Source organism: Nycticebus coucang, chromosome 20 (genome assembly GCF_027406575.1).
Source record: "Nycticebus coucang isolate mNycCou1 chromosome 20, mNycCou1.pri, whole genome shotgun sequence".
Taxonomy (NCBI): domain Eukaryota; kingdom Metazoa; phylum Chordata; class Mammalia; order Primates; family Lorisidae; genus Nycticebus; species Nycticebus coucang.
This window is the reverse complement of record NC_069799.1, coordinates 16754496-16898674: the sequence shown is the minus strand read 5'-3', so window position 1 is coordinate 16898674 and position 144179 is coordinate 16754496. Positions and strand designations below refer to the sequence as shown.

The 144179-nt window shown below is 38.5% G+C and overlaps 1 non-coding gene and 1 pseudogene across 1 annotated transcript; one reads left to right on the top strand and one right to left on the bottom strand.

Annotated features, from left to right (window-relative positions):
- Nucleotides 1-65389: 65389 nt before the first annotated feature.
- Nucleotides 65390-133669, top strand: LOC128572476 (putative zinc finger protein 66; annotated as a pseudogene).
- Nucleotides 70747-70818, bottom strand: LOC128573212 (small nucleolar RNA SNORD113/SNORD114 family). Its single transcript, XR_008376370.1, has one exon. It is a non-coding gene; the product is annotated as a small nucleolar RNA SNORD113/SNORD114 family (small nucleolar RNA).
- Nucleotides 133670-144179: the final 10510 nt, after the last annotated feature.

The window sequence follows — 144179 nt, the reverse complement described above, 5'->3', positions numbered from 1 at the left end:
TGGAAGGTGACGTGCTTCCAAGTATTGGTCAATTTCCTTCAGATTTTCATATTTCTGAGAATAAAGTTTCTTGTAATATTCATTAAGGATTTTTTGGATTTCTGAGGAGTCTGTTGTTATTTTGTCTTTGTCATTTCTGATTGGTTATATTAGAGATTTTACTCTTTTTTTTCTGATTAGATTGGCCAAACGTTTATGTATTTTATTGACCTTTTCAAAAAGCCAGCTGTTTGATTTATTGGTCTGTTGTATTATTCTTTTGTTTTCAATTTCATTTAATTCTGCTCTAATTTTGGTTATTTCTATTCTTGTACTGGGTTTAGGGTTGGAATGTTGTTCCTTTTCCAGTTGCTTGAGATGTCCCATTAAGTCATTAGCTTCCTCTCCTTCCGTTCTCTTGAGGAAGGTTTGCAGTGCTAGAAATTTCCATCTTAGAACTGCCTTTGTGATGTCCCAGAGGTTCTGATAATTCATGTATTCTTTGTCATTTTGTTCCAAAGAATTGGCAATTTCGTTTTTAATCTCATCTCTGACCTGGCTATCATTCAGCATATGGTTATTTAACTTCCATGTTTTTGTAAGAGTATGCAGATTCCTGTTGTTACTCAGCTCAAGTTTTATTCCATGGTGGTCCGAGAAGATGCAAGGAGTAATTTCTATTCCTTTAAATTTACTGAGGTTAGACTTGTGACCTAAGATGTGATCAATTTTGGAGTATGTTCCTTGGGCTGATGAGAAGTATGTGTATTCAGTTTTGTTAGGATGAAATGTTCTGTAGATATCTGCTAAATCCAGATATTGGATGGTTAGATTTCAATCTAAAATTTCTTTGCTCAGCTCCTTATTGGAGGATCGATACAACACTGCCAAAGGAGTGTTGAAATCTCTGACTATTATGTAGCTGGAGGAAATCATGATGCTCATGTCAGTTAGAGTTTCTCTTATAAATTGAGGTGCATTCTGGTTGGGTGCATAGATATTAATAATTGAAATCTCATCATATTGAATATTACCCTTAACAAATATGAAGTGACCATTCTTGTCCTTCCTTACTTTTGTTGGTTTAAAGCCTATTGTATCTGCAAATAAAATTGCAGCACCTGCTTTTTTCTGATTACCGTTTGCCTGAAATATGGATGAGCATCCTTTCACCCTGAGTCTGTATTTGTCTTTTAAGTTAAGATGTGACTCTTGTATGCAACAAATATCTGGTCTGAGTTTTTGTATCCAGTCAGCCAACCTGTGCCTCTTTAGAGGACAGTTTAGGCCTTTCACATTGATGGAGAATATTGATAAGCCTGGTGAAATTTTGTATATAGTGTTTTTCAAGTTCCTGTGGACATTTTTAATTATTTTGCCAGTGTGGAAGTTGGAGTTTGATCCGAAGTTTTTGAGTGAGTTTACTTTTGTGGTATAGGATTGGGTAAGTCATTATGGTGGATAGGTCTGAGAATATCCTGAAGAGCTGGTTTGGTTATGGCAAATTTCTTCAACATATTAATTTCATTAAAGTATTTAATTTCTCCATCATAAATGAAAGTCAGTTTAGCTGGATACAAGATCCGGGGTTGAAAGTTATTTTGCTTTAGGAGATTAAAAGTTGATGACCACCCTCTTCTAGCTTGAAAAGTTTCAGCAGAGAGATCTGCAGTCATTCTAATATTCTTCCCTTTGAAGGTAATGGTGTTCTTTCTCCCGGAAGGTTTGAGCATTTTCTCCTTCATATTAACTTTAGTGAAGTTAATTATGATATGTCTGGGGGATGTCTTATTGGGGTTGAATCGTGCTGGGGTTCTGAAGCTGTCTTCTATCTGAATTTCAGAATCTCTAGGCATGTCTGGAAAATTCTCTTTCATAATTTCATGCAGAAGGGCCCCTGTGCCCATCGAGGTCACTTTATAGGTTTCAGGAGTTCCAATTATTTGTATATTGCCCTTCTTCAAATTATCCCAGAGCTCTCTGAGAGAATGGTCCATTTTTGTTCTCCATTTCTCTTCCTCTTTGAGAGTTTGGGAGCGTTCAAAGGCTTTATCTTCAGTGTCAGAATTCCTTTCTTCTGCTTGCTCCATTCTGTTGCTGAGGGATTCTACTGTACTTTTCATGTCTTTGAGGGCTGTAAATTCTTGCTTCAGTGTGTCTAAGTCTTTAGTGGTTTTGTCTTTAAATTTGTTAAATTCTTGAGACTACTTTTGAATTTCTCCTCAAATTCCTAATTTCACTTTATTAATCTTTTCTGCAATCCAAATTCTGAATTCAATTTCTTTTTTTTTTTTTTTTTTTGTAGAGACAAAGTCTCACTTTATGGCCCTCGGTAGAGTGCCGTGGCCTCACACAGCTCACAGCAACCTCCAACTCCTGGACTTAAGTGATTCTCCTGCCTCAGCCTCCCGAGTAGCTGGGACTACAGGCGCCCGCCACAACGCCCGGCTATTTTTTGGTTGCAGTTTAGCCGGGGCCGGGTTTGAACCTGCCACCCTCGGTATATGGGGCCGGCACCTTACCGACTGAGCCACAGGCGCCGCCCTGAATTCAATTTCTGACATCTCAGCCAGTTGTTTATGAATGGGATCTTCAATTGCATCTGCCATATCTTTCCTTGGGGGGTGTTGATCTATTCTGGTTATTCATGTTACCATAGTTTTTCCATGAATTCTGCCCCATGGTTGTTTTACTGACCATGGTTTTTTCCCTGGAGCTTTGTCGAGGGCCTGTACGGTGTTGTTGCCTGAGACACTGGGCCCTGTCTGGTGTGGTGGGGCTAAGTGGTTCTGTCTTGTTTTCAGCTGGTTTCTGTTCAACCATAGTGAAACATTTACTCTGGGTTGAAGTCTCAGCTGTGGATAAAAACCAGCAATTAAGTCACTTTGCCCACCTCTGGCACCAATAGGAACAAGAAAATCAAACCTTCCTACAACCACACACCCAGGGCACCACCTGAAAAATCCTCAGTCTATTGGTTTGGTTCAAAAGGTCCAAATCAATTGTCTCAGTTGGCACTTGTCCCTGGTGGGAGAGTTCAAGAGGTCTCTGGGAGCTGGGTCACAAGGGTCTCGTGACTACTCTGATATGGCTTACTCCAGTGCTGCGTGGAGTCAGGAGGAGCCACCTAGCAAATAGATCAGCCTGGGAAGGTTGATGCCTCCTTCCCCACCTTGCCCCTTTGTCAGACCCAGTCCCTGATATCACTGCAGTTGGCTGACCCAGTTGCCTGTATGGAGCAGATACTCCAGTGGTTTGCACCTGCCTGAATAGCAAGGAAATCTGCCAGGCCCCTGCAGTCTGCCGCTACCTAGCAGGAGGAGGTGAGGCCTGATATCCTCAGGCACTTGATGAAGGTCAGGAGGCATTCACTCAGGCTCAGCCCCACCCCTGATTGATGTTACTGACACAACAGAACAGAACAGAGCAGAACAGAAGAACTTTGCGGATTCTGTCTCTGTTCCTGCTAAAATCACCTGCAGAAGAGAAGCTATTCTGAGTTCCAACGTCCTGTCTTTGCTGCTGGAGGGTTGTATTCAGTTACCTCTCTGAGTTGGCTCCATCCTGGAAGCTTCGCGGGTTTGTGAGTAGCCTCAGGCAAATCCTTTTCTCACGGGTGACCTCCTCTGGTTGCCCATGGAGACCGGGGGTGTGGCTTCAGAATATCCAGGAGTGCGATGTTTTGCTGCTAAAAAAGAACGGCTGTTGATCCACCTCCGGGAATAGCAGCTCTGGTGTGGCTCGCACCTAGCCAACCCTTCTTTCCTCAGTCCTGCGCCCCAGAGTCAGCACTGACCAGCCACAGTTTATGCTCTGTCCACGCCCCTCGAGAGACCCAAAAATCCGGACTCCTGAGGGACAGGCCTCCAGATCTCAGAGTGAGGGCGAAGGAGAGTGCTGGGAGCCCAGAGCTACAGGTAGCGAGCACACACAGTTCCACACAGCTTTATGCCTGGCCGCACCACTGCCAGAAGACAGCTGCTGCTCTGCATCCCAGGGAACCACCGGTCTGGAGCCATTCCCTTCCAGCCTACCATCCTCTCCTCACTCCTGCACCCCAGAGTCAGCACAGCTCAGGCACTGTCCACACCCCATGAGAAATCACCCAAGAATCCAGACTCCTGGGGGACAGGCCCCCAGACCCCAGAGAGAGAGTGGAGGTGAGTGCTGGGAGCTCAGCATTGCAAGTGGGGAAGTTACACAATTTCACCCAGTTTTATGCCTGGCCATATTGCTGCCCATGGAGGGCTGCTGCAACATGCCTCAGGGAAGTGCCACCCTGGCATGGCTACCCCTCAGCCAGCTGCCCTCTCCTCATTCCCGTGCCTCAGGGTCAGCACTGACCAGCCGAAGCTCAGGCACTGTCCACACCCCTCAAGAAATCACCCAAGAATCTGAACTCCTGGGGGACAGGCCTTCAGACCTCAGTGTGAGTGGACGGGGGTGCTGGGAGTTCAGGGTTGCAGGTAAAAGATATTTACAGTTTTATACAGTTTTATGCCTGGCAGGAGGACGCCATGGCACCCTAGTAGGGGAGGTAGGTCCAGTTTTTAGAAGGTATCTCCCGTGGAATGTAGTGGGAGGGCCTTTGATTTCTGCCCATTTGTTTGTTTGTGGGGCTCTTGAGCCAGTCTCATGGGGGAGGGGAGGACTCCCTTCTGCTTGGCGATGGATTTTGTACCTTTTGTTTGCATCCTTGTGCTTGCAGCTCACTTCAGCGGGGTTGATGTGTGTTCTTCAACCTTCTCTCTTGGTGCAGCTCAAATCCACCAGGTTACTTGCTAAATTTTCATCCCTTAATTCTCCTTGTGGATGGGAGCCTCTTTGGAAAGCTGGCTTCAGTCCGCCATCTTGTCTTCCTCCCCTAGAGTTCTTATCTTTGTTTAAGTAAAGTAGTTTAAAGCATAGTTGCAATTAAAAGCCAAAATGGTAACATTGAAATGAGGTAGTAGAATGTATATCAGTTAAGTGGTAGACTGTTAGGTGCTGGGCACAGCTGGGCCTGGTCATGAGACCCATGTTGAGAAATGTTATCAGTTATTGATTAATGATGCGTACATGCAGTAATAGGTATATAAGTTGGTGGAAAATAAAGAAAGGTTGCCACTTGCCATGAGAGCATTGTAGTCCCCTTTATTATTCAAACAATTTCAAATGTGGGACTTATCCTCTGCATCCCTGCCCACCTGAGACACCTTCATGCAACAAGCTGTTAGTTGACCACATATTGTTCTTTGCACCACAAATTTCAGGGACATGAAGATGATGTGTGAGACAGCTAGTGTGGTCAAAAATATCTTTAAACAATTGTTCCCAAGAATAGGTTAGGGTTTGTAACTGAAGTCTCATACTCATGTCTCCCCAGGCCTCACAAATTGTGCATAGATCATAGAGCTCAGACTGCTCTTTCTTTTCTTAGGAATTGAGGTTTATTTTGATTATGGGACCAGATGGGGGTATTAGAAATATCCCTGATTCTGGTCCTGACTGAGTAGAGGGTCTTTGGAATAAATAAAGTTTGTAAGAGATTGTACATGAAAGCCAGACAGAATCACAGTCTGGATGGTAACAAGGACCTCTATTTTGCATTCACCCAACCTCATGGGAGATTACACAGTCTAGTTGGTGATGGGAATATACTCAGCATCTGATTTTGTGTATAACTGCTGAGAAAAAGAGCTGAGAGTAGATGGCACAGTCAATTGTACCCTCTTCCTAACCAAATAGGATCGGTGTCCTTGTGAAGTCCCATCTGAGCTGGCTCCCAGGATATGTAGAGTGGGCAGAGAAGAACATTCAAGACAAGAAGAAACTCCCAGAGGCCTTGGACAGATAGATTCAGGGCTGTGGCATAATTGGTGTCTGCACAGAACACTCTTGACATAAGTAACTCCATCTTAGAAAATGACTTCATCTTACAAGAGATCATACCAACAGGGAACAGAGATTCATCCAATCCACAGAGACTTCAAGAAACCATACAAGAATATATCTCTTTACTATCAGAGACTTTAAAAAGAGCATAATTCCCTCAGTTGACATGGCCATCTCAATAGACACAGTATTACTATTTATTTATTTTTTATCTTTAGTATTGCTATTTCTTATAATTATTATTTGCTATCTTGTCCAAATCAAAGACTGCTTTTCAAGGTCATAACCATCTGGATCAGCCCAAGGCAATTATCTTGTCCATGTCACTCTTCTTGGATTGCTTCATAAACCCTATCTCCTACCTCTGCTTTTTTTTTATGTTCAATGTTACCTTGATGTAGAAATTTTAATCAATTACATTTACATATCAATCAAGTGTACCATTACGTGTGGTTTGCAGGAGTGGAGTCGCTTTAAGGTGTGTGTCTACAGTTCTGATTACAGAGTGACCTGACAGCACTCATTAGGATTTCCCCCTTGTGAACTCCATGTAGCTCATGGATTTTCTAATTGCATATACATCAATAAAATATGACCATGCAGAAGGACACAAACGTGTGGACTTGATGATATCTGATGTTGCACAACACATGACTGTACCCTTTTTATACTTTTTTTTTTTGTAGAGACAGAGTCTCACTGTACCGCCCTCGGGTAGAGTGCCGTGGTGTCACACGGCTCACAGCAACCTCTAACTCTTGGGCTTACACAATTCTCTTGCCTCAGCCTCCCGAGCAGATGGGACTACAGGCGCCCGCCACAACGCCCGGCTATTGACTGTACCCTTTTTGCTAAGAAAAGAAATTTCTAGACATGCTGAGCACCTGGATTCAGTTCTGGGACATAGTGTCTATAAGTGACTTATGTTCTGCCATTTTTGCAGACTTAGTGCTGCTTCCTGTTGTAGGGGTGGCTGGCAGGCCCATGAGGCCCACATCAGTGAGGCCCTGGAACAACTGAGGAAGCAAAGCCACCAAAGAACTGAAGTTTACCCTGGAATGACCAAAGCTTTTCTGAAAAATATAAAATCTATGTGGGCTAATCAGAACAAAAAAGCCAAAGAGGATGGCCTGTAATACATACTTAAGGTCACCAGAAGCTTATTTAGGAGTTCCTGAGTGTGCTTACCAAGCTGAAAGGTAAATTTCTGCCTCTGACTTAGGAGAATGTTGTAGTGCTTGGCAGCTCTACTGTTAGCCCAGACAGAAGCTTTCAGGGAGAAATTTTAAAAGTTTATAGAGAAAGAGGTCTTGGTAATGTATTTAAAGGCTAAGAAAGTGTATACTTTTGATAGATTCAAGCATACATGCTCTTGGTTGAAAAATCAACAAATAAGACCATGTAGAAAATTCCTATTCATTTCTACCAATTTATTTTTATAGATGTTGATATATGTGTGTATATAAAAAGTGAGAGTGATGTATGCACATACATAATGTGTTTTATATAAAAGTTTGCTTATAGTATGCAAATTATTTTTATTTTTATTTTATTTTAATAAATTTAAATTTGCAAAGAATCATGTAAATTCATTAATGTAGATATGTTATAATAATTTGAACATTTTCTATACATTAGTCTTTCTCAATTATTTCAATTTCTCAATATTGTAAACAGTTCTCTGTAAACTTCCTTATATCTTTATGCCTTTGTACAACTAATTAACAATTCACTGAAATGAAATTTCACTCCCAATTGACTATAATGGTTAGATTCAGAAGTATAACTTTGTACAAGTGAGTAACCTCTGAGCCTTGATCTCTTTACCGGAGAAATAATTAAAAGTCTGAACCTCAGGGCATTTGAGAGTTTGATAAAGTAATGTAGATAAATTCCAATGCAGGGCAGAAATATGATAAATAGGAAAAGCAAGCTCATATCGCAACAAGGTGAAAACTCTCTTAAGTGGATTTTTTTTCTTTCAAATGTTCTACAAGGAGCATGTATTCCTTGTCTGACTAGAGGAAATAGCAAGAAAAACAATGGATGTTGCTATAAAATGAACATCTACCCACCATCTCCACGAACAGCTAATAGTTAGATTCCACCCAATCCATGAAATCAGGGACACAACTCTAGATAGAAATATTCTACCATCAGGTGACACCCCCTTAGACAGTGATTACACAAATACCACCTATATGAGAATACAGGATAGCCATGAAGTTCATGTACTATTTAAAATAGTTGTCTATTTATGGCCACCATGTATTTCCACATTCCCCTTACAATTAAGTAACAGCATACCCACCAATCATACTGAAGAAATGCTACTCCTACAGCTCACCTTCAGCCAACACTCTTTCATTCCAAAAATTTTTGAACATGGCCCATTGCTGGAATCCTAGACAGGCAATGGACCCTCGAGCTCCCACCTTTAATTCTACTCTATGTCTCTTGTCTTTCTTTACCATTGCTTCTAACTCTATATTTCTTTAGTCAATCACCACCAGTTTCCACAGGTCTCAGCGGATGCTGCTCTTGCCATGGGACCCCAACATGCTTTTCCTGATTACAAATATTCTCTCAAATCCCCCAACCCTTTGAGACTGAAGCACCCTTCCCCCAGCTACTGAGACTATTGGCTGCTGTTTGCTGAGTTCTTCTGTGGAAATTGCCCCTGGCTAAAGAGAGTCATCTCATTCAAGGTTCATGTTTGTGGGGCAGCAGATACCCAAAGACTGGCCATTGCCTCAATTCAGACATCTTTTAGGAGCTTTACCAACTTCACAGGTTCTTCCAGGGATCAACTGAGATATTTGTCGGGACTTCGATAGAGTTCAACTTCTTGCTCTGTCTATCCTACTTCATTTTTTCACTCTCACTGGTCCTCATCTAGCACTGCACAATAAATATACTTCCTGCTCGTATATTTCTATCACACAGTCTGCTTCCCAGGAAACCTACAATGCATTGTTACCACTGTACGTTATTTAATGTATGTAATCTTTTGCATGAAAAATATATTTCATTATCCTTGTGCTTGTAATATAATCTGTCATTTGTTTCAATAAAAAAAAAATTAAAGGAGGAGGCGGAGCAAGATGGCAGCCGAGTAACAGCTTCCTTGCATCTGGGCACCGTGAGTCTGGGGAGATAGGACTCCAGGCATCTCTGGCTGGTGGGAACTGCCTATCATCACTCCTATGAAGATACAGGGAGTCAGCGAGAGACTTCTGGACCCCAAGAGGAGGACTAAAACAGTGGAAAACCGGCAAGAGGTCGCATGTGTTCAATCCGTCTAAACCCGCCCACGACTGTAAGTTCAGTAGCAGCCAGACTGCAAACCAGAAAGGCCTTACCTGTGAACTGTTTTGATGTCCTTGGACTTGGCACTGAGTTCAACTGCCTTGGGGAAGGCCTGAGAGGGAGTGCGGAGAACTTTGGCCATTGTCTAGGGCCCCAGTCTGAGCCGCTGAGCCAGACGGAGCTAATAGTGTTTGGCGGTGGGTCACACGGATCCATTGTCAGTGATCTGCCCCGGCAAGCTCCGCCCTCAGGGTGGCAGAGCTAGAAACGGGTGGGAGCTGGTAACCCAGCAACCAAGTAGCCTAAGGGTGGGGTCTGAGCCACCTTGCAGCCCTAACCCTCGGGGGCAGAGTGAGACAGGTTTTGGCACACTGAGTAAGTGGATAGCCACTTCAGCAGCGATTCCAGCGAGAACGCTGGGAAAGCTTCTGCTCAGCAAGTTTACAAGTTCAAAGTGCCTTTTAAGTAGGCTGAAGAGAGATTTAGGGTGTCTACCTGCTGGGGTTTGAGAAATCAGCAACCTCCAGTTGCATCAGAACTGTGACTAACATCTCATACCCCAGAAGACCACGTGTTGCCCAGACAATATTCAATAACATATACAAACTGCTTTGTTTTTGGTTGTGCATTTTTTTCTACTTTTTTTTTTTGGTTTGGTTGTTTTTTTTTGTTTGTTTATTTTGACGTTGCTGATGTTCTTTTGTTTTTTTTAATTTCAATCTTTTCCACACAGATCCCTTTTTCTTTCTCAATTTTCCTCGTTTAATTATAATTTCCCATTGCTGCCTTTTATAATAACTTCAGCTTCATTTTGCTAGTGTTTCTACCGATATAATTTGGTTTTTCATCCAATTTTATCCCCGTAAAGTTTTCTGTTTGCTTCTTTTGGTTTGATTTATAGCATTTTTGTCTTTCCTCTCTACTTGGTGGAGGTGGGGTACTGTGTCTGATCAGGTTAGCAAAGAGCTGCTGACCTCAAGGGAACCACGCAACTGGGCACCCCCAGAAGGTGGGGGTTTTTTAAGGTTGTGTCAAAGTACTCTACTGTACACCTATATTGCCCTGTCTCCCTCTTTCTGTGCCTCTCTTCTTTTTGTCAATATTCCTTATACCCACCCCCTCTCCTTTCTCTATCTTTCTTTTTTTCTTATCACTCGGTCCTTCTTTCTTTCATCCCCTTTTTTTGCTCTTCAACCTTCTCACCCTTCTGGTCCTGTAACCCTTAGTCCACAGGCACAAGAACTTAAAGAGCAAGAGGAAGTGAAAGGAAAATTAGGGCAAGGAAACAGATAAAAGAAATCACTCATGAGGAAGAATCAGCAGAAAACTCCAGGCAACATGAAGAACCAGTCTAGAACAACCCCACCAAGGGACCAGGAGGTAGCTACTGCAGATGATTCCACCAGTACAGAAATGTTAGGAATGACAGAAAGGGAATTTAGAATACACATGTTGAAAACATTGAAAGAAATGATGGAAACAATGAAGGAAATTGCTAATAAAGTGGAAAATAACCAAAACGAAATCCAAAAACAGAATCAAATAAGAGATGAACGATATGAAGAATATAAAAAGGATATAGCAGACCTGAAGGAACTGAAACAGTCAATTAGGGAACTTAAAGATACAATGGAAAGTATCAGCAACAGGTTAGACCATGCAGAAGAAAGAATTTCAGAGGTAGAAGACAAAGTTCTTGAGATAACTCAGACAGTAAAAGAGGCAGAAAAGAAGAGAGAGAAAGCAGAACGTTCACTGTCAGAAATATGGGACTTTATGAAGCGTTCCAACATATGAGTTATAAGAATTCCAGAAGGGGAAGAAGAATGCCCCAGAGGAATGGAAGCCATACTAGAGAATATTATAAAAGAAAATTTCCCAAACATCACCAAAGAGTCTGACACACTGCTTTCACAGGGATATCGGACCACAGGTCGCCTCAACTCTAACCGAGCTTCTCCAAGACACATTGTGATGAACCTGTCCAAAGTCAAGACAAAAGAAAAGATTCTGCAAGCTGCCAGGAGTAAGCGCCAGTTGACCTACAGGGGCAAATCCATCAGAGTGACCGCAGACTTCTCTAATGAAACTTTCCAAGCAAGAAGACAATGGTCATCTACCTTTAACCTACTTAAACAGAACAATTTTCAGCCCAGAATTCTGTACCCTGCTAAGCTAAGCTTCAGAATTGACGGAGAAATCAAATCATTTACGGATATACAATCATTGAGGAAATTCGCCACAACAAGACCAGCTCTACAGGAAATACTTCAACCTGTTCTGCACACTGACCACCACAATGGATCAGCAGCAAAGTAAGAACTCAGAAATCAAAGGACAGAACCTAACCTCCACACTGATGCAAAAGATAAAACTAAGCAATGGACTCTCACCAAATAAGACGAATAGAATACTGCCACACTTATCAATTATCTCCATAAATGTTAATGGCTTGAATTCCCCACTGAAGAGACATAGACTGGCTGACTGGATTAAAAAACACAAGCCATACATTTGCTGTCTGCAAGAAACACACCTGGCCTCAAAAGACAAATTAAAGCTCCGAGTCAAGGGTTGGAAGACAATTTTTCAGGCAAACGGAATTCAGAAGAAAAGAGGAGTTGCAATCTTATTTTCAGATACATGTGGATTTAAAGCAACTAAAGTCAAAAAAGACAAAGATGGTCACTTTATATTGGTCAAGGGAAAACTACAACAAGAAGACATTTCCATTCTAAATATTTATGCACCCAATTTAAATGCTCCCAGATTCTTGAAGCAAACCTTACTCAGTCTGAGCAATATGATATCTGATAATACCATCATAACAGGGGACTTTAACACACCTCTTACAGAGCTGGACAGATCCTCTAAACAGAAATTAAACAAAGATGTAAGAGATTTAAATGAGACCCTAGAACAACTATGCTTGATAGATGCATATAGAACACTCCACACCAAAGATAAAGAATATACATTCTTCTCATCACCCCATGGAACATTCTCCAAAATTGATCATATCCTGGGACACAAAACAAATATCAACAGAATCAAAAGAATTGACATTTTACCTTGTATCTTTTCAGACCATAAGGCACTAAAGGTGGAACTCAACTCTAACAAAAATGCTCAAGCCCACCCAAAGGCATGGAAATTAAACAATCTTCTGTTGAATAACAGATGGGTGAAGGAAGAAATAAAGCAGGAAATCATTAACTTCCTTGAGCATAACAACAATGAAGACACAAGCTACCAAAACCTGTGGGATACTGCAAAAGCAGTTTTGAGAGGAAAATTCATCGCTTTAGATGCCTACATTCGAAAAACAGAAAGATAGCACATCAACAATCTCACAAGAGATCTTATGGAATTGGAAAAAGAAGAACAATCTAAGCCTAAACTCAGTAGAAGAAAAGAAATATCCAAAATCAAATTAGAGATCAATGAAATTGAAAACAAAAGAATCATTCAGAAAATTAATGAAACAAGGAGTTGGTTTTTTGAAAAAATAAATAAAATAGATAAACCATTGGCCAGACTAACTAGAAATAGAAAAGTAAAATCTCTAATAACCTCAATCAGAAACGATAAAGGGGAAATAACAACTGATCCCACAGAGATACAAGAGATCATCTCTGAATACTACCAGAAACTCTATGCCCAGAAATTTGACAATGTGAAGGAAATGGATCAATATTTGGAATCACACCCTCTCCCTAGACTTAGCCAGGAAGAAATAGACCTCCTGAACAGACCAATTTCAAGCACTGAGATCAAAGAAACAATAAAAAAGCTTCCAACTAAAAAATGCCCTGGTCCAGATGGCTTCACTCCAGAATTCTATCAAACCTTCAAGGAAGAGCTTATTCCTGTACCGCAGAAATTATTTCAAAAAACTGAGGAAGAAGGAATCTTCCCCAACTCATTCTATGAAGCAAACATCACCCTGATACCAAAACCAGGAAAAGACCCAAACAAAAAGGAGAATTTCAGACCAATCTCACTCATGAACATAGACGCAAAAATTCTCAACAAAATCCTAGCCAATAGATTACAGCTTATCATCAAAAAAGTCATTCATCATGATCAATAGGCTTCATTCCAGGGATGCAAGGCTGGTTTAACATACGCAAGTCTATAAACGTTATCCACCATATTAACAGAGGCAAAAATAAAGATCACATGATCCTCTCAATAGATGCAGAAAAAGCATTTGATAAAATCCAGCATCCTTTTCTAATTAGAACTCTGAAGAGTATAGGCATAGGTGGCACATTTCTAAAACTGATTGAAGTTATCTATGACAAACCCACAGCCAATATTTTACTGAATGGAGTAAAACTGAAAGCTTTTCCTCTTAGAACTGGAACCAGACAAGGTTGTCCTCTGTCACCTTTACTATTCAACGTAGTGCTGGAAGTTCTAGCCAATACAATTAGGCAAGGCAAGGAAATAAAGGGAATCCAAATGGGAGCAGAGGAGGTCAAACTCTCCCTCTTTGCTGATGACATGATCGTATACTTAGAGAACCCCAAAGACTCAACCACAAGACTCCTAGAAGTCATCAAAAAATACAGTAATGTTTCAGGATATAAAATCAATGTCCACAAGTCAGTAGCCTTTGTATACACCAATAACAGTCAAGATGAGAAGCTAATTAAGGACAGAACTCCCTTCACCATAGTTTCAAAGAAAATGAAATATCTAGGAATATACCTAACCAAGGAGGTGAAGGACCTCTATAAAGAAAACTATGAAATCCTCAGAAAGGAAATAGCAGAGGATATTAACAAATGGAAGAACATACCATGCTCATGGATGGGAAGAATCAACATTGTTAAAATGTCTATACTTCCCAAAGCTATCTACCTATTCAATGCCATTCCTATCAAAGTACCTACATCATACTTTCAAGATTTGGAAAAAATGATTCTGCGTTGTGTATGGAACCGGAAAAAACCCCGTATAGCTAAGGCAGTTCTTAGTAACAAAAATAAAGCTGGGGGCGTCAGCATACCAGATTTTAGTCTGTACTACACAGCCATAGTGGTCAAGACAGCATGGTACTGGCACAAAAACAGAGACATAGACACTTGGAATCGAATTGAACACCAAGAAATGAAACTAACATCTTACAACCACCTAATCTTTGATAAACCAAACAAGAACATACCTTGGGGGAAAGACTCCCTATTCAATAAATGGTGTTGGGAGAACTGGATGTCTACATGTAAAAGACTGAAACTGGACCCACACCTTTCCCCACTCACAAAAATTGATTCAAGATGGATAAAGGACTTAAATTTAAGGCATGAAACAAAAAAATCCTCAAAGAAAGCATAGGAAAAACACTGGAAGATATTGGCCTGGGGAAAGACTTCATGAAGAAGACTGCCATGGCAATTGCAACAACATCAAAAATAAACAAATGGGACTTCATTAAACTGAAAAGCTTCTGTACAGCTAAGGACACAATAACCAAAGCAAAGAGACAACCTACACAATGGGAAAGGATATTTGCATATTTTCAATCAGACAAAAGCTTGATAACCAGGATCTATAGAGAACTCAAATTAATCCACATGAAAAAAGCCAACAATCCCTTATATCAATGGGCAAGAGACATGAATAGAACTTTCTCTAAAGATGACAGACGAATGGCTAACAAACATATGAAAAAATGTTGATCATCTCTATATATTAGAGAAATGCAAATCAAAACAACCCTGAGATATCATCTAACCCCAGTGAGAATGGCCCACATCACAAAATCTCAAAACTGCAGATGCTGGCGTGGATGTGGAGAGAAGGGAACACTTTTACACTGCTGGTGGGACTGCAAACTAGTACAACCTTTCTGGAAGGAAGTATGGAGAAACCTCAAAGCATTCAACCTAGACCTCCCATTCGATCCTGCAATCCCATTACTGGGCATCTACCCAGAAGGAAAAAAATCCTTTTATCATAAGGACACTTGTACTAGACTGTTTATGGCAGCTCAATTTACCATTGCCAAAATGTGGAAACAGCCTAAATGCCCACCAACCCAGGAATGGATTAACAAGCTGTGGTTTATGTATACCATGGAATACTATTCAGCCATTAAAAAAAATGGAGACTTTACATCCTTCGTATTAACCTGGATGGAAGTGGAAGACATTATTCTTAGTGAAGCATCACAAAAATGGAGAAGCATGAATCCTATGTACTCAATCTTGATATGAGGACAATTAATGACAATTAAGTTTATGGGGGGGGAAGCAGAAAGAGGGATGGAGTGAGGAGGGTGGGGCCTTAGTGTGTTTCACACTTTATGGGGGCAAGACATGATTGCAAGAGGGACTTTGCCTAAGAATTGCAATCAGTGTAACTGGCTTATTGTACCCTCAATGAATCCCCAACAATAAAAAAAAAATAATAATAATTAAAGAGCAAATACCTGATTTAAAACAAAGGGAAAAAAAAACTCTTTTGAACACTGTCCTTTAAGAACGATGATGATGGGGAAGTTTATTTCATAATCAAAATTCCATATTTTCATCTCAGCAAAAAAAAAATTTTTTGAACATATATGGAAATAAATTGATGTGGCTTAGGATAGCATTTCTGTTGCCCTCCCAACAGAACAAGGTCAGATGTAGAAAAACTGAACACCTAGAAATCATCAGATTAGTCCACATCTCATATTTTGATATGGGCAGTGCCCAGTGACAGGGAATGGTAGGTTTTGAACTGTTTTTCTTGGTCCTCAGCATCATTTCTGATCTTCCAGTCTCCCCATTCTTCACAAGAAAATGTTTCTTGTCTTAAACATTCTTCTACCTGATATAGGTGGTTGACTGTCTTCTCTATAACCTATAGAACAAAGTAAAGGGACATCTACAGACTGGAAAATACAGAGGTGGAGGTACAGAAATGAAGGTTCTAGGGAAGTCACAAGAAGAAAAGGACAAAAATTGTGCTTCCTGCAGGAAGTCACAGAAGAAAAGGATAAAAGGGGTGGTTCCTGTTCCACCATTAAAGATATTTTGTGGCCAAGGGTCAATGTTCTGAAGGTTGAGGCGATCTCCTAAGAAGTGTGGTAAGAGCTTCAGGCTCATAACCGCGTGGGAATTGAATACTACCAATGTAATCATGCTCTGATTGGTGGCACATGAATTGGGAAGATGGGACTGGGTCTCTTAAGCAACTACAATGTAGCCTTCAGTTTCCATCTTATACAATAGAATCAATGTGCTTGTTTTGTTTCTTAACCCTGACGTCCAGACAAAATATTGCATGATATACCTTTTCTTTTTCCTCTTTTTTTCTATCTTTCTGAACCACCAATTAGTGTCCAGGCAATATTTTGCTATATATATATATGTATGTGTGTGTATACAAAATATATAATTCTATATTGTATATATTTATAAATGTTTTGATATTTTTCTTTAGTTTTTTTGTTGTTTTTGTTTTGTTTTGTAGTATTTTTATTTTTTTCAATTTTGCTTTCTTCAATATCAAAGGATCCATATTTGTTATGTTTTTTTAGCCCCTCCCCTTTTTTCTTGGTTTTCTATTTCTCTCCTTTGCTTTTCTTTTTTGTGGAGATTTTTGTATTCTCCATTTTTCTTTATTTTTGCAGATTTTTCTACTTTCCTCATTTTTTCTTTATAAATTTCTCAAACAACTAATATATCCCCTTTTTCATCTAATTTAATTTTTAATTTTATTTTTCTACTTTTATTATTTTTTTCTTTTTTCTGATCTTTTTAATTTTCTTGTATTATGTATTCTATTTATGAAATGGATCTTCATTATGAGGCCTGGAGTGGGTGCCATGGCATTGATATGGCTCAAGGAGTTTTGAGCCCTTGGTCTAGGTGTTCTTCTAGCTTTGGCCTTTAAAAGGATGGTATTGGTAGGTTCCCACTACAACATACTGCTAATTATCTTCTGTATTTGTTGAAAATGGGGTCTTGCTTTAGCTCAGGCTGTTAAGGAGCTCCTTAACTGGAAGGACCTACCTAGCTTAGTCCTACATAGTACAGGAATTAAAGGTGAGGGTCAAAGTACCCTGCTGAACATCACTCTTATCCTTATCTCTCCCTTTCTATCCATCTCCTCTCCCATTTATCAATTGTTTTTTTCTTTAACATCCCTTTTCTTACTCTCTTTTGCTTTCTTTTATTCCCTTCTAACTCTTTTCTTCTATTTGGCTCTATACCAAATGGCCTCTTCAACATTTAAGCATGGAGACAAGGAAATTTGTAGAGAAGGAGTAAGTGAGAGAAGAAATTAGGTAATGGAAATGAACAAGAAGAAAACACACATGCAGGTAGCAACAGAAAATAATGGCAATATAAGAAATTGAACAGATTACCCCCTACAACAGATCATGAGGTAGTTACTACAGAGGATCTCAACTACAAAAAAATTATGGAAATTATAGAAAGAAATTTTGAAGTATGGACAGAAAAAACGATTAAGGGAATTGAAGGGAATGTGGAAAATTACCAAAGAGAATCCCCAAACAGACCTAAATAATGAATTAAAGACAGGACAAAATTAGAAGGCTATACCAGAGTTGAAGGAACTGAAAGAGTCAGTCAATGAACTTAAAGATGCAGTAGAAAGTATAAATACCAGATTAGACCATGGGGAAGAGTGACTCTCAGAGACAGAGGACAGGCTCTTGAGCTAAACCAGGCATTTAATGAGGGAGGAAAGAAAAGAGAAGAAGCAGAGTGATTGCTTAGAGAATTGTGGAACTTCATGAAGTGCTCAAACATATGAATTGCTGTATCCCTGAAGGGGAAGATGTACAACCCAATGGAGTGAAAGCCCTACTGGAGGATATCATAAATGAAAAATTTCCAATCATCACCAAAGATTTCAACACACTCCTTTCATAGGAATATCAAATTCTGGGTCATCTCAACACAAAGAGAGCATCTCCAAGGCACACTCTAATGAACATGTCCAAGGTCGAAACAAAAGAGAAAATAATGCAAGCATCCAGCAGGAAGCACCAAAACACCTATCAGGGCAGATTCATTAGGTTGGCAGTGGACTTTTCAGATAAAACTTTTCAAGCTAGAAGAGAGTAGTTACCGATCTTTAATCTTCTGAAACAAACAATTTTAAGCCCAGGATTCTGTATCCCACTGTACCAAGCTTCAAAATCAATGGAGAAATCAAACCTTTTATGAACATGCAAACATTGAGGAAATTCTCCACAATGAGACAAGCTCTACAAAAATACTTGGACTTATTCTTCACACCAATCATCAGAATGATACTCAGAAACTAAAGGAAAAAACTTAGTTTCAACAGTGGTGAAAGGATAAAACTAAGCAATGGACATTCACAAAATAAGATGAAGAGAAGTCCACCACATGTGAAATAAAGTAAATGGCTTGAACTCTCCACTGAAAAGACACAGGCAGGCTGATTGGATATAAAAGCAAAAGCCATTTATATGTTGTTGCCTCCAAGAAACACACCTAACCTTGAAGGACAAAGTAAGACTTATGGTGAAGGGTTGGAAACAATATTTCAGGCAAATGAAAATCAGAAGAAAGGAGGGACAACATCTTAACAACATCTTATTTTCAGACTCAAGTGGATTTAAAGCAATGAAAGTTAAGAAGGACAAAGATGGTCACCTTATACTGGTCAGGGAAAGAATACAACAAGAGGACATTTCAATTTTAAGTATTTATGCACCCAATTTAAATACTCCTAGATTTATAAAACAGACCTTAATAGGTATGAACAATATAATATTCTATAGCACCATAATGGCTGGGGACTTTAAATAGCCTCTGACAAAATGAGACAGATTCTCTAAACATAAACAAAAAATAATGGATTTGCACATGAATCTAGAACAACTGTACTTTAATAGACATATACAGAAAGTACTCTCCCAAAACTCATGAATATATGTTCTTCTCATTAGCCCATTGTTCATATTCCAAAATTGATCACATTCTAAGATACACATCAAACCTCAACAAAATTAAAATAATTGCAATTATGCTTTGGGTCTTTTTAGACCATAAGGCAATAAAAGTGGAACTCAACCCCAGAAAAACATTTTAATCTTCAAACAACAGCATGGAAACTAAACAACCTTATGCTGAATGAAAATTGTATCAAGCAGGAGATAAAGAAGAAAATTATTAAATTCTTCAAATATAAAAACAATGAAGCCACAATCTACCAAAATCTATGGGATACTGCAAAAGCAGTCTAAGAGAAAAATGTATCACCTTACTTCCAGAAAACAGACCGAGAACACATCAACAACCTAATGAATCATGTCAAACAAATAGAAAAGGAAGAACAATCTAATCCCAATCCTAGCAGAAGAAAAAAAAAATAACCCAAGTTGAAGCAGAAATAAATAAAATTAAATTACTGAAGCAAAATTTGGTTCTTCAAAATCACAAAGAAAATTGATAAACGTTTGACCAGATTAACTAAAAATAGAAAAGCAAGATTTCTCATAACCTCAATCAGAAACAAAAAGGGAGAAATAACAACAAATGACATAGAAATACAAAAGGTCCTCAATGATTACTGCATCCTGCAAAAAACTGTAGATTGAGATATTTGAAAGGGAAGTGGACTGATACCTGGAATCATGTCACATTCCTAACCTCAACCAGAAATAATTAGAAATTTTGAATAGACCTATATAAAGCATTGAAATTGCATCAATAACACAAAATCTCCCCTGACAGAAATGTCCTGGACCAGATGGTTTCACACCAGAGTTCTGATTATCAAACCTTCAAAGAAGAACTAGTACCTATATTGCATAATACATTCCAAAATATAAAGGAAAAAATCCTTTTCAACACATTCTATGAAGCAAATATCACCCTGATTCCCAAACTAGGAAAGATCCCCAAAGAAGAAGTGAAAGTTATAAGACAATATCATTAATGATTATTAATGCAAAAATATTCAGTAAGATCCTAGCAACCAGAATCCAGCAACACATTAAAAATGTTATATATCATAATCGAGTAGGTTTTATCCTAGGGATGCAAGATTGGTTCAACATATGTAAATCCATAATTGTGATTTACCACATGAATAAAATAAAAAACTACACTGTTGGGATTCTTTCAATTGATTCAGAAGAGGCTTTTGACAATATCCAGCATCATTTTTTGATAAGAACACTTAAGAAAATTGGCTAAGGAGGGCGGAGCAAGATGACAGCCGAGTGACAGCTTCCTTGCATCTGGGCACCGTGAGTCTGGGGAGATAGGACTCCAGGCATCTCTGGCTGGTGGGAACTGCCTATCATCACTCCTGTGAGGATACAGGGAGTCAGCGAGAGACTTCTGGACCCCAAGAGGAGGACTGAAACAGTGGAAAACCGGCAAGTGGTCGCGTGTGTTCAATCCGTCTAAACCCGCCCACAACTGTAAGTTCAGTACCAGCGAGACTGCAAACCAGAAAGGCTTTACCTGTGAACTGTTTTGATGTCCTTGGACGTGGCACTGAGTTGAACAGCCCTGGGGAGGGCCTGAGCGGGAGTGCGGAGAACTTTGGCCGTTGTCTAGGGCCCCAGTCTGGGCCGCTGAGCCAGACGGAGCTAATAGTGTTTGGCGGTGGGTCACACGGAACCATTGTCAGTGATCTGCCCCGGCAAGCTCCGCCCTCAGGGTCTCAGAGCTAGAAACGGGTGGGAGCTTGTAACCCAGCAACCAAGTAGCCTAAGGGTGGGGTCTGAGCCGCCTTGCAGCCCTAACCCTCAGGGGCAGAGTGAGACAGGTTTTGGCACACTGGGTAAGTGGATAGCCACTTCAGCAGTGATTCCAGCGAGAAAGCTGGGAAAGCTTCTGCTCAGCAAGTTTGCAAGTTCAAAGTGCCTTTTAAGTGGGCTGAAGAGAGATTTAGGGTGTCTACCTGCTGGGGTTTGAGAAATCAGCAGCCTCCAGTCATATCAGAACTGTGACTAACATCTCATACCCCAGAAGACCACGTGTTGCCCAGACAATATTCAATAATATATACAAACTGCTTTGTTTTTGGTTGTGTATTTTTTTCTTTTTTTTTTGTTTGTTGTTTATTTTGACGTTGTTGATGTTCTTTTGTTTTTTAATTTCAATCTTTTCCATACAGATCCCTTTTTCATTCTCAATTTTTCTAGATTAATTATAATTTCCCATTGCTGCCTTTTTTAATAACTACAACTTCATTTTTGCTAGTGTTTCTACTGCTATCATTTGGTTTTTCACCCAACTGTATCCCCGTAAAGTTTTCTGTTTGCTTGTTTTGGTTTGATTTATAGCATTTTTGTCTTTCCTCTCTACTTGGTGGAGGTGGGGTACTGTGTCTGATCAGGTTAGCAAAGAGCTGATGACCTCAAGGGAACCACCCAACTGGGCACCCCCAGAGGTGGGGTTTTTTAAGGTTGTGTCAAAGTACCCTACTGTACACCTATATTGCCCTGTCTCCCTCTTTCTGTGCCTCTCTTCTTTTTGTCAATATTCCTTATCCCCACCCCCCTCCTTTCTCTATCTTTCTTTTTTTTCTTATCACTCGGTCCTCCTTTCTTTCATCCCTTTTTTGCTCCTCAACCTTCTCACCCTTCTGGTCCTGTAACCCTTAGTCCACAGGCACAAGAACTTAAAGAGCAAGAGGAAGTGAAAGGAAAATTAGGGCAAGGAAACAGATAAAAGAAATCACTCATGAGGAAGAATCAGCAGAAAACTCCAGGCAACATGAAGAACCAGTCCAGAACAACCCCACCAAGGGACCATGAGGTAGCTACTGCAGAGGATTCCACCTACACAGAAATGTTAGGAATGAAAGAAAGGGAATTTAGAATACACATGTTGAAAACAATGAAAGAAATGATGGAAACAATGAAGGAAATTGCTAATAAAGTGGAAAATAAACAAAAGGAAATCCAAAAACAGAATCAAATAAGAGATGAACGATATGAAGAATATAAAAAGGATATAGCAGAGCTGAAGGAAATGAAACAGTCAATCAGGGAACTTAAAGATGCAATGGAAAGTATCAGCAACAGGTTAGACCATGCAGAAGAAAGAATTTCAGAGGTAGAAGATAAAGTTCTTGAGATAACTCAGATAGTAAAAGAGGCAGAAAAGAAGAAAGAGAAAGCAGAACGTTCACTGTCAGAAATATGGGACTTTATGAAGCGTTGCAACATATGAGTTATAGGATTTCCAGAAGGGGAAGAAGAATGCCCCAGAAGAATGGAAGCCATACTAGAGAATATTATAAAAGAAAATTTCCCAAACATCACCAAAGATTCTGACACACTGCTTTCAGAGGGATATCGGACCACAGGTCGCCTCAACTCTAACCGAGCTTCTCCAAGACACATTGTGATGAACCTGTCCAAAGTCAAGACAAAAGAAAAGATTCTGCAAGCTGCCAGGAGTAAGCGCCAGTTGACCTACAGGGGTAAATCCATCAGAGTGACCGCAGACTTCTCTAATGAAACTTTCCAAGCAAGAAGACAATGGTCATCTACCTTTAATCTACTTAAACAGAACAATTTTCAGCCCAGAATTCTGTACCCTGCTAAGCTAAGCTTCAAAATTGACGGAGAAATCAAATCATTTACGGATATACAATCATTGAGGAAATTCTTCACAACAAGACCAGCTCTACAGGAAATACTTCAACCTGTTCTGCACACTGACCACCACAATGGATCAGCAGCAAAGTAAGAACTCAGAAATCAAAGGACAGAACCTAACCTCCACACTGATGCAAAAGATAAAACTCAGCAATGGACTCTCACAAAATAAGACGAATAGAATACTACCACACTTATCAATTATCTCCATAAAGGTTAATGGCTTGAATTCCCCACTGAAGAGACATAGATTGGCTGACTGGATTAAAAAACACAAGCCATCCATTTGCTGTCTGCAAGAAACACACCTGGCTTCAAAAGACAAATTAAAGCTCTGAGTCAAGGGTTGGAAGACAATTTTTCAGGCAAATGGAATTCAGAAGAAAAGAGGAGTTGCAATCTTATTTTCAGATACATGTGGATTTAAAGCAACTAAAGTCAAAAAGGACAAAGATGGTCATTTTATATTGGTCAAGGGAATACTACAACAAGAAGAAATTTCAATTCTAAATATTTATGCACACAATTTAAATGCTCCCCGATTCTTGAAGCAGACCTTACTCAGTCTGAGCAATATGATATCTGATAATACCATCATAACGGGGGACTTTAACACACCTCTTACGGAGCTGGACAGATCCTCTAAACAGAAATTAAACAAAGATATAAGAGATTTAAATGAGACCCTAGAACAACTATGCTTGATAGATGCATATAGAACACTCCACCCCAAAGACAAAGAATATACATTCTTCTCATCACCCCATGGAACATTCTCCGAAATTGATCATATCCTGGGACACAAAACAAATATCAACAGAATCAAAAGAATTGAAATTTTACCTTGTATCTTTTCAGACCATAAGGCACTAAAGGTGGAACTCAACTCTAACAAAAATGCTCGACCCCACCCAAAGGCATGGAAATTAAACAATCTTCTGTTGAATAACAGATGGGTACAGGAAGAAATAAAACAGGAAATCATTAACTTTCTTGAGCATAACAACAATGAAGACACAAGCTACCAAAACTTGTGGGATACTGCAAAAGCAGTTTTGAGAGGAAAATTCATCGCTTTAGATGCCTACATTCGAAAAACAGAAAGAGAGCACATCAACAGTCTCACAAGAGATCTTATGGAATTGGAAAAAGAAGAACAATCTAAGCCTAACCTCAGTAGAAGAAAAGAAATATGCAAAATCAAATCAGAGATCAATGAAATTGAAAACAAAAGAATCTTTCAGAAAATTAATGAAACAAGGATTTGGTTTTTTGAAAAAATAAATAAAATAGATAAACCATTGGCCAGACTAACTAGAAATAGAAAAGTAAAATCTCTAATAACCTCAATCAGAAACGATAAAGGGGAAATAACAACTGATCCCACAGAGATACAAGAGATCGTCTCTGAATACTACCAGAAACTCTATGCCCAGAAATTTGACAATGTGAAGGAAATGGATCAATATTTGGAATCACACCCTCTCCCTAGACTTAGTCAGGAAGAAATAGACCTCCTGAACAGACCAATTTCAAGCACTGAGATCAAAGAAACAATAAAGAAGCTCCCAACTAAAAAATGCCCTGGTCCAGATGGCTTCACTCCAGAATTCTATCAAACCTTCAAGGAAGAGCTTATTCCTGTACTGCAGAAATTATTCCAAAAAACTGAGGAAGAAGGAATCCTCCCCAACACATTCTATGAAGCAAACATCACCCTGATACCAAAACCAGGAAAAGACCCAAACAAAAAGGAGAATTTCAGACCAATCTCACTCATGAATATAGATGGAAAAATTCTCAACAAAATCCTAGCCAATAGATTACAGCTTATCATCAAAAAAGTCATTCATCATGATCAACTAGGCTTCATCCCAGGTATGCAAGGCTGGTTTAACATACGCAAGTCTATAAACGTTATCCACCATATTAACAGAGGCAAAAATAAAGATCACATGATCCTCTCAATAGATGCAGAAAAAGCATTGGATAAAATCCAGCATCCTTTTCTAATTAGAACACTGAAGAGTATAGGCATAGGTGGCACATTTCTAAAACTGATTGAAGCTATCTATGACAAACCCACAGCCAATATTGTACTGAATGGAGTAAAACTGAAAGCTTTTCCTCTTAGAACTGGAAGCAGACAAGGTTGTCCTCTGTCACCTTTACTATTCAACATAGTGCTGGAAGTTCTAGCCAATACAATTTGGGAAGACAAGGAAATAAAGGGAATCCAAATGGGAGCAGAGGAGGTCAAACTCTGCCTCTTTGCTGACAACATGATCTTATACTTAGAGAACCCCAAAGACTCAACCACAAGACTCCTAAAACTCATCAAAAAATACAGTAATGTTTCAGGAAATAAAATCAATGTCCACAAGTCAGTAGCCTTTGTATACACCAATAACAGTCAAGATGAGAAGCTAATTAAGGACACAACTCCCTTCACCATAGTTTCAAAGAAAATGAAATATCTAGGAATATACTTAACGAAGGAGGTGAAGGACCTCTATAAAGAAAACTATGAACTCCTCAGAAAGGAAATAGCAGAGGATATTAACAAATGGCAGAACATACCATGCTCATGGATGGGAAGAATCAACATTGTTAAAATGTCTATACTTCCCAAAGCAATCTACCTATTCAATGCCATTCCTATCAAAGTACCTACATCGTACTTTCAAGATTTGGAAAAAATGATTCTGCGTTTTGTATGGAACCGGAAAAAAACCCGTATAGCTAAGGCAGTTCTTAGTAACAAAAATAAAGCTGGGGGCATCAGCATACCAGATTTTAGTCTGTACTACAAAGCCATAGTGCTCAAGACAGCATGGTACTGGCACAAAAACAGAGACATAGACACTTGGAATCGAATTGAAAACCAAGAAATGAAACTAACATCTTACAACCACCTAATCTTTGATAAACCAAACAAGAACATACCTTGGGGGAAAGACTCCCTATTCAATAAATGGTGTTGGGAGAACTGGATGTCTACATGTAAAAGACTGAAACTGGACCCACACCTTTCCCCACTCACAAAAATTAACTCAAGATGAATAAAGGACTTAAATTTAAGGCATGAAACAATAAAAATCCTCCAAGAAAGCATAGGAAAAACACCGGAAGATATTGGCCTGGGGGAAGACTTCATGAAGAAGACTGCCATGGCAACTGCAACAACAACAAAAATAAACAAATGGGACTTCATTAAACTGAAAAGCTTCTGTACAGCTAAGGAGACAATAACCAAAGCAAAGAGACAACCTACACAATGGGAAAGCATATTTGCATATTTTCAATCAGACAAAAGCTTGATAACTAGGATCTATAGAGATTTCAAATTAATCCACATGAAAAAAGCCAACAATCCCTTATATCAATGGGCAAGAGACATGAATAGAACTTTCTCTAAAGACGACAGACTAATGGCTAACAAACACATGAAAAAATGTTCATCATCTCTATATATTAGAGAAATGCAAATCAAAACATCCCTGAGATATCATCTAACCCCAGTGAGAATGGCCCACATCACAAAATCTCAAAACAGCAGATGCTGGCGTGGATGTGGAGAGAAGGGAACACTTTTACACTGCTGGTGGGACTGCAAACTAGTACAACCTTTCTGGAAGGAAGTATGGAGAAACCTCAAAGCACTCAACCTAGACCTCCCGTTCAATCCTGCATTCCCATTACTGGGCATCTACCCAGAAGGAAAAAAATCCTTTTATCTTAAGGACACTTGTACTAGACTGTTTATTGCAGCTCAATTTACAATCGCCAAAATGTGGAAACAGCCTAAATGCCCACCAACCCAAGAATGGATTAACAAGCTGTGGTATATGTATACCATGGAATACTATTCAGCCATTTAAAAAAATGGAGACTTTACATCCTTCGTATTAACCTGGATGGAAGTGGAAGACATTATTCTTAGTAAAGCATCACAAGAATGGAGAAGCATGAATCCTATGTACTCAATCTTGATATGAGGACAATTAATGACAATTAAGGTTATGGGGGGGAAGCAGAAAGAGGGATGGAGGGAGGGAGGTGGGGCCTTAGTGTGTGTCACACTTTATGGGGGCAAGACAAGATTGCAAGAGGGACTTTACCTAACAATTGTAATCAGTGTAACTGGCTTATTGTACCCTCAATGAATCCCCAACAATAAAAAAAAAAAAAAGGAAAATTGGCTAAGATGGAGCATTTCTTAAAAATGTAGAGGCTATCTACCACTAACCCACAGCCAATATCATATTGAATGAAATAAAAAACTGAAGGCATTTTAACTCACAACTGTAACCAGAAAAGGGTACTGCCTTTCACCAATGGTATTCTATATACTGCTTGAAGTCCTAGGCATTTCAATCAGGAAGGGAAAGAGATTAAGGTTGTTCAATTGGGGCAGAAAACGTCAACCTTTTTGTCATTGAGAATGACATGATTCTATACCTGGAAAACCCCAGGGACTTAACTACAAACCTCTTACAAGTAAAAATAACAGTGTCTCGGAATACAAAATTAATGCTCACAAATTAGTAGTTTTCATGTATACCAACAACAGTTAAACTGAGAATAAAATCAGAGATTCTATATATTTTTCAGTAACTCCAAAGAAGATAAAATACCTGGGACTATATCTAACAAAAGATGTGAAAGATCTCTATAAAGATAACTTTGAAACCCTGAGAAAAAAAATAGCAGAAGACATTAACAAATGAAAGACCATACCATGCTTGTGGCTGGGAAGAATCTGCATTGGAAAGTCCCACAGCAATCTATAGATATAATGCAATCCCAGTCAAAGCACTGACTCCATGGTTTGAAGAACTTAAAAAAAAATACTTTTTAAAATTTATTTTATTTATTTTATTTATTTTTATTAAATCATAGCTGTGTACAATTATATGATCATGGGGCATCATTCACTATCTTCACAGACCGTTTGACACACTTTCATCGCACTGGTTAACATAGCCTTCCTGGCATTCTCTCAGTTACTGTGCCAAGACACATTCCACATTTACCAAGTTTCACATATACCGTTGTAAGTTGCACTGCAGATGTAATTCCACCAATCCCCTTCCTTCTACCCACCTCCCCCTTCACTCCCCTCTCTTTCCCCTTTCCCCCTATTCTTAGGTTGTAACTGGGTTATAGTTTTCATGTGAAAACCCTAATTTAGTTTCATAGTAGGGCTGAGTACGTTGGGTACTTTTCTTCCATTCTTGAAATACTTTACTAAGAAGAATATGTTCCAGCTCCACTTTACTAAGAAGACTATGTTCCAGCTCCATCCATGTAAACATGAAAGAGGTAAAGTCTCCATCTTTCTTTAAGGTTGCATAATATTCCATGGTGTACATATACCACAATTTATTAATCCATTCGTGGATCGATGGGCACTTGGGCTCTTTCCATGACTTAGCAATTATGAATAGGCTGCAATAAACATTCTGGTACAGATATCTTTGTTATGACGTGATTTTTGGTCTTCTTGGTATCTGCCCAGGAGAGGGATTACAGGACTGAATGGCAGATCTATTTTTAGATCTCTAAGTGTTCTCCATATCTCTTTCCAAAAGGAATGTATTAATTTGCATTCCCACCAGCAGTGCAAAAGTGTTCCCTTTTCTCCACATCCACACCAACATCTCTGGTCTTGAGATTTTGTGATATAGGCTAGTCTCACTGGAGTTAGATGATATCTCAAAGTAGTTTTGATTTGCATTTCTCTGATGATTAAAGATGATGAGCATTTTTTCATATGTCTGAAGGCCACATGCCTGTCTTCTTCAGAGAAGTTTCTCTTCAAATTCATTGCCCAGCCCGCGATGGGATCCCTTGTTCTTTTCTTGCTAATGCATTTGAGTTCTCTGTGGATTCTGGTTATTAAACCTTTGTCGGAGACATAACCTGCAAATATCTTCTCCCATTCTGAGGGCTGTTTGCTTGCTTTACTTACTGTGTTCTTGGCTGTGCAGAAGCTTTTTAGTTTGATCAAGTCCCAATAGTGTATTTTTGCAGCTGCTTCAATTGCCCAGGGGGTCATCTGCATAAAATACTCGCTCAGACCTATTTCTTCAAGGGTTTTCCCTGCACTCTCCTCTAGTATTTTTATAGTTTCATGTCTTAAGTTTAAATCTTTAATCCAGTGAGAGTCTATCTTAGTTAATGGTGAAAGGTGTGGGTCTAGTTTCAGTCTTCTGCATGTTGCCAGCCAGTTCACCCAGCACCATTTGTTAAATAGGGACACTTTTCCTCACTGAATGTTTTTAATTGGCTTGTCAAAGATTAAATAACGGTAAGTAGCTGGATTCATCTCTTGGTTCTCTATTCTGTTCCAGACATCTACATCTCTGTCTTTGTGCCAATACCATGCTGTTTTAATCACTATCGATTTGTAGTATAGTCTCAGGTCTGGTAGCGTAATTCCTCCTGCTTTCTTTTTATTTCTGAGTAATGTCTTGGCTATTCAAGATTTTTTTCTGGTTCCATATAAAACGAAGTATTGTTTTTTCAGGATCTTTAAAGTATGACAGTTGAGCTTTAATAGGGATTGTGTTGAAATTATATATTGCTTTGTGTAGTATGGGCATTTTAACAATGTTGATTCTTCCCAGCCATGAGCATGGTATCTTTTTCCATTTGTTAATATTTTCAGCTATTTCTTTCCTTAGATTTTCATAGTTCTCTTTATAGAGATCTTTCACATCCTTTGTTAGATAAATTCCCAAATATTTCATCTTCTTTGGCACTACTGTGAATGGGATAAGGTCCTTAATTTTTTTTCAACTTGACTATTGTTGGTATATATAAAGGCTACTGATTTATGAATGTTGATTTTGTAACCTGAGACACTGCTGTATTCCCTGATCACTTCTAAGAGTTTTGTAGTACAGTCCCTAGTGTTTTCCAGATATACTATCTTATCATCTGCAAAGAGAGAAAGTTTGATCTTTTCTGACACTATATGGATACCCTTAATCACCTTTTCTTCCCTAATTGCAGTGGCTAAAACTTCCATTATAATGTTAAAAAGAAATGGAGACAATGGGCAGCCTTGTCTGGTTCCTGATCCGAGTGGAAATGATTCCAATTTTACTCCATTCAATATGATATTGGCTGTGTGTTTGCTGTAGATGGTCTCTATCAGTTTAAGAAATGTCCCTTCTATACTAATTTTCTTAAGTGTTCTGATCATGAAGGGATGCTGGATATCATCAAAAGCTTTTTCTGCATCGATTGAGAGAATCGTATGGTCTTTGTTTTTTAATTTGTTTATGTGCTGGATTCCATTTATGGCTTTATGTATATTGAACCAGACTTGAGACCCTGGAATAAAACCGACTTGGTCATGATGTATAATTTGTCTGATGTGTTGCTGGATTCTGTTTGTTAGGATCTTGCTGAATATTTTTGCATCTATATTCATTAGTGATATAGGTCTATAATTTTCTTTTCTTGTTGGGTCTTTTTCTGGTTTTAGGATCTGGGTGATGTTTCCTTCATAGAACGTGTTGGGTAGTCTTCCTTCTTTTTCTACATTTTGGAACAGGTTGAGTAATATAATTACTAATTCCTATTTTAAAGGTTTGGGAGAATTCTGATGTGAAACCATCTGGTCCCAATGTTTTCTTTTTGGGGAGGTTTTGTGTGGTTGATGCTATTTCCGAATTTGATATGGGCCTGTTCAAAATTTCCACTTGATTCTGGCTAAGTCTTGGAAGGTGACGTGCTTCAAAGTATCGGTCAATTTCCTTCAGATTTTCATATTTCTGAGAATACAGTTTCTTGTAATATTCATTAAGGATTTTTTGGATTTCTGAGGAGTCTGTTGTTATTTTGTCTTTGTTGTTTCCGATTGATGAGATTAGAGATTTTACTCTTTTTCCTGATTAGGTTGGCCAAAGGTTTATCTATTTTATTGACCTTTTTGAAAAACCAGCTTTTTGATTTATTGATCTGTTGTATTATTCTTTTGTTTTCAATTTCACTATTTCTGCTCTAATTTTGGTTATTTCTTTTCTTCTACTGGGTTTGGGGTTGGAATGTTCTTCCTTTTCCAGTTGCTTGAGATGTCCCATTAAGTTGTTAACTTCCTCTCTTTCCGTTCTCTTGACGAAGGCTTGCAGTGCTATAAATTTCCCTCTTAGAACTGCCTTTGTGGTGTCCCATAGGCTCTGATAGTTCATATCTTCATTGTTGTTTTGTTCCAAAAAATTGGCGATTTCTTTCTTAATCTCATCTCTGACCCAGCTATCATTCAGCATAAGGTTATTTAACTTCCATGTTTTTGTATGACTATGCAGATTCTTGTTTTTACTCAGCTCAAATTTTATTCCATGGTGGTCCGAGAAGATGCAAGGAATAATTACTATTCCTTTAAATTTACTGAGGTTAGACTTGTGACCTAACATGTGATCGATTTTGGACTAAGTTCCGTGGGCTGTTGAGAAGTATGTGTATTCGGTTTTGTTGGGATGAAATGTTCTGTAGATGTCTGTTATGTCAAGATGTTGAATGGTTAAGTTTAAAATTTCCTTGATTAGCTTCTTTTTGGAGGATCTATCCAGCACTTTAAAGGGGTGTTAAAATCTCCAACTACTATGGTACTGGAGGAAATCAAGTTGCTCATGTCTGTTAGTTTCTTTTATAAATTGATGTACATTCTGGTTGGGTGCATAAATATTAATAATTTAAATCTCATCATATTGAGTATTACTGTTAACAAATATGAAGTGACCATTCTTGTCCTTCCGTACTTTTGTTAGTTTAAAGACTATTGTATCTGCAAATAAAATTGCAACACCTGCTTTTTTCTGATTACCATTTGCCTGAGATATGGATGACCATCATTTCACCCTGAGTCTGTATTTGTCTTTTAAGTTAAGATGTGATTCTTGTATGCAACAAATATCTGTTCTGAGTTTTTGTATCCAGTCAGCTAACCTATGCCTCTTTAGAGGACACTTTAAGCTGTTCACATTAATGGAGAATATTGATAAGTCTGGTGAAATTTTGGGTATCGAGTTTTTCAAAGGTCCAGTGGACATTTTTAATCCTTTTGCCAGTGTGGAAATTGGAGTTCAATCCGAAGTTTCTGAGTGCGTTTACTTTTGTGGTATAGGATTGGGTTAGTCATTATGGAGGATAGGTCTGAGAATATCTTGAAGAGCTGGTTTGGTTATGGCAAATTTCTTCAACATATGAATGTCATTAAAGTATTTAATTTCTCCATCATACTTGAAACTCAGTTTAGCTGGATACAAGATCTAGGGTTGAAAGTTATTTTGCTTTATAAGATCAAAAGTCGATGACCAGCCTCTTCTGGCTTGAAAAGTTTCAGCAGAGAGATCTGCAGTCATGCTAATATTCTTCCCTTTGAAGGTAATTGTTTTCTTTCTCCTGGCAGCTTTGAGAATTTTCTCCTTCATATTAACTTTAGTGAAGTTAATTATGATATGCCTGGGGGATGTCGTGCTGGGGTTCTAAAGCTGTCTGCTATCTGAATTTCAGAATCTCTAGGCATGTCTGTAAAATTCTCTTTCATAATTTCATGCAGAAAGGCCTCTGTGCCCAGCAATGCCACTTCATATGTTTCAAGAACTCCAATGATTTGGATATTGCCCTTCTTCGAATTATCCCAGAGCTCTCTGAGAGAATGATCCATTTTTGCTCTCCATTTCTCTTCTTCTTTGAGAGTTTGGGAGCATTTAAAGGCTTTATCTTCAATGTCAGAAATCCTTTCTTCTGCTTGCTCCATTCTGTTGCTGAGGGATTCTACTGTATTTTTCATATCTTTGAGGGCTGCAAATTCTTGCTTCAGTGTGTCTAAGTGTTTTGTGGTTTTGTCTTTAAATTCGTTAAATTCTTGAGACTACTTTTGAATTTCTCCTCGAATTCCTAATTTCTCTTTATTAATCTTGTCTGCAATCCAAATTCTGGATTCAATTTCTGACATCTCAGCCAGTTTTTTTTTAATGGGGTCTTCAATTCCATCTGCCATATCTTTCCTTGGTGGGGGGGGTTCATCTATTCTGGTTATTAACATTACCAGAGTTTTTGTGCTGATTCTGCCCCATGGTTGTTTTACTCCCTTTGATTTTTTTCCCTGGGGCTTTGTCAAGGGCCTGTATAGTGTTGTGGCCTGAGAAACTGGTGCCCTGTCTGGTGTGGTCAGTCTAAGTGTTTCTGTCTTGTTTTCATCTGGTTTCTGTTCCACCCTAGTGAAACAGATACTCTGGATTGAAGTCTCAGCTGTGGAGAAATATCAGCAATTAATCACCCTGCCCCCCACAGGCAAACAATTGGAAAAGGAAAATCAAACCTCCCTATGACCGTGCACCCAGGGCATCACCTCATTTGTCCTCAGGTGATTCATTCAGTTCAAAAGGTCCAAATCAATTGTCTCAGTCTGCACCTGTCTCGGGTAAGGGAGTTTAAAAGTTCTCTAGGAACTGGATCACAGGGGTCTGGTGACTACTCTGGTGTGGCTTGCTCCAGTGCTGCATGGAGTCAGGAGGAGCCACCCAGCCAGCAGATCAGTCTGGGAAGATTGATGCTTCCTTCACCATTTTGCACCACTGTCACACCCAGTCACTGAAAGCCCTGCAGTTGGCTGACCCAGTTGCCTGTAGTGAACTGGTACTCCTGGAGTTTGCACATGCCTGAATCACAAGGAAGTCTGCCAGGCCACTGCGCTCTGCCTGTCTCTAGCAGGGGGACGTGAGGCCTAACAACCTCGGGCGCTTGATGAAGGTTGGGGGGTTTTCACTATGTCCAGTCTCACCCCTGATTAATGTTACTGACAGAACAGAACAGAACAACTTTGCAGTTCCCCTGCAAAAGAGAAGCTGAATTGAGTTCCAAATCAGCTTTTCTTTGCTGTTGTATTGCCTATAGGCTGACGATCCCCTGAGAGCCAGGTGCGTCTTAGGTTCAGTAAAGTGGACGTCTGGGTCAGTCCCACCCTGGGAGTTTCCCCGGTTTGCAAGTTGGTGTTGCCTCAGGCAAATCCTATAGTCACACTCTCTGGTTGCCCAGGGAGACAGGGGGTGTGGCTTCAGAATATTTGGTAGTGAGCCGTATTGCTAGCAAAAGAGGGCTGATGTTTTATGCCTCAGGGAACCGCTGCTCTGGTGCAGCTCTCTTCTGGCCAACCATCCTCTTTCTGCTCCCCATTCCCCAGAGTCTGCACCAACCGACTGCAGCCCTGGCACTGTCTACACCCCTCGAGCAATCGCCCAAGAGTCTGGACTCCTGGGGGTCAGGCTTGCAGACCTTGGAGCGAGAGTGGAGGGGAGCGCTGGGAGCCCAGGTTTGTGGGCAAAGAACACACACAGTTTTACACAGTTTTATGCCTTGCCATATTGTCACCAAAAGACGGCTGTTGCCCTGTGCCTCAGGGAACCATCGGTCCGTGTGGTCCCCTCTCTGCCGACTGTCCTCTCCTCACTCCTGTGCCCCAGAGCTGGAGCCAACCAGCTGCAGTCCAGGCACTGTCCAAACCCTTCAAGAAATCACCCAAGACTCTGAACTCCTGGGGGACTGGCCTCCAGACCTCAATGTGAGTGGAGGGGAGCACTGGGAGCTCAGAATTCCAGGTAGAGACTATATGCAATTTTATACATTTTTCTGCCTGGCAGGAGGATGCTGTGGCACCCTAGTAGGGGAGGTAGTTCCAGTTTTTACAGGGTTTCTCCCGTGGAGTGTAGTGGGAGGACCTTTGAACTTTGCCCAATTGTTTGTGGGCACTCTGAGCCGTTCTCATGAGGGAGGGGACTCCCATCCGCTTGGTGATGGATTTTGTACCTTTTGTTTGTATCCTTGTGGTTGCAGCTCGCCTCAGCGGGGTTGACGTGTGTTCTTCAACCTTCTCTCTTAGTGTAGCTCAAATCCACGAGGTTACTTGCTGTCTTTAACTCTCCTTCTGGACAGGAGCCTCTGTGGAAAGCTGGCTTCCTTCTTTTTTTTTTTTTATTGTTAAATCATAGCTGTGTAAGTTAGTGCAATCAAGGAGTGCAATGTGCTGGTTTTATATACAATCTGAAATATTCCCATAAAACTGTTCAACATAGCCTTCGTGGCATTTTCTTAGTTATTGTATTTAGACATTTGTATTCTCCATTTAGTAAGTTTCGCCTGTACCCATTCTAAGATGCACCATAGGTGTGGTCCCACCCATTACACTCCATCCATTCTAACCTCCCCCCTCCTTTCCCCTTTTTTGGCTTTTTCCCCATATTCTTGTGCCATAGTTGGGTTATCGCCTTCATATGAAAGCTCTAAATTAGCCTCACAGTAGAGCTGAGTACATTAGATATTTTTTCTTCCATTCCTGAGATACTTTGCTAAGAAGAATATGTTCTAGCTCCATTCATGTAAACATGAAAGAGGTAAAGTCTCCATCTTTCTTTAAGGCTGCATAGTATTCTATGGTATACATGTATCACAATTTGCTAGTCCATTCGTTGGTCAATAGGCACTTGGGCTTCTTCCATGACTTAGCAATTATGAATTGGGCTACAATAAACATTCTGGTACAGATGTCTTTGTTATATTGTGATTTTGGGTCTTCTGGGTATAAACCTAGTAAAGGAATTATAGGATTGAATGGCAGGTCTATTTTTAGGTCTCTAAGTATTCTCCAAACATCCTTGCATTCCCACTAGCAGTGTAGAAGTGTGGTCTTTTCTCCACATCCATGCCAACTTCTCTGTTTTGGAATTTTGTTATGTGGGCTACTCTTACTGGGGTGAGGTGCTATCTCAAAGTTGTTTTGATTGCACTTCTCTGATGATTAAGAATGATGAGCTTTTTTTCATGTGTTTGTAGATCATGCATCTGTCTTCTTTTTTTTTTAATTTTTTTATTAAATCATAACTGTATACAATGATATGATTATGGGGCATCATACACTCACTTCATAAACCATTTGACACATTTTTATCACAGTGGTTAACATAGCCTTTCCGGCATTATGTCAGTTACTGTGCCAAAACATTTACATTCTACATTTACCAAGTTTCCCAAATACCAATGTAATATGCACCACAGGTGTGATCCCACCGATTCCCCTCCCTCTACCCACCACCCTCCCTTCTCCACTTCCCCCTATTGTTAAGTTGTAGCTGGGTTATAGCTTTCATGTGAGAGTCCCAAATTAGTTTCATAGTAGGGCTGTGTACATTGGGTATTTTTTCTTCCATTCTTGGGATACTTTACTAAGAAGAATATGTTCCAGCTCCATCCATGTAAACATGAAAGAGGTAAAGTCTCCATCTTTCTTTAACGCTGCATAGTAATCCATGGTATACATATACCACAATTTATTAATCCATTCGTGGATCGATGGGCACTTGGGCTTTTTCCATGACTTAGCTATTATGAATTGGGCTGCAATAAACATTCTGGTACAAATATCTTTGTTATGTTGTGATTTTTGGTCTTCTGGGTATATGCCCAGCAGAGGAATTACAGGATTGAATGGCAGATCTATTTTTAGATCTCTGAGTGTTCTCCATATATCTTTCCAAAAGGAATGTATTAATTTGCATTCCCACCAGCAGTGCAGAAGTGTTCCCTTTTCTCCGCATCCACGCCAACATCTCTGGTCTTGAGATTTTGTGATATAGGCTAGTCTCATTGGAGTTAGATGATATCTCAAAGTAGTTTTGATTTGCATTTCTCTGATGATTAAAGATGATGAGCATTTTTTCATATGTCTGAAGGCCGTGCGCCTGTCTTCTTCAGAGAAGTTTCTCTTCAAATCCCTTGCCCAGCCTGCGATGGGATCCCTTGTTTTTTTCTTGCTGATGCGTTTGAGTTCTCTGTGGATTCTGGTTATTAAACCTTTGTCAGAGTTATACCCTGCAAATATCTTCTCCCATTCTGAGGGCTGTCTGCTTGCTCTGCTTACTGTGTTCTTAGCTGTGCAGAAGCTTTTTAGTTTGATCAAGTCCCAGTAGTGTATTTTTGAAGCTGCTTCAATTGCCCGGGGGGTTCTCCTCATGAAATACTCACCCAGACCAATTTCTTCAAGGGTTTTCCCTGCACTCTCCTCTAGTATTTTTATAGTTTCATGTCTTAAGTTTAAATCTTTAATCCAATGAGAGTCTATCTTAGTTAATGGTGAAAGGTGTGGGTCCAATTTCAGTCTTCTGCAGGTTGCCAGCCAGTTCACCCAGCACCATTTGTTAAATAGGGAATCTTTTCCCCACTGAATGTTTTTAATTGGCTTGTCAAAAATCAAATAGCGGTAAGTAGCTGGATTCATCTCTAGGTTCTCTATTCTATTCCAGATATCTACTTCTCTGTTTTTGTGCCAATACCATGCTGTTTTGATCACTATCGATTTGTAGTAAAGTCTGAGGTCTGGTAGTGTGATTCCTCCTGTTTTGTTTTTATTTCTGAGTAATGTCTTGGCTATTCGAGGTTTTTTCTGATTCCATACAAAACGAAGTAATGTTTTTTCAAGATCTTTAAAATATGACAGTGGAGCTTTAATAGGGAGTGCGTTGAAATTATATATTGCTTTGGGTAGTATGGACATTTTGATAATGTTGATTCTTCCTAGCCATGAGCATGGTATGTTTTTCCATTTGTTAACATTTTCAGCTATTTCTTTTCTTAGAGTTTCATAGTTCTCTTTATAGAGATCTTTCACGTCTTTTGTTAGGTAAATTCCCAAATATTTCATCTTCTTTGGCACTACTGTGAATGGGATAGAGTCCTTAACTGCTTTTTCAATTTGACTGTTGTTGGTGTATATAAAGGCTACCGATTTATGAATGTTGATTTTGTAACCTGAGACGCTGCTGTATTCCTTGATCACTTCTAGGAGTTTTGTAGTAGAGTCCCTAGTGTTTTCCAGATACACAATCATATCATCTGCGAAGAGCGAGAGTTTGATCTCTTCTGACCCTATATGGATACCCTTGATCACCTTTTCTTCCCTAATTGTGGTGGCTAAAACTTCCATTACAATGTTGAAAAGCAATGCAGACAATGGGCAGCCTTGTCTGGTTCCTGATCTGAGTGGAAATGATTCCAATTTAACTCCATTCAATATGATATTGGCTGTGGGTTTGCTGTAGATAGCCTGTATCAGTTTAAGAAAAGGCCCTTCTAGACCAATTTTCTTGAGTGTTCTGATCATGAAGGGATGCTGGATATTATCAAAAGCTTTTTCTGCATCAATTGAGAGAATCATATGGTCTTTGTTTTTTAATTTGTTTATGTGCTGAATTACATTTATAGATTGACGTATATTGAACCAGCCTTGAGACCCTGGGATAAAACCAACTTGGTCATGATGTATAATTTGTTTTATGTGTTGTTGGATTCTGTTTCTTAGGATCTTGTTGAATATTTTTGCATCTATATTCATTAGTGATATTAGTCTATAATTTTCTTTCTTGTTGGGTCTTTTCCTGGTTTGGGGATCAGGGTGATATTTGCTTCATAGAACGTGTTGGGTAGTCTTCCTTCTTTTTCTACATTTTGGAACAGGTTGAGTAATATAGGTACTAATTCCTCTTTAAAAGTTTGGTAGAATTCTGACGTGAAACCATCTGGTCCCGGGCTTTTCTTTTTAGGGAGGTTTTGTATAGTTGATGCTATTTCTGAACTTGATATGGGTCTGTTCAACATTTCCACTTGATTCTGGTTAAGTCTTGGAAGGTGGCGTGCTTCCAAGTATCGGTCTATTTCCTTCAGATTTTCATATTTCTGAGAATAAAGTTTCTTGTAATTTCATTAAGGATTTTTGGATTTCTGATGAGTCTGTGGTTATTTCGTCTTTGTTGTTTCTGATTGATGATATTAGAGATTTTACTCTTTTTTTCCTGATTAGGTTGGCCAGAGGTTTATCTATTTTATTGACCTTTTCAAAAAACCAGCTTTTTGATTTATTGATCTGTTGTATTATTCTTTTGTTTTCAATTTCATTTAATTCTGCTCTAATTTTGGTTATTTCTTTCTTCTACTGGGTTTGGGGTTGGAATGTTCTTCCTTTTCCAGTTGCGTGAGATGTCCCATTAAGTTGTTAACTTCCTCTCTTTCCGTTCTCTGAGGAAGGCTTGCAGTGCTATAAATTTCCCTCTTAGAACTGCCTTTGCAGTGTCCCAGAGGTTCTGATAGCTTGTGTCTTCATTGTCATTTTGTTCCAAAAAATTGGTGATTTCTTTCTTAATCTCATCTCTGACCCAGCGATCATTCAGCATAAGGTTATTTAACTTCCATGTTTTTGTATGGGTATGCAGATTCCTGTTGTTACTCAATTGAAGTTTTATTCCATGATGGTCCGAGAAGATGCATGGAATAATTTCTATTCCTTTAAATTTACTGAGGTTAGACTTGTGACCTAAAATGTGATCAATTTTGGAGTAAGTTCCGTGGGCTGATGAGAAGTATGTGTATTCAGTTTTGTTGGATGAAATGTTCTGTTGATGTCTGCTAAATCTAAATATTGGATGGTTAGGTTTAAATTTAAGATTTCTTTGCTCAGCTTCTTGCTGGAGGATCGATCCAACACTGCCAAAGGAATGTTGAAATCTCCGACGATTATGGAGCTGGAGGAAATCAAGTTACTCATGTCTGTTAGAGTTTCTCTTATAAATTGAGGTGCATTCTGGTTGGGTGCATAGATATTAATATTTGAGATCTCGTCTTATTGAGTATTACCCTTAACAAATATGAAGTGACCATTCTTGTCCTTCCTTACTTTTGATGGTTTAAAGCCTACTGTATCTGCAAATAAAATTGCAACACCTGCTTTTTTCTGATTACCATTTGCCTGAAATATGGATGACCATCCTTTCACCCTGAGTCTGTATTTGTCTTTTAAGTTGAGATGGGACTCTTGTATGCAACAAATATCTGGCTTGAGTTTTTGTATCCAGTCAGCTAACCTATGCCTCTTTAGAGGACAGTTTAAGCCATTCACATTGATGGAGAGTATTGATAAGTCTGGTGGAATTTTGGGTATCGAGTTTTTCAAAGTCCAGTGGACATTTTTAATCCTTTCGCCAGTGTGGAAGTTGGAGTTTGATCCGAAGTTTCTGAGTGAGTTTACTTTTCTGGTATAGGATTGGGTTGGTCATTGTGGAGGATAGGTCTGAGAACATCCTGAAGAGCTGGTTTACTTATGGCAAATTTTTTCAACGTATGAATGTCATTGAAGTATTTAATTTCTCCATCATAGATGAAACTCAGTTGAGCTGGATACAAGATCCTGGGTTGAAAGTTTTTTTGCTTTAGGAGATTAAAAGTTGATGACCAGCCTCTTCTTGCTTGAAAAGTTTCAAGCCAGAGAGATCTGCAGTTATTCTAATATTCTTACCTTTGTACGTTATAGTTTTCTTTCGCCGGGCTGCTTTGAGAATCTTCTCTTTCATGTTAACTTTAGTGAAGCTAATTATGATATGTCTGGGAGATGGCTTATTGGGGTTGAATCGTGCTGGGGTTCTGAAGGTGTCTGCTATCTGAATTTCAGATTCTCTAGGCATGTCTGGAAAATTTTCTTTCATAATTTCATGTAGAAGGGCCTCTGTGCCCTTGGCTGCCACGTCATCAGTCTCCGAAATTCCTATAACCCTTATGTTGTTTTTTTCGAATTATCTGAGAGCTCTCTGAGTGAGTGATCCGTTTTTGCTCTCCATTTCTCTTCCTCTTTGAGAGATTGGGAGCGTTCGAAGACTTTATCTTCAATGTCAGAAATCCTTTCTTCTGCTTGCTCCATTCTGTTACTGAGGGATTCTACTGTATTTTTCATATCTTTGAGGGCTGTAAGTTCCTGTTTCAGTGTGTCTAAGTCTTTGGTGGTTTTGTCTTTAAATTCGTTAAATTCTTGAGACAATTTTTGAATTTCTCCTCGAATTCCTAATTCCATTTTATTAATCTTGTCTGCAAACCAAATTCTGAATTCAACTTCTGACATCTCAGCCAGTTTTTATGAATGGGATCTTCAATCACATCTGCCGTATCTTTTCTTGGGGGGGTTGATCTATTCTGGTTATTCATGTTACCAGAGTTTTTCCGCTGATTCCGCCCCATGGTTTACTCCCTTTGGTTTTTCCCTGGGGTTTTATCGAGGGCCCGTACAGTGTTGTGGCCTGAGAAACTGGGGCCCTGTCTGGTGTGGTGGAGCAAAGTGGTTCTGTCTTGTTTTCAGCTGGTTTCTGTTCGATCCTATTGCAACTTCTACTCTGGCTTGAAGCTGTGTGGAAAAATCAGCAATTAAGTCACCCCGCCTGCCCACCTCTGGCCCCAGTTGGAAAAGGAGAATCAAACCTTCCTACAATCGCACACCCAGGGCACCGCCTGAAGAGTCCTCAGTCTATTAGCCCAGTTCAAAAGGTCCGAATCAACTGTCTCAATCGGCACTTGTCTCGGGTGGAAGGGTTCAAGAGGTCTCTGGGAACTGGATCACAGGGGCCTGGTGACTCCTCTGACACAGCTCACCCCAGTGCATCATGGAGTCAGGAGGAGCCACCCAGCAAACAGAGCAGTCTGGGAAGGTTGACGTCTCCTTCCCCACTTTGCCCCTCCATCGGACCCATTCACTGTTATCTCTGCAGATGGCTAACCCAGTTGCCTGCAGTGAACAGACACTCCAGGGGTTTGCACCTGCCTGAATCGCAAGGAAGTCTGCCAGGCCCCCGCAGACTGCCGCTATCTAGCAGGAGGAGATGGGGCCTGACATCTTTGAGTGTTTGATGCAGGTGATGGGAAGGAGGTGTTCACTCAGGCTTAGCCCCATCCCTGATGCATGCTGCTAACAGAACAGACAACTTTGTGAGGTTCTGTCTCTGTTCCTGTTGTCGCCTACAGGAGACGGGCTGTTTTGAGTTCAAACATCTTTGCTGCTGGAGAATTGCGTCTGAACACCTCTCTGGGTCGGCCCCACCCTGGAGGCTTCCGTGTTTGTGAGCCGTGTCACCGGTGGCCTCCTCTGGTTGCCCAGGGAGACAGGGGGTGTGGCCTCAGAATATCCAGAAGTGAGCGTTCTGCCGTTAAAGAAGAAACGGCTGTTGATCTACCTCCAGGGAACTGCTGCTCTGGTGTGGGCACTCAGGCGACCCTTTTCTCCTCTGTCCCGCCCCCAGAGTCAGCACTGAGCGGCCGCAGTTTGTGCTGGGTCCACACCTCTTAAGAGATCCCCCAAGAATCAGAACTCTTGGGGATGGGCCCCCAGACCCCGATTGGGAGTGGGGTGGGGGGAAGCTAGAGTTTCATTCAGTTTTACGCAATACTACGGTCCGGGGAGGGCTTCTGCACTGCACCGCAGGGAAGTGCCGCCAAGGCTTGATTTCCCCTCAGCGGAGTGCCCTCTCCTCGCTCACGTGTCCCAGAGTCAGCGCTGACCTGACGCAGCTCAGGCACTGTGCACTCCCCTCGAGAAATCACCCAAGGAGCCGAACTCCTGGGGGATAGGCCCTCAGACCCCGAGTGAGAGTAGGGGTTCTCAGCTCTCAGCGGGGAGGCCAGAGTCTGATTCAGTCTTGGGCCCCCGATGCCCGGGGAGGGTTGCTGCACTGCACCGCAGGGAAGTGCCGCGAGGCGTGACTCCCCCTCAGCCCGGTGCCCTCTCCTCACTCGGCGTGCCTCAGAGTCAATGCTGACCAGTCGCAACTCGGGGACTGTCCACTCCCCTTGAGAAATCACCCAAGGATCCGAAGTCCTGGGGGACAGGCCTCCAGACCTCAGTGGGCGGGAGGGGAGCGCCGGGGATTCAGGGTTGCCGGCAAAGGATTCCCAAAGTTTTAGTCAGCCCTATGTCCGGCAGGAGAACGCCACGGCACCCCAGTAGGGGAGGTAGGTCCAGTTTGTAGAAGGTCTCTCCCGTGGAGTGTAGTGGGAGGGCCTTTAATTTCTGCCTGCTTGTTCAATTGTGGGGCTCTAGAGCCGGTCTCATGGGGGAGGGGGACTCCCGTCCGCTTGGTGGTGGATTTTGTACCTTTTGTTTGCGTCCTTGTGATCACAACTTGCCTCAGCGGTGTTGATGTGCGTTCTTCAGCCTTCTCTCTTGGTGAGGCTCAAGTCCACCAGGATACTTACTAAATTCCTGTCCCTTAACTCTCCTTCTGGATGGGAGCCTTTGTTGAAAGCTGGCTTCAGTCCGCCATCTTGTCTCCCACCTGAATAGGGCAGCTCCTGTTTCTCAAAGGAGTGGTGCGCCGGCCCATGTACTGGAGGTGGCGGGTTCAAGCTCGGAACTGGCAAAAAAAACGGAGCCTCTTTTCTCCCCCAACTCCCAGCTTCGCCTGCCTCACCTAGCGGGCTGAACAAGATCGCATCTGTCTTCTTTAGAGAAGTTTCTCTTCAAGTCCCTTGCCCACCCTGAGATGGGATCACATATTCTTTTCTTGCTAATACGTTTGAGTTCTCTGTGGATTCTGGTTATTAGACCTTTATTCTAGGTATAACCTAAAAATATTTTCTCCCATTCTGAGGGCTGTCTGCTTGCTTTACTTACTGTGTTCTTGGCTGTGCAGAAGCTTTTTAGTTTGATCAGGTCACAGTAATGTGTTTTTGATACTGCTTCAATTGCCCAGGGAGTCCTCCTCATAAAATATTCACCCAGCCCGATTCCTTCAAGAGTTTTCCCTTCACTTTCTTCAAGTATTTTTATAGTTTCATGTCTTAAGTTTAAATCTTTTATACAGTGAGAGTCTAACTTAGTTAATGGTGAAAGGTGTGGATCTTTTCAGTCTGTTACAGATCACCAGCCAGTTCACCTAGCACCATTTGTTAAATAGGGAATCTTTTCCCCACTGAATGTTTTTAATTAGTTTATCAAAGTTCAAATAACAGTAAGTAGCTGGATTCATCTCTTGGTGCTCTATTCTGTTCCAGACATCTACTTCTCTGTTTTTGTGCCAGTACCACGCTGTTTTGATCACTATCAATTTATAGTATAGTCTCAGGTCTGGTAGCGTGATTCCTCCTGCTTCGTTTTTATTGCTGAGTAATGTTTTGGCTATTTGAGGTTTTTTCTGATTCCATACAAAATGAAGTATTACTTTTTCAAGATATTTAAAATATGATATTGGAGCTTTAATAGGAATTGCATTAAAATTACATATTTTACTTTGGGTAGTATAGACATTTTAACAATATTGTTTCTTCCCAGCTATGAGCATGATATGTTTTTCCATTTGTTAACATCTTCAGCTATTTCTTTTCCTAAGGTTACATAGTTCTTTTTGTAGAGATCTTTCACGTCCTTTGTTAGGTATACTCCAAAATATTTCATCTTTTTTGGCACTACTGTGAAAGGAATAGAGTCCTTGACTGTATTTTCAGCTTGGTTATTGTTGGTATATATAAAGGCTACAGATTTATGGGTGTTGATTTTGTAGCCTGAGACATTGCTGTATTCCTTGATTGTTTCTAAAAGTTTTTTAGTAGAATCCCTAGTGTTTTTCAGATATATGATCATATCATCTGCAAAGAGTGAAAGTTTGATCTCTTCTGACCCTATTTGGATACCCCTGATTGCTTTTTTCTTTCCTAATTGCAGTGACTAAACCTTACATTATAATGTTAAAGGGCAATAGAGACAATGGGCAACCTTGCCTGGTTCCTGATCTAAGTAGAAATGATTTCAAATTAACTCCATTCAATACAATATTGGCTCTGGGTTTGTTGTAAATGACCTCAGTTAGTTTAAGAAATGTCCCTTCTATACCAATTTTCTTAAGTGTTCTGATCATGAAGGGCTGCTGGATATTATCTTTTTTTTTTTTTTTTTTTGAGGCAGAGCCTCAAGCTGTCACCCTGAGTAGAGTGCAGTGGCATCAGAGCTCACAGCAACCTCCAACTCCTGGGCTCAAGCGATTCTCCTGTCTGTGCCACCCAAGTACCTGGGACTACAGGCACCTGTCACAACACCGGGCTATTTTTTGGTTGCAGCCATCGTTATTGTTTGGCAGGCCCAGGCTGGATTCGAACCTGCAGCTTAGGTATATGTGGCTGGCACCTTAGCCAGATGCTGGATATTATCAAAAGCTTTTGCTGTGTCAATTAAGAGGATGATATGGTCTTTATTTTTTAGTTTGTTTACATGCTGAATTACATTTATAGATTTACGGATATTGAACCAGTGTTGAGACCCTGGAATAAATACTACTTGGTCATGGTGTATAATTTTTTTGATGTGTTGTTGGATTCTGTTTGTTAGGATCTTATTCAGTATTTTGCATCAATATTCATTAGTGATATTGGTCTATAATTTTCTTTTCTTGTTGGGTCTTTCCCTGGTTTGGAGATCAAGGTGATGTTTGCTTCGTAGAATGTTTTGGGTAATATTCCTTCTTTTTCTATATTTTGAAAGATGTTTAGTAATATAGATACTAGTTCTTCTTTAAAGGTTTGGTAGAATTCTGACATAAAGCCACCTGGTCCTGGGCTTTTCTTTTTAGAAGGATTTTCTATAGTTGATGCTATTTCAGAACTTGATATAGGCCTGTTCAACATTTCCACTCATTCTGGCTAAGTCTTTGTAGGTGGCGTGCTTCCAGGTATTGGTCGATTTCTTTCAGATTTTCATATTTCTGAGAGTAGACTTTCCTGTAGTATTCATTAAGGATTTTTTTAATTTCTGAGGGGTCTGTTATTATTTCATCGTTACCATTTCTGATTGATGAAATTAGAGATTTTACTCTTTTTTTTCCTGGTTAGGTTGGACAAAGGTTTATCTATTTTATTGATCTTTTCAAAAAAACAACTTTTGGATTTATTGATCTGTTGTATAATTCTTTTGTTTTCAATTTCATTTAATTCTGCTCTGATTTTGGTTATTTCTTTTCTTCTGCTGGGTTTGGGGTTGGAGTGTTCTTTCTTCTTTAGTCGTTTGAGATGTCCCATTATGTTACTAAGTTCTTCTCTTTCCGTGTCTTGAGGTAGGCTTGCAGTGCTATAAATTTCCCTCTTAGGTCTGCTTTTGCATTATCCCAGAAGTTCTGGTCATTTGTGTCTTGATTGTTGTTTTGTTCCAAAAATTTTGTGATTTTTTTCTTAATCTCATCTATGACCCATCTATCTTTCAGCATAAGGTTGTTTAGCTCCCATGATTTTGTATTGTTATGCAGGTTCCTGTCCTTATTTTGTTCAACTTTCATTCCATCATGGTCTGAGAAGATGCAAGGAATAATTTCTATTTTTTTAAATTTGCTGAGGTTAGATTTGTTGCCTAAGATATGGTCGATTTTGGAGTATGTTTCATGGGCTGATGAGAAGAATGTGTATTCAGTTTTGGGGGGATGAAATGTTCTGTAGATGTCTGTTATGTCCAGATGTTGAATGGTTAAGTTTAAATCTAAAATTTCTTTGCTTAGCTTCTTTTTGGAGGATCTATCCAGCACTTTAAAGGGGTGTTAAAATCTCCAACTACTATGGAACTGGAGGAAATCAAGTTACTCATGTCTGTTAGTTTCTCTTATAAATTGATGCGCATTCTGGTTGGGTGCATAAATATTAATAATTGAAATCTCATCATATTGAGTATTACCTTTAACAAATATGAAGTGTGCATTCTTATCCTTCCTTATTTCAGTTCATTTAAAGCCTATTGCATCTGCGAATAGGATTGCAATGCCTCCTTTTTTCTGCTTTCCATTTGCCTGGAGTATAGATGACCATCCCTTCACCTTGAGTCCATATTTGTCTTTTGATGTAAGATGAGATTCTTGTATGCAGCATATATCTGGCTTGAGTCTTTGTATCCAGTCAGCCAAGCTTTGCCTCTTTAGAGGACAATTTAAACCATTCACATTAATTGAGAATATTGATAAGCCTTTGGAGAGTCTGGTGGACATTTTTAATACTTTTGCAACTGTGGAAGTTGGAATTTGATCAAAATTTTCTGGGTGGGTTTACTTTTGTGGTGGAGGATTATGCTGGTCTTTATGGAGAAAAGGTCTGAGAATATCCTGGAGAGCTGGTTTAGTTATGGCAAATTTCTTCAACATGTGAATGTCATTGAAGTATTTAATTTCTCTCTCATAAATGAATCTCAGTTTAGCTGGGTACAGGATCCTGGGCTGAAAGTTATTTTATTTAAGGAGATTAAAAGTCAATGACCATCCTCTTCTAGCTTGAAAGGTTTCAGCAAAGACATCTGCAGTTATTCTAATATTCTTCCCCTTGTAGGTGATGATTTTCTTTCATCTGGCTGCTTTCAGTATTTTCTCCTTTATATTAACTTTAGTGAAATTGGTTATAATGTGTCTGGGGGATGTCTTATTTGGGTTGAGTCATGCTCGAATTCTGAAACTGTCTCCTATCTGAATTTCAGAATCTCTTGGGATGTCTGGAAAATTCTCCTTCGTAATCTCATGGAGAAGAGTCTCTGTGCCTTGTGAAGCCACTTTGTCGCTTTTAGGGATCCCTGTAAGACAAATATTGATTTTCTTCAAATTATCCCAGAGCTCTCTGAGAGAGTGATCCGTTTTTGCCCTCCATTTCTCTTCCTCTTGGAGAGTTTGGGAGCATTCGAAAGCTTTGTCTTTAATGTCCTTTCTTCTGCTTGCTCCATTCTGTTACTGAGGCATTCTACTGTGTTTTGCAGATCTTTGAGAGCTGCAACTTCTTGTCTCAATGTGTCAAAGTCTTTTTTTCATTTGGTCTTTGAATTTGTTGAATTCTTGAGATATCTTTTGGGTTACTGCTTGGAATTCTAATTTGATTTTATTTGCTATCTAGATTCTGAATTTCATTTCTGACATCTCAGGTATTTGTTTGTGCATGAGATCTTGTGCTGTGTGTGCCCAATTGATCCTTGGGGTAGTTGATCTACTCTGATTATTCATATTGCCAGAGTTTTTCTGTTGATTTCGCCTCATGATTGTTTTTCACCATTGCATCTGGCCATCCTCAGAGTTGGGGAGGTGTCTCTCCAAGATTAGACCCCAGTGGGATCACTCTATTGTTGCTGGATCTTTGTAGGGATTGACCCTGTGTTGTTTCTTCAGTGATGCCCCAGCCAGGGAATTCTGGTTGTGGAAGCAGCTCCGGAGTGTGACACACCCAATCCAACAACAGGGCAGGGGGTGGTGCACACGGTTGTGGGAGTGCCTGGTGCCCAGTGACTTTGGCACAGAGAGCCCAAGGCTCCAGCAGTCTCTGGCCAGGAGAAGGGCTCTTCACAGAGTCAGAGAGGGCTCCACAGGGCAGGCAGCTACCAGAGTCCCTGGCTAGATGAACAGGCCAGTGTGGAGGCAGGGAGGATTCAGGAGGGGTTGTGGGGTTGTGCGGCTACCACAGTTCCTGGTCAGGGTGTGCAGAGGCCCGGCGGTGTGGGTCATGGTTTGGGGGTCATGGTGCAGTTCTTACCGAGGTCTTTGTAGACACCGATCACAGTCACAGCACAGGTCTTACAGAGGTTTGGGCGGGCTGAGATTTGGGAATTCTTTTGTTCTCTTGGCAAGTAAAGATCTGATTACATTGCAGTTAGAGGTTTTCAGTTTCATCAACAATCAGAAAGACTTTATTTATACAATGGAGCTTCAGACATCAGAGGCTACAGGCATTCATACTGAATTTTGACCCATCTGCTTTTTCTTTCTTTCTTTTTTTTTTTTTTTTAGACAGAGTCTCAAGCTGTCGCCCTGTGCATCACAACAACCTCCAACTCTTGGTTTTAAGCCATCCTCTTGAGTTTTTCTATTTTTAGTAGAGAGGGTGTCTTTTTGCTCGGGCTGGTTTCCAAATGGTGAGCTCAAGCTATCCAGTACTTTGTTTCTTATGGAACCAGAACCTGAACAACCAATAAAATTTTAAGAAATAAAAACAAATCTGGAGGCATCATGTGATCAGATTTAGGTTATACTATAAGTGTATATTTATCAAAACAGCATGGTACTGGCACAAATATAGAGATATGAATCTATTGAATAGAATAGAGAATGTAGAGATTGACCCAGCTACCCATCAGCATTTGATCTTTCATAAACCAAACAAAAGCATGCACTGGAGACAACAATCCCTAATTAATAAATGGTGCTTGGAGAAATGTTTACCCATATATAGAAGACTGAATCTGGATCTACAATTCTCACCATTGACAATGTAACACGCAAAACAATAAAAATTCTAGAAGAGAGCATAGGGCAATGCTTGACATTATTGGCCTGGGAAAAGATTTTATGAAGAAGACTCCCTGGCAATTACAGCATCTCCAAAAGTAAGTAAGTGGAATTTGATCAAGCTAAAAAGCTTCTGTACAGCTAAGGGTACCACAACTAAAGCAAACTGACAGTGTTCAGAATAGGTGAAGATTTTAGCATGTTACAAATCTGACAAAGACCTGATAACTAGAATCTACAGAGAACTCAAATTAATTAACAATAAGAGTAATGAGTTTCTTGACATAGTTGGGCAATATTTTTCTTTGGAGGATAATTCATCTTCTCTATATCCCAATGATTGAGGTCTACATGCAGTGTGTAGTTTCCACTGTATTTCTAAAGCTTGCTTACCTGTAGGATTACCTCAGTGATTAAGGAGGGTGTATTATTCTAGAGACTTTTGAGGAGCCCATATCAAGAAGTTTTTTCCTTCAGAAGTGATTAGAATTAGAAATGCTCTCTAATTTCTAGCTGGGAATACCTCCATCCAGCCCAAGAAAGGATCTACAAAAAGTATTAGATATTTTAGGATTTTGAAGGGTGAATTTTGGTGAAATCCAACTGCCAGTCTTCAAACAGCACTGCCCCTTGATGTGGTTGAGTGTTTTTTTTTTTTTTTTTTTGTCACTTATTTTCAGCCTTGGGTTGTTTTTCACAAACTGTAGGCAACAAGAGGTGATTTCTCTGATGATGTGAGTGACTTATCTGTTGTTAACAACAGCTGGATAAATTCTGTTCAGGTCTCCTTACCAAAATGAACCATTACATGTATTCACTGCAGGTGTTAAGGAACCAAGTTACAGGATAACAGAATTCTTCCTTGCTCATAGTTCAGCCATCCTTCCTTCTCCTTTTGGAATCCCTCCTTTTCTGCCCACTTTTGTTCTACCTTGTCATAAGAGGCTGAGAATTCTGCCAAGTTCACATGGGCATTATAGGAGCCATTACCTCTGCCATCAAAGCCTGCTTAGCTTCCTGATCTGACAGTTATCTTCTGCAATCCAGTCCATGCCCTTCTGATGATCTAGGAAGTGAATGACTGCCATCTTCTGCAGAAGGAAAATGACTTCCAGCAGAGACTTCTTGGGCATTTCTGATCTCTTTCTTCCCTGCCATCAATAGACTTTTGTCTTTCAAGATTGCTCTGTGTACATGTAGGATTAAATATGAGCACTTTGAGTCAGTCTAAATGTCATCCATTTTACCTTCCAATAGTTCTAGAGCTCTTGTTAGTCACCTCAACTTTCTGGGCCAAAGTTCGTGAAGGAAGAGCTTTCATTTTAACTGTCTATTGCATGGTTACTACTGTGTACCCAGGTCTCCACATCCATTTTTCCACATAATTGCTTTCATTTAAAAATAAAGTCCAACATGAGCCCTGAAAAGAGCAATCCAAGAGATAAAAGTGGCTCCAAAATATCTGTTCAATCACTTCAAAGGCCCCTGGCTATGATCTGAAAAAAAGAGTGTCAGGGATCAATCCAGGCACTGCTTCCAATGTCACTCCTGAACTGTTAACAAGAATGGCATGGTACCTTCCCCATTTGTGTGGCTCTAACCACATATTATCTTTCTTCTGTAACAGAATGACTATCTGATGTGGAACATAGACTGTGACCAGTTGTCCCATAGTAAATTTCTCTGCCTCTTTTAAGAGGTTGCAGGTTGTAGATACCACACTCAAATAGACTGGCCAACCTGAAGTATAAAGTCTAGCTGTTTAGACAGGTGAACAATCAGTCAAGGCACAGTTTCAATTTTCTGGAGAAGCACCTCCAGCTCTAGTCCTTGTTTTTCATAAACATACAAATAAAATGGTTTTGTTAAGTATGGCAGTCCCAGCACAGGTGTATTAGTCAATAATTGTTTAAGCTGCCGAAAGTCCCCTTAAAATGCTTTTGTCCTTATCAGAGGCTCCTCTTCAGACCCCTTCAAGACCTCATACAGGAGCTTTGCAATGAATTGATAATTGGTAGTCTAGATCTGACAAATGCTGGCCATTCCCAGAAATCCCTTGAGCTGTTTTCTTGTTTAGATTTTGGAATGTGTGAGATCAAGTATTTCCTGTTTCCAGGCAGAGTATGCTGCCCAGGCTCAAATGGGAATCTGAGTAATTTTACTTTCTGCTTGCAAATTTAGGGTTTTTCCTTAAAACACCTGTAACCACACTTTGCCAAGTACTTTAGTGTCTCAGTGGTGATATGGAAAAAGTCCTGAAACTGCTGACCAGTGAATAATGAATCATCAGTGTTTGGGAGAATTTTCCCATTTCCTAATTTAGGGTCCAGAAAATCCTATGCCAGAATTTCCTCAAAAATAGTGGGTGCATTTTGAAGCCTTGAGGACGCATCTTCCAGTATAACTGTTCCTTCTCAAGGGTGTCTGGATCTTGCCATTCAAAGTCAAACACTTCCTAGGACTAGGGTCCAGTTGGATGCAAAAGAAAGCATTGTTTAAGTCTAAAACTGAAACCATTGGCTTCTGGCAGTAAGTCATTCAAGAGGTTATATGGGTTAGGTACCATGGTATGAATATCCAGCACCACCTCATTTACTCCCTGTAGGTCCTGTCCAAACCAGAATTCCTCTTTTCCCAGCCTTTTCACTGGCAGTATAGGAGTATTATAATGAGAACAAAAGAGACTTAGAAGTCCACAGACTTTAAATTTGTTAATCAAGGGAGCTATCCCTCTTAATGATTCCAACTTAAGTGGGTATTGGCACTTATGTGGAGGTGGCATGTATGGTTTTAAAGGGACCTCCATGAGGGCATCCCAGAGGGTCTTTGCAGGAATTCCATCAGCCCATATCAAGGGCCTTAACTGCTTATTGACTTCTTTTGGTCATTGGGTCTCAGTTCCGGTTGCTGGAGAAGTAGCTGCCAAGTGTGCTCACGTGGGGCCTCCATTTGGAGGCTGTGATTGTCCGGAATAAAAGTTGTCAGAGCATTCAGTTTAGATAACAAATCTCTTCCCAACAGAGGAACAGGATAACCAGGCATGTACAAAAGTTGGTGTGTCATTCTTTTTTCTCCAATTGAGCATTCATGTGGTGTAAGGTGCAATTGTCTAGTAACTCCCATCACCAGAACTGACTGTTTTGTCAGGAGTAAGAGAGTAGGGCTTTGAGTACCAAATATGTTGCTCCAGTGTTCACCAGGAAGTCTACAGTTCTTCCCTCCACTCTTATTTCTACCTAAGGGTGATGGAGGACAGTGGTGATACCAGGCAGAAAATCAGGTTGACACCTCTATCCCCTTCAGTGATCCTCAGAAGCATCTGACAGTTGGGCATGTGACCTGACTTTTCAATCCTCTTCTTCAGATGTTCATTTTTCTAACATTTCACCTCCGTACAACAGACAAATTGGTTTCTCCTAATTGTGTCTATTTGTCACTTCTGGGCCTTGTTTCTAAGACTCCTTTCCTTTTTCCCCATAAGTGGTCTCAGGAAAAATAAGGTCGGCTTGACCTTTCTTATGCCCTCTTATGCCCTTTATTATTGTTGAAAACTCTGTAAGCAGCATCTATCAGCTACGATAGGTTCATTTCTACTGTTCCATACAGTCTCTACAATTTCTTCTGTATATCAGGAACACTTTGGAAAATAAAATTAAAATTTACCATTTACTGATTTTCAGGAGCCTGTACCTTCATGTCCATGTACTTATGGTTGGCATCACACACTCTTGCCAAAATTAATATGGATCTTCAGTTACTTTTTTGCCATATGGCTTATTCCATATTCAGATTCTTTTCTTGAAAACTCCTTTCTATAATCCTGCCAAAAGACGTCTTTTCTAATGTCGAAGAAGAGACAACCCACCCTTGTTCAGATCTTAGTCTGGCTCTGTCAATGAAAAAGCACTACCTGGTGCTGGTATATTATCCAAATCCTCAAAATGGAGTCAGCCAACTTCTTCTTGTGCCTTATCCATTACCAACCGACTCTTGTCACTGGTGACTATTATATATATGTGTGTGTGTGTGTGTGTGTGTGTGTGTGTGTGTGTGTGTGTGTGTGTGTGTTTGCTGTTTTTGCCGGGGCTGGGTTTGAACCTGCCACCTCCGGCATGTGGGCCCAGTGCCCTACTCCTTTGAGCCACAGGCTCCACCCTGGTGATTATTATATTTAAAAGAGCCTGTATATAAGCCCAATTCAAATTATGAGCAGCAAAGGTAGTATTTATTCATTCATCACTTTAATGGTATCTGAATGGTAAGGATGAATGGCATTTTTCCAGCTAAACAGTACAGAAGTAGAGAAGGGTCTATGTGTCCAATAGTATCTGACAGGCTAGCACTGTAGATTTTTCCCTACTGCCATTTGGTGCAGAGTATTGCCCCAACTTACCTCCTTGGGTTCCCTGACCAAATCAAGTTATCTGTTTGGTGCGAGATGGAGAGACCACTTCCAAACCTCCTTCATCTGAGTAAGGAGGGGCAGATTTCTCATAATCTGGTGCCAGCACACTTGGGTCTGGGTACTTAGTTTTCTAGGTCCACTGAAGGCAGATACTATATGCTGTTCTAAAATGTCCTGCTCAGCATAAATATTAGTATCATCATTATATACAATCTTTTAATTCCTCCCTTGATTTCCTTCATTTCTGGCTTTTCTTTTCTTTGTACCATAGCAGGTTTCTCTTAGAACTAGCACCAGTATTAGGTAAAGTTAGAAAAGCTTTTACACATAGAATTTCACCCCAGTTCCATGATCTTTGACAGAAGATCTCTAAGTATAGGTAGTATAATAATTTGAGGATACATTCAAAGGCCATTTTCTTCCAAAGTCAAGATGATACATTGGCTGGCATGTGTAACAGTAAGATTTTATTGCCATTTTAGTCATCAGTGGGTACTCATGCTGGGGCCAAGTGAATGAATATGTCCCACTGGGCTGTCTTTCAGTAATGAAGCCTGAGCTCCCATGTTCTAAAAAGACAAAAATATAAATGAAGAAACCAGAGGAGAGGGGAGACAAGATGGCGGACTGAAGCCAGCTTTCAACAAAGGCTCCCGTCCAGAAGGAGAGTTAAGGGACAGGAATTTAGTAAGTATCCTGGTGGACTTGAGCCTCACCAAGAGAGAAGGCTGAAGAACGCACATCAACACCGCTGAGGCAAGTTGTGATCACAAGGACGCAAACAAAAGGTACAAAATCCACCACCAAGCGGACGGGAGTCCCCCTCCCCCATGAGACCGGCTCTGGAGCCCCACAATTGAACAAGCGGGCAGAAATTAAAGCCCCTCCCACTACACTCCACGGGAGAGACCTTCTACAAACTGGACCTACCTCCCCTACTGGGGTGCCGTGGCGTTCTCCTGCCGGACATAGGGCTGAATAAAACTTTGGGAATCCTTTGCCGGCAACCCTGAATCCCCGGCGCTCCCCTCCCGCCCACTGAGGTCTGGAGGCCTGTCCCCCAGGACTTCGGATCCTTGGGTGATTTCTCAAGGGGAGTGGACAGTCCCCTAGTTGCGACTGGTCAGCATTGACTCTGAGGCGCGCCGAGTGAGGAGAGGGCACCGGGCTGAGGGGGAGTCACGCCTCGTGGCACTTCCCTGCGGTGCAGTGCAGCAACCCTCCCCGGGCATCGGGGGCCCAAGACTGAATCAGACTCTGGCCTCCCCGCTGAGAGCTGAGAACCCCTACTCTCACTCGGGGTCTGAGGGCCTATCCCCCAGGAGTTCGGCTCCTTGGGTGATTTCTCGAGGGGAGTGCACAGTGCCTGAGCTGCGTCAGGTCAGCGCTGACTCTGGGACACGTGAGCGAGGAGAGGGCACTCCGCTGAGGGGAAATCAAGCCTTGGCGGCACTTCCCTGCGGTGCAGTGCAGGAGCCCTCCCCGGACCGTAGTATTGCGTGAAACTGAATGAAACTCTAGCTTCCCCCCGCCCCACTCCCAATCCGGGTCTGGGGGCCCATCCCCCAAGAGTTCTGATTCTTGGGGGATCTCTTAAGGGGTGTGGACCCAGCACAAACTGCGGCCGCTCAGTGCTGACTCTGGGGCGCGGGACAGAGGAGAAAAGGGTCGCCTGAGTGCCCACACCAGAGCAGCAGTTACCTGGAGGTAGATCAACAGCCGTTTTTTCTTTAACGGCAGAACGCTCACTTCTGGATATTCTGAGGCCACACCCCCCGTCTCCCTGGGCAACCAGAGGAGGCCACCGGTAACACGGCTCACAAACCCAGAAGCCTCCAGGGCGGGGCCGACCCAGAGACGTGTTCAGACGCAATTCTCCAGCAGCAAAGACGTTTGAACTCAAAACAGTCCGTCTCCTGTAGGCGACGACAGGAACAGAGACAGAACCTCACAAAGTTGTCTGTTCTGTTCTGTTCTGTTAGCAGCATCCATCAGGGATGGGGCTAAGCCTGAGTGAACACCTCCTTCCCATCACCTGCATCAAACACTCAAAGATGTCAGGCCCCATCTCCTCCTGCTAGATAGCGGCAGTCTGCGGGGGCCTGGCAGACTTCCTCGCGATTCAGGCAGGTGCAAACCCCTGGAGTGTCTGTTCACTGCAGGCAACTGGGTTAGCCATCTGCAGAGATACCAGTGACTGGGTCCGACGGAGGGGCAAAGTGGGGAAGGAGACGTCAACCTTCCCAGACTGCTCTGTTTGCGGGGTGGCTCCTCCTGACTCCACGCTGCACTGGGGTGAGCTGTCTCAGAGGAGTCACCAGGCCCCTGTGATCCAGTTCCCAGAGACCTCTTGAACCCTTCCACCTGAGACAAGTGCCGATTGAGACAGTTGATTCGGACCTTTTGAACTGGGCTAATAGACTGAGGACTTTTCAGGTGGTGCCCTGGGTGTGCGATTGTAGGAAGGTTTGATTCTCCTTTTCCAACTGGGGCCAGAGGTGGGCAGGCGGGGTGACTTAATTGCTGATTTTTCCACACAGCTGACACTTCAAGCCAGAGTAGAAGTTGCAATAGGATCGAACAGAAACCAGCTGAAAACAAGACAGAACCACTTTGCTCCACCACACCAGACAGGGCCCCAGTTTCTCAGGCCACAACACTGTACGGGCCCTCGATAAAACCCCAGGGGAAAAACCAAAGGGAGTAAACCATGGGGCAGAATCAGCGGAAAAACTCTGGTAACATGAATAACCAGAATAGATCAACCCCCCCAAGAAAAGATACGGCAGATGTGATTGAAGATCCCATTCATAAACAACTGGCTGAGATGTCAGAAGTCGAATTCAGAATTTGGTTTGCAGACAAGATTAATAAAATGGAATTAGGAATTCGAGGAGAAATTCAAAAACTGTCTCAAGAATTTAACGAATTTAAAGACAAAACCACCAAAGACTTAGACACACTGAAACAAGAACTTACAGCCCTCAAAGATATGAAAAATACAGTAGAATCCCTCAGTAACAGAATGGAGCAAGCAGAAGAAAGGATTTCTGACATTGAAGATAAAGTCTTCGAACGCTCCCAATCTCTCAAAGAGGAAGAAAAATGGAGAGCAAAAAAGGATCACTCACTCAGAGAGCTCTCAGATAATTCGAAAAAAAATAACATAAGGGTTATAGGAATTTCGGAGACTGATGACGTGGCAGCCAAGGGCACAGAGGCCCTTCTACATGAAATTATGAAAGAAAATTTTCCAGACATGCCTAGAGAATCTGAAATTCAGATAGCAGACAGCTTCAGAACCCCAGCACGATTCAACCCCAAAAAGCCATCTCCCAGACACATCATAATTAGCTTCACTAAAGTTAACATGAAAGAGAAGATTCTCAAAGCAGCCCGGCGAAAGAAAACTATAACGTACAAAGGTAAGAATATTAGAATAACTGCAGATCTCTCTGCTGAAACTTTTCAAGCAAGAAGAGGCTGGTCATCAACTTTTAATCTCCTAAAGCAAAAAAACATTCAACCCAGGATCTTGTATCCAGCTCAACTGAGTTTCATCTATGATGGAGAAATTAAATACTTCAATGACATTCATATGTTGAAAAAATTTGCCATAAGTAAACCAGCTCTTCAGGGTGTTCTCAGACCTATCCTCCACAATGACCAAACCAATCCTATACCACAAAAGTAAACTCACTCAGAAACTTCGGATCAAACTCCAACTTCCACACTGGCGAAAGGATTAAAAATGTCCACTGGACCTTTGAAAAACTCGATACCCAAAATTCCACCAGACTTATCCTTACTCTCCATCAATGTGAATGGCTTAAAATGTCCTCTAAAGAGGCATAGGTTAGCTGACTGGATACAAAAACTTAAGCCAGATATTTGTTGCATACAAGAGTCACATCTCAACTTAAAAGACAAATACAGACTCAGGGTGAAAGGATGGTCATCCATATTTCAGGCAAATGGTAATCAGAAAAAAGCAGGTGTTGCAATTTTATTTGCAGATACAGTAGGCTTTAAACCATCAAAAGTAAGGAAGGACAAGAATGGTCACTTCATATTTGTTAAGGGTAATACTCAATAAGACGAGATCTCAATTATTAATATCTATGCACCCAACCAGAATGCACCTCAATTTATAAGAGAAACTCTAACAGACATGAGTAACTTGATTTCCTCCAGCTCCATAATCGTTGGAGATTTCAACACTCCCTTGGCAGTGTTGGATCGATCCTCCAGAAAGAAGCTGAGCAAAGAAATCTTAGATTTAAACCTAACCATCCAATATTTAGATTTAGCAGACATCTACAGAACATTTCATCCCAACAAAACTGAATACACATACTTCTCATCAGCCCACGGAACTTACTCCAAAATTGATCACATTTTAGGCCACAAGTCTAACCTCAGTAAATTTAAAGGAATAGAAATTATTCCATGCATCTTCTCGGACCATCATGGAATAAAACTTCAATTGAGTAACAACAGGAATCTGCATACCCATACAAAAACATGGAAGTTAAATAACTTTATGCTGAATGATAGCTGGGTCAGAGATGAGATTAAGAAAGAAATCACCAATTTTTTGGAACAAAATGACAATGAAGACACAAGCTATCAGAACCTCTGGGACACTGCAAAGGCAGTTCTAAGAGGGAAATTTATAGCACTGCAAGCCTTCCTCAAGAGAACGGAAAGAGAGGAAGTTAACAACTTAATGGGACATCTCACGCAACTGGAAAAGGAAGAACATTCCAACCCCAAACCCAGTAGAAGAAAAGAAATAACCAAAATTAGAGCAGAATTAAATGAAATTGAAAACAAAAGAATAATACAACAGATCAATAAATCAAAAAGCTGGTTTTTTGAAAAGGTCAATAGAATAGATTAACCTCTGGCCAACCTAATCAGGAAAAAAAGAGTAAAATCTCTAATATCATCAATCAGAAACAACAAAGACAAAATAACCACAGACTCATCAGAAATCCAAAAAATCCTTAATGAATATTACAAGAAACTTTATTCTCAGAAATATGAAAATCTGAAGGAAATAGACCGATACTTGGAAGCACGCCACCTTCCAAGACTTAACCAGAATCAAGTGGAAATGTTGAACAGACCCATATCAAGTTCAGAAATAGCATCAACTATACAAAACCTCCCTAAAAAGAAAAGCCCGGGACCAGATGGTTTCACGTCAGAATTCTACCAAACCTTTAAAGAGGAATTAGTACCTATATTACTCAACCTGTTCCAAAATGTAGAAAAAGAAGGAAGACTGCCCAACACGTTCTATGAAGCAAATATCACCCTGATCCCCAAACCAGGAAAAGACCCAACAAGAAAAGAAAATTATACACCAATATCACTAATGAATATAGATGCAAAAATATCCAACAAGATCCTAACAAACAGAATCCAGCAACACATCAAACAAATTATACATCATGACCAAGTTGGTTTTATCCCAGGGTCTCAAGGCTGGTTCAATATACGTCAATCTATAAATGTAATTCAGCACATAAACAAATTAAAAAACAAAGACCATATGATTCTCTCAATTGATGCAGAAAAAGCTTTTGATAATATCCAGCATCCCTTCATGATCAGAACACTCAAGAAAATTGGTCTAGAAGGGACTTTTCTTAAACTGATACAGGCTATCTACAGCAAACCCACAGCCAATATCATATTGAATGGAGTTAAATTGGAATCATTTCCACTCAGATCAGGAACCAGACAAGGCTGCCCATTGTCTCCATTGCTTTTCAACATTGTAATGGAAGTTTTAGCCACCGCAATTAGGGAAGAAAAGGCGATCAAGGGTATCCATATAGGGTCAGAAGAGATCAAACTCTCGCTCTTCGCAGATGATATGATTGTGTATCTGGAAAACACTAGGGACTCTACTACAAAACTCCTAGAAGTGATCAAGGAATACAGCAGCGTCTCAGGTTACAAAATCAACATTCATAAATCGGTAGCCTTTATATACACCAACAACAGTCAAATTGAAAAAGCAGTTAAGGACTCTATCCCATTCACAGTAGTGCCAAAGAAGATGAAATATTTGGGAATTTACCTAACAAAAGACGTGAAAGATCTCTATAAAGAGAACTATGAAACTCTAAGAAAAGAAATAGCTGAAAATGTTAACAAATGGAAAAACATACCATGCTCATGGCTAGGAAGAATCAACATTATCAAAATGTCCATACTACCCAAAGCAATATATAATTTCAACGCACTCCCTATTAAAGCTCCACTGTCATATTTTAAAGATCTTGAAAAAACATTATTTCGTTTTATATGGAATCAGAAAAAACCTCGAATAGCCAAGACATTACTCAGAAATAAAAACAAAACAGGAGGAATCACACTACCAGACCTCAGACTTTACTACAAATCGATAGTGATCAAAACAGCATGGTATTGGCACAAAAACAGAGAAGTAGATATCTGGAATAGAACAGAGAACCAAGAGATGAATCCAGCTACTTACCGCTATTTGATTTTTGACAAGCCAATTAAAAACATTCAGTGGGGAAAAGATTCCCTATTTAACAAATGGTGCTGGGTGAACTGGCTGGCAACCTGCAGAAGACTGAAATTGGACCCACACCTTTCACCATTAACTAAGATAGACTCTCATTGGATTAAAGATTTAAACTTAAGACATGAAACTATAAAAATACTAGAGGAGAATGCAGGGAAAACCCTTGAAGAAATTGGTCTGGGTGAGTATTTCATGAGGAGAACCCCCCGGGCAATTGAAGCAGCTTCAAAAATACACTACTGGGACTTGATCAAACTAAAAAGCTTCTGCACAGCTAAGAACACAGTAAGCAGAGCAAGCAGACAGCCCTCAGAATGGGAGAAGATATTTGCAGGGTATAACTCTGACAAAGGTTTAATAACCAGAATCCACAGAGAACTCAAACGCATCAGCAAGAAAAAAACAAGGGATCCCATCGCAGGCTGGGCAAGGGATTTGAAGAGAAACTTCTCTGAAGAAGACAGGCGCACGGCCTTCAGACATATGAAAAAATGCTCATCATCTTTAATCATCAGAGAAATGCAAATCAAAACTACTTTGAGATATCATCTAACTCCAATGAGACTAGCCTATATCACAAAATCTCAAGACCAGAGATGTTGGCGTGGATGCGGAGAAAAGGGAACACTTCTGCACTGCTGGTGGGAATGCAAATTAATACATTCCTTTTGGAAAGATATATGGAGAACACTCAGAGATCTAAAAATAGATCTGCCATTCAATCCTGTAATTCCTCTGCTGGGCATATACCCAGAAGACCAAAAATCACAACATAACAAAGATATTTGTACCAGAATGTTTATTGCAGCCCAATTCATAATTGCTAAGTCATGGAAAAAGCCGAAGTGCCCATCGATCCACGAATGGATTAATAAATTGTGGTATATGTATACCATGGAATACTATGCAGCCTTAAAGAAAGATGGAGACTTTACCTCTTTCATGTTTACATGGATGGAGCTGGAACATATTCTTCTTAGTAAAGTATCCCAAGAATGGAAGAAAAAATACCCAATGTACACAGCCCTACTATGAAACTAATTTGGGACTCTCACATGAAAGCTATAACCCAGCTACAACTTAACAATAGGGGGAAGTGGGAAAGGGGGGGGTGGGTAGAGGGAGGGGAATCGGTGGGATCACACCTGTGGTGCATATTACAGGGGTATTTGCGAAACTTGGTAAATGTAGAATATAAATGTTTTGGCACAGTAACTGAGATAATGCCGGAAAGGCTATGTTAACCACTGGGATAAAAATGTGTCAAATGGTTTATGAAGTGAGTGTATGATGCCCCATAATCATATCATTGTATACAGTTATGATTTAATAAAAAAATAAAAAAATAAAAAAAAAAAAAAGAAACCAGAGGAAAGTGAGAACTGTCATGTACAGCCAGAATGGTTGGCCCATAGTGCTGGTGATGGCAGGTGTGAGGTGTGTGGGAGCAGAACCTAAAGACTCCCAGGAGAAATTTCCCGGCAGTACTCTGAGGAGCCTTTTAGCACTGCAACCCAGGCCATCCTGTCCATATCACCAGAAGGCTTCTCTAGCATGGTTCTTACCAGAGTAGTCTAGGCTTCTTTTTGTGGTCACCAGAAATGTTACTGGGGAAATAGTGTCCACTTGGGTTGTTTCCACATGTTTGGGACTGTGAATTGTGCTTCTATAAATGTGCTAATACCAGTGACTTTAGATAAAACGTCTCTTTAAACAAAGCGGGGGTGAAAACACCTTCATGATCATATTTAAAAATTTCTTATTTTTAAACAATGAAAACAAATGAAAGGGAATTGTTTGTTGTTCTCAGGTTTCAGACACTTTGGCTTAGTGTCCGCAGTGAGAGACTTGGCAGATCTCAGGGTAGCCAGGCACCTGTGAATCTTACCTAGCGTGAATCAGGAGAAACCCGAAGACTTCAAGTGTCTTGAGGAAGAGAGAGGTTCTGTTCTACATGAGCTGTCACATCACAGATTGTCCTGTGATTCCCCATCTCCTCCTGGGGTTACTGGGGACTGAGGACACAGAATTAAGGACTTCTGAGGACACAACCCCTCCCAAACCTCATTGCCACCATGTGACTCCCACCCATTTGTGCACATGCACAGTAGGCAGTGACTTGTCCCTCTCCCTTCCGGGACAGGTGGCCACCCTTAGGAATTCCATCTCCAGAACACTTGTTTCCCAGGAGAACTTCACACAGGTGTCTAGAGGACTAGATTTGCTAGACCCCTCCCAGGACAAGGCTCCATCCCCAGGAATCAGGTCGGGGGCACGTTTCCCCCTCGAGTTCACTGCTGAAAATGCACAGAGGTGCCTAGAGGATTTCTGACATATCCCCACACCCAACCCTGAATTTTCAGCAGCATCCAGGATCCTCAACCAATCTAAGATTTTGACCACTTGATCATAATCTCATCTGGCTATATGGATTCAGGAATGAACCTGAGATCAGCCCTCGCTAAACAGAGTCTGTACACAAAACCAGGCCTTCCACCAACCATTCACTGTACCTCATTTATGCAAATAGATCCTGAGTAGCACCTCCCCCTTTGTGGATTTTCAATTCCAACCAACCTGCCTTCATATGTACTGTACTCAAGACCACTCTTCAGTTGCCTAAATCCAGGCCTACAGAATTTCAGATGCCCATGTTTTTCAGACAAAACACTGGGACCTAGCTACTATAAACAAAAAGTAGAAATAAAAAGCTTAATTTGCCAACATTTAATTACAAGTTCTTTTTTGCCTGTTTGAAATCTACTTAAATCCTTTCAAAAGAGAAAAAAGGATTGTGTCATCAGAAATTTTTTGTGAAGCTAACAACCTTCTCTTAGAAATGAAATATCAAAAATGCAGTGCCCTGTCTCAGTTTCCACATGAGGATGAGATGCTAACTTTAGTGAACACCAAGCTTTAAGTCACAAATCTACCTCCTTTTATATAGACTTGAGATGTGTATTTCTTTATTATTATTTTTTTTATTAAATCATAACTTTGTACATTGATGCATTTATGGGGTTCAGGGTACTGCTTCGATATACAATGTGAAATGCTTATGTTGAACTAAGTAACACATCCATCAAAATTATACTCATTTCTTAAGAGATGTGTATTTCTTATTGGAATAAAGCCAATTACCAAACACAGATGTTCATTGTAATTAACAGATGAATTTATGGTTTACTCTGTATGATAAATAGTGCTGTCAAATCTTATTTGAAAGGCAATTATTATTTGAGAATTTTTATTAAAAGATTGGGTTTGCCAAGTTTTATAAAGAAGTGACTTTTTGTATATCAGAAATCTCTCAGTTGATTCCTTATGAGTCATATGATATTCTGGTTTAAGTGAGTGCTATAAGTTTTTTTTTTTCCTCTGCTTTTAACCTTGCAGTTAGGTTTTCTGTGTTGGAAAATATTTGTTTTAATCAAATTTCCTAAACACTTTTTACAATTAAAAAAATTATAAGGTGCCCATTAGGCTTCATGCTAGAGGTCTTTGTCCACAAGATCTCTTATTGCGCTTCTAGCCCCTAACTCACAATTTTGCAGCACAGAACTTGGCTATCCCAACGTTAGCACACAGGAAGGCCTCTCTGCCTGTTTGAGGTCTGCTGGCCCTTACAGAAAGTATGTAGATCATATACCTATAGAAACACTATCATAAGGTGCAAATGGCAGTTCCAGTCTTCCTCTGAATGCACCTGGAATCTTTAGACTTGAAGATGATTCTGAGGTTTGGGGTCTCTGATACCAATGTTTACTGAGATGTGAGAATGTGTACTGAGCTGAACCAAGAAACTCCACTCTGCCTCCTCTTCTTGCCCCAATGCCAGGGAGTGTGCAGTGGGTGCTACCAAATTCATGCTTTTCTAATGACCTAAATCTGTAGCTCTGAGTCTGAATCAAACACCTGAGTCTCCTCAGAATGTATTAGAGCAGGCTCCATAGGGAAATTTCTCTTCCTGTTTATCTTCCCTCACTATAGCACCCAAGAATAGAGAGCAAGCTGTATCTCATCTAGAATCTGCACATATGACCTGACCTCCACCTGGAATTCACAAGACAAGGCTCGACTTTGGGGTGAGGATATGTAAAACCCCAGGAGAGACCTACTCTGCAGTGTTAGAGATTATCATAAACATAAAGGATCTTTTTTTGGGGGGGGTGTGGCAGAATTTTATAGATTTTGCCCAGTGACGCACTCTAGTTGTGTGAGATGAAAAATAAAAACACTGTTCACCACATCTCAAATTTTCTGGGAATTACTAGACACTTTTTACCAACCTTAGGGAATTATAAGAAATAACTCACACAATGTGAGGGCCCAGCACAGTGCACCATACCCTTCTTGTGAGCACTTAGTACCTGCTCGCTAAACATTGCATTAATGCATGGGTACTTGTCATTTTTCATATGCAGATATATTCAGATAGTTCCTTCTCTAGCTACAGTAAGCCTTAAAGTGCCAGCAGAGGACATCACGTTACAGAATGGTGATTGGTGTTCTTCCTCATGGAACATAAATGTGTATGTCGTGATAAATGTTGGCATAAGGACTCTGTGTGCTGTGTCTGCTGTCTCCAGCTGATAATGAGCCTGGGGGCAACATCAGCACTGACAGGGAACTTGTTAAAGAGGCCAATTCATGAACCCATCTCACACCTGCAGATCACATTTCCTGAGTGTACCACATGATTTGTATGGTTATTGAAGCTTCAGGTGTGATTTTAGCTAAGTGGCTCTCAGTCAAGGCTTTCAATTAGAATTACATGGCCACTTGGTGAAACCACCATTACCTGTGTCCTCCCCACAGTTTCTGTCTATTGGGCTGGTGGAAGGATCCATGTGGTTTTAATTAAGTGCCCCAAATGATACTAAGGGGGGCCAAGGTCAAGCACAGTGCTCCAAGATATATTAATGAGAGCTGAATTCATTCTTTGTTCTCGACTCTAGAATCTAGAGGGAGGTATCAGGATCTGCTCTGCTTTGATATGGTGCGAGCCGATCAGTGTGGTCCATATTCCCATTGCTGTAGCAGAAAGTGCTGGTATGTGTGGCAAGGGGAGGGCACCTGAGGATAGGAAGGAAGGAAATCATATTTGGTCTTCATGAGGAGTCATCATACCTGATGCTGTCTATGAAAAAGGAGAAGGGAAGGTAGTCTTTTCTGCTCTTGAAGGCCCTCATGACTGTGGATGTTGTGAAAGCAAGATATTGTGCTGACTCTCTTCAGGGATTATTTTCAGAATAGAATTCTAATTTGTCTAGGCGATCTCACCTGAATAGAAATACCAGTGTAGGAAAAGGAGAAGACAACATGGCTGGTTCTCAAGTAAATGTATTGAAGGTGAGGATCTGTGTTTTCTAGTCCTCCTGGAATGTCAGGTGGAACTTATAAGTTTAGAATTTGCAAATCCTTCCTTCTTCACTTCTGATGTTTCTGCTAGAGTTTGTTTTCACTACTTGCCCTGTAAAATCTTTCTCCCCCATGTACCAGAGCATTCTCTATGTCCAAGTCCCATACATGCCATGGGCAAGTTTGCCAATAAACGTACAGCCTGTAATATTGAAAATGTTCTCTTTGTGACAGGTCAACATAGAATAGTGAGAAGTGTGGATGTTCAGGATTCCTCTTGTGGATTGGATCTGATCCGGGATATGCGTGAATAAGGAGAACAAGTTCTGTTTAGGTTCCATCTGGCTGCTCCCTTAGAAACAATTAAGAAAATGCAGACAGTGAATGGCATTAATTGCCCAAGATAACTCAGAAAGTTCTAAAAAGGAGAAAAATAAGAATAGATAAAATAATAGTATCTTTAGTAGGATACTAAAGACAAAATATTTAAATAAGCTATTAGAAATTATAGAAAATGGGAGTTATCTGTAGCATGACCTTTGCATAAAACTAGTGTTTTTTTATTGTTGTTTTTGGTCACTACTATCATAGCAGTGATGTTATGTGTGCAGTGATACCGAATACAAAGTGGCCCATGACAGTAGATTTTAAGTTGCACTCTGATATTTTCACTATAAATTTAATTATTTTTTTCTCTTTATCATTAATAATGTCTTAGGGGAGATTAGCTGACTGTTCACAGACTATCACATTTAATATAGAGGCTTTACTTCTTAGTTTTCCTTTGCTTGTAGATTGCTTTGAAAAAATGTATAAATACTCTCATCTTTGTTCATTGGTCAGAGTAACTGAGATAAAACCAAAGCCTACCACTTACTGGATGCTTGAGATAATATTCTCTTTGGGCCCGGAGTTTTGACTTTACAGGTGAAATTTTTTGAAATACAGAAACCTACACCTCATCTCAGATCTCCTGAGTCAGAACCTGAATTTTTAAAAGATCTCTAGTTCATTGTACACATTAAAATCTGGGGGACTACTTTAATTAACCATATGTATCTATATAAGGAATATAAACATCATTTTCTATATGTTTAATTAATTTTTTATCATCCAAAAAGATATTATGTATATACTAGTTTAATTCATCTAATTCTAACCTCATTCCTCAGAATTATAAAATTCTTTCAAGATTATTTCTTAAATAAATATCACTGTTTTTAAAAAAAATCTTGGCTAGGCACAGTTTCTCACTCCTGTAATCCTAGCACTCTGGGAGGCCAACGCAGGTGGACAGCTTGAGCTCACAGGTTGGAGAACAGCCTAAGCAAAAATTGAGACCCTATCTCTACTAAAAATAAAAAGCTGACCCCAAGAGTGAGAGGTTTCTGTGAGCTATGATGCCATGGCACTCTACCCAGGATGACAGCTTGAGATTCTGTTTCAAATAGAAAAAAAAAAAAAATCTTATGCATAATCCCAGTCACTCACATGTCAGAAACAGTTCTTGTAACTTTCATATTCCCTGTGGAATTAAGAACTCTTTTTATGACCACTTGGTAAGTACATGTCTTTTTCAGGAAGTATTGACATTCAGGGATGTGGCCATAGAATTCTCTCCAGAGGAGTGGACATGCCTGGACACTGCTCAGCAGAATTTGTACCAGGATGTGATGATAGAGAACTACAGAAACCTGGTCTCTCTGGGTGAGGATAATTTCAACACCTAATTCCTATTTCACACTAAAGGCATCACTTTCTTTTTCTGTAGATTGCTTCTTGGGATTTTCTGCTTTGCACCAAAGAGTTTTATATCCGTGTTGTAAAGAAAATTTGAAGGTTTGGTGATGTAAACAAAGAAAAATTTTAGATTATTGTCTTAAAACAAACCCTCCCCTTTCTTTAGCTAATCTATATCAGTCATTCTAGTGGTAAATCTAGAAATTCTATAAATGATCTACACCTTATAATCCAGTTTCCACCACTTATTATTGATTCAGTGGTAGTGGAAAGAGGAGTTCATGAACAATCAATTTGAACTATTTTGTTATTGTAAAGGGTCTATCAGTAAATTATATTTTGGGAAATAATTTTATAGAACTTTCTATATTGTTCTCTCTTCTCTACTAAGGACAGTACTAGATTGGCAATTGGATAATCCATAGCAAGAGTCATATGAATTCTTTCTAATAAAACAGGTCTTGCTGCCTTTAAGCCAGACCTGATCACATGTCTGGAGCAAAGAAAGTGAAGAGAGAGGAGACAACAGGTAAATACCCACGTAGGTGAGAGGAAATGAAGCAGATAACACATCTGAGAGGTCAAAAGGTCAAGAAGAAAGCCAGATTTTCCAAAGTGGTTTCTAATTCTTTAGAAATTATTTAGAGAAGGCTGAGTATGTCTTTTTCTCTCACAGAGGAGCATCTTCTGTCCCATGCTCTTAAATTCTCTAACAACTCTCCTACCACTTGCATTGATCTTCCTTAGCAGTTAAGAACCAAATATATTTTTCTGGGTTATAAAGTACTAAATAATCTGACAACATTTTCATTGACTTGGCAGATATGGGAATACTATACATATTTTTGAAAAGCTCTAGGTTAAACCACTTTTTTTTTTTTTTGAGACAGGGTCTTGCTTTGTTGCTTCAGCTGGAGTCTAAAGGCTGATAATAGCTCACTGTAATCTCAAACTTCTGGGATCAAGTGATCTTCTCACCTCAGCCTCTTTGATAGCTATAACTACAGACATGCATGACAATTCCCAGCTAACAATAAAAGTAATTTTCATTATTATCATTTTGGGGTGGAGTTTTCATTGCATTGCTGAGGGTGATTTAAAAATCCTGATTTCAACTGATCTTCCTGACTTGACCTGCAAATTTCTGGGGTTACAGAATGAACCACTGTGCCCAGCTCCATTTCTTAAGGTTGTTTTTTGTTTGTTTTTTGGTTTTGGTTTTTTTTTTTCCAGTTTCATGTCTCATATGTGTGAGGGAAATAGAAAAAATATTGAGAGTTGTTTCAGAAATACGAGTAACACTAGGACAGTTTTTTTTTTTATGTTTCCTTCATGATTTTTAATTCTAAGGAGGATTCAGAGAGGATTTTAAAAAATTCAGATTAATTTTATAAAAACACATAACATTTTTCTAAATATAATAAAATTTAATGTGCCTGTAGTTTCAGATATTTGGGATGCTGAGGCAAGTGGGTCACTTGAGACCAAGAGTTGGAGGCTGCTGCGAGCTATGGTGATGCGAGCTATATTGTATTATGAAATACAATATGTCATTGAGGAGCTTAGAAATGCCAACCATATATTATACTCCAAACTGACACCTAATATTTTAATAAATTTTATTTCATAATTTTCACCTGTGCAGTGAATTGGCAGAAATGTTTCATTCCTGTTTATGTATGTTTAAAGGTGTTTGAACATGTATAAGAATTTTTTCACAAATAAAATTGTATAACTGTATATATTTATTATATATAATGTAATTCCTTGTGCATGTACATTTTGAAATAATACACTTAAAGTAGTAATGCATCCAACATCTTACTTAGTAACTATTTATAGTGAGAACACTTAAGGTCTGCTGTCTCAGCAAATTTTAAGCATACAAAACATTATCATATTATTTTTTACCTTATCTTATTTACTGTAGTCATGATGCTATACATTAGTTTTCTAAGACTTATTCATATTACAAGTAAAAGTTGCTACCCTTGATCATCATTGCCACACTTTTTCTGTCCCCCTGGCCCTGGCAACTGCTATGTTGTCTTTGCTTCTATGAGTTCAGCCTTTTAATGTTACCTATAGCAGTATTTCTCTTTCTGTGCCAGTCTGATGTTACTTAGCGTAATGTCCACCTGATCCATCTATGTTGATGAAATTCCAGGATATTCATCATTTTTCTGGCTGGATAATAGTCTATGGTGAGTGCTAATTCATACCTTTTTAAAATTTATTCACCCTTAACAGCCATCTCAGTAGTTTCCATTATCTTGGCAATCGTGCATAATGCTGAAATAAACATGGGGGTGCATTTTTTTTTGAAATACTTATTTTTATTTCATTTGATTAAATATCTAGAAGTGACATTGCTGGGATATATGGCAGTGATGTATTTTTAACTTTTTTTAACAAATCAGCATGATGACTCTATCAGTCTATGAACAACATTTTACAGGGTTTGATTTTTTCGGCACTCCTGCCAACACTCGTTATCTCTTTTCTTTTTGGTATTAGCCATAGTAGGTATGAAGTGATATTTCATCATAGTTTTGATTTGCTTTTCCCTAACTATTGGTAATGTTAAGAACCTCTTCATGTATCTTTTTGTCCACTGGTGTAATTTCTTTTAAAAAATACCTTTTCTATTTCTTGCCTGTTTTTCAACTGGATGATGATGATTAATATTTTTACCTTTGAATTATATGAATTCCTTATGTATTTTGAATATTAACATCTTATCATGTAATATAATTTGCAAATATTTTCTGTCCTCCAATAAGTTTTCTTATTTTTTGCAGATGCTTTTTAGTTTGATGCAGTCCAACTTTCTGATATTTTTCTTTTGTTCCACTTCTTAGTATGTCATTTCAAAAAAAAAAAAAATCATTGCAAAACTTATGTCAAGGAGGTTTTTGTACATGTTTACATTAAAAATTTTAAGGTTTCATGTCAACACTTGTTATCTCTTTCCTTTTTAATAATATCTATCCCAGGAGGTATGAGGTGATATCTCATCATGGTTTTCATTTGCATTTGCTTGATGATTGTTAGAGTTGAACACCTCTTTATATACCTGTAATTTGGAGGCAAGGTTAAGAAAAATAGTTTAATTTCATTCTTTTCCTTGTGAGTATTCAGTTTTCCCAGCACCAAGCATTGAAGAGACCATAGTTTCTTTATCAAGTATTCTTGATTGTCCTATCATAGATTAGTTGACATTACATTCATCAGTTTATTCCTGGGCTCTCTATTCTGTCCTATTTTTTCTTCTGCTTTTTATGTACATACTATGCTATGTTTATTACCATAACATTGAACTATAGTTTTAAATTAGAAAGACATTTTCTTTTTTCCTCAAGATTGCTTTGGCTCCTCAAAGGTTCCTTACAAATATTAGAATTTTTTTAATACTGATAAAAATGCCCCTGACATTTTGATAGGGTGTCCATTAATTCTATACACTGTCTGGGAAAATATGGAACTTTAACAATATTTAATCTTTCATTCCAAAAAACAAAAGCTATTTTTTTCAGTTATTCATGTATTCTTTAATTCCCTTCATTAATATGTTATAGTTTTTTATGTTCATATATACCCATTAATTCCTTTGCAATAATAGATTTAACATGCATAAAAAACATCAATCCAGAAGTAATTACTTTGCTGCTTACATGTTTCTTCATATATTTTTCAAAAAGATAATAACCAAGGTCTTTCTCACTAGAGAATGATTGTATTATTGTGCATCCATTGTTCCATTATGATGATGAACAGGAATCTTTTCGTAATGGACCTCAGAGTAACAGGGTTTAATCAAAATCTTTGATTCAGATACCCTGGGGTACACATCATAGATCCAAGATATACCTTATAGTTTTCAGTATAAAGGTCTTTTACCTCTTTGGTTAAATTTATTTCTTAAAAATTTATTATTTTTATGATATTGAGATTGTTTTCTTCCTTATTTTTGGAGAGTTTTTTAGTGCATGGAAACATAGCTGATATTTGTATGTAAATTTCTTATTTAGAGAATTAACTGAGTTAGGCCTTCGAACAGTCTTTTTTTGTTGTTCTCTCCAGGGTTTTTATATATATGATTATGTCATCTGCAAACAGTAACTTTTTTTTTTTTTTTTTTTAATACAGAATCTCACTCTGTTGCCCAGACTAGAGTGTGATGCATGGTCTTTTCCTAGCTCACAGCAGCCTCAAACTGCTGGGTTCAAATGATTTTCTTGCCTCAGCCTCTAGAACAGAACTACACATGCCAGCAACAATGCCCAGCTAATTTTTAATATTTTTACTACAAAAAGTCTTGTTCAGCCTAGTAAACCATTGAAAATTTACTTTTTCCTTCTGAATTTGAATGTTTTCATCATGTTCTTGCCTAATTTTACTGCTTAGGACTTGTAAGTATGGGATAAAATGGAAGGATGAAGAGTAGGAACACCTTCATAGGTCTCTGTGCATTTAAAGATTCAAACACTTCTTCAGTCTTTATAAATTGATGTTTTTAATGCAAAGATATTTTTTTCTTATGTACTTGGTATAAATAAATATGCTGTGGATTTTTAGTGAATAATGGTTGTAGCAAGGTCACAAGGCTGCCCCTTGCTCTGCAGTAGAGTCTGCCTTTGGACAATTATGAGGGACTATTGTAGTTCAAAATCTTCTCTGGTTTTTGGAAAAAGTGGACTGCCTTCAGAATTTTGACCTCTAGGGTAGGCACTAGGGTAGGGTTCTGAAGTCGGGTCTACATATGATGGGCCTTATGTGGATTGGAATGGTTCCATTGAGTAACTAAGATGTGTCCCTTCAAGTCACTGTGTGGATTTCTGCACAGGAAGGAGTGGACAGGGACTGTAGCAAAAAGAGCTACAACTGGGTCACAGGACTTCTTTAGGGACCACAGCAAGAACATGGTCTTAATTTTACCTTGTGTTTATAGATGAATCAGTGTTATCATTGTTGAAAATAACACTTGTCATATGAAGGTAATTTTTAGAAAGATGTACACCTCTATCTCTTCTAGTGATTTAAATGTTATTTGTGGTGCAAACATGTAAAATCACCATCATAAATTTTTATTCTATCTCCATGGGTGCAGATAGGTGTGTCTCCACCCACATTTCTAGATGAACAGGACTGCTTCCAGATTGTGGCTGAAAAGAGTTGGAGAAGAACCAAGTTAGAGAAGACATGGAACCAAGTTAGAGAAGACATTTTCTAGTCTGTCATCAGGACCCTGGGTCCTGAACTTTGCCACCTGTGTGAGACCCAGCCTTCTCAACCTGGCCCTCCTGGGTCCTGAGTTCCACTAGGGTTTTACAATCTTCTATTTACTTCTCAAAATTTACATAGATGTATTTGTTCTGTGGGTGGATGACAAATGATTTTTGTTCTGTGGAAATATGCAGGTGGATCCTCTCAATACACTAACTTGGCAAATTTCCTTTCACTATATTTTAAATCTCTAATTTGTTTCATTTCAAAATTTTGTGTAATTGTATTCAAAGGTTAGAATAATATACTAGAATTTTCACGTTATTTGAGGTAAATTAGATAAGAGGCACCTCATATTTAATGAAATATTTATAAATTTGTTTACCTCATGGAGGTGAAGAACCAGTAGAATTTTCATCTACTTTCATTTACCTATATCTAAATAATAATATAATTTATTTCCAGGTGTTTATTTCATTTTAGAATTTCTGTTTCATTTCAGATTAATAGAAGAGTACATACAATTAGGCTACATTTTTTGCATTTGTTAATAGAAATCAAAGGTGTATTTGATTGCTTCTCACAGGACATGTGCTGTATACTTCTACATTGTATGTATTAGGTGGGGGCTTACTCTGCCCCTTCCCCCTACTCTTGAATAAAATTGTGGTTTTCCCTTTGTGTGAACCTTTAGTTGTATTTCTGCTAGTTTCACTTTATTATGAAGTACATGAGATGCTCTTTTTCCATTCTTGAGATAGTTTAATACGGAGAATGTTTTTCAACTCCATCCAGGTAAGTATAAAAGATGCAAAGTCTCCAACCTTTTTACAGCTGAATAGCATATCATGATGTATATATACCACAGTTTATGAATACATTCATGGTTTGATGGGCACTTGGTTCACTTCCACATCTTTATGATTATGTTCTGAGCTGCTAGAAATATTCAAATGCAATTCCCCTTATGGTAAAATGTTCTTTTCTTTTTTTTTTTTTTTTTCCTTCTTGCCAGATACTCAGGAATGGGATTGTGGAACCAAATGGATTGTGGGACCAAATGGAAGGTCTACTTTTAGCTCTTTTAGTATTTTCCATACTTCTTTCCAAAAAGGCTGTATTAGTTTGAAATTCCACCAACAGTGTAAAGTTTTCTTTTCTCTCTGAACTCTTACCAATATCTGAAGCTTTGGGATTTTGTGATGTGGGCTATTCTCATTGGGGTTAGGTGATATCTCAACAGTTTTGATTTTCTTTTCTCTAGAGATTAGGAATAATGAGCATTTTTTTTTTTTAACAAAAAAGTGTTTTTTTTTTTAATTTTTTTATTAAATCATAACTGTATACAATGATATGATTATGGGGCATCATACACTCACTTCATGAACCATTTGACACATTTTTATCACAGTGGTTAACATAGCCTTTCCGGCGTTATCTCAGTTACTGTGCCAAAACATTTATATTCTACATTTACCAAGTTTCGCAAATACCCCTGTAATATGCACCACAGGTGTGATCCCACCGATTCCCCTCCCTCTACCCATTTTTTCATGTGTTTCTTGGCCATTCTTCTGTCTTTTTGGGAGAAGTTTGTGTTCATTTCTCTCGCCTACTGTTTCCAAATGTTTACATATCATTTACTCTTACCATCTAGTAGAAAAATAATATTTTAGGGATGGAGGGAGGGGGATGGGGCCTTAGTGTGTGTCACACTTTATGGGGGCAAGACATGATTGCAAGAGGGACTTTACCTAACAATTGCAATCAGTGTAACTGGCTTATTGTACCCTCAATGAATCCCCAACAATAAAAAAAAAAAAAAGAAGAAAAATAATATTTTATCTTTATTTTTAGATGTATGATTCCTCCAAAGATTATAATATGGCCTATTAATTTTGTACACTAACAGCATCAGTATATTAATAACATGATATATTATGATTTAAAATACTTAAAATTTTCTAATTAGAGTCATTTATTCATGATTATGCATTTTCTATAAAAATTGTGGAATACACCACATACCAATTATTCAAAATGTTTGTTCTCCATGGGTGCACGGGACAATTAAACATTGTGGTCATCTAGTTTTGAAACTTCATAGTATTGTGTTTCTGTTTGAGAATAGTCTCCTTGAATAAGTTTATTGTTTTTGTTTTATGTTTATCTGGATATTATTATTTTGAATAATAATTTGAAACTTTACATATAATTTAACTATATCTAGAATTTGGTTAAAAAATAAATCAGCTGTATGTTTATCAGCTTTATGTTTATGGCAAAATTATAAGTGTTAGTCTGTGTGTCTGTGTGTATTTCTCTGTGTGTGTGTGTGTGTATTTATCTCCATAAATATTACCCGATTTGGTTCATGGCTTACCTCACGTATTTGTTTATGTTTTGGCTTTTTCAAGTGGTTGTTTTATTCTGTCCAGGTGAGTAATCATAAAAATAAGTCAGGACTTCAGTCATGCAGTCTGAATATTTCACCTTGTTTTCAACGCATCAGTATTATCTTTGTATGAGAGTAACATTTGTAATTTAAAGATAATTTTTAGAAAGTTTTATAATTCAGTATCCCTTTTAGTTCTCATCTAAAAAAGTTTGTGGTAGGAACATGTAATATAAAATTTAACATTGTGAACTTTTTTTAATTATATAGTTTACTAATATTGAATATATTCACTTTGCCGTGCAAAACACTTTCTAGAATTTTTACATCTTGCAAAACTCAAACTCAATATTTGTTAAATAATGACTGCCAGTTTTACCCTCTCTGAAGTCCTTGACAAATACCATTCTACTTTCTGTTTCTATGAATTTGATTTCTTAAGATATCTCACATATTTGGAATTATATACTAGCTTTGCTTTCTTACTACCTTACATAAAATAACATAATATGTTACAAGATTTCCATTTTAAAGAATGCCACACTAACTTTTTTGTCAGTAGAACCATGCCTAGGTTGCTTCTACTTTTTCACTTTTTTTGAATAATGCTTCAATGAACATGAGTGTACAAATATCTTTTCCAAGTTCTGCTTTGCATGTTTTGGATAAATATTCAGAAGTGAAATTCCTCGGTCATATACTAATTCCATTTGTAATTTCTATGATTCTCCATATTATTTCTTTTTATAGTTGGTGCATCATTTTTCCCATTAGTGTACAAGGGATTCAATTTCTCTACATTCTTACAGGACTTAAAAATTTATTTCACAGTTTTCATTCTAATGGGTGAAGTAATATCTCATTTTGATTTGGTTTGCATTTCTCTAAATACTAGTAATTTTTGAGGATCTTTTTACATGCTTCTCAGCCATTCATATACCTTCTTTGAAGACATGCCAGATCAATTTTTGTCTATTTTTTAATCAAGTTATTAATTTTTGTGTTAAATTTAACTCATTGTTTACACCCTCTGGATATTAAATCTTATCAAATATGTGACTTACATCTCTTTTTATCCCTTTTTAGGAGGAATTTTTAGTCCACTCAATGTTTTTGGTGATGTGCAGAAATTTCAAAGTATGATTTAATTTCACTTTTATGTTTATTTATTTTTTTAATTTTTTGCTGATGCATTTGTCACTTTCAACAAAAATGTTTCAGGGCCAATATTATGATATTTCCTCTATATTTCTAAGTAAGAGGTTTTTTACTTGTATTTCTTACATTTTAATATTTAGTGCATTTAAGATGTATTTTGTATATAGAGCAAAAGAGGGATCCAAATTCATTTTCCTCTCATATAGATATTCAGCATTCATAAATATTTATTGAAAAGTCTACTTTTTCCATTGTGTGCTCATGGCTATCTTGTGGAATGTAATTTGATCATATATACAAGGGTTTATTTCTGAGATCTCAGTCCTATTTCATTATATTTTTTATCTATTTTTGTACCAGTAGCACATAGTTTTTATTTTGTAAATACTTGTTTTTTGACAATAATCCAAGATGGCAGCCGAGTAACAGCTTCCCTGCAACAGGGCACAGTGAGTCTGGGGAGATAAGACTCCAGGCATCTCTGGCTAGTGGGATCTGCCTACAGTCATCCCTTTGAGGACACAGGGAGTCAGCAAAGGATTTCAAGACCCCAAGAGGAGGACAAAAACAGTAGAAAACTGGCAACTGGTTGCGTGTGTTCGATCGATGTAATCCCACCGGCAGCCGTAAGTACAAGTAGCAGTGAGACTGCAAACCAGAAAGGCCTTACCTATAAACTGTTTTGGTGTTTTTGGACTTGGCAGTCAGTTGAACTGCCTTGGGGAGAGCTTGAGCAGGAATGCGGAGAACTTTGGGAATTGTCTAGGGCCCCAGACTGAGCCACTGAGCAAGACAGAGCTAATAGTAATCGGCTGTGGGCCACAGGGGGCCATTGTAAGAGAACTGCCCCGGGAAGTTTCACCCTCAGGGTTGCAGAGTAAGGAACAGGCAGGAGCTAGTAACCTAGTGACTGAGCAGCCTAAAGGCAGGGACTGAGCTGCCTTACAGCCTTAACCTTCAGGGGCAGAGTGAGACCGGTTTTGGCATACTGGAGACTTGGGCTGTTGCTGTGGGTAGAGTGCCATGGTGTCACAGCTCATGGCAACCTCAAACTCCTGAGCTTGGTGCCGCCCAGACCTCCATAAGAGCTGTGCCATGATCCCCAACCCACAACCTGCATCTGCTGGCCCTCAACATGCCCTGACCAGGAACCACAGGAGCTGCACAACCCTGCATCCTCCCTCCTGTAGCCTCCCTGCCTCCACACTGGCCTGCTCATCTGGCCAGGGACGCTGGTATCCATGTGCCTTCCAGAGCCCTCCCTGCCTCTGCTCAGAGCCCTTCTCCTGGCCAGAGACTGTTGGAGCCTTGGGCTCTCTGTGCCAAAGTCACTGGGCACCAGGCACTCCCAGAACCATGCTCACCACCTCCTGCCCTGTTGCTTGATCTGGCTGTGTCACACGCCAGAGCTGCTTTCACAACCAGAACTCCTTGGCTGGGGCAGCCCCAGAGGAACTACACAGGGTCACTCCCTACAAAGATCCAGCAACAATAGGGTAATACCACTTGGGTTCAATCTTGGAGAGACACCACCCCAACTCTGAGAATGGCCAGAGGTAACGGTGAAAAACAATCATGAGGTGAAATCAAAAGAAAAACTCTGGCAATATGAATAATCAGAGTAGATCAACTCCCCCAAGGATCAATGAAGCAGACACAGCACAAGATCCCATGCACAAACAAATAGCTGAAATGTCAGAAATCGAATTCAGAATCTCAAAAGCAAATAAGATCGAATTATAATTCCAAGCAGTAACCCAAAAGATTTTTCAAGAATTCAACGACTTCAAAGACCAAATGACCAAAGATTTTGACACATTGAGACAAGAAGTTGCAGCACTCAAAGATCTGAGAAACACAGTAGAATCCCTCAGTAACAGAATGGAGCAAGCAGAAGAAAGGATTTCTGGCATTAAAGACGAAGCTTTTCAATGCTCCCAAACTCTCAAAGAGGAAGAGAAATGGAGGGCAAAAACAGATCACTCTGTCAGAGAGCTCTGGGATAATTCAAAGAAAAGCAATATTTGTCTTACGGGGATCCCTGAAAGCGACAAAGTGGCTTCACAAGGCACAGAGTCTCCTCTCCATGAGATTATGAAGGAGAACTTTCCAGACATCCCAAGAGATTCTGAAATTAAGACAGCAGACAGTTTCAGAACTCCAGCACGACTCAACCCAAATAAGACATCCCCCAGACACATCATAATCAATTTCACTAAAGTTAATATGAAGGAGAAAATTCTGAAAGCAGCCAGATGAAAGAAAACCATCACCTACAAGGGGAAGAACGTTAGAATAACTGCAGATCTCTCTGCTGAAACCTTTCAAGCTAGAAGAGATGGTCATTGGCTTTTAATCTCCTTATACAAATTAACTTTCATCCCAGGATCCTGTACCCAGCTAAATTGAGTTTCATTTATGAGAGAGAAATTAAATACTTCAATGACATTCACATGTTGAAGAAATTTGCCATAACTAAATCAGCTCTCCAGGATATCCTCAGACCCGTCCTCCATAAAGACCAACATGCTCAACCACAAAAGTAAACCCACCTAGAAAATTTTGATCAAATTCCAACTTCCACAGTCGCAAAAAGATTAAAAATGTTCACCAGACTCTCGAAAGGCTTATCACTGTTCTCAATTAATGTGAATGGTTTAAATTGTCCTCTAAAGAGGCACACGTTGGGTGACTGAATACAAAAACTCAAGCCAGATATCTGCTACCTATCAGAATCGCATCTTACATTAAAAAACAAATATAGACTCAAGGTGAAGGGATGGTCATTTATACTCCAGGCAAATGGAAAGCAGAAAAAAGCAGGCATTGCAATCCTATTCACAGATGCAAAAGGCTTTAAACGAATTGAAATAAGGAAGGATAAGGATGGACACTTCATATTTGTTAAGGTAATACTTAATATGCTGAGATTTCAATTATTAATATTTATGCACCCAACCAGAATGCACCTCAATTTATAAGATAAACTCTAAGAGACATGAGTGACTTGATTTCCTCCAGTTCCATAGTAGTTAGGGATTTATTTATTTATTTATTTATTTTATTAAATCATACCTGTGTACATCAATATGATCATGGGGCACCATACACTTGGTTCATAGACTATTTGACACATTTTTATCACATTATTTGACATAGCCCTCCTGGCATTTTCTTAGTTACTTTGCTAAGACATTTACACTCCACATTTACCAAGCTTCACATATGCCCTTGTAAGATGCACCACAGGTGTGATCCTTTCAATCTCCCTCTCTCTACCCACCCCCCTCCCAACCCAACCTTTCCCCCTTCCCCCTATTCTTAGGTTGTAACTGGGTTATAGCTTTCATGTGAATGTCCTAAATTAGATTCATAGTAGGGGTGAGTACATTGGATACTTTTTCTTCCATTCTTGAGACACTTTACTGAGAAGAATATGTTCCAGCTCCATCCATGTAAACATGAAAGAGGTAAAGTCTCCATCTTTCTTCAAGGCTGCATAGTATTCCATGGTGTACATATACCACAATTTATTAATCCATTCGTGGATCGATGGGCACTTGGACTTTTTCCATGACTTAGCAATTATGAATAGGGCTGCAATAAACATTCTGGTACGAATATCTTTGTTATGATGTGATTTTTGGTCTTCTGGGTATCTGCCCAGTAGAGGGATTACAGGATTGAATGGCAGATCCATTTTTAGATCTCTAAGTGTTCTCCATATCTCTTTCCAAAAGGAATGTATTAATTTGCATTCCCACCAGCAGTGCAAAAGTGTTCTCTTTTCTCCACATCCACACCAACATCTCTGGTCTTGAGATTTTGTGATATAGGCTAGTCTCACTGGAGTTAGATGGTATCGCAAAGTAGTTTTGATTTTCATTTCTCTGATTAAAGATGATGAGCATTTTTTCATATGTCTGAAGGCCACACACCTGTGTTCTTCAGAGAAGTTTCTTTTCAAGTCTCTTGCCCAGTCCGCGATGGTATCCCTTGTTCTTTTCTTGCTAATGCATTTGAGTTCACTGTGGATTCTGGTGATTAAACCTTTGTCAGAGACATATCCTGCAAATGTCTTCTCCCATTCTGTGGGCTGTTTGCTTGCTTTACTCACTGTGTTCTTAGCTGTGCAGAAGCTTTTCAGTTTGATCAAGTCCCAGTAGTGTATTTTTGAAGCTGCTTCAATTGCCCAGGGGGTCCTTCTCAGAAAAAACTCGCCCAACCCAGTTTCTTCAATGGTTTTTCCTGCACTCTCTTCTAGTATTTTATAGTTTCATGTCTTTTTATTATTTTTTTATTAAATCATAGCTGTGTACATTGATATATTCAAGGGGCATCATTCACTAGCTTCACAGACCATTTACCAACTTTCATATATACCCTTGTAAGATGCACCACTGGTGTAATCCCACCAATCCCTTTCCCTCTACCCATCTCACACCTTCCTCCCCTCCCTTTCCCCCTTCCCCCTATTCTTAGGTTGTAACTGGGTTATAGCTTTCAGTGAAAACCCTAAATTAGTTTCATAGTAGGGGTGAGTACATTGGGTACTTTTTCTTCCATTCTTGAGATACTTTACTAAGAAGAATATGTTCTAGCTCCATCCATGTAAACATGAAAGAAGTAAAGTCTCCATCTTTCTTTAAGGCTGCATAATATTCCATGGTGTACATATACCACAATTTATTAATCCATTGATGGATCGATGGGCACTTGGGCTTTGCCTATGACTTAGCAATTATGAATTGGGCTGCAATAAACATCCTGGTACAAATATCTTTGTTACGATGTGATTTTTGGTCTTCTGGGTATATGCCCAGTAGAGGAATTACAGGATTGAATGGCAGATCTATTTTTAGATCTCTAAGTGTTCTCCATATCTCTTTCCAAAAGGAATGTATTAATTTGCATACCCACCAGCAGTGCAAAAGTTTTCCTTTTCATCCACATCCGTGCCAACATCTCTGGTCTTGGGATTTTGTGATATAGGCTAGTCTCACTGGAGTTAGATGGTATCTCAAAGTAGTTTTGATTTGCATTTCTCTGATGATTAAAGATGATGAGCATTTTTTCATATGTCTGAAGACCGCATGCCTGTCTTCTTCAGAGAAGTTTCTCTTCAAATCTCGTGCGGCAGCGTAATTCCTCCTGCTTTGTTTTTATTTCTGAGTAATGTATTGGCTATTTGAGGTTTTTTCTGATTCCATATAAAAAGAAGTACTGTTTTTTCAAGATCTTTAAAGTATAACAGTGGAGCTTTAATAGGGATTGCATTGAAATTATATATTGCTTTGGATAGTATGGACATTTTTAAAATGTTGATTCTTCCCAGCCATGAGCATGGTATGTTTTTCCATTTGTTAACATTTTCAGCTATTTCTTTTCTTAGAGTTTCTTGTTCTCTTTATAGAGATCTTTCATGTCCTTTGTTAGATAAATTCCAAATATTTCATCTTCTTTGGCACTGCTTTGAATGGGATAGAGTCCTTAACTGTTTTTTCAACTTGACTATTATTGGTATATATAAAGACTACCGATTTAAGAATGTTGATTTTGTAACCTGGGACGCTGCTGTATTCCTTGATCACTTCTAAGAGTTTTGTAGGAGAGTCACAAATCATATCATCTGCGAAGAGCGAATGTTTGATCTCTTATGACCCTATGTGGATACCATTGATTTCCTTTTGTTCCCTAACTACAGTGGCTAAAACTTCCCTTACAATATTAAAAAGCAATGGAGACAATGGGCAGCCTGTCTTGTTCCTGATCTGAGTGGAAATAATTCCAATTTAACTCCATTCAATATGATATTGGCTGTGGGTTTGCTGTAGATGGTCTCTATCAGTTTAAGAAATGTCCCTTCTATACCGATTTTCTTAAGTGTTCTGGTCATGAAGGGATGCTGGATATTATCAAAAGCTTTTTCTGCAACAATTGAGAGAATCATATGGTCTTTGTTTTTTAATTTGTTTATGTGCTGGATTCCATTTATAGATTTACGTATATTGAACCAGCCTTGAGACCCTGGGATAAAACCGACTTGGTGATAATGTATAGTTTGTTTGATCTGTTGCTGGATTCTGTTTGTTAGGATCTTGTTGAATATTTTTGCATCTATATTCATTAGTGATATTGGTGTATAATTTTCTTTTCTTGTTGGGTCTTTTCCTGGTTTTGGGATCAGGGTGATGTTTGCTTCATAGAACGTGTTGGGTAGTCTTCCTTCTTTTTCTTCCTTTTGGAACAGGTTGAGTAGTATAGGTACTAATTCCTCTTCAAAGGTTGGGTAGAATTCTGATGTGAAACCATCTGGTCATGGGCTTTTCTTTTTCGGAGGTTTTGTATTGTTGATGTTCTTTACGAACTTGATATGGTCCTGTTCAACATTTCCACTTGATTCTGGTTAAGTCTTGGAAGGTGATGAGCTTCCAAGTATTGGTCCATTTCCTTCAGATTTTCATATTTCTGAGAGTGAAGTTTCTTGTAATATTCATTAAGGATTTTTTTGATTTATGAGGAGTCTGTTGTTATTTTGTCTTTGTCATTTCTGATTGATGAGATTTGAGATTTTACTCTTTATTTCTTGATTAGGTTGGCCAACGGTTGATCTATCTGGTTGACCTTTTCAAAAAACCAGCTTTTTGATTTATTGATTGGTTGTATTATTCTTTTGTTTTCAATTTCATTTAGTTCTGCTCTGATTTTGGTTATTTCTTTTCTTCTACTGGGTTTGGGGTTGGATTGTTCTTCCTTTTCTGGTTGCTTGAGATGTTCCATTATGTTGCTAACTTCCTCTCTTTCCGTTCTCTTGAGGAAGGCTTGCAGTGCTATAAGGTTCCCTCTTAGAACTGCCTTTGTGGTGTTCCAGAGGTTCTGATAGTTCGTGTCTTCATTGTCGTTTTGTTCCAAAAATTTGGCAGTTTCCTTCTTGATCTCATCTCTGACCCAGCTATCATTCAGCATGAGGTTATTTAACTTCCATGTTTTTGTATGAGTATGCAGATTCCTGTTGTTACTCAGCTCAAGTCTAATTCCATGATGGTACATGAAGATGCATGGAATAACTTCTATTCCTTTAAATTTACTGAGGTTAGACTTGTGACTTAAGATGGGATCGATTTTGGAGTGAATTCCGTGGGCTGATGAGAAGTATGTGTATTCAGTTTTGTTAGGATGAAATGTTCTGTAGATGTCTGCTAAATCTAAATGCCTGATGGTGAGATTTAAATCTAGAATTTGTTTACTCAGCTTTTTGTTGGAGGATCGATCCATCACTGCCAGAGGATTGTTAAAATCTCCAACTATTATGGAGCTGGAGGAAATCAAGTTGCTCATGTCTGTTAGAGTTTCTCTTATAAATTGAAGTGCATTCTGGTTGGGTACATAGATATTCATAATTGAAATCTCATCATATTGAGTATTACCCTTAACAAATATGAAGTGACCATTCTTGCCCTTCCTTACTTTTGTTGGTTTAAATCCTACTGTGTCTGCAAATAAAATTGCAACAGCTGCTTTTTTCTGTTTACCATTTGCCTGAAATATAGATGACCATCTTTTCACCCTGAGTCTATATTTGTCTTTTAAGTTAAGATGTGACACTTGTACATAATAGATATGTGGTCTGAGTTTTTGTGTCCAGTCAGCTAACTTATGTCTCTTTAGAGGACAGTTTAAGCCATTCACATTAATGGAGACTATTGATAAGTTTGGTGAAATTTTGGGTATCTACTTTTTCAAAAGTGCAGTATACATTTTTAATCTTTTTGCCATTGTAGAAGTTGGAGTTTGATCTGAAGTTTCTGAGTGAGTTTACATTTGTAGTAGAGGATTGGGTTGGTCATTGTGGAGGATAGGTCTGAGAATATCCTAAAGAGCTGGTTTGGTTGTGGCAAATTTCTTCAACGTATGAATGTTGCTAAAGTATTTAATTTCTCCATCATAGATGAAACTCAGTTTAGCTGGGTACAAGATCTGGGGTTGAAAGTTATTTTGGTTTAGGAAATTAAAAGTCAATGACCACCCACTTCTGGCTTGAAAAGTTTCAGCAGAGAGATCTGCAGTCATTCTAATGTTCTTACCTTTGTAGGTAATGGCTTTCTTTCACCTGATAACCTTGAATATTTTCTCCTTCATGTTAACTTTGGTGAAGATAATTATGATATGTCTAGGGGATGACTTATTGGGGTTGAATCATGCTGGAGTTCTGAAACTGTCTGCTATCTGAATTTCAGAATCTCTAGGCGTGTCTGAAAAATTCTGTTTCATGATTTCATGCAGAAAGGCCTCTGTGCCCATCGATGCCACTTCATCGTTTTCCAGAACTCCTATTATTCATAAATTGTCCTTCTTCGAATTATCCCAGAGCTCTCTAAGAGAATGATCTGGTTTTGCTCTCCATTTCTCTTCCTCTTTGAGAGTTTGGGAGTGTTCAAAGGCTTTATCTTCAATGTCAGAAATCCTTTCTTCTGCTTGGTCCATTCTGTTGCTGAGGGATTCTACTGTATTATTCATATTTTTAAGGGCTGCAAATTCTTGCTTCAGTGTGTCTAAATATTTGGTGGTTTTGTCTTTAAATTTGTTAAATTCTTGAGACAACTTTTGAATTTGTCCTCGGATTCCTAATTCCATTTTATCAATCTTGTCTGCTATCCAAATTCTGAATTCGATTTCTGATATGTTTGCCAGTTGTTTATGAATGGGATCTTCAATTACATCCGCCATATCTTTCCTTGTGGGGGTTGATCTATTCTGGTTATTCATGTTACCAGAGTTTTTCTGCTGATTCCGCCCCATGGTTGTTTTACTCCCTTTGATTTTTCCCCTGGGGTTTAGTTGAGGGCCTGTTCAGTGTTGTGGCCTGAGAGACTAGGGCCCTGTCTGGTGTGGTGGGGCTAAGTGGTTCTGACTCATTTTCAGCTGGCTTCTGTTTGAGCCCAGTGAAGCACTTGCTCTAGGTTGAAGTCTCAGTTCTCAGAGTCGGCCCTGCCCTGTAAGTTTCCCAGGTCTGTGACTCACCTCAGGCAAATCCTATACTCAGGGGTGGCCTCCTCTGGTTACCCAGGGAGGCAGGGGATGTGGCTTCAGCTGCCTCAGGGAACTGCCACTCTGATGTGGGTATCCCCTAGCATCACTACTGTGTCCCAGAGTCAGGAATGACCAGCCACAGTTTGGGCAGTCTCCACCCCCTGACAAATCCCCCAAGAATCTGGATTCCCAGGGGATAGGCCTCCAGATCCCAGCGTGAGGGTGGGGTGGGGCGCCGGGAGCCCAGAGCCGCCAGCAGTGAGCACACTCAGTTCCTCCCAATCTTTAGCTCTGCCACACCACTGCAGCCCAAGCCTCCAGGTTTCAGAGTTAGGGCAGGGTAGGGGGAGCGGTGGGAGCCCATGACCACCAGCAGTGAACACACTCAGTTCCACTTAGTTACTTGCCTGGCTGCACGGCAGGCGCTCATGTCTGCAGATCACAGAGTGAGGGTGGGGGGAGCGGCAGGTGCCCAGAGCTGCTGGGAGTCCAGAGCCGCAGTGAGCCCAGAGCCTCAGTTAGCCAAGAGCTGCCGGCAATGAGCACATTCAGTTCCTACCAGCCTCTCACCTGGCCACACCACCACAACTCAAGCCTTCAGGCTTCAGAGTGAGGGCGGGTTGGGGGGAGCAGTGGGAGCCCAGGGCTGCTGGCAGTGAACACACTCAGTTCCACCCAGTTCCTTGCCCGGCCACACGGCAGGCGCTCAGGTCTCCAGACCACAGAGCGAGGGCTGGGGGTGCATCAGGAGCCCAGAGCCACGAGGATTCCAGAACTGCTGGGATCCCAGAGCTGCCAGGAACCCAGAGCCGTCAGCAGAAAGCACATTCAGCTCCTCCCAGTCTCTCTCCTGTCCGCACCACTGCAGTTCAAGCCTTCAGGCTTCAGAATGAGGGCAGGGTGTGGGGAGCAGCTGGAGCCCAGAGCCACTGGCAGCAAACAGACTCAGTTCCACCCAGTTCCTTGCCTGGCCACATGGCAGGCACTCAGGTCTCCAGACCACAGAGTGAGGATGGGGGGAGTGCAGGGAGCCCAGAGTGCCTGGGAGTCCAGAGCCGCCAGGAGCTCAGAGCTGCCGGGAGCCCAGAGCTGCAGGAAGCCCAGAGCCACCAGTAGTGAGGTCACACAGTTCCACTCAGTTTTATGCCTGGTTGTATTGTTTCCCAAGGAGGGCTGCTGCACCACGCTTCAGGGAAGAACTGCCCTGGTGAGGATCGCCCTCTGCTGACTGTCCTCACCTCTCTCCCATGCCCCAGAATCAGCGCTGACCAGCCTCAGCTCAGGGACTGTCCTCTCCCTTCTAGAAGTCACCCAAGAATCCGAACACCTCGGGAACAGGCATTCAGACCTCGGAGAGAGTGGAGGGAAGTGCTGGGAGCTCAGAGTTGCTGGCAAAGGATATTTACAGTTTTATATAGTTTTGTGCTTGGCAGGAGAACACCTAGGCACCCTAGTAAGAGAGGTAGGTCCAGATTTTAGTAGGTCTCTCCCGTGAAGTGTAGTGGGAGGGTCTTTGATTTCTGCCTGTTTGTTTGTGGGGCTCTTATGCCGATCAGATGGGTGAGGGGGGACTCCCGTCCACTTGGGGATGGGTTTTGTACCTTTTGTTTGCATCCTTCTGGTTGCAGCTGTCCTCAGCGGGGTTGATGTGCGTTCTTCAACTTTCTCACTTGGTGATGCTGGAATCCATCAGGTCACTTGCTAAATTATCGTCCCTTAACTCTCCTTCAGGACGGGAGCCTCTGTGGAAAGTTGTCTTCAATCCTCCATCTTGTCTCCACCCCCTAGTTGGAGATTTTAATACCCCTTTACCAGTGCTGGATAGATCCTCCAAAAACAATCTAAGCAAAGAAATTTTACATTTAAACTTAACAATTCAACATATGGACTTAACAGACATCTACAGAACATTTCATCCCAACAAAACTGAATACACATTCTTCTAATCAGCTCACGGAACATACTCCAAAATCGATTACATCTTAGGTCACAAGTCTAACCTCAGTAAATTGAAAAAAACAGAAATTATTCCTAGCATCCTCTCAGAGCACCAGGGAATAAAAGTTGAACTCAGTAACAACAGGAATATGCACACTCATACAAAAACATGGAAGTTGATGACCTTATGCTGAATGATAGCTGGGTTAGAGATGAGATTAAGAAGGAAATTGCCAAATTTTTGGAACAAAACAACAATGAAGACACGAATTATCAGAACCTCTGTGATACTGCAAAGGCAGTCCTAAGAGAAAAATTTATAGCACTGCAAGCTTTTCTCAAGAGAACGGAAAGAGAGGAAGTTAACAACTTAATGGGACATCTCAAGCAACTGGAAAAGGAAGAACATTCCAACCCCAAACCCAGTAGAAGAAAAGAAATAACCAAAATTAGAGCAGAATTAAATCAAAAACAAAAGAATTACACAACAGATCAAGAAATCAAAAAGTTGGTTTTTTGAAAAGGTCAACAAAATAGATAAACCTTTGGCCAAACTAATCAGGAAAAACAGAGTAAAATCTCTAATCTCATCAATCAGAAATGACAAAGACAAAATAACAACAGACTCCTCCGAAATTCAAAAAATCCTTAATGAATATTACAAGAAACTTTATTCTCAGAAATATGAAAATATGAAGGAAATTGACCAATACTTGGAAGCATGTCAGCTATCAAGACTTAGCCAGAATCAAGTGGAGATGTTGAACATGCCAATATCAAGTTCTGAAATAGCATCAACCATACGAAATCTCTCTAAAAAGAAAAGCCCAGGACCAGATGGCATCACATCAGAATTCTACCAAATCTTTAAAGAGGAACTAGTACCTATATTACTCAATCTGTTCCAAAACACATAAAAAGAAGGAAGACTACCCAACGCGTTCTATGAAGCAAACATCACCTTGATCTCCAAACTAGTAAAAGACCCACAAAGAAAAGAAAATTATAGATCAATATCACTAATGAATGTAGATGCAAAAATATTCAACCAGTTTTAGCCATTACAATTAGGGAAGAAAAGGTGATCAAAGGTATCCATATAGGGTCAGAAGAGATCAATGTTTTGCTTTTTGCAGATGATATGATTGTATATCTGGAAAACACAAGGGATTCTACTACAAAACTCTTAGAAGTGATCAAGGAATACAGCAGCATCTCAGGATACAAAATCAAAATTCATAAATCAGTAGCCTTTATATATACTAACAATAGTCAAACTAAAAAAGCAGTTAAGGGCTCCATTCATTCACAGTAGTTCCAAAGATGATGAAATAGTTGGGAGTTTATCTAACAAAAGACGTAAAAGTCTCTATAAGAGAACTATGAAACTCTAAGAAAAGAAATAGCTGAAGATGTTAACAAATGGAAAAACATACCATGCTCATGGCTGGGAAGAATCAACATTGTTAAAATGTCCATACTACCCAAAGCAATATACAATTTTAATGCAATCGCTATTAAAGTTGCACTGTCATACTTTAAAGATCTTTAAAAAATAATACTTAGTGTTACATGGAATCAGAAAAAAACTCGAATAGCCAAGACATTACTCAGAAATAAAAAAAAAAAACAGGAAGAATCACACTACCTGTTCTCACAGTATAATATAAATCGATAGTGATCAAAACAGCATGGTACTGACACAAAAAAAGAGAAGTAGATGTCTGGAACAGAATAGAGAACCAAGAGATGAATCCAGCTACTTACTGTTATTTGATCTTTGACAAGCCAATTAAAAACATTCAGTGGGTAAAAGAGTCCCTATTTAACAAATAGTGCTGGGTGAACTGGCTGGCAACATGCAGAAGACTGAAACTGGACCCACACCTTTCACCATTAACTAAGATAGGCTCTCTCTGGATTAAAGATTTAAACTTAAGACATGAGACTATAAAAATACTGGAAGAGAGTTCAGGGAAAACCCTTGAAGAAATCCGTCTGGGCGAGTATTTTATGAAGAGGACCCCCTGGGCAATTGAAGCAGCTTCAAAAATACACTACTGGGACCTGATCAAACTAAAAAGCTTCTGCACAGCCAAGAATACAGTAAGTAAAGCAAGCAGACAGCCCTCAGAATGGGAGAAGATATTTGCAGGTTATGTCTCTGACAAAGGTTTAATAACAAGAATCCACAGAGAACTCAAACGTATAAACAAGAGAAGAACAAGTGATCCCATTACAGGCTGAACAAGGGACTTGAAGAGAAACTTCTCTGAAGAAGACAGGTGTACGGCCTACAGACTTATGAAAAAATGCTCATCATCTTTAATCATCAGAGAAATGCAAATCAAAACTACCTTGAGATACCATTTATCTCCAGTAAGATTAGCCCATATTACAAATTCCCAAGACCAGAGATGTTGGTGTGGATGTGAAGAAAAGGGAACACTTCTGCACTGCTGGTGGGAATGCAAATTAATACATTCCTTTTGGAAAGATGTTTGGATAACACTTAGAGATCAAAAAATAGATCTGCCATTCAATCCTATCATTCCTCTGCTAGGTATATACCCAGAAGATTAAAAATCACATTATAACAAAGATATTTGCATCAGAATGTTTATTGCAGCCCAATTCACAATTGCTAAGTCATGGAAAAAGCCCAAATGCCCATCGATCCACGAATGGATTAATAAACTGTGGTGTATCTACACCATGGAATATTATGCAGCCTTAAAGAAAGATGGAGAGTTTACCTCTTTCATGTTTACATGGATGGAGCTGGAACATATTCTTCTTAATAAAATATCTCAAGAATGGACGATAAAGTATCCAATATACACAGCCCTACTATGAAATTAATTTTTGGCTTTCATATGAAAGCTATAACCCAGTTATGACCTAAGAATATAGGGAATGGGAATTGGGAGGGTAGGGAGGGCGAAGGATGGGCGGAGGGAGGGAGACAGTTGGAATTACACCTATGATGCATCTTACAAGGGTACATGTGAAACTTTGTAAAAGTAGAATATAATTGTCTTAACACAATAACTAAGAAAATGCCAGGAAGTCTATGTTTACCAGTGTGATGAATTTGTGTCAAACTGTTTATAAAATCAATATATAGTGCCCCATGATTGCCTTAATGTACACATTTCAGATTTAATATTAATAAAAAAAATAGACCACATCCTAGGCCACAAATCTAACCTCAGCAAATTTAAAAATAAATAGAAATAATTCTTTGCATCTTCTTAGACCATCATAGAATAAATGTTGAACTCAATAACAACAAGAACCTGCATACCCATACAAAAACTTGAAATCTAAACAACCCTATGCTGAAAGATAAATGGGTTATAAATGAGATTAAGAATAAAATCACCAAATTTTTGGAACAAAACAACAATCAAGACAAAAAAATACCAGAACCTCTGTGATACTTCAAAGGCAGTCCTAAGAGGGAAATTCATAGCACTACAAGCCTTCCTCAAGAAAACAGAAAGAGAGAAAGTTAATGACTTAATGGGATATCTCAAGCAACTGGAGAAGGAAGAACACTCCAACCCCAAACCCAGCAGAAGAAAAGAAATAACCAAAATCAGAGAAGAATTATATGAATTTGAAAACAAAAGAATTATACAAGAGATCAATAAATCAAAAAGTTGGTTTTATGAGAAGGTCAATAAAATAGATAAACCTTTGGTCAACCTAACTGGGAAAAAAGAGTAAAATTTCTAATTTCATCAATCAAAAATGGTAATGATGAAATAACAACAGACCCCTCAGAAATTCAAAAAATCCTTAATGAATACTACAAGAAACTCTACTCTCAGAAATATGAAAATCTGAAAGAAATCAACCAATACCTGGAAGCATGCCACCTACCAAGACTTAGCCAGAATGAAGTAGAAATGTTAAACAGGCCTATATCAAGTTCTGAAATAGCATCAACCATACAAAATCTCCCTAAAAAGAAAAGCCCAGTACCAGATGGCTTTATGTCAGAATTCTACCAAACCTTTAAGAAGAACTAATACCTATATTACTAAACCTTTTCCAAAAAAAAAAAAAGAATGAATATTACCCAACACATTCTACGAAGCAAACATCACCTTGATCCCCAAACCAGGGAAAGACCTAACAAGAAAAGAAAATTATAGACCAATAGCAGTAACGAATATTGATTCTAAAATACTCAATAAAATCCTAACAAACAAAATCCAACAATACATCAAAAAAATTATACACCATGACCAAGTGGGATTTATTCCAGGATCTCAAGACTGGTTCAATATACGTAAATCTATAAATGTAATTCAGCATATAAACAAACTAAAAAATAAGGACCACATAATTTTTTCAATTGATGCAGAAAAAGCTTTTGATAATATGCAGCATTCCTTCATGATCAGAACACTTAAGAAAATTGGTATAGAAGGGACATTTCTTAAACTAACCGAGGCTGTCTACAGCAAACCCACAGCCAATACCGTATTGAATGGAGTTAAATTGAAATCATTTCCACTCAGATCAGGAACCAGAAAAGGCTGCCCATTGTGTCTACTGCTCTTTAACATTGTAATGGAAGTTTTAGCCACTGCAATTAGGGAAGAAAAGGCGATCAAGTGTATCCACATAGGGTCAGAAGAGATCAACCTTTAACTCCTCACAGATGATATGATCGTGTATCTGGAAAACAGTAGTGATTCTACTACAAAACTTGTAGAAGTGATCAAGGAATACAGCAATATCTCAGTCTACAAAATCAACACCCATAAATCTGGGTGGATTTATACCACCAACAACAAACAAGCTGAAAAAACAGTCAAGGACTCTATTCCTTTCACAGTAGTGACAAAGAAGATGAAATATTTTGGAGTATATCTAATGAAGGGCGTGAAAGATCTCTACAAAAAGAACTATGAAACTTTTAGAAATAGCTGAAGATGTTAACAAATGGAAAAACATACCATGCTCATGGCTGGGAAGAATCAACATTGTTAAAATGTCTAGAATACTCAAAGCGATATATAATTTTAATGCAATTCCTATTAAAGCTCCATTGTCATATTTTAAAGATCTTGAAAAAATAATACTTCATTTTATATGGAATCAGAAAAAAACTTAAATAGCCAAAACATTACTCAGCAATAAAAACACAGCAAGAGGAATCATGCTACCAGACCTGAGACTGTACTGTAAATCGATAGTGATCAAAACAGCATGGTATTGGCACAAAAACAGAGAAGTAGATGTCTGGAACAGAATAGAGAACCAAGAGATAAATCCAGCTACTTATCGTTATTTGATCTTTGACAAGGCAATTAAAAACATTCAGTGGGGAAATGATTCCCTATTTAACAAATGGTGCTGGGTGAACTGGCTAGCAACATGTAGAAGATTGAAACCCACACCTTTTACCATTAACTAAAATAGACTCTCACTGGATTAAAGATTTAAAGTTAAGACATGAAAGTGTAAAAATACTTGAAGAAAGTGCAGGGAAAGCTCTTCAAGGAATCGGGCTGGGTGAATATTTTATGAGGAGGATTCCCCAGGCAATTGAAGCAGTATCAAAAATACACTACTGGGACCTGATCAAACTAAAAAGCTTCTGCACAGTCAAGAACATAGTAAGTAAAGCAAGTAGATAGCCCTCAGAATGGGGAAAATATTTGCAGGTTATACCTCCAATAAAGATCTAATAACCAGAATCCACAGAGAATTCAAATGTATTTGCAAGAAAAGAACATGTGATTCCATCTCAGGGTGGGCAAGGGACTTGAAGAGAAACTTCTCTAAAGAAGACCGATGCAAGATCTACAAACACATGAAAAAAAGCTCATCATCCTTAATCATCAGAAAAATGCAAATCAAAACTACTTTGAGATATCACCTAACCCCAGTAAGAGTAGCCCACATAACAAAATTCCAAAACCAGAGATGTTGGTGTGGATGTGGAGAAAAGGGCACACTTCTACACTGCTGGTGGGAATGCACACTAATACGTTCCTTCTGGAAGGATGTTTGGAGAATACTTAGAGACCTAAAAATAGACCTGCCATTTGATCCTATAATTCCTTTACTAGTTTTACACCCAGAAGACCAAAAATCACAATATAACAATGACATCTGTACCAGAATGTTTATTTCAGCCCAATTCATAATTGCTAAGTCATGGAAGAAGCCCAAGTGCCCATCAACCCACGAATGGACTAGCAAATTGTGGTATATGTACACCATGGAATATTATGCAGTCTTAAAGAAAGATGGAGACTTTACCTCTTTCATGTTTACATGGATGGAGCATATTCTTCTCAGCAAAGTATCTCAGGAATGGAAGAAAAATTATCCAATGTACTCAGCCCTACTATGAAGCTAAATTATAGCTTTCACATGAACTATCGCCCAAGACTATGAGGAAAGTGCCAAGGAAGGGGAAGGGGGGGAGTTTAGGTTGGAGGGAAGGTAATGGGTGGGGTCACATCTACAGTGCATCTTAGAATGGGTACAGGCGAAACTTACTAAAGGCAGAATACAAATGTCTACATACAATAACTAAGAAAATATCATGAAGGCTACGTTGAACAGTTTGATGAGAAGATTTCAGATTGTATATGAAACCAGCACATTGTGCCCCTTGATTGCACTAATGTACACAGCTATGATTTAACAATAAAAAAATAGAAATAAAAAACAAATAATAAGAAAAAAACTTGTTTTTTCATTCTTGTGATACTTTACTTAGGGGGATGTTCTTCAAATCTGTCCATATAAATCCAAATGGTGTAAATTCTCCATCTTTCTTTCTGGGTGACTAATAATCCAGAGTATACATTTGCCACAGTTTATTAATCCATTCATGAGTTGATGGACACTTCAGTTTATTTCACATCATGGTGATTGTGAATTGAGATTCAATTGCCTTTCTAATGTAAATGTCCTTATGGTAAAATAATTTATTTTTTCTCCTGGGCAGAAATCCAGTAATGGGAATGCAGTATTAAACAGACAGTATACTTTTAGTTCTTGGAGCACTCTCCATACTTTTTTCCATAGACTCTGTATTAGTTTGCAATCCTACCAACATTGTATAAGTGTTTTCTTCTCTCCACACCCACACCAGTATCTATTGCTTTGGGACTTTGTGACAGAGGCTAGTCTCACTGAGGTTAAGTGATATCTCAAGGAGATTTTAACTTGCATTTCTCTGATGCTTATGGACAACAAATATTTTTCATGTGTTTGTTGGCCATTCACCTGTCTTCTTTGAGAATGTTACATTCATGTCTCTTTTCCAAATGATAAACAGGACTGTTTGCTCTTCTATTGTTGATTAGTTTGAGTTGTCTGTAGATTCTGGTTATTACCCTTAGTCAGATTTGTAAACTTGCAAATATATTCTCCCATTATTAAGGTTGTCAATTTGATCTAATGGATCCTTAGATGTGCAGAAAATTTTTGGCTTCATTGGGTCCCATTTATTAATTTTATTGTTGCCACAATTGCTAATGGGTTCATTTTCATAAAATGTTTCCACAGGTTGATATTATTTAAAGTATTCCCACATTTTTGTCTCGAGTTTTTATCATTTCATGTCTTAGATTTAAATCATTTGTCTATTGTGAGTCAGTATTTATAATTGGTGAGAGGTACAGGTCTTGGTTCAGTCTAACCAGTTTTTCCAGCACCTTTTATTAAGTAGAGATTATTTTTCTCAGTGTATTCTTTTGTGTGGTTTATTGAGGATCAGATGGCGATATTAGGCTGGTTTCATTTCTAACTTTTCCATTCTGTTCTGTACATCTAAGTCTCTATTTTTGTGTCAATACAATGCTGTTTTCGTCATTACAGACTGGTAGCATAAACTGAAGACTGGTAAAGTGATGCTTACACATTCGTTTTCATTTTTTAGAATTATGTTGGCTATTCATAGTTTCTTTTGATTCCATCTGAAATGAAAAATTATATTTTCAAGTTCTTCAAACTATGACATTGGTGTTTTCATGGGGATTGCATTAAATAAATAGATCACGTTGGGTAGTATTGACATTTTATCAAGGTTAATTCTTCCCAGTCATGAGCATCGTATGTTCTTCCATTTATTAATGTCTTCTGCCATTTCCTTTTTAAAAATCTTTTTATTATTCTTTCTGCAGAGATCTGTCATATCCTTCTTAGGAATATCTCAGCTATGTAATTTTCTTTGAAGCTACTTTGAAAAGTATTGTGTTTTTTATTTGATTCTCAGCTTGATCGTTATTGGCATATATGAAGACTACTGATTTTTTGACATTGATTTATATCCAAGACATTACTGTGTTTCTTGATCATTTCTAAGAGTCTTGTAGTCAAAGCCCTGAAGTTTTCTGAGTGTAAGATCATATCACCAGCAAAGAACAACAATTTGACCTCTTCTGTCTCATTTGGATACTCTTCATATCATTCTCTTCACTGATTGTATTGGCTAGGATTTCCTGTGCTATGTTGAATAGGAGTGGCAATAGTGGACATCCTTGTCTGGTTCCAGTTCTAAGTGAAAATACTTTCAGTTTTACTCCATTCAATATCACTTTCAGTTTTACTCCAAAGTATAATATTGGCCATGGGTTTGTCATAGATGGCTTCTATCATTGTAAGAAATGTCCCATCTATGCCTATTTTCTTGAGTGTTTTTGTCAGAAAAAGATGCTAATTTTTTTTTATTAAATTATAGCTGTGTACATTAATGTGATTATGGGGCATCATACACTAGTTTCATAGACCGTTTGACATATTTTCATCATTCTGGTTAACATAGCCTACCTGGCAAGAATGTTAAATTTTGTTAAATGCTTTTCTGCATCTCTTAAGAGGATCATATGGTCTTTTTTTTTTTTTTTGCTTCTTTTTATGTTGTGAATATGTTTATAGTTTGCATATGTTGAACTAACTTTGCATCTGTAGGATAAAGCACTCCTGAGATATCTATATATTATATAATATCTATATATGTTATTATAATATATTTTTCATCTACCTATAATAGATATATTATATATCTATATATAACATATGTCTATAAATATAACATATAGATTCTACATAATATATAGATTATATCTATATCTACAAAACTCAGGTATAAGATACCTATATATTATATATACATATGTATATTTATGTGTGTGTGTGTGTGTGTGTGTGTGTGTGTCTACTGTGTAGCTATATTCTATTTGCAAGGATTTTATTGGGTATTTTTTGGTATTGGATTCATTAGTGAACTTCATCTGTGTTTTCATTTTTTAATGGGTCCTTTTTATGGTTTTCATATCACAATGATATTTGCTCCAGAGAATGACTTTGAAGTATCCTACCTTCTCAATGTTTTTGAATAGATTCTGCAACATAGGTATGAGCTCTTCCTTGAATGTTTATTTGAATCATGGTGGAAAGCCATCTGGTCCAGGATTTCTTTTTTTGTTGGGAACTATTTTATTTTTGGAATGTTTGTGCTTAGTATTGGTCTGGTCCAGAGTTCCAGGGAGATACTCTGGAGGTAGTCTAGGGAGGTATTATGATTCCTGGTATTAGCCCATTTCCTCCACAAGTTGAATTTCTGGGCACAGAGTTTTTGTAGTAATCAGAGATAATCTTTTGAATCTCTGTGATATCTATTGTTATATTCCCCCTTTTCATTGTGAGTGAGCTTTCAGAGATCTTACTTTTCTATTTCTAGTTAGTTTGGCCAAAGGTTTATCAATTTTATTTGTTTTTCAAAGAACCAACTTTTTGTTTTCTTAATCTCCTGAATGATTCTTTTGTTCTCAGTTTCATTTCCTTCTGTTCTGATTTTGGCTATTTCTTTCTTTCTGGTAGGTTTGGGATTGGATTGCTCTTTCTTTTCCAGTTCCTGGAGATGAGGCATTCGATTGTTGATTTGTGCTTTTTTCTTATTTTTGGATATGCATGTCTAATGTAATAAATTTTCCCTCTTAGGACTGCTTTTACAGTAAGTATCCCAGAGGTTTTTCATGAATATTTTGTTGAAGGAATCTAATGATTTTCTTCTGTATTTCCTCCTTGAGCCAGTTGTCTTTCAGCATAATATTGTTAGTTTCCATGTCTTGGATAATGAAAGGTTTGTTAAAATTGAGTTCTACCTTTATTCCATACTAGTCTGTAGGATCCAGAGTACAATTTCTATTCTTTCAAATTTGGTGAGGTTTGATTTCTGTCCTATGATATGTTCAGTTTTGGAAAATGATGCATGATATGATGAGAAGGTGTACTTGGTAATATTGGGGTGGTATATTTTGTATATGTCTCTTACGCCAAATTGTTTTAGGGTCCTGTTTAGGTCCTTTCTTTCTTTGTTTACTTTGTTTGGAGGGTATGTTTCATTCTGTTCGTGGGGTGTGAAGTTTCCAGTTAATATGCTGTTATAAATATCATATTGTTTAGACTCATTAGGGTTCATTTTGTAAATATGGGAGCAGTTAAGATGAGTGCACAAATATTTAGGATTGAGAAGTCTTCTTGTATCATTTCCTTGGCCAGTGTGTAGTGTCCTCTTTGTTTGTAATTCTTTACTTTTGTTGGTTTGAAGTATCTTCAAACTGTATTGTGACCCCTGCTTCCTTTTGACTTTTGTTTGCCTAAGATAGTGATTCATAGCCCCTTACCCTGAGACTTGTTTTTTTCCTTAGTTGTTAGATATGCTACATGAGGATAGTATATAGTTGGCTTATGCTTTTGATCTAGTCATCTCTTCTGTGTCTCATCAGTGGGAAATTCAAGCCATTCACATTTATTTTTTTTATTTTTTTATTTTTTTGCCTTGATTTTTTTTGTTTGTTTGTTTGTTTTTTATTGTTGGGGATTCATTGAGGGTACAATAAGCCAGGTTACACTGATTGCAATTGTTAGGTAAAGTCCCTCTTGCAATCATGTCTTGCCCCCATAAAGTGTAACACACACCAAGGCCCCACCCACCTCCCTCCTTCCCTCCTTCTGTTCCCCCCGATAACCATAATTGTCATTAATTGTCCTCATATCAAAATTGAGTACATAGGATTCATGCTTCTCCATTCTTGTGATGCTTTACTAAGAATAATGTCTTCCACGTCCATCCAGGTTAATACGAAGGATGTAAAGTCTCCATTTTTTTAAATGGCTGAATAGTATTCCATGGTATACATATACCACAGCTTGTTAATCCATTCCTGGGTTGGTGGGCATTTAGGCTGTTTCCACATTTTGGCGATTGTAAATTGAGCTGCAATAAACAGTCTAGTACAAGTGTCCTTATGATAAAAGAATTTCTTTCCTTCTGGGTAGATGCCCAGTAATGGGATTGCAGGATCAAATGGGAGGTCTAGCTTGAGTGCTTTGAGGTTTCTCCATACTTCCTTCCAGAAAGGTTGTACTAGTTTGCAGTCCCACCAGCAGTTTAAAAGTGTTCCCTTCTCTCCACATCCACGCCAGCATCTGCAGTTTTGAGATTTTGTGATGTGGGCCATTCTCACTGGGGTTAGATGATATCTAAGGGTTGTTTTGATTTGCATTTCTCCAATATATAGAGATGATGAACATTTTTTTCACGTGTTTGTTAGCCATTCGTCTGTCATCTTTACAGAAAATTCTATTCATGTCTCTTGCCCATTGATATAAGGGATTGTTGGCTTTTTTCATGTGGATTAATTTGAGTTCTCTATAGATCCTAGTTATCAAGCTTTTGTCTGATTGAAAATATGCAAATATCCTTTCCCATTGTGTAGGTTGTCTCTTTGCTTTGGTTATTGTCTCCTTAGCTGTACAGAGGCTTTTCAGTTTAATGAAGTGCCATTCACATTTATTGAGAGAATTAATAAATGAGGTGGAGTTATGTTAGTCTATTTTGTAAAGGTCTGTCACCTAGTTTTATCACATGCACCATTGTGAAAGTTAGGCTTTGACCTTTAGTTTCTAGGTGTCTTTACTTGCTTATGGTCCATTATGATGGTCTGTATGTAGTATTAGTCTGAATACTTCCTACATAAGTGACTTCATAGTGACAAATTTCCTCAATTATTTCTTGTCAGTAAAACATTCGATACCTCCATCAAATATGAAACTAACTTTAGCAGGGTACAGAATTCTAGGCTATAATTCATTATGTTTGAGTAAATTGAAAATAAGAGTCCAATCTCTTCTAGCTTGTTAAGTTTCAACTGAGAAATCCTCTGTCACCCTGATGGATTTACCCTTGTAGGTTAGTTGGTGGTTACCCCTGGTGACCTTCAGAATTTTCTTACTTATTTTGGCCAAGTTAATTACAACATGTGCATGAGATGCTCTGTTTGAATTGAGGTAAACTGGCATTTGATATGTATCTGGAAGGAGTGTATCTGGATCTTTGGTAATGCTTGAGAAATTCTCAGTTATGATATACTCCAATAGGGCTTCCATACCTTAGGGTCGCTCTTCTTTTCCTATAGCAATCCTATAATTCATATGTTTATATCCTTTATGAGATACCTTAATTCTCTAAGAGATTGCTGTTTTTTACTCTTATTTTCTGCCTCCTCAGATAATTAAATTAGCTCAAGAGCCTTGTCTTCAATCTATGAGACTTTCTTTCTTCTCCACAGTTTATGCTATCAAAACTTTCTAGTGCATTTTTAAAATCCCTGAATGACTCTCTAAATTCTTTAAACTCTGATATATCTTTTTGAATTTCCTCACATCTTTCATTTATTTCTTGTGTCAACTTTTGGATTTCCTTTTGGTGGCTTTCCACTTTCCCTTCCATTCCCTTTATCATTTTTGCCATCCATTATCTAAATTATCTTTCTGTCCTTTCTATTTCCTTGTAGGTTGGATTATCTTTGGTATCTGCTGCATAAAAAAATTGATTTATTCTACTTTTTCGTGTTGATAAGATATTTTTGTTGGTTCCTCCACATTTGTTGTTTCTTCTTGTTTACTTCCTTCTACTAATTACTTCTCTCACTTCATATTTCTCCTTAGGCTGTTTTACTTCTCTGATTTTGGATTAAAGTGGCCTTTTAGTACAGGAGTGAAATAGAAGGGAAGAGAGCTTTTTCAAAAAAAGATAAAAATAGAAAAATAACCAAAAAAGAGAGGAAAAAATAAAAAGAGAGAAGAAAGCTAGAAAGAGGGCTCAGTGACCATAGGACAGTGGTTATGTCACCAGCCACATACACTGAGACTGGTGGGTTCAAACCCAGCCCAGGACAGCTAAGACAGCAATGACAACTGCAACAAAATTAGCCAGGTGATGTAGAGGGTGCCTATAGTCCCAGCTACTTATGAGGCTGAGGCAAGAGAATCACTTAAACCCAAGAAATTGAGGTGCTGTGAGCTGTGATGCTACAGCACTCTACCAAGGATGACATTGTGAGTCTCTATCTCAAAAAAAAAAAAAAGATATGGGAACTATAATAATAATCTTAACAGGTCATGCATGGTGAACCTTACCAGCAATACCAGTGCTCTGGGTATCCAAGGCAGGCGTATCACCTTAGGTTAGATGCTCATGACCAGCCTGAGCCAGAGCGAGACTCTGCTTCCATCAAATATAGAAAAAAAAAAAAAAAGGCCATCAACCATGGTACGGACCTTCATTTGCAGGCATTCAGAAGGCCAAAGCAAGAGGGTTTCCCACATCCAGGGTTTGAAGGCCACCACGAAGCAGGCCAATGCTGCATTACTGCCATGTGGGCCTCAGAGAGAGGCTCTGTCCACAAAATGAAGCATACAAAATGATTCAAAAGAGACAGGGGTGAGGATGATTATCTTGGGTATTGTTTAAGGGATTTATGAGAGAAAGATGAGAAAAATTAAAAAATAATCAAAAAAGAGAAAAACAAGGAAGCAAACCAAAAGTAAGGAAGGGGGGAACCTTCAATATTAAAAAATGCATATATTGCATGGACACGAGGAGGTGGTCTAGGATTAGTAAAAGTAAAGAGGAAAAAACTTTTTTCTTAATGACAGTAAGTGCCATTACTTGCTCTTCTGCATGTGGTCAGGGTTGGAAGATACTAGCCAGTTGCCAAAGAGCCTCAGTATAGTTTCCTGATTTATTTGATGTTATTCTGGGCTTGATAGCTATCTGTGTGAGACATGAGTCACTATGGGGGTGGTAGAGCCAAATTCCTGAAGCTTATGCTAGTTTGTGTGGAACATGTCTTGGCCATCCAAATACTACCTTGAAGCCACAGATGGGTCGGTGCGATAAGCATAATCTTACCACTTCTGCCTGTGTGTTCATGAGAATCAGCCCTGGGGTGATTATCTGACCCCAGAAGGTGGATTCAGAGACATTCACACAATGGTACACTGTGAGGCTGCTCCAAGCTGGCCCACTTGGGGGTTTTAGCATTATTCACTCATCCCTTATGGCTTTCCCTAGGTGGTGGGGCCTTGGATGGTGGCCCTTCCAGCCCACTGAACAGAATCCAGGTCCAAACTTGCCCACCCTAATGATAGGCTGCATTCAGTTCTCTGGCTTGGTCTTAAAGAGTCAGAGGATACTATCTCCAGCCTTTCAATAAAGGGCCAGTTTCTCTGCATCTGATAATCCTTTGGAACCTATATTCCTGCTTGATTTAAACCACTCCTCAGGCCTGTATGGAAAAGGCCATCCCAGAGTTTAGTTTACTTCCCAGTCCATCCCTACAGGATGCCCTGGTGGGGTTTGGAGGAGTAGCCAGTGAACTTAATTCCCCAGGGATTCCACATGTAGGTTCCCTCCCTGGGTTGCTACAGTCCCTTGCATCTGCTTTCTGTGCATGTCTCCCATCCTTCTGAAATGTTTTGCTCCTGGTGCCATATGCTGTCTCACTGTGCCTTTATAATGTTGTTTCTGGACATGAAATCCAGATGGAAGCAGCTAGATTCTTCTGTTCTTAATTTTACTGAGATCAGCTGATGAGAAAATGTCTCTAGTCTGTCATTGGGCAATTCCCTTTCTGCACTCTTTTCAAAATCCATCTGGGTATTTATGGATTAAAAATAGATTAGAAGTTATTTTTATATTTTCATAAAAATTAATGACTGGATTTTTTTAATTTCAAAAATATCAGTGGTGTAAAAATATTTTAGGTTCCATAGATCATTTTTGTGATAGTAGCGTCCTGGCTATAGGTATGCCCATAACTCAAATGGTATTCATAGTACCCATTAGTTTGGTTTGTTCTATTTTCCTTCTTCCTTCTACCTCTCTCCCCTGGTTGATTTCCGCAGAATTTTACTTCCCTCTGTGTACGTGTATGCTCATCAGTTAGTTCCAGTTTAATAGTGAATATATGTGGTGTTTGTTTTTTCATTCTTGAGATACTTCACTGAGAAGAATGGTCTTCAGTTCCACATAGATTGTTGTAAAAGGTATTACTTTATTATTTTCTGTGGTTGAGTAGTACTCCCTGGTATACATATGCAACATTTTGTTAGTCTGTTCATGAACTGATCAGCACTTGAATTGCTTCCACATATTAGCAACAGTAAATTATTTTGCAGAAAACATTAAATTTCAGTTGTCTTTTTGATAAAATGACTTCTTTTTCTTTGGAGAAAACACCTAGTGGGATTACTGGATCAAATTGTAGGTCTACGTTTAGTTATTTGATAAAACTTTATTCTGATTTTCCTAGAGGTTTTATACATTGGCACTCCAACCAACAGTATATGAACATGTCTTTCTCTCTGTGTCTATGTCAGCATCTACTAATTTGGGTTTTTTAAATAAATTCCATTCTAACTGCAGCAAGGTTATAATCTCATGGTGAATTTATATTTTTTTAATTTTTTATTAAATCATAACTTTGTACATTGATGCATTTATGGGGTTCAGGATACTGCTTCAATATACAATGTGAAATGCTTACATTGAACTAAGTAACACATCAATCACAATTATACTCATTTCTTAATAGTTTTGAAATGTACCATTGCATCATACACATTAAGTGAGGTCCCCCCAGATACCCTCCATCCTCCAATATACCCACTACCCTCACCTCTCTCTCCTCTTCCCTTCTACTTTCTGGACTATAGTTATGTTTTGCTATTCATATGAGTATGTAGGTGGTTATATTGATTTCATAGTAATATTGAGTACATTGGATACTTTTTTCCCCATTATTGAGATACTTTACTAAGAAGAATATGTTCCAGCTCCATCCAGGTAAACATAAAAGATGTGAAGTCTTCAACCTTCTTTATGGCTGCATGGTATTCCATAATGTACATATACCACAATTTGTTAATCCATTCGTGGGTCGATGGGCACTTGGGCTGTTTCCATGTTTTGGCTATTATGAATTAGGCTGCAATAAAAATTCTGGAGCAAATGTCTTTGTTCTAAAATAATTTTTGGTTACCTGAGCATATACCTAGTAGTGGAATTGCAGGATCAAATGGTAGGTCTACTTTTAGTTCCTTGAGTGTTCTCCAAACTTCTTTCCAAAAAAGTCATATGAGCTTGCATTCCCACCAGAAGTATAGAAGCATTCCCTTCTCTCCGCATCCACACCAACATCTCTAGTTTTGAGATTTTGTGATGTGGGGTAACCTTACTAGAGTTAGATGATATCTCAAAGTAGTTTTGATTTGCATTTCTCTGATGATTAAGGATGATGAGCATTTTTTCACGTGTTTGTAGGCCATATGCCTTTCTTTATCAGACAAGTTTCTGTTCAAGTCTCTTGCCCACATAGAAATGGGGTTATTTGTTCATTTCTTATTGATTAATTTGAGTTCTCTATAGATTATAGTTATCAGATCTTGGTCGGAAGCATAACTTGCAAAAATCTTCTCCCATTTTGAAGTTTGACTTTTTACTTACTGTGCTTTTGGCTATTCAAAAGCTTTTTGGTTTGACCAGATCCCAGTAATGTATTTTTTATGTTGCTTCAATTGCCCGGGGGGGCCTCCTCATAAAATATTCTCCCAGGCCAATTTCTTCAAGTGTTTCCCTGTACTCTCTTCTAGTATTTTTATAGTTTTATGTCTTAAGTTTAGATCTTTTATCCAGTGAGAATTAATTTCTGTTAATGGTGAAAGGTGGGGGGGGGTGTCCAGTTTCATTGTTCTACAGATTGCCAGCCAGTTCACCCAGCACCATTTGTTAAATAGGGAGTCTTTCCCCACTGAATATTTTTGACAGGTTTGTCAAAGATCAAATGGTGATAAGTAGTTGGGCTCATCTCTTAGTTCTCTATTCTGTTCCATAAATCTAACTCTCTCTTTTTGTGCCAGTACCATGCTGTTTTGATCACTATAGAGTTATAGTATAGCCTGAAGTCAGGTGGTGTGATTCCTCCTGATTTGTTCTTATTTCTGAGCAATGTATTTGCTATTCAAGGTTTTTTCTGATTCCATATAAAATGAAGTACTATTTTTTCAAGTTCTTTAAAGTATGACAATGGTGCTTCAATAGGGATTGCATTAAATCTGTAGATTGCTTTGCATAGTATGGACAATTTAAGAATATTCATTCTTCACAGCTATGAGCATGGTATGTTTTTTGCACATGTTAACATCATCAGCTATTTCTTTTCTCAGAGTTTCATAGTTCTTCTTGTAGAGATGTTTCTTGCTCTTTGTTAGGTAAATTCCAAGATATTTCATCTTCTTTGGCACTATTGTAAAAGGAATAGTTATTGATTGTTTTTTTTTCAGCTTGAGTATTGTTGGCATATATAAAAGTTACTGATTTGTATTGATTTTGTATCCTGAGATGCTGCTGTATTCCTTGATTACTTCTAAGAGTTTCGAAGTTCAGTCACTGTTATTTTCCAGATATAGGATCATATCAGCAATGAAGAGTGAGAGTTTGATCTCTTCTGACCCTATTTGGATACCCTTGATCACCTTCTCTTGCCTGATTGTGATGACTAAGCCTTCCATTACTGTTGAATAGCAGTGGAGGCAGTGGACATTTTTGTCTCATTCCTGAACTAAGTGGAAATGTTTTTAATTTTACACCATTCAATATGATATTGGCTATGGGTTTGCTGTAGATGGCCTCTATTAGTTTAAGAAATGTCCCTTCTATGCGTACTTTCTAAAATGTTCTGATCATGAAAGGATGCTGGATATTACCAAAGGTTTTTTCTGCATCAATTGAGAGAATCATATGGTCTTTGTTTTTTATTTTATTGATGTGATGTATTATATTCATAGATTTGCATATGTTGAGCCAACCCTGTAACCCTGAAAAAAAGCAACTGGATCATGGTGTAAATTTTTTTTCCTTTTTTTAAATTTTATTGAATCATAGCTGTGTACATTAATGTGATCATGGGGCACCATACACTACCATGCATAGTTTCATAGACCATTTGACACATTTACATCACACTGGTTAACATAGCCTTCCTGGCATTTTCTTAGTTATTGTGCTAAGACATTTACATTCCACATTTACTAAGTTTCACATATACCCTTGTAAGATGCACCGCAGGTGTAATCCCAACAATCACCGTACATCTGCCAACCTCCCCCCTCTCTCCCTTACTTTTCCCTCTTCCCCCTATACTTAGGTTGTAACTGGGTTATAGCTTTCATGTGAAAGCCATAAATTAGTTTCATAGTAGGGCTGAGTACATTGGATACTTTTTCTTCCATTCTTGGGATACTTTACTAAGAAGAATATGTTCCAGCTCCATCCACATAAACATAAAAGAGGTAAAGTCTCCATCTTTCTTTAAGGCTGCATAATATTCCATGGTGTACATATACCACAATTTATTAATCTGTTCATGGATCGATGGGCAGTTGGGCTTTTTCCACGACTTAGCAATTATGAATAGGGCTGCAATAAACATTCTGGTACAAATATCTTTGTTGTGATGTTATTTTTGGTCTTCTGGGAGAGGAATTACAGGATTGAATGGCAGATCTATTTTTAGATTTCCAAGTGCTCTCCATACATCTTTCCAAAAGAAATGTATTAATTTGCACTCCCACCAGCAGTGCAGAAGTGTTCCCTTTTCCCACATCCACGCCAACATCTCTGGTCTTGGGATTTTGTGATATAGGCTAGTCTCACTGGAGTTAGATGATATCTCAAAGTAGTTTTGATTTGCATTTCTCAGACGATTAAAGATGAGCATTTTTTTATATGTCTGTAGGCCATGCACCTGTCTTCTTCAGAGAAGTTTCTCTTCAAATCCCTTGCCCAGCCTGCGATGAGATCACTTGTTCTTTTCTTGCTTATACGTTTGAGTTCTCTGTGGATTCTGGTTATTAAACCTTTGTTGGAGAAATAACCTGAAATATCTTCTCCCATTCTGATGGCTGTTTGCTTGCTTTACTAACTGTGCTCTTGGCTGTGCAGAAGCCTTTTACTTTGATCAGGTCCCAGTAGTGTATTTTTGAAGCTGCTTCAATTGCCCAGGGGGTCCTCCTCATAAAATACTCGCCCAGGCCTATTTCTTCAAGGGATTTCTCTGCACTCTCTTCTAGTATTTTTATAGTTTCATGTCTTAAGTTTAAATATTTAATCCAGTGAGAGTCTATCTTAGTTAATGGTGAAAGCTGTGGGTCCAGTTTCTGTCTTTTGCAGGTTGCCAGCCAGTTCACCCAGCACCATTTGTTAAATAGGGAATCTTTTCCCCACTGAATGTTTTTAATTGGCTTGTCAAAGATTAAACAGCTGGATTCACCTCTTGGTTTCTATTCTGTTCCAGACATCAACTTCTCTGTTTTTGTGCCAGTACCATGCTGTTTTTATCACTATCAATTTGTAGTATAGTCTGAGGTCTGGTAGCGTGATTCTTCCTGCTTTATTTTTATTTCTGAGTAATGTCTTTGTTATTCGAGGTTTTTTCTCATTCCATATAAAATGAAGTATTGTTTTTTCAAAATCTTTAAAGTATGACAGTGGAGCTTTAATAGGGATTGCATTAAAATTATATATTTCTTTGGGTAGTATGGACATTTTAACAATGTTGATTCTTCCCAGCCATGAGCATGGTATGTTTTTCCATTTGTTAACGTTTTCAGCTATTTCTTTCCTTAGAGTTTCATAGTTCTCTTTATAGAGATCTTTCACGTCCTTTGTTAGATAAACTCCCAAATATTTCATCTTCTATGGCACTACTGTGAATGGGATAGACCTTAACTGTTTTTTCAACGTGACTGTTGCTGGTATATATAAAGGCTACCGATTTATGAATGTTGATTTTGTAAGCTGAAACACTGCTGTATTTCTTGATCACTTCTAAGAGTAGAATCCCTAGTGTTTTCCAGATATACAATCATATTATCTGTGAAGAGCAAAAGTTTGATCTCTTCTGACTCTATATGAATACCCTTGATTGCCTTTTCTTCCCTAATTGCAGTGGCTAAAACTTCCATTACAATGTTAGAGAGCAATGGAGACAATGGGCAGCCTTGTCTGGTTCTTGATCTGAGTGGAAATTATTTCTATTTAACTTCATTCAATATTATATTGTCTGTCGTTTGCTGTAGATGACCTCTATCAGTTTAAGAAATGTCCCTTCTATACCAATTTTCTTAAGTGTTGTGATCATGAAGGGATGCTGGATATTATCAAAAGCTTTTTCTGCACCAATTAAGAGAATCATATGGTCTTTGTTTCTTAATTTGTTTATATGCTGAATTATACTTATAGATTTACGTATATTGAACCATCCTTGAGACCCTGGGAAAAAAACAACTTGGTCATGATGTGTAATTTGTTTGATGTGTTGGGACTTCTGTTTGTTAGGACCTTGTTGAATATTTTGCACCTATCTTCATTAGTGATATTGGTGTATAATTTTCTTTTCTTTGTGGGTCTTTTCCTGGTTTGGGGATCAGGGTAATGTTTGCTTCATAGAACGTGTTGGGTAGTCTTCCTTCTTTTTCTACTTTTTCAAACAGGTTGAGTAACATAGGTAGTAATTCCTCTTTAAAAGATTAGTAGAATTCCGACATGAAGCCATCTGGTCCCGGGGTTTTCTGTTTAGAGAGGTTTTGTATGGTTGATGCTATTTCAGAAGTTGATATGGGCCTGTTGAACATTTCCACTTGATTCTGGCTAAGTCTTGGAAGGTGACGTGCTTCCAAGTATCGATCAATTTCCTTCAGATTTTCATATTTCTGAGAAAAGTTTCTTGCAATATTCATTAAGGATTTTTTGAATTTCTTAGGCACCTGTTCTTATTTTGTCTTTGTTGTTTCTGATTGATGAGATTAGAGATTTTACTGTTTTTTTCCTGATTAGGTTGGCCAAAGGTTTATCTATTTTATTTACCTTTTAAAAAAAACAACTTTTTGATTTATTGATCTTTTGGTAATTCTTTTGTCTTCAATTTCATTTAATTCTGCTCTAATTTTAGTTATTTCTTTTCTTCTGCTGGGTTTGGGGTTGGAATGTTCTTCCTTTTCCAGTTTCTTGAGATGTCTCAGTAAGTTGTTAACTTTCTCTCTTTCCATTATCTTGAGGAAGGCTTGCAGCGCTATAAATTTCCCTCTTAGGACTGCCTTTGTGGTATACCAGAGGTTCTGATAATTCCTCTCTTCATTGTCGTTTTGTTCCAAAACTTTGGCAATTTTCTTCTTAATCTCATCTCTGACCCAGCTATCATTCAGCATAAGGTTATTTAACTTCCATGTTTTTGTATGAGTACACAGATTCCTGTTGTTACTGAGCTCAAATTTATTCCATGGTGGTCCGAGAAGATGCAAGGAATAATTTCTATTCCTTTAAATTTACTGAGGTTAGAACTGTGACCTAAGATATGATCGATTTTGGACTAAGTTCTGTGGGCTGATGAGAAGTATGTGTATTCAGTTTTTTGGGGATGAAATGTTCTGTAGAAGTCTGCTAAATCCAAATGTTGGATGGTTAGGTTTAAATCTAAAATTTCTTTACTCAGCTTTTTGTTGGAGGATCAATCCAACACTGCCAAAGGAGTGTTGAAATCTCTGACTGTTATGGAGCTGGTGGAAATCAAGTTGCTCATGTCTGTTAGAGTTTCTGTTATAAGTTCAGGTGCATTCTGACTGGGTGCATATATATGAATAATTGAAATTTCATCATATTGAGTATTACCTTTAACAAATATGAAGTGACCATTCTTATCCTTCCTTACTTTTGTTGGTTTAAAGCCTATTGTATCTGCAAATAAAATTGCAACACCTGCTTTTTTCTGATTACCATTTGCCTGAAATATGGATGACCATCCTTTCACCCTGAGTCTATATTTGTCTTTTAAGGTAAGATGTGACTCTTGTATGCACGAAATATCTGACCTGAGTTTTTGTATCCAGTCAGCTAACCTATGCCTCTTAGAGGACAGTTTAAGCCATTCACATTAAGGGAGAATTTTGATAAGTCTGGTCAAATTTTGGGTATTGAGTTTTTCAAAACTCCAGTGGACATTTTTAATCCTTTTGGCACTGTGGATGTTGGAGTTTGATCAAAGTTTCTGAGTGAGTTTACTTTTATGATAGAGGATTGGGTTATTCATTATGGAGGTTAAGTATGAGAATATCCTGAAGAGCTGGTTTGGTTATGGCAAATTTCTTCAACATATAAATTTCATTAAAGTATTTAATTTCTCCATCATAAATGAAACTCAGTTTAGCGGGATACAGGATCTGGGGTTGAAAGTTATTTTGCCCTTTTCTCCCTATTCTTAGGTTATTACTGGGTTATAGCATTCATGTGAAGGTCCTACATTAGTTTCATAATAAGGGTGAGTACATTGGGTACTTTCTCTTCCACTCTTGAGACACTTTACTAAGAAGAATGGGGAAATGGAGAGGAGGGAGGGGGGAGGGCGGGGGAAGGAGGGGGATTAATGGGATTACACCTGCAGTGCATCTTACAAGGGTATATGTGAATCCTAGTAAATGTGGAATGTAAAGGTGTTAGCAAAATAACTAAGAAAATGCTACAAAAGCTATGTTAACTAATGTGATGAAAATGTGTCAAATGATCTATGAACCAAGTGTATGGTGCCCCACGATCATAATAATGTACACAGCTATGGTTTAATAAAAATAAAATAAATAAAATAAAAAAAAGAAAGTTATTTTGCTTTAGGAGATTAAAAGTCAATGACCACCCTTTTCTGGCTTCAAAAGTTTCAGCAGAGAGATCTGCAGTCATTCTAATATTCTTGCCTTTGTAGGTAATGGCTTTCATACATCTGGCTTCTTTGAGAATTTTCTCATTTATATTAACTTTGGTGAAGTTAATTATGCTATGCCTTGGGGATTTCTTATTGTGGTTGAGTCGTGCTCGGGTTCTGAGGTGTCTGCTGTCTGAATTTCAGAATCTCTAGGCATGTCTGGAAAATTCTCTTTCATAATTTCATGGAGAAGGGACTCTGTGTCTAGCGAGGCCAGTTCATCGGTTTCAGGGATTCCAATGAGTCGGATATTAGCCTTCTTTGAATTAGCTCAGAGCTCTCTAAGAGAATGATCCATTTTTGCTCTCCATTTCTCTTCCTCTTTGAGAGTTTGGGAGCATTCAAAGGCTTTGTCTTCAATGTCAGAAATCTTTTCTTCTGCTTGGTCAACTCTGTTACTGAGGGATTCTACTGTATTTTTCAGATCTTTGAGGGCTGCAAATTTTTGCTTCAGTGTGTCTAAGTCTTTGGTGGTTTTGTCTTTAAATTTGTTAAATTCTTGAGACAACTTTTGAATTTCTCCTCAAATTCCTAATTTCGACGTTTGAATTGCTGCTTGAAGTTCTAGTTCCAAATTTTTCTCCAATTTATTAATCTGTTTGCAATCCAAATTCTGAATTCAATTTCTGACATCTCAGCCAGTTGTTTATGAATGGTATCTTCAATTACATCTGCCATATCTTTCCTTGGATGTGTTGATCTATTCTGGTTATTCATGTTACCAGAGTTTTTCCACTGATTCCGCCCCATGGTTGTTTTACTCCCTTTGATTTTTCCCCTGGAGCTTTGTCGAGGACCCATACAGTGCTGTGCCCTGAGAAACGGGCCCAGCTTGGTGTGGTGGAGCTAAGTGTTTCTGTCTGGTTTTCAGCTGGTTTCTGTTCGACCCTAGTGAAACAGTTACTCTGGGTTGAAGTCTCAGCTGTGAAGAAATACCAGCAATTAAGTCACCCTGAGCCCCACAGGCAACAATTGGAAAACGAAAATCAAACCACTCACCCAGGGCACCACCTGAATAGTCCTCAGATGATTGGCTCAGTTCAAAAGGTCCAAATCAATTGTCTCAGTCTGCACCTGTCTCAGGTGGGAACATTTAAGAGGTCTCGGAACTGGATCACAGGTGTCTGGTGACTACTCTGGTATGGCTTGCTCCAGTGCTGCGTGGAGTCTGGAGTAGCCACACAGCAAATAGATCAGTCTGGGAATGTTTATACCTCCTTCCCCACCTTGCACCTCTGTCACACCCAGTCACTGATAGCCCTGCAGTCATTGATAGCCCTGACCCAGTTGCCTATATTCAACAGATTCTCCAGGGGTTTGCACCTGCCTGAATCACAAGGAAGTCTGCCAGGTCTCTGCGTTCTGCCTCTATCTAGCAGGAGGAGGTGAGGCCTGACAGCCTCAGGTGCTTGGTGAAGGTTGGGAGTTGTTCATCAGGTCCAGCCCCGTCCCTGATTGATGTTACTGACAGAACCGAACAGAACTGCTAAATTCCTCTGCTGAAGAGAAGCTGTTTTGAGTTCCAAAGCTCTTTCTTTGCTCCTGCAGGTTTGTATTAGGTTACCTGTCAGTTCTATCCTCCTGCCTTCCTTTGTCTATAGGCTGACGATCCCCTGAGGGCCAGTTAGTCTTAGGCTCAGTAAAGCGGTCCTCTGGGTCAGCCTCGCCCTGGGAGCTTCCTGGGTCTGTGAGTCAGAACCACCTCAGGCAAATCCTTTACTCAGAGGTTGTTGCCGGCGTCCTCTGGTTGCCCAGGGAGACAGGGAGTGTGGCTTCAGATATCCAGGAGTGAGCCGTATTGCTGCTAAAAGACGGCTGTTGCTCCAAGCCTCAGGAAACTGCTGCTCTGATGTGGTTCCCTCTCAGTAGACCATCCTCTCCTCGCTTCCACGCCCCAGAGTCAGCACTGACCAGCTGTAGTTTAGGCACTGGTCACACCCCTCGAAAAACCACCCAAGAATCTGGACTCCTGAGGGGCAGGCTTCCAGACCTCAGAGTGAGAGTGGAGGGGAGTGCTGGGAGCTCAGAGTTGCAGGTAGAGAATATAAACAGTTTTACATGGTTTTATGCCTGGCCGTATTGCTGCTAAAACATGGTTGCCGCTCTGTGCCTCAGGGAACTGCTGCTCTGGTGTGGTTCCCTCTCAGCCGACCGTCCTCTCCTCACTCCTGTGCCCCGGAGTCAGCACTGATCAGGTGCAGTTTAGGCACTGTCCACACCCCTTGAGAAATCACCCAAGAATCTGAACTCCTGGGGGACAGGCCTCCAGACCTCAGAGTGAGAGTGGAGGGGAGTGCTGGGAGCTCTGAGTTGCAGGTAGAGAACATATACAGTTTTATGCCTGGCAGGAGAACGCCATGGCATCCTAGTAGGGGAGGCAGGTCCAGTTTTTAGAGGGTCTCTCCCGTGGAGTGTAGTGGGAGGACCTTTGAACTCTGCTCATTTGTTTGTGGGGCACTCCAAGCCATTCTCATGGGGGAGGGGACTCCCATCCGCTTGGTGATGGATTTTGTACCTTTTGTTCCTTGTGGTCGCAGCTCACCTCAGTGGGGTTGATGTGCATTCTTCAACTTTCTCTCTTGGTGCAGCTCAAATCCACCAGGTTACTTGATAAATTTTTGTCCTTTAAATCTCCTTCTGGACAGGAGCCTCTGTGGAAAGCTGGCTTCAGTCAGCCGTCTTGTCTCCACCCCCGGTGTAAAATATTTTTTGATGTGTTCTTGAATTTTGTTTGTTAAGATCTTATTGAATATTTTTTCATCAATATTTTTTAATGGGATTGATATATCATTTTTTTCTTTATTGGATTCTTTCATGGTTTGGGGATCAGGGTGATATTTACTTCATAGAATGTGTTTGGAAGTATTTCTTCTTTTTTTATGTTTTGGAAAATGTTGTATAGTATAGGTACTAGTTTCTCTTGAAAGGTTTGATAGAATTTGGATGTGAAGCCATCTGATCCTGTACTTCTTTTGGGGGGGTGGAGATTTTGTATTGTTGCTGCTATTCAAGTTCCTTATAATACAACATTGATGCTATTTCAGTGGTTGATATATGTCTATGCAATATTTCTAATTATTTCTGGTTGAGTCTAGGAAGGTGGTGTGCTTCCAGATATTGGTCCATTTCCTTCAGGTTTTCATATTTCTGGGATGATACTATGGTTACAGCTAGATGTTGGGTCCTGAGCAGACATATCTTCATGCATCCATCTTATCAGGATGTTATCAATGCCCAAGGTCTAGGATTGGCAGGCACCCTGGTCCTGCCCTGCCCCTGGTCTCTAGTGCAATGTCTTCACAGACTGATCAGTTTCCTGATGAGCCCACGATTCTGCTGTGGAAGGAGACCCCTCATCGGTTGAGCTGCCCATAACCTTTATTTCTTTTTCAATAAACTGTGTCTCCTCAGGTAGCCTCCTGCTCTATTGACCTCTTTCCAGCAGATTGCATTGGATCTCCCAGCTTAATCACCAAGGTGGTGGGTGTAACTTCTGAGTTAGAATCAGCCATGCCATATTTGCTTGAATTGGTAGATGTTATAATGACTCCTATGGTGTTCTTTTTGTCAATGGTTGGTGCTTGCAGGGAAGAATTAACTATCAAGATGTTCTTTTGTGCCTTTAGTAAGCTGTAGTCTCTTTAGTGCACCACTTGAATGCCCAGGCTTTGGGATGTACCCTATAGCTACAAGAGTGCTGAGGGATCTCCATGATGGCAGAGGTGGGTGCATGAGCAAAGTATAGTTAGGTTGCATGAGCCTGGAAGGGTTTGAATGCATCCCAGGGCTCATTTTTTTCCCCATGGCTGCTAGTGGGAGCTTCTGGGAGGAAAGACAGGGAAGCCTCTCTGGACCAACAGGGCTCCTTGTGGGGGAGGCGACTGAATGCTTATATGCTATGTTATCCTGGATTGGGAGCTTTGCATGCCAGAGGACCAGCTCTACTCCAACGTTACTGCAGGGCTATGGGCACTATTCCAGATCACCATGTTTCAGTTCCTCACAGTGTTCTCCCATCAGATCTGTTCATGTGAGCTCTCTAACTCCCCACGTTATCTCCCAATTCTCCTCACTATGTTTCCCCCAAACCAGCTTGAGCCCAGGGAAATGGAATCTGGTCTACATGTCTGATCTAATAATGTGCAGATCTGTGAAATTATGGAAGACAGGAAGTCCCCACATATGGATCCCTAGATCCCTGTAGTTCCTCAAGGTGAATAGTGTGGGCTCCAGTCTCTTTGGAAAACTCAGACTGCAGAATGAAGCATCTGGGGAGAGGTGGCTTTTCACCAGATTCTTGACTCCAACTGCTTTCCTATCTGTAGCAGGAGGGAGAGGTGTGAGGAGTAATAAGAACCTGAATGGAAGAAAGGCAGTTCTCTGGACTCTCAGGTCAGTCTACATGGGGGGACACTGCACATGAAGTGCCCTATCTCTGAGTTCATGTAAGTTTTCCTCACTATTCTGTGCTTGCCCCAGTGCTTTGGCTCATGCAGGTGGAAATGCTTCAAAGAAACTAAGCAGTTCAGTGGACATTGAAGGAGTTTAAGAGACAGAAAGGAATCCCCCCTTATTTTTTCACTGGGCTCTGAGCCTTTCTGTGTTTGCTCCATGCCAATATGTTTTTCTTTATCTTCTTTTTCTGCTTTGTAGTTTTCCCTTGTCTGGTTCCTGGAAGGCTCTAGTGCTTCTCTCTATCTATGATGTACACCTGAGATGCACTTCCTCTTCCCTCTTCCTTATACGAAATCCTACCTTCCCTCCAGAATGGTCTGGCAAGTGGTTTCTATTTAGTCATCTTTCCCCTCTGTCAGGAATTTTGAAAGACATTGTATTAAATTTGTTTATTGCTGTGGGCAGTATTGACATCTAAACAATATTATATTATCTGACCATTGAGTAAGAAAGAGTTTAAGAGTATGTTTAATTTTCACATTTAAAAAAATTTTCCAGTTTGTCTTTTGCTTTGGTTTTTTTTTTTTTTTTTTTTTTTGTAGAGACAGAGTCTCACTGTACCGCCCTCGGATAGAGTGCCGTGGCGTCACACGGCTCACAGCAACCTCTTAACTCTTGGGCTTACGTGATTCTCTTGCCTCAGCCTCCCGAGCAGCTGGGACTACAGGCGCCCGCCACAACGCCCGGCCATTTTTTGGTTGCAGTTTGGCCGGGGCTGGGTTTGAACCCGCCACCCTCGGCATATGGGGCCGGCGCCCCACTCACTGAGCCACAGGCGCCGCCCTTTTGCTTTGGTTTTTAGTTATATTCCATTTTGGTCAGACCAATGTACATTGTATGATTTTAGTTTTCTTCACATGAATAAGACTTGTTAAGTGTTCTAACAGAAATTGCCATGTATGATTAAGAATATTGTGTCACATGGTGCTTTTATCTCTAACCAGTCTAGAATGTTTTTCCAATTGTCTGTTTTCTTACTTATCTTCTATCTTATTTTCTATTATTTATTGAAAGTGAGGTCCTAAAATCTCTTACAATTATTGTGATGCTAAGTATATTTTGCTGCATTTATGTCCACACTTCTGTCTGTATTTGGGAATTTGGAAGCGTATATATATTTACCTATTTCTTTGACATGCCCGTATATGTTTCATTTGTGTATCTATGTGTTGTGTGTTATAAATTTCTTCTAAATGGACCCATTTTACCATCATGTACTATCAATCTTTGTCTCTTTTACTAGTTTTTATATTAAAGTGTATTTTTTTAATTATAAGCACCTCATGCTCTTGAGATCACTTACTTACATAGAACTTTTTTATCTTATGACTTTTAGCTTTCTTGACAGTTTAGATATAAAGCGACTTTTTATAGGTGGCCAATTGTAGGGTATTCTTGTTTTTTTTTAAATCCATACATCCATTTAATATTTCATTACAAAGTTTAATCTATATTACTTAAAGAAATGAATTTACTTTTGTATTTTTTTTAATTTCCATGTGCCCTCTAGATGCATTTTTCCTTATTTCCTCTCTCATTGCCTTCATTTTTGTTTTGTTAATTTTGCAGTGACTTGGTGCAATTATCTTCTTATTTACTTTTGCATATTTTCTATAGGTGTTTTCTTTGAGATCACCTTGAGGAATAGAAACTACACAAAATATACGTAAGTTATAACAATACATTTTAATCTCTTAACATCTTCACTTTAAGTGAATAGAAAATCTATACCTCTTAAAATTGTACACTTTGCTATTAATGTCACAAAAAAATTATAAGTTTTTATATTGTGTGCATATATTAACACATCTTTGCACATTTTTTAAAAATCTATAGCAGAATTTTGAGGGTTTTATGTGCCATCATTATGATAGTAGATAATTCTTCATCTGTGTATAGATTTGATTTTGAAAGGGAGTCTTTCATGTTTATGTTTTTTTATACTAGTACCCAACATTATTTCATTTTTTAATATACCAGATTCCCTTTAACCTTGCTCATAGGACTTTTCTAGTGAAGAAAAAAACATCATTAACATTTTTTATCTTGAGAAATTTTTCCAGTTGTTGAAGTAAAATTTTACCAGAACAAGGATTTTTAGTTCATAGATCTTTTTTGTTTTAGCACTTTGACATCTGAGAAAGTGTCTTCTCAGATATTTTTATTTTCAAAATAACCTTTCTGTAATTTTCCCTTTATATTTTCCCTTCCAGGTTTCCTTTATTAAATGTATTTATTAACTTGATTGTGTCCAATAGGTTCTATACTCCACTTTCATTTTCACTTTTAAAAATCTTGCTTCCATGAGTCACTATGTGCAAATAATATCTTAATTCTTCTGTTTGTTCTGCTTCAGTAATTCTGCTATTATATATCTGTAGTAAATATTTCAATTCAATTATTATATTCTTCAGGTAGACAATTTAAATTGGGTGCATTGTAAAGCTTTTATCTCTGTGTTAATATATCACTTTTTTTAGACATCATTTTGATGATTCTGTTTTCTGTTTTGTTTTTGAATGTAGAGAGTGTTTAAGATGATTATTTTAAATTCTTTTTAACATAATAAAAAGACCTCCTTTTCTCAAGAGTTAATTCCTAAAGATTTATTTTTTCCAGTGGGACATGTTTTCTATTATTCTATATTCTATATACCCTGTAATCTTGTTATAAGTTCAATTAATACTGTTTTTGTTGTACACTTGACATATCAAATTTACAATTTTATATTCTTCTAATACTTTACTAAGAAGAACGTGTTTCAACATCATCCAAGTAGACACAAAAAGTGTAGAGTCTCCAGTTTTTATTATAGTTGGAGAGTACTCCATGGCATACATGTACCACAATATGTTAATCTCTTCTGGAGTTGATGGGTACTTGGGTTGTTTCCACATCTTGGTATTTGTGAACTGAGCTGCAGTAAACATTCTAGTAGAAATGTCATTGTGGTAAAATTATTGTTTTTCTTCTGGGTAGATAATTAGCAATGAAATTGTGAGATCAAATGAAGGGTATATTTTTAGTTATTTTATAGTTCTTCATACTTCTTTCTATAGAAGGTGAGTTAGTTTGTAATCCCACAAGCAATGCAAAAATGTTCCCTTCTCTCCACATCCACGGCAACATCTGAAGATTTGGCATTTTGTGATGTGGGCTTATCTCATTGGAGTTAGGTAATACCCCTAGAGGTTTATGATTTGCATTTCTTGGATTATTAGGGATAATGGGTATTTTTCATATGTTTATTGGCCATTCATTTATAATCTTCAGTGAAGTTTCTGTTTAAGTCTCTTGCCACCTTATAAATGGGGCCATTTGCTCTTTTTGTTGATTAATTTGAGTTCTCCATAGATTCTAGTTATCATCTCTTTGTCAGATTCATATCATGCAAATATCTTCTCCCATTCTGAAGGCTGTCTGCTTGCTTTCTTGTGGTAACCTTAGCTGTGCAGAAGCTTTTTAGTTTGATCATATGCCATTTATTTATTTTTGATGTTGCTGCAATTGCTAAAAAAAAAGTTCTTTATAAAATCTTTTCCCAGACCAATTTTGTGAAGAGTTTTCCTCAACTTTTTTTTAGAATGTTTGGTTTTCTGTCTGAAATACAAATCTTTTATCCATCGAGATTCAATGTTTGTCAGTGGTGAGAAATACTGGTCAAATTTCAGTCTTCCACATGTGCCTAACAAGTTCTCCTGGCACCATTTACTAAATAGAGATTTTTTTCCCCAGTACATGTTTTTGTTTGGTTTATCAAAGATCAAATGGTGATATGTGGCTAGGTTCATCCCTAGTTTCTCTGTTCTAATCAATAGGTGTACATCTCTATTTTTTGTGCCAACGTCATGCTGTTTTGATCATTATAGACTTGTAGTATAACCTGAATTCTGGTAACATGATGCCTCCAGATTTGTTTTTATTTCTAAGAATTGTGTTGGCTATTTGGTTTTCTTACTTATTTCACATAAAAATGTACAATTTCTTCAAGTTCCTTAAAATACAACATTGGTTCTCTCATAAGAATTGCATTAAATCTACAGATCATTTTGGGTAGTATGGAATCTCAATGAAGTCAATTTATTCCAGCCATGAGCATGGTATGTTCTTCAATTTGTTAATGTCTTCTGCTATTTCTTTCCTCAGTGTTTAATAGTTTTTTTTTATAGAGATCCTTCATATATTTTATTAGATATATTCCCACAGATTTCATTTTCTTTGGAGCTACTGTGAATGGCATTAGGTCTTTGATTTGATTCTCAGCCTAATTATTGATTTATTAAAAAGGCTGCTAATTTTTGGACATTGATTTTGTATATCAAGACATTACTACATTTCTTGAGCTTGAGTAATGGGGGTTTTCCCGATATAAGATTATGTCATCCTCAAGGAACAGGAGTTTGCCCTTCACTGTCCCCATTTTAATACCCATGATCTTCTTTTCTTGCCCAATTGCATTGGCTAGGACTATAACAGTATACTGAATGGGCATATAACAGTAACAGTGGGCATCCATATCTGGTTACATTTCTAAGGAGAAATGCTTTCAGTTTTACTCCATTCAATATAATTTTGGCTGTGGATTAATTTTAGTTGATCTCTATAAGTTTATGAAATGTCCCATCTATGCCTATTTTCTTTAGTGTTCTTGTTAGTCAAAAATACTGGATTTTGACAAATGCTTTTTCTGCATCAAGTAAGACAATCATATTGTTTTCACCTTTCATATTCTTTATGTGATGAATTACTATGATGCATTTACCTATGTTGAACCAACCTTGCATCCCTTAATGATTAAGTCTACTTGATCATTATGTATGATTTTTTTGATGTGTTGTTGTATCCTTAAATACAAAGATTTTACTGTATATTTTTTCTATATTTATTAATGATATAGGACTGAAGTTATCCTTGTTTGTTGGGTGTTGCACTGGTTTTGAAATCAAGGTAATATTTTCTTTGTAGAATGTATTAGGAAGGATACCTTTATTTTCTATGTTTTGGTTAGATTATACAATATAGGTACTAGCTCTTCTTTGAATGCTTGGTAGAATTCTGATGTGAAACCATCTGGTACAGAGATTTTCTTTTTTGGAAGATTTTTGTATTTTTGATGTAATGTCAGGACCTGATAGAGGTCTATTCAAAATTTCTGATATTTCTGGTTGAGTTTAGGAAGGTGGTGTGATTCCAGGTATAGGTTCTATTCTTCTACATTTTCATTTTTCTGGGTATAGAGTTTTTTGTTGTAATTGTTGCAGATCTTCTGTATTTCTGTGGCATCTCTTATTTCCCCCTTTCACATTTCTGATTAAGGTTATTAGATATTTTACTATTATGTTTCTGGTTTTTCTGGCCAATAATTTCTTGATTTTATTAATCTTTTCAAAGAACAAATTTTTTATTTCACTGATCTCCTGTATGATTCTTTTATTTTTAATTTCATTTGATTATGCTCTAATTTTGGCTATTTATTTCCTTTTGCTGGATTAAGGACTGGTTCATTCTCCTTTTTCCAATTGGTTATGATGACCCATTAGGTTTTTGGCTTGCTCTCTTTCTGTTTTCTAGATGAAGGCATCTAATGCTATAAATTTCCCTCTTAGAATTGCCTTTGCAGTATCCACAGTTTTTGATAGCTTGTGCCTTCATCATTATTTTGTTCAAGAAATCAACTGATTTTATTCTTAAACTCATCCTTAACACAGCTGTTGTTGAGCCAAGAGTTGTTCAGTTTCCATGACTTAATGTGTGTATGAATATTTCTGTTGGTTTTGAGTTCTATTTTTATTCTGTGATGCTCTTTTAAGATACAAGTTATTATTTACATTCTTTTAAATTTGTTGATGTCTGAATTGTGTTATAATATATGATCAATTTTGGAAGATGATCCATGTGCTGATGAGAAAATTATAAAATAAAACTAAAATATTTAGTTTTATTAAAATGAAATGTTCTGTATGTCTATGAAGTCCATTTTTTCTAGGGTCGTGTTTAAGTGCATTACTTCTTTGTTTTGTTTCTGCTTGGAGGATCTGTCCAGTTTTGTCAGAAGGGTGTTGAAATCTCCTACTATTATGGACCTGGAAGACAAAATATTGTTCAGATCATTTAAGATTCATTTTTATATCTAGAAGCATTTAAATTGACTGGACAGATGTTAATGATTATAATCGCTTTATGTTGTATAGTTCCTTTGACCAGTATATAGTGTCAATCATTGTCTTATTTTTCCTTGTTAAAATTCTATTGTATCTGCATAGCCAGGTGTTTTGGTGGGTGCCTGTAGTCCCAGCTACTTAGTAGGCTGAGGCAGGAGACTCACTTAAGCCCAGGAATTGGAGGTTACTGAGAGCTATGATGCCATGGTACTTTACCATGGGTGACAAAGTAAGATTCTGACTAAAAAAAATCTTTTCATTGTATCTGCAAATAAATTTTCAACCCTGGCTTTGTTCTGATTTCCATTTGCCTGGAATGTTATTTTCCATCCTTTTACCCTGAGTTATGTTTTATATTTAGAGGTCACATGCATTTCTTAAAGACAGAAGATATACACATTTATCCAGTCAACCACCCTGTACCATTGTTGTGGGAAATCAAGCCATTCACATTTGTTGAAGGAATTGATAGGTATGGTGGAATTTTATTTGTCTTATTCTGAGGAAGTCCATTGCTTTGTATCATCCCTTGTTCCACTGTGGAAACTAGGCTTCATTTTTAAATTTCTGGGTGTTTATACTTTGATGGACCATTGTGCTTGTCAGTATGAATCTGAGTACTTCTTCTAGAGTTGGGTTTAGCTGTGAAATATTTTCTCAACATTTTCATGTCAGTAAAATATTTGATTTCTTCATATGAAACTCAGTTTAGGAAGATACAGGATCCTGGGCTGAAAATTGTTTTGTTTAAAAAGGTTAAATGTTGATAACCACCATTTCTGGTTTTAAAAGTTTCAGCTGAAATGTCTGCTGTCATCCTGATTTTTTTCCTTTTGTACATAAGACTTTTTTTTTATTCTTGGTTGTTTGCAGAATTTTATCTTTCATATTGTCTTTGGACAATATTAATTATGATTTGCGTAGGAGATCCTATGTTTGGATTGAGTTGTGCTGGGGTTCTGAAACTATTATCTTAATTCTAGATCTCTATTAATGCTCAGGAAATTTCACACTATGATGTCTTGAAATAGAGCTTCCGTGATTTTAGGACCATATTCCTTTCTGTCAGGAATCCCTATAATTCGAATGTTTTATCTTGTAGAGTAATTCCATAACTTTGTCAGGGAATATTATGTTTTTTTTTCTCTCTCTTTTTTATGTCTTTGAGTGATTAAAAGTCTTTTCTTCAATTTCTTCATTTCTTTCTTCTCCATATTCTACTCTATCACTGAGGCTTTGTAGGGTGTTTTGAAGCTCCTTGAATGTTTCTTTCAATTCCTTAAGCTCTGCTATATCTTTCCTACTTATATCCTGATGTTTAGTGACTTTTTCTTTAACTTCACTAATTTCTGGAGACTATTACTTGACAATTTTTTTGGATTTCTTTTTTCATCTTCTTCTCAATTCCATTTATGTATTTTCCATCTGTATTCTAAATTCTATTCCTGAAATTTAAAACCTTTTTCAATCAATGGTATTTTCTACTGTATGACCACCATTGTAATCTCCCTTGTAATCTCTTAAGGGAGTTGATATAGTCTAATTTTTCATGTTGTCATGATTCTTCTACATGTTCCTCCCCATGTGTATTTTAAGATTATTTCTCATATTAATTATATTTGCTAAACTTAAATGTTAGGTTGTCCCTAAATAGTTATTGAGAGATAATTTAATTGGGGACCACTAGGCAGTACCACAGATACTTATTTGGACACTAAAACCAGTGGAGTTAGATATATTTAGAGGCTCCAGGAAATGGAGATTATCACCCTTTTACCAATGAGCTGGAGCTTGTCCTTGTGGCCCTTTCCCCACAGCCTTATGAATCTCCTTTTATGGGCTGCAGTGTGAACATCTCTGAGGGCAGGCCTTGCTCTCTCCAGTTTGGGTGGGTAACTCTGAGTGGCAGGTCATTGGATGAGTGTCCTAAATTGGGGGAGGCTACAAGATAGTTCAAATTGATTTTGTTCTGTGTGGCCTTATTCTCCCCTCAGTTTAAAGAAGCAACTATATTTTACTGGAATCCCTGCTGTAAAAGATTTGAACCCCTGTTGACCTCACTGGCAATGGCTTGAGGAGAGAAATCCATAGACAGACCTCTGATTCTGACCCTCATGGTACCAAATCTCCTTGTGCAAACAAATGCAAATCAGCACAATCCTGTCACCCCCCACCACCAGCAGCTGGAGTAGGGGAATCTTCCAGCAGCTCCAACCATTTCTGCTCCAGTGGTGTAAATAACCCTGTTCAAACAAGTTCAAAGCTGCAGTCCATCCCCTGGGTTCCTGTATATAGCCTTGACAGAATGGAGCTGTGGCTGGAATCTGGTTCCTGGACCTTTCCAGGGCAGGTTGCTTGAGACTAGGACTGCCTCTGTCCATGTTAACAGGAGTATTGCTATGAGTCACTGGGCACAGACACAGAGGAGAACTTCTCCAGAGGGTAGGGAAAAAGCACTCGTAGCCTAAGCAATAGCCAGGTGAATCCATGCCATGCCAAAGTTAGTGCTGCACATCCACAATTGCCTCTCAGAACTGGGGATGGCTGGCACTTGACTCAGTGGCCCACACAATGTAGAGATCCCTCAGAGATCTTGTCAAACACACTGACCTCTGAGGGGGGCAGTCCATCTGGTAACCAGAGAGGGGGAAGATTGGCTATGAACTCAGGACTGCAGAGAAAAAGTTGTTCACTTTTGCATCAGGCAGGATAAGGACCCAGAGGTGAAAATTCCTAGGCACAGGAGAAGTGGGACTTCATGGTTCTCAAAGAGGTCCGTTTTACCCTGGCCACACACAGAAAACCCATGGCATGCCCTCCAGTCAGAGATTCTCCCCTCCCCTTTGGCATCAGACACATTCAGTAGTCTAGTTGCTCCTTACCTGATCTCTTTCTTCCTCTTTCTTGCCCTCACAGTTTGTCTCAGTGTGGATAATATGTACCTTGGTTTTTTTTTTTTTTCTCTCTCTCTTAGTGTACAACTCCCCAATGCCAACTTCCTTAAGTTCACTTCAGTTTAACTTTTCTTCTTCTGGACGGGAGTTTCTGGTGAAAGCTGCCTCTAGTTGTTCATCTTGTCCCTCTCTTGATGTGTTACAATTTAATGTGACATATTCAACTCTAAACATCATTTAGCAGGATTAATAATGCAATATAAATCAGCCAGTTATTAATTTCCAATATAATTCTCTATGTTTATTTGCCTAAAGATGACCAAAAAAAATGACTAAAAAATACCTCTAATATGTTTGTAACTTAAAATGCTTATTTTATTGTTTTGTCAATACATTGTTTTATTCTGTCTAGGTGAGAATTCATGAAAATTGTTGTAATTTCATCATGTACTTATTGGTGAATATGTATTATATTTGTGTGAGAGAAATACTTTTGTTATTCGTAGGGAAGTTTTGAAAACTTTTGTAACTGTATCTCTTTAAGATTTTATTTTTATTCTCATTATTATAAAACAAATAATATAATATTTAAAAATTATAACTTAATTATTCACATCAGTCCTGTTAATGAATTTACAATGTGAAGTAATATGTGTCTACAATGTATGCATCTTCTAAGATTAAAATTCAATAATATAAAAGAAATGTCTATTTTGCCATTTCCTAACCCCTGACAAATGTCATACTTTTATTTTTTAGAATGTAACTACATCACAAGTATCATGAAAGTATATATAAGGACAATCATAAAGCATATGTATATCTGTGACTGACATTCCATCATCCATAAGGTCATCAAGTGTTATGTGTCTATTGCATATAAAATTATTTGCTTGTGAAAAGCTGAGAAATCTATTATTTTTATATTCCAAATTGCATTTATTCCTTCATTTGGCAAAGGCAGTTTGAATTACCTTCCTCTTCTGGTTTTTGTGTATATTTGTGTAATGAATATGGGTTTAGATATTTTTAAAATAGCTATTAGAAAATATATGCAATAATTTATACCTTTGTTTCCTTTGATTTATTGGTGTAGTTTCCTGCCTTTTTGCCAGTACAAAAACTTTGATTATTGTAGCTTTTTAGTGTTTTGAAACCAGAAAGTTTGGTGTCCATAGCATTATTTCTCTTTTGAATGATTGTTGTGTTCTTTGTGGTGCCTTCAGATTCCACATGATTTGGGGTGGGTATTTTTATTGGATAAAAAAATAAATTTGGATTTTGAAAAAGTTTGCTTTGAGTCAGCAAATCAGTTTGAGCAGTATAGTCATCTTTTGAACAATAAGTCTTCTAATGCTTGAACCAGAGTATATTCAAGACTGGGTTCTTTATTTCAATATATTTCTGAATATTTTTCTGTTCTCATTTATGGATTTAGACTTCTATTCCATTTTGGTCAGAAATTTAAGTGTATAAAATTTCCATTTTTTAAATTTCTTAAGATTTGACAGGAGGGAGGGTAATGGGTGGGACCACACCCATGATGCATCTTAGAATGGGTACAGGTGAAACTTACTAAAGGGAGAATACAAATGTCTACATACAATAACTAAGAAAATGTCATGAAGGCTACGTTGAAGAGTTTGATGAGAATATTTCAGATTGCATATGAAATCAGCACATTGTACCCCTTGATTGCACTAATGTACACAGCTATGATTTACCATTAAAAAATAAACTGGAACTTGTCAAAAAAATTTTTAAATTTGTTTAAAAAAAGAGACTTGTCTATGACAGAACAGGTGGTATTTCTGGGAAAGTGTTTTAAGAGCTATTGAGAAGATTGCATAATCTGCTATTATGTGTCTCTCCACCCCTGTTAGGCTGAATTGCTTTGTAGTATTTTCTGATTCTATCTTTTATTATTAATATTTTGACTCAATGTATTATTTATTCTTGAAAGTAGAATGTCAAAGTATCCTATTACATATGTAGGTTTTTACTTCTTGCTGTAATTCTTTTTTTTTTCTCTAGAAGAGTCTTATTTTGTTGCCCTTGGTAGAGTGCTGTGGTGTCATAGGTCACAGCAACCTAAAACTCTTGAGCTCGAGTGACTCTCTTGCCTCAGCCTCCCAAGTAGCTGGGACTACAGGCTCCTGCCACAACGCCTGGCTATTTTTAATTTTTTTGATATGGGGTCTTTTTTGTCCTTAAGCTGGTCTTTAACCCATGAGCTCAGGCAATCCACCCGCCTTAGTCTTCTTGAGTGCTAGGGTTGCAAGTGTGATCCAGCATACCTGGCTTCTTGCTGCAATTCTGTCAATGTTTCTTTTATATGTATTATTATATATGTATATATGCTATTTTTAGTTCCAACTCAATAATCTTTTGATTATTTAATGTCCTTTGTCTCTTGTGACTGTATTTGAAGTATTTTTTTAAAAATACAACATTTTTGACATAAAATATAATGTGCTTAACATAACTGTGACCTCCTCTGTTCTCATATTAACATCTCTTTTGATATGTTTTTCTATCCTGCCAATTTTACTATATTGCTTTTATTAGATATGAAATTGAGACCCTTGTATACAACATAGTTGGATTTTTAGTCACTTTATTTAATGTATGTCTTTTCAGTGGAACATCTAATACATCAATTTTATATGATTTTTAAGAAGGGGAGAACATACACTTTCCCTATGATTGTTTTCTGTAGTTGTCACTACATTCTCTTTTTCTTTCTTGATGTCATTTGTGTCACATTGACTTTTAGAGACATACAACCTTTTCACATGTTCTTCTCTATGTATCTATAAATATTCTTTATATTTATCATGGGAATTTCTAAAATCTTTTGGATTAGCAACATATTTTAAAATGGTACAACTTAACATAACTTCAGTTCTGTAAAGTTATTTTTTCTTTACATCTGCCATCAACTTTATTACTGATCAGTAATTATACCTTTTTATATTGTATTTGTACTAATATAAAGTAATGATTAGTTTATAATTTTGTCTTACAAATTTTATAGCAAAATTAAAATGTTTTATGCACTATTATATTGCCACAGTTTTCTTATATTTCCATATGTAAAACAGAGAGTTACATGTTTTTCATGGAAGACAAAAATCAGCCTTTAGAAAGACCACAGAAAGCCAGATGTATGAAAATATGTGAACCTATTTTTATTATCTCTAGAAGGAGAATACAGGAGATGAGATTTTACTACTCAAGCAAGTATTATGTATTAGGGAAGAATGAGGGATTTGATGGAAAAAGTAACAAACTTTCTTTGACGTCTATGTAATTTTTAGTATTGTGCACATTGATGTACTATAAACTATTAAATAGTTATAAAAGGAGGTAGGGGAGACAAGATGATGGCCTAAAGCCAGCTTTCCACAGAGGGTCCCATCCAGAAAAAGAATTAAGGGATGAAAATTTAGCAAGAAACCTGGTGGATTTGAGCTGCATCAAGAAAGAAGGTTGAGAACACACATAAACCCTGCTGAGGTGAGCTGCAACCACAAGGATGCAAACAAAAAGTACAAAATCCATCACCAAGCAGACCGGAGTCCACCCCTCCCCCATGAGACTGGCTCAAGAGCCCCACAAAGAAACAAAGAAATGGGCAAAAATCAAAGGTCCTCCTACAACACTCCACGGGAGAGACCTTCTAAAAACTGGACCTACCACACTACTAGGGTGCCATGGCGTCCTCCTGCCAGGCATAAAACTGTATAAAACTGTAAATATCCTTTACCTGCAACCCTGAACTCCCAGCACCCCCCTCCACTCACACTGAGGACTGGAGGCCTGTCCCCCAGGAGGTTGGATTCTTGGGTGATTTCTCGAGGTGTGTGGACAGTGCCAGAGCTGCAGCTGGTCAGCACTGACCCTAGGGCATGGGAGCAAGGAGAGGGCAGCCGACTGAGGGGGAGCCACACAGGGCGGCACTTCCCCAAAGTGTGTTGCAACAGCCCTCCTTGGGCAGCAATGCAGCCAGGCAAAAAACTGAGTGAAACTGTGTATATTTTCCGCTCACAATGGTGAGCTCCCAGTACTCCCATTAATGTCCCATTAATGACCAACACAATCATATACCACAAAAGTAAATTCACTCAGAAACTTTGGATCAAAGTATAACTTCCACACTGGTGAAAGAATTAAAAATGTTCCCTAGACCTTTGAAAAACTAGATACCCAATATTTCACCAGACTTATCAATATTTTCCATAAATGTGAAAGGCCTAAACTGTCCTCTAAAGAGGCATAGGTTGGCTGACTGGATACAAAAACTCAGGACAGATATTTGTTGCATAAAAGAGTCACATCTTAACTAAAAAGACAAATATAGACTCAGGGTGAAAGGATGGTCATCCATATTTCAGGCAAATGGTAATCAGAAAAAAGCAGGTGTTGCAATTTTATTTGCAGATACAATAGGCTTTAAACCAAAAAAAGTAAGGAAAAACAAAAATGTGTCCTTCCAATGTGTTAAGGGTAATAAGCAATATGATGAGATTTCAATTATTAATATCTATGCACCCAAACAGAATGCACCACAATTTATAAGAAAAACTCTACTGACATGAACAACTTGATTTCCTCCAGCTTCATAATAGTCGGAGATTTCAACACTCCTTTGGCAGTGTTGGATCGATCCTCCAAAAAGAAGCTGAGCAAAGAAATCTTACATTTAAACCTAACCATCCAATATTTGGATTTAGCAGACATCTACAGAACATTTCATCTCAAAAAAACTAAATACACATACTCTCATCAGCCCACGGAACTTAGTCCAAAATCGATCACATCTTAGGTCACAAGTCTAACCTCAGTAAATTTAAAGGAATAGAAATTATTCCTTGCATCTTTTCAGACCTCCATGGAATAAAAGTTGAGCAGAGTAACAACAGGAATCTGCATACTCATACTAAAACATGGAATTTAAATAACCTTATGCTGAATGATAGCTGGGTCAGAAATGAAATTAAGAAAGAAATCGCCAATTTTTTGGAACAAAACAATAATGAAGACACGAACTATCAGAACCTCTGGAACACTGCAAAAGTAGTTCTAAGAGCGAAATTGATAGCACTGCAAGCCTTCCTCAAGAGAACAAAAAGAGAAGAAGTTAACAACTTAATGGGACATCTTGAGCAAGGGGAAAAGGAAGAATATTCCAACCCTAAACCCAGTAGAAAAAAAGAAATAATCAAAATTAGAGCAGAATTAAATGAAATCGAAAACAAAAGAATTATACAACAGATAAATAAATCCAAAAGCTGTTTTTTTGAAAATGTCTATAATATACATAAACGTTTGACCAATCTAATCAGTAAACAACGAGTTAAATCTCTAATCTCATCAATCAGAAACAACAAAGACAAAATAACAACAGACTCATCAGAAATCCAAAATATCCTTAATGAATATTACTAGAAACTTTATTCTCACATATATGAAAATCTAAAGGTGATTGACCGATCCTTGAAAGCACATCACCTTCCAAGACTTAGCTAGAATCAAGTGGAAATTCTCAACAGGCCCATATCAAGTTCGGAAATAGCATCAACCATACAAAACCTCCCTAAAAAGAAAAGCCCGGGACAAGATGGTTTCACGTCAGAGTTCTACCAAACCATTAAAGAGGAATTAGTACCTATATTACTAAACCTGTTTCAAAAGGTAAAAGAAGAAGGAAGACTACCCAACACATTCTATGAAGCAAATATCACCTTGATCCCCAAACCAGGAAAAGACCCAACAAGAAAAGAAAATTATAGACCAATATCACTAATGAATATAGATGCAAAAATATTCAACAAGAACCTAACGAACAGAATCCAGCAACACATCAAACAAATTATACATCTTGACCAAGTCAGTTTTATCCCAGGGTCTCAAGGCTGGTTCAATATACGTAAATCTATAAACGTAATTCAACACATAAACAAAGTAAAAAAAAAAGACCATATGATTCTCTCAATCGATGCAGGAAAAGCTTTTGATAATATCGAGCAGCCCTTCAAGATCAGAACACTTAAGAAAATTGTTATAGAAGAGACATTTCTTAAACTGATAGAGGCCTTCTACAGCAAACCCACAGCCAATATCATATTGAATGGAGTTAATTGGAATCATTTCTATTCAGATCAGGAACTAGACAAGGCTACCCATTGTCTGCATTTCTTTTTAACATTGTAATGGATGTATTAGCCACCGCAATTAGGGAAGAAAAGGTGATCAAGGGTATCCACATAGGGTCAGAAGAGGTCAAACTTTCGCTCTTCGCAGATGATATGATTGTACATCTAGAAAACACTAGGGACTATACTACAAAACTCTTAAAAGTGATCAAGAAATATAGCAGTGTCTCAGGTTACAAAATCAACATTCATGAATCCATAGCCTTTATATATACCAATAATAGTCAAGTTCAAAAAACAGTTAAGGACTCCATCCCATTCACAGTAGTGCCAAAGAATATGAAATATTTGGGAGTTTATCTAACAAAAGACGTGAAAGATCTCTATAAAGAGAACTATGAAACTCTAAGGAAAGAAATAGCTGAAAATGTCAACAAATGGAAAAACATGCTCATGGCTGGGAAGAATCAACATCGTTATAATGTCCATACTACCAAAGCAATATATAATTTCAACGCAATCCCTATTAAAGCTCCACTGTGATACTTTAAAGATCTTGAAAAAACAATCCTTCATTTTATATGGAATGAGAAAAAAACTCGAATAGGCAATACATTACTTAGAAATAACAACAAAACAGGAGGAATCATGCTACCAGACCTCAGACTTTACTACAAATCGATAGTGATCAAAACAGCATGCCATTGGCACAAAGACAGAGAAGTAGATGTCTAGAAAAGAATAGAGAACCAAGAGATTAATCCAGCTACTTACCATTATTTAATCTTTGACAAGCCAATTAAAAACATTCAGTGGGGAAAAGATTCCCTATTTAACAAATGCTGCTGTATAAACTGGCTGGCAACCTGCAGAAGACTGAAACTGGACCCACACCTTTCACCATTAACTAAGATAGACTCTCACTGGATTAAATATTTAAACTTGAGTCATGAAACTATAAAATTACTAGAGGAGAGTGCAGTGAAAATTCTTGAAGAAATTGGTCTGGGCGAGTATTTTATGTGGACGATCCCCTGGGCAATTGAAGCAGCTTCAAAAATACACTACTGTGACTTCATCAAACTAAAAGGCTTCTGAACAGCCAAGAACTCAGTAATTAAAGCAAGCAAACAGCCCTCAGAATGGGAAAAGATATTTGCAGGTTATGTCTCCGACAAAGGCTTAATAACCAGAACCCACAGAGAACTCAAACACATTAGCAAGAAAAGAACAAGTCATCCCATCACAGGCTGGGAAAGGGATTTGAAGAGAAACTTCTCTGAAGAAGACAGGCGCGCGGCCTTCAGACATATGTAAAGATGCTCATTATCTTTAATCATGAGAGAAATGCAAATCAAAACTACTTTGAGATATCATCTAACTCCAGTGAGACTAGCCTATATCACAAAATCTCAATACCAGAGATCTTGGCGTGGATGTGGAGAAAAGGGAACACTTTTGCACTGCTGATGGGAATGCAAATTAATACATTCCTTTTTGAAAGATATATGGAGAAGACTTAGAGATCTAAAAATAGAGCTGCCATTCAATCCTGCAATTCCTCTACTGGGCAGATACCCAGAAGACCAAAAATCACATTATAACAAAGATATTTGTACCAGAATGTTTATTGCAGCCCTATTCATAAGTGCTAAGTGATGGAAAAAGCCCAAGTGCCCATCCATCCATGAATGGGTTAATAAATAGTGGTATATGTACACCATGGAATATTATGCCACCTTAAACAAAGATGGAGACCTTACCTCTTTCATGTTTACAAGAATGGAGGTGGAACATATTCTTCTTAGTAAAGTATCTCAAGAATGGAAGAAAAAGTACCCAATGTACTCAGCCCTACTATGAAACTAATTTATGGCTTTCACATGAAAGCTATAACCCAGTTACAACCTAAGGATAGGGGTAAGGGGGAAAGGGAGAGGGTAGAGGGAGGGAGATTGGTGGGATTACACCTGTGGTGCATCTTACAAGGGTATATGTGAAACTTAGTAAATGTGGAATGTAAATGTCTTGGCACAATAACTAGGAAAGTGCCAGGAAGGCTATGTTCACCATTGTGATGAAAATATGTCAAATGTTCTATGAAGCTAGTGTATGATTCCCCATGGTCATACCTATGTACACAGTTATGATTTAATAAAAAACATATAGTTATAAAAGATCTGAAACGTCATGTTTGTCAACATATTTTCAACTTAATACATCTATGAAGGTATTATGATTTTGATATTCTTCTGTGCTTTGTTAGCTATTCTACTTGGTATAATTTTACGTATTTGTCAGTCAAATTTAAAAATTGAGATAAGTTTCAAAAGTGAAATAAATTGTCATTTTCATTTCCTTTAATGCTTCCTTCTCATTACACCCAGGAGTTTTTGCCAGAGCAGGGTATAAAGGATGCATTTCAAAAAGTGTCAATCACTAAATATAGAACCTGTGCTTTGAAAATTTACATGTATGGAAAGACTGGAATAAAATGGAAGAGTATGAGAGGCAGAAAATTTATTATCATGGACTATTCCAAAGTTTGTCAGCTACACATAGGACAATCATTCAAGGTAATAAATGTATGGAGGTCTTCAGTAAATCTGCAAATCTAAGTAAGCACAAGGTAAGACATACTAGAAAGAAAACTTTCCAGTGTAACAAAGCCTTTAATGACAAGACAAATCTTTTCGAACATAAGAAAGTTAACACAAGACAAAAACACTAAAAATGTGAAGAATGTGATGAAACTTCCAAACAGTGCTCTGTTTTTAGTACACATAAAAGAATTCATACTAGAGGGAAACATTACAAATGTGAGGAATGTGTCAAAGCCTTTAACAACTACACACATCTTATAACACATAAGAGAATTCATAGTGAAGGGAAACCCTACAAATGTGAAGAATGTAGTAAAGCCTTTACTCAATGCTCAATATTTATTGTACATAACAGAACTCATACTGTAGAGAAACCCTACAAATGTGAAGAATGTGGCAAAGCTTTCAGTATGCTCAATCCTTACTGTGCATAAGAGAACTCATAGTGGAAAGAGACCTTACAAATGTGAGGAATGTGGCAAAGACTTCAAACACTCCTCACATCATGCAAAACATAAGAGAATTCATAGTGGAGAGAAACCCTACAAATGTGAAGAATGTAGCAAAGCCTATAGTAAATGCTCAATACTTACTATACATAAGATTATTCACATTGGAGAGAAACTTTACAAATGTGAGGAATGTGGCAAAGCCTTTAACAGCTGCTCAAGTCTTATAAGACATAAGAGAATTCATACTGGAGAGAAATGTTACAAATGTGAAGAATGTGTCAAAGCCTTTAACCAGTGCTCAGCTCTTACAATACATAAGAGAATTCATACTGGAGAGAAACCCTACAAATGTGAAGAATGTGGCAAAGCCTTTAACAAGTACTCAGATCTTACAACACATAAGAGAATTCATACTGGAGAGAAATCTTACAAATGTGAAGAATGTGGCAAAGCCTTTAGTAAATGCTCAATCCTTACTGTACATAAGAGAATTCATATTGCAGAGAAACCTTACAAATGTGAGGAATGTGGCAAAGCCTTTAACAATTGCTCAAGTCTTATAACACGTAAGAGAATTCATACTGGAGAGAAACCCTACAAATGTGAAGAATGTGGTAAAGCTTTTTACAATTGCTCAGCTCTTACAACACATAGGAGAATTCATACTGGACAGAAACCCTACATATGTGAAGAATGTGGTGACGCCTTTTACAATTGCTCAGCTCTTACAAGACATAAAAGAATTCATACTGGAGAAAAACCCTACAAATGTGAAGAATGTGACAAATACTTTAACCAGTGCTCGGTTCTTACAACACATAAGAGAATTCATACTGGAGAGAAATCCTATGAATGTGAAGTATGTGGCAAAGCCTTTAACCAGTGTGCAAATCTTACAACACATCGGAGAATTCATACTGGATAGAAATCCTACAAATGTGAAGAATGTGGCAAAACCTTTAACAGGTGTTAACACCAAACTCTACATAAAATAATTTATACCAGAGAAAGATGTTACAGATGTGAAATATGTGGCAAAGTCTTGAATAACTCCTCACACTGTACTCAACATCACATAATTCAGATAAAATTAGGAAAAATGTAATGATGGCAAAAAGAGCCTTCTCAAGTGTTAGCATTAGCATTAACATGAGTACATATAGTGAAAGACAACAATTAAAAAATTCAGAGTGGTGAAATAATTTTACATCACAAATTTTATTTGATATGCCAATATTTTCTGAAAAATTATTTAAAATCAGAGAATTTTTATTAGAAATTTAATCAATATAAATGTAGAGAAATATTTGTGCAAAGCATATATCTTTATATTAAAACTACAAATTATTGATTTAAAAATACTTTACAGATGTAATAAATTGAACAATTAATCAAACATCTGGTCTATATAAATATCCAGGGATTCAGAGTAGAATGCACTAAGGCACTGAGACTTTCACATATTGTGCTAAACGATGATTATCAATTATTATGGTGAATAATCAAGCTAAAATAATTTTGTAATTAATTTTAAGTTTAAAAAGCAGAGATTGATTTTCTGATTATCATAATTACATGTAAACTATGCTTTTCTGGTCATGGTCAAGCTAGGAATGTAAAACATTTTTGCATTTTTGACAATCAGAAATTTTTGTATTTTAACTCACAATGTAGAAATGCTATGCTTTTATTCCTAGTGTTTATGTGAAATATGTGGTTAACTCTTGCTACATCAGAATTATTAGAAGGCTTCATATATTAGCTGGGCAATGTTTGTGTAATCTTTTTGTAGAAGATTCAAAACATTGAAATGTAATGTGTATGAAGCAGAGATTTGCTTTGTGGTTGACATATAAAAAGTATTTAAAGTGATGCATAAAATAGCCTTACATGCTAATATTTCTCTGCACTGTCATAAGAAAGTAAAACAATCACAGTTTTAGAAGTAAATCATTTTACTAATTGCACATTAGTCTAACAAAATACACTAGATTTTGAAATTTTCTTTGACTATATATGAAGTCAATTTCATTAAATTAAAGAAATTAATGTTATTAATGTGTTGAGTGTTGTAGATTGAATCAACTATTATTTTGTCACCAATATTAACCTATCTCATATTACTCAGTTTAGGTAATGGATAGTAAGAATGTGCTATTGGGTTATATAATAAAATATCATCTCTGTGATCCATTTTCCCAGCTGCTTTAAATTGCAAAGAAGTTGTACAGGCGATTGCACTAATGTACACAGGTATGATTTAATAATAAAATAAATAAATAAATAAAAAGAAAAAATAATAAATAAATTGCAAAGAAGTTGAAGTATAATGTTCCTATATGTTAAAGTTTTCTTATCTTTTCCAGTTACATTTTTTTCTATAGTGATTATAATGATTGGCTAGTATAGTAAAAAGCTATACATTTATGAACAGCAAATGACTATTTATAATATTCTATCTTACATTTTTCCTTGAATATGCAACCTCACTGGTTTTTGAAACACATTTTTTATTTATATGTATGTAAATATACAAATATCTCACTCTATATAAAAATTTTAGGTGTAACATAATGTTACACCTAAACATTATTAATTATGTTTCTGTGAATGTGGCTGTATACCAACTTCTAAAGTAAGAAAACATATTGGGAAAAAAACACATTTTTTAAAGTGTCCATAATTTACTGATTAACTAGAAATGTTGAAGTTTCTGTTAGCAAATATCTATTCTTTTGTGCCTTACATTTAATTAATTCTTAATTAAAATCTTAAGACTGTGGCTCAGCATCTCCCCCATGCAAGTCCTCTATTTTTACTTATTACTCATGCCTGATCTAACATACAATTAACTTATTTCCAAGTTTATTAAGTGTTCTTTTTTTTTATTGTTGGGGATTCATTGAGGGTACAATAAGCCAGGTTACACTGATTGCAATTGTTAGGTAAAGTCCCTCTTGCAATCATGTCTTGCCCCCATAAATTGTGACACACACTATTAAGTGTTCTTTATATGACCCCTTCAAGGATTATGACAATGTTTTTTATAAAATTTAAAGGGTATTTATGAAATAATCTGAAAATTAAAGTAACTCCACAGTGGATTGACTTACATTTTGGTCCCTCAGTATATTCTATATTTTTCTTCTAAATCAGGAAATATTATTTAAGCTGCATTTTCTTTGGCTGTTTCTCTCGTTTTTTGTCATTGTCATATTTGAATATATTATCTTCATTAGGCTAATTTGTCCAGGTAAACACTGGGAAGTCTTCATTAATCATGAATTTGTTTTAAAATTTGAGTGGAGGGAACAAGTACAGGATAATGATAGGTATGTATTAAATGCCTTATAATTAGCATGAAATATTTCTGGAGGAGTTTGTACCTGTAGGTAAGAGATTAACAATATTCAAAGTGAATAAATAACATAGACTCTGCATGTGGAGAGAGGACACGTTCACACCAACAAACTCTCTGAATTTATAAAGGGAAATTATGTTTCTTAAATTTTATAATGATGTCCCATTTGTTGCTATCTCTTTTCTTCATTACAAGCCACAAATGTATCACAGCCATTCTTTTTCCAGTGACATGGGTACAACTATCTCACTGTTCTACATACTACATGAAATTTCTCACAATACTCTCAAATTTCTCAGAAGTTTAGAAATTTTTAATTTGATATAGATTATTTTGTATCAAAGAACTTGAGTCCATTGATGTTATAAATGTAGCATTCTGATTACTTAACAGAAGCCAGTGTGATTCATTGTCCTTTAAAATCAAAGTCTCCAAGAGTACAAAGATAATTGCTCCTGACTGCCATAGAATTAAATCAAGTAGTCATCATTATATGTCTTTGATCCTAATACAGAGGGTCATGAATATTAAAATAAAAGGAGTAAAGCATACATAACTGTGATGATTATGGTAACAACTATATAAAAAAAACAACACTAGAATTTGGCATGAACGTTTATGGTTTGTGAAGAAGTTTCAATTTAATTTTCATGAAATATGTAGTACAACATACGATTCTATGTAGAATCTGCTACACCAAGTTTGTTTCTTTGGGATTGACCTAGATTTTTGTTGGGGCATCCACAGGTGGGCTCAAGCTTCTGTCCTGCCTCTGACTGTTCATGGCTGCCCAGAGGCTCTGTGTACATCTCCTGTAAGAGGACTCATAGTAGAAACACCGTATTCTGGGTCATGTGAGGGGTTAGAGTAGGAGGTGCCCAGTTCCTAGCTTTTGGGAAAGTCATTCTCTTCTCTTTATCCTGAGAGCTGCCAACAGTCCCAGGAATTCCATGTTCTCCAATCTGGCTCAACTTCCTGAGGACAGCTTGTGCACTCAGGCCTTGTTGACACAAATGCAGGATTTTTGAGGAGCTTCCAGTTAATTAGGGAAAGGTCCTCATATCTAGAATGTCCAGAAGAAGGACCCAGAAGGTTCAAGGGAGCCAGGCCACTGAGGACCAGCTCAGGGCATTTGGGCTCCATGTAGTCAACAGGAGCAGGTGGTGTGGGCAGCCCCTCACACACATGGGGACATTATTCCATGGTAGTTCCTGCCCCTGGAGTTATTGCCATGGATGGCCTGGGGGCTTCTGAGAGCCCAGCTTGTTCATTCCTGGGCAAGAGGATAGCAGGACTAGTGTTCCAATATCACAGTGATGGGGTGTGCAGGCTGGCTTAAGCATCCTATTTTGGGAGAGGCAATGACACCTGCACTTGTGGGAAATGCCTCTTAGCGAGTCAGGTTCTCCTCTCCCCATTTCTATTCCGAACCTGTTCCCTCAAACTAGGCAACTGGCAGGCTTAGTTTGGAGAATGTGTTTCAAGAAGCCCTGGAATCTCTAGACAGCTCCAAGTGTTCCTCCCAAGGAAGGAGCCATCCAAGTTCCCCAGAACAATCCTCAATTGGCTGTCTGGTCCCTGGTCAGCTTCACTGTTTACTCAGCCTTAGGGAAGAACCATGGGACAAACCCCTGAGGAGTCTGAGGCTGCCTGGACACTTTCCCAGGCACTCCAGGAGGTCCCTAGACCTCCTTATCTTCAGCCCCAGGAGAATCTTCTGTCCCAGCACAAAGTCCTGAGCCAGAAGAATCCCGACACACCACAAGAGGCCACCCAATACCTGAAAGAGTCAACTCTATATTTTAGAAAACATGGAAGATTGTTTTGTGAGGGGCTTTGTGGGGTAGGGTAGTTCAGCTGATAAATGTCCGGATATATAACAACCAGAGCATTAGAAATATATATGAGGGTAAAATATGTTCTTACACTTGGAAATTTTTAAAAGAAGAAAGGCTTCAGTTTCCTTTTGTTCAATTATGTCTTCACTGTTACTATGGACATTTATGAAGTGCCTGCTATGTGCAAGGCTCTCTCACTCACTCTCTCATTTGATGTGGAACAAGGTCATGGCGTTCCTTCTCACAGAAGGAGAATAAGAAAATGGGTGAAAGAACTGGGCTCAAAGTCATGCAGACCCACGCCAGAGTCTGCCTCTCCCAACCAGTCTCACTCTGCCATTTTGTGCAGGTAGAAGTGGATGGTCCCAGGACACAAGGGCATCTTAGCCTGGGGCCTGGAATAGGCTTAGTAACACCCAGTGTCAGAGGCTGCCCTCTCACTTGGCATCCCTCTGTGCTCCAGTTCCTTCCTACTACAAGGCTGGTGGGCTATTCGGGATAGCATAAGGAGGAAAGGTTAGTGCACGCACTGGGGTCAGGCTACCTGGGTTCGAATCCTGTCTTCTGCCCTCATTGGCTGTGAGACCTTGGGAAGCTCCATCATTCCTTTGGGCTGAAGAGTTATGCCTGTTAAATTAATGGTCACAATTATTGTTCTCGCATAGGGATAGCCATGTGGATTGAATTAGAAAATCCATCCAAAGAAGGCTCTTCACTCAGCTCCTGGCACACAATAAGCACCTACTGAACACTGGCTATGACTCTGTCCTATTTTTTATCTTTTAGACTGTGCCAGTTTTGGCACCAAGATTCTGGGGAGACACATACCACCTAGTGGATTGTTCAAAATGAGATTCTCAAAAAGAATTTTGTTTGGTTTTGTTAGAGGAGGCATTTTCAACCTCTGGCTGATCGGGTCCCATGTCCCCAAAGGCAAGAGACATTAACTGTATTTGGTGCCAGAAACACAGGAGTAAGTGGAGGCAGGGTCCTCCTGTCTGCTGTGTCTCTGTGAGGGAGGCTGTGACAGCACTAGCATGCAGAAGTTGCACAGTTTATTTTCTGGGATGAAGGATGATTTCCCATTGTAGGGCCCAGACTGTCCTACACTCTACCCCCATCTGATCTTGCCCATTCTTAGGTTTCAGTGTCAGACTCCCTGAAACACTTCTCTCTCACTCACTCTCTCATTTGATCATCCATTTACTTGGTCAATTAGTGCACATAAATACCAGGCCTGTAACAGATCCTGACAGGGCAAGAATGGATAAATCCTTCTTACTGTCTGACAAAAGATGGCCATGGGGAAGACAGACAAATACCTGGGTGACCACAATTCATTACTAAGTATACCCATGACAACTGATCAGGCCTGGCATTGGAAAAAGTTTTGATCTCAATTCTAGAGGAAGCAACAATATGTCTATGACACAAACAAGGCCTTTGCAACTGAAGTAACAGATTTCTCTGTTCCCTCAGGGAGGCTGGCCTGTTCCAAGAGTCTGGAGAGGAAGCAGAGGGCATGGAGGGGTGGAAAGAGTGACAATGGACAGGCTGGAGAGAGATAGTGACCGGGTTATAAAGATAGCAGCATCTTCCAAGTGTCTCTGAGCTTGCATAGGAATGACTAAAGGAGACAGTGAAGAGGCAGAGTGGATACACCAAGCACTGAAGGGGTCTGGACACAGCCTAGAAGGAGGTGGCTCTTTCTCAGCACCCAGAGGTCAAAGGAGGTGAGTAGTTGGTAGTGACCTTGGGATATGCCTAATTCATGTGTGTGTGACCAGAGCTGTCTCATGAGTGAATGATAAATATAAACAGTCAGTAGCCATTTGCTGCAGTGATGAGCAAATGGCATCAGCTCGATGAGAATCAATTCCAAAGTGCATTCTCTCAACCTTGGCATGCTGCCAAGGTCCTCCAATGAGAAGTTCCCCAGAACTTTCTTTTTTTTATTTTTAATTTTATTTTTTATTGTTAAATCATAGCCGTGTACATTAGTGCAATCACCTGTACCCATTCTAAGATGCACTGAAGATGTGGACAGACCCATAACCCTCCCTTCACCAAAACCTCCCCCCTCCCTTCACCATCCTTGGCCCTTTCCCCATAGTCTTGTGCTATAATTGGGTTATAATCTTCATGTGAAAGCTATAATTTAGCTTCATAGTAGGGCTGAGTACATTGGATAATTTTTCTTCCATTCCTGAGATACTTTGCTAAGAAGAATATGTTCCAGATCCATCCATGTAAACATGAAAGAGGTAAAGTCTCCATCTTCCTTCAAGGCTGCATAGTATTCCATGGTATACATGTACTACAATTTGCTAGTCCATTCGTGGGTCGATGGGCACTTGGGATTCTTCCATGATTTAGCAATTATGAATAGGGCTGCAATGAACATTCTGGTACCGATGTCTGTTATATTGTGACTTTTGGTCTTCTGGGTATAAACCTAGTAAAGGAATTATAGGATCGAATGGCAGGTCTATTTTTAGGTCTCTAAGTTTCCTCCAAACATCCTTCCAGAAGGAACGTATTAGTGGGCATTCCCACTCAGCAGGGTAGAAGTGTGCCCTTTCCTCCACATCCACACCAACATCTCTGGTTTTGGGATTTTGTTATGTGGGCTACTCTTACTGGGGTTGGATGATATCTCAGAGCAGTTTTGATTTGCATTTCTCTGATGATTAAGGATGATGACCTTTTTTTCATGTGTTTGTAGATTTTGGGTTGGTGTTCTTTAAAGAAGTTTCTCTTTAAGTCCCTTGCCCACCCTGAAATGGGGTCACGTGTTCTTTTCTTGCTAATAAATTTGAGCTCTGTGGATTCTTGTTATTAGACCTATATCGGAATTATAACCTACAAATATTTTCTCTCATTCTGAGGGCTGTCTGCTTGCTTTACTTACTATCTTCTTGGCTGTGCAGAAGCTTTTTAGTTTGATCAGGTCCCAGTAGTGTATTTTTCATATTGCTTCAATTGCCTGGGGAGTCCTCCTCATAAAATATTCACCCAGGCCGATTCCTCCAAGAGATTTCACTGCAATTTCTTCAAGTATTTTTATAGTTTCATAGCTTAAGTTTAAATCTTTTATCCAGTGAGAGTCTATCTTAGTTAACGGTGAAAGGTGTGGGTCCAGTTTCAATCTTCTACAGGTTGCCAGCCAGTTTACCCAGCACCGTTTATTAAATACGGAATCTTTTCCCCACTGAATGTTTTTTTTTTTTTTTATTGTTGGGGATTCTTTGAGGGTACAATAAGCCAGGTTACACTGATTGCAATTGTTAGGTAAAGTCCCTCTTGCAATCATGTCTTGCCCCCATAAAGTGTAACACACACCAAGACCCCACCCACCTCCCTCTTTCCCTCTATCTGTTTCCCCCCCCCATAACCATGATTGTCATTAATTGTCCTCATATCAAAATTGAGTACATAGGATTCATGCTTCTCCATTCTTCTGATGCTTTACTAAGAATAATGTCTTATACGTCCATCCAGGTTAATACGAAGGATGTAAACTCTCCATTTTTTTAATGGATGAATAGTATTCCATGGCATACATATATAACAGCTTGTTAATCCATTCCTAGGTTGGTGGGCATTTAGGCTGTTTCCACATTTTGGTGATTGTAAATTGAGCTCCAATAAACAGTCTAGTACAAGTGTCCTTATGATAAAAAGCTTTTTTCCTTCTGGGTAGATGCCCAGTAATGAGATTGCAGGAACAAATGGGAGGTCTAGCTTGAGTGCTTTGAGGTTTCTCCACACTTCCTTCCAGAAAGGTTGTACAAGTTTGCAGTCCCACCAGCAGTGTAAAAGTGTTCCCTTCTCTCCACATCCATGCCAGCATCTGCAGTTTTGAGATTTTGTGATGTGGGCCATTCTCACTGGGGTTAGATGATATCTCAGGGTTGTTTTGATTTGCATTTCTCTAATATATAGAGATGATGAACATTTTTTCATGTGTTTGTTAGCCATTCGTCTGTCATCTTTACAGAAATTTCTATTCATGTCTCTTGCCCATTGATATAAGGGATTGTTGGTTTTTTTCATGTGGATTAATTTGAGTTCTCTATAGATCCTAGTTATCAAGCTTTTGTCTGATTGAAAATATGCAAATATCCTTTCCCATTCTGTAGGTTGTCTCTTTGCTTTGGTTATTGTCTCCTTAGCTGTACAGAAGCTTTTCAGTTTAATGAAGTCTCATTTGTTTATTTTTGTTGTTGTTGCAATTGCCATGGCAGTCTTCTTCATGAAGTCTTTCCCCAGGCCAATATCTTCCAGTGTTTTTCCTGTGCTTTCTTGGAGGATTTTTATTGTTTCATGCCTTAAATTTAAGTCCTTTATCCATTTTGAATCAATTTTTGTGAGTGGGGAAAGGTGTGGGTCCAGTTTCAGTCTTTTACATGTAGACATCCAGTTCTCCCAACACCATTTATTGAATAGGGAGTCTTTCCCCCAAGGTATGTTCTTGTTTGGTTTATCAAAGATTAGGTGGTTGTAAGATGTTAGTTTCATTTCTTGGTTTTCAATTCTATTCCAAGTGTCTATGTCTCTGTTTTTGTGCCAGTACCATGCTGTCTTGAGCACTATGGCCTCGTAGTACAGACTAAAATCTGGTATGCTGATGCCCCCAGCTTTATTTTTGTTACAGAGAACTGCCTTAGCTATACGGGTTTTTTTCTGGTTCCATACAAAATGCAGAATCATTTTTTCCAAATCTTGAAAGTACAATGTTGGTATTTTGATAGGAATGGCATTGAATAGGTAGATTGCTTTGGGAAGTATAGACATTTTAACAATGTTGATTCTTCCCATCCATGAGCATGGTATGTTCTTCCATTTGTTAATCTCCTCTGCTATTTCCTTTCTGAGGATTTCGTAGTTTTCTTTATAGAAGTCCTTAACCTCCTTCGTTAGGTACACTCCTAGGTATTTCATTTTCTTTGAAACTATGGTGACGGGAGCTGTGTCCTTAATTAGCTTCTCATCTTGACTGTCATTGGTGTACACAAAGGCTACTGACTTGTGGACATTGATTTTATATCCTGAAAAATTACTGTATTTTTGATCACTTCTAGGAGTCTTGTGGTTGAGTCTTTGGGGTTCTCTAAGCATAAGATCATGTCGTCAGCAAAGAGGGAGAGTTTGACCTCCTCTGCTCCCATTTGGATTCCCTTTATTTCCTTGTCTTGCCTAATTGTTTTGGCTAGAACTTCCAGCACTACGTTGAATGGTAAAGGTGACAGAGGACAAACTTGTCTGGTTCCAGTTCTAAGAGGAAAAGCTTTCACTTTTACTCCATTCAGTAAAATATTAGCTGTAGGTTTGTCATAGATAGCCTCAATTAGTTTTAGAAATGTGCCACCTATGCCTATACTCTTCAGTGTTCTAATTAGAAAAGGATGCTGGATTTTATCAAATGCTTTTTCTGCATCTATTGAGAGGATCCTGTGATCTTTATTTTGGCCTCTGTTAATATGGTGGATAACTTTTATAGACTTGCGTATGTTAAACCAGCCTTGCATCCCTGGGATGAAGCCTAGTTGATCATGATGAATGACTTTTTCGATAATAAGCTGTAATCTATTGGCTAGGATTTTGTTGAGAATTTTTGCATCTATGTTCATGAGTGAGATTGGTCTGAAATTCTCCTTTTTGTTTGGGTCTTTTCCTGGTTTTGGTATCAGGGTGATGTTTGCTTCACAGAATGTGTTGTGGAAGATTCCTTCTTCCTCAATTTTTTGGAATAATTTCTGCAGTACAAGAATAAGCTCTTCATTGAAGGTTTGATAGAATTCTGGAGTGAAGCCATCTGGACCAGGGCATTTTTTGGTTGGAAGATTTTTTATTGTTTCTTTGATCTCAGTGCTTGAACTTGGTCTGTTCACGAGCTCTATTTCTTCCTGGCTGAGTCTAGGGAGAGGGTGTGATTCCAAATATTGATCCATTTCTTTCACATTGTCAAATTTCTGGGCATGGAGTTTCTGGAAGTATTCAGAGATGATCTCTTGTATCTCTGTGGGATCAGTTGTTATTTTCCCTTTATCATTTCTGATTGAGGTTACTAGAGATTTTACTGTTCTATTCCTCGTTAGTCTGGCCAATGGTTTATCTATTTTATTTATTTTTTCAAAAAACCAACTCCTTGTTTCATTAATTTTCTGAATGAATTTTTTCTTTTCAATTTCATTGATCTCTGATTTGATTTTGGATATTTCATTTCTTCTACTGAGTTAGGCTTAGATTGTTCTTCTTTTTCCAATTCCATAAGATCTCTTGTGAGATTGTTGATGTGCTCTCTTTCTGTTTTTCGAATGTAGGCATCTAAAGCGATGAATTTTCCTCTCAAAACTGTTTTTGCAGTATCCCACAGGTTTTGGTAGCTTGTGTCTTCATTGTTGTTATGCTCA